The 121,896-nt window shown below is 41.7% G+C and overlaps 2 protein-coding genes across 7 annotated transcripts; one reads left to right on the plus strand and one right to left on the minus strand.

Moving 5' to 3' along the window:
• The first annotated feature begins 7,806 nt into the window (after nucleotides 1–7,806).
• Nucleotides 7,807–26,650, plus strand: CSRP2 (cysteine and glycine rich protein 2). Of its 2 annotated transcripts, XR_014784394.1 has the most exons (7): nucleotides 7,807–7,861; nucleotides 18,518–18,636; nucleotides 21,566–21,734; nucleotides 23,995–24,124; nucleotides 24,450–24,543; nucleotides 24,985–25,438; nucleotides 25,496–26,650. XR_014784394.1 is itself a non-coding variant. In XM_084810413.1 (6 exons), the coding sequence occupies exons 2-6, from the start codon at nucleotides 18,525–18,527 to the stop codon at nucleotides 25,059–25,061; spliced, it is 582 nt and encodes a 193-aa protein (XP_084666539.1). In that variant the 5' UTR covers nucleotides 7,807–7,861; nucleotides 18,518–18,524; the 3' UTR covers nucleotides 25,062–26,650. The 2 variants fall into 2 exon arrangements, 1 of the variants encoding a protein (XP_084666539.1); XM_084810413.1 differs by having other exon boundaries at nucleotides 24,985–26,650.
• Nucleotides 26,651–36,102: 9,452 nt separating this feature from the next.
• ZDHHC17 (zDHHC palmitoyltransferase 17) lies at nucleotides 36,103–101,284 on the minus strand. 5 transcript variants are annotated; one of them, XM_084810419.1, is made up of 18 exons: nucleotides 101,214–101,284; nucleotides 89,031–89,134; nucleotides 85,691–85,813; nucleotides 80,833–80,887; nucleotides 80,477–80,554; nucleotides 79,573–79,717; nucleotides 76,165–76,229; nucleotides 75,312–75,474; nucleotides 67,081–67,206; nucleotides 66,606–66,748; nucleotides 64,403–64,471; nucleotides 56,472–56,553; nucleotides 54,424–54,486; nucleotides 47,542–47,635; nucleotides 46,219–46,302; nucleotides 45,752–45,909; nucleotides 44,307–44,401; nucleotides 36,103–41,466 (listed from the first exon to the last, which is right to left on the minus strand). In XM_084810419.1, exons 4-18 carry the CDS (start codon nucleotides 80,865–80,867, stop codon nucleotides 41,328–41,330), a joined length of 1,539 nt encoding a protein of 512 aa, XP_084666545.1. In that variant the 5' UTR covers nucleotides 80,868–80,887; nucleotides 85,691–85,813; nucleotides 89,031–89,134; nucleotides 101,214–101,284; the 3' UTR covers nucleotides 36,103–41,327. The 5 variants fall into 5 exon arrangements, with proteins under 5 accessions (XP_084666545.1, XP_084666544.1, XP_084666543.1 ...); XM_084810418.1 differs by having other exon boundaries at nucleotides 36,104–41,466; nucleotides 56,472–56,594; nucleotides 64,369–64,471; XM_084810416.1 differs by lacking the exon at nucleotides 80,833–80,887 and having other exon boundaries at nucleotides 36,106–41,466.
• Between the last annotated feature and the right edge of the window lie 20,612 nt (nucleotides 101,285–121,896).

Raw genomic sequence — 121,896 nt, forward strand, 5'->3', positions numbered from 1 at the left:
GTGAGTTTGGGCCAAGTTGCAGTCTGGGACACGTACTTGTGAGCAGGCTGGAAGCGGGCTAGAAGCCTTCTTCCCAAGCACTGGTGGCAATCCCTTCAATTTAGGAGTGAAGTTAAGTAGATCAGAAAAATTCCTGCCTTGACACCTCAGGCTGGAGCTCTCCTTCATGAGCAGACTTCTTAGCAGGGAAGATACTATCCAGTTTGATGCTTGAATCAGTAAGCTGGGATGCCTACCTTTGAGTGGATCTGCTCCTAAGTGAGCACTTTCACTTTGCTATTTCATGCTGCAAATTTACTGGAGGGAAGTAAGAACTTCTTTGATAAGATGTTCTTACTTCCTTTGGACAAAACCTAGGGCAGGGATGGGGAACGTGTGGCCTTCCAGATGTTGAAAGATTGCAACTCCCATCAGCCCTAGCCAGCATAGCCAGCAGTGAGGTATGATGGGACTTGCAGTCCAACATCTGGAAGGCCATATGTTCTCCTTCCCTGACATAGGGGAACACTAATAGAGAATGAGTTGACTTTGCTGGCTTCAGTGGAACCTGATGTCAGAATCTTGAGTAAATGAAGGACTCAGAATGAGATCCCCAGTTGTGCAGTTAGGTAGACTCAGGGCTTAATGCTCTCATGGGAGGAGGGTGCTCTTTATATGGAAACACGTGCTACTTTACTTATATCGATATGTAGCAAGTCAGCCCCGCTGCAGTAGGGGCCCTTCCTGCTTATTCTGCTGAATGGGGCCCTAGACTTCTGCCCCGAAGTTCTGATGGCACAGCTGTCTCAACTATCAAGCCCAGATATATATATATAAACAATAAGGTGAGTGATAGGTGTAGGCATTAAAATCCTCCTGAACAGCTCCCTTCAATGGCGTGAGTGTTTTGCTAAGCTTTCCAGAGAGCTCTGCCCAGGAACCTCAGAACTTGGATTTAATAACCTGCTTATTTTTCTGGGCTTCTCAAGCTCAGCTGCCACGATAACATCAGCACCTGTGGTCTGCACTGCACATTATTTCACTAATTGCATTTAGGATTACATACAAATTGTGTGCTGCTCTCATCTTCTTAGTGGGTTTTAAATACACCCACTAAACATCTCAAGTGGAATTGAAACTTTGAGTAAAAGAAACAAAGAACAAAAATAAGATCTCTCTAAATGTGCTTTATAATTGCTTTAAGAAAAGCATCTTACTCCATGCCCACATATTTACTAAGCAGCGGCATCCTTCATGAGACTGTAGGATTTGCTGACTGAATAGCATGTTATAACACACTTTTAAGCCTGTAAATTAGCACAGGCTCTTTTCAGCCTCTTATAGTTATCTCCTATGTGAAGGATGCTAGATACATAAAGGCCATAATATTAAGGCCCCATCTACATGAGCCATTTACTCCAGGGCTGCTGTGATTCAAGGTCCTTTGGGACATACGATGTAGTTGCCACTTCACAGCCAAACCATGGTTTTCACCCGGAAAATGCAGATTTCCAAAGAGGCGTTTTGCTGCGATGCTTTTCGTTTGCTGCAGGTTTCCTGCAGTTGCGAGTTGTCTGTCTCTCCCCCAAACCGACATCGCATTTTGTGGTGGGTGTGTAGTAGCTGTTCCTATTGCTTGTGTCACTCTGTGACACCTCTTCACTCCTCGCCGTTCCTTCATGGCTGCAGTTACAGAAGTGCGGAGAAGCGTGTTCATCTCTTCAACCACACCTTTGCACACCTTTGCAGCTTCATATCTTTGCAATGGCTGCTTTGGAGTCAGTGGCCAAGGGCCGGGCAGGGGGAGGTGTTGGGGGAGCAGAAGGTCCAGGACAAACGTCACTCCATCCACCATTTTGGAATGATGGGTAGGCATGTACCTCTCATGGGCACACGCCTTGGTGTGTGCGAACCATCTCAAGAGTCTCGGGCTGGAGAACTGCCAAACAGTTGGCATGGTAACAAAGGAGCAGACCACCCCCATTTTACCTAACGAGGAACAGACAGACACAAAATAACCCCTAAAATACAAAACAGCCACTAAAACCTGAAGTGTTGCGCCCCTACCTTCATGTGGCCATGCAGCTGCACATTTAAATATAATGGTAAAAAAGAGCAGTGCGACTGCCACAGTTTACTTCGCTTCAACGGCTATGTGTCAGGGCACAGTGGATTTTCCTACTTGAGAAGTCCACAGTAAATCATGTGTGTACCTCAGCAGAAGCTAATTTGCAATTGCAATGCTGTGCAGTTACGATGGAGCGAAGGTTGAAAGTAGTGCCATGTAGATGGCCCCTAAGTCAAGCACGGCTGCAAGGCGATCTGGAGCCAATGTGGATTTAAAACGACGCAAGGAAATGCATGATTAATATATTTCCATTGGTTGCACCAAGTTCGCTTCTACACTAGAGACCTTTAGCAATGTTTTTCTGCAATCAGCTGCATATGGAGTAAAAGCAGAGAGCCCATGCAGAACCTATTATGCTGCTACATTTACCAGCAATGCCCTTTCCCATTATCGCCATCCCTAGAAACATAGGAAGCTGCCTTATACCAAGTTGGCCCATTGGTCCATCTAGCCCAATATTGTCAACACTGACTGGCAGCAGCTCTCCAGGGCTCCAGACAGGAGACTTTCCTAACCCTACCTGGAGATGCTAGATATTGAACCTGGGACCTTTGCTATGCAAACACATGCTCTACTATTGAGCCACAGCCCTTCCCCATTTTATAATGAGTTTAGAGGTTTTCCCCTAGCACCACTTTGCGTGTAGGAACATTCATGCCACCCTTGTAAGAAGTGAAAAACTGTCCTGCCATTCTTGGAACTTTTCCTTTAGTTCAGTTAATCCTATGCATTCTCCCTCTTTGGCATTACAGCCCACATCTCCCATGTTTAATGATGAGGAAAGTGCTATGAATAGTCTCTCTCTCACACACACATGGCTACCTATTAATTTGGTCCTGTTTAGCTTCCGAACCTATTCCAGCTGGGTTCAGGACACTGCAGTGGGCAACCAAGCCAATTCCAAGCTGGCAAATCACTACTCAAAAGTAAACTAAAATTCCTTACATACTTTATTCAAGAAAGATACCAAAAAAAGAAAAAAAATTAGCGTGGTGGTTACATGAAAATAATTTGGAAATTTCTTTCTGATTATATTATTAGCAGTGAAAGAACATGTAACATAAATTTAAGATTAACTAAGGGCACAATCCTATGGCTGCTAGTCAGCGGCTAGACGGCCATAGGACAGGTCAGTTCCCTGAAAACTGACCTCCGCCCCGCCCGCACTGCCTCATAGGCAGCGTGGAACAGCCCTGTGCTCCGTGCTTGGAAGAGGAGTGTGGAGAGGCAAAAACAAGGCGTTCCTGGGCAGGTGTCATGGCAGGGAAGTCGGAAATGCCGGTACACACATCCTATATGTCGTCCGGCTGCTGCTTCCTGCCCTCTGAGGTCCCACGGCTAGACATCGGCTGTCTATCAGTAAATTCAGGGTGGCTGAAGCGCAGAGGGGACGATCCGCTCTGCGCTTCTCCTGCCCTGCATTGGATAGGCGGTCGCCTCCAAGTTTGGAGGTGGCCACCTATCCCAATAGTATTGCGCCCTAAAAGAACTGTAGTTGACAAAGCTGGCACTACAAATGTAGAGAGCAAGACAGCAAATTGAACTCCTGGTATTGTTTGTTTGGTTAATATGACTCCTGCTCAGCACCCTCCTGCACTCTACTCATTTTAAAGCTAAAACGAAATTGCTAACTTCCCCTTGACTTCTTCCTGCACTCTGCTTGAATGTAAAAAGCTGAGCTAAAGCACCACTAACTTCCTCTAGGCATGGAAAGAATTAAACTTAACACCTATGTAGTTAAATGAAAAAGCCAAAGCCAAAAAGCCAAAGTCTAAAAGTGAAAATTAAGTGCTCTAGATAAAATTTGTTTCTGGGACTTATGGGGTTAATTCTGATAGTGTGTTCGAGCTGTTGCATCAACTATAAGATCTTAAATCTGAATTTTGCACCCAGTTGTGGAACCTAAACTGCAATGGCACTTAAGAGGTTAATTGCACTTGGGGTTAAAAGGGTTAACCAAGTCTGGTTCTAAGATAGCTTCATGTTTGGAAATGATTCCAAGTCCCATCTTCAGAAATAAGACAATGTCCCATGTTCAGAAAATATTATAGGACCTAACTTCAGAAAGTAAAGGGTTAAAATTATTTGCAATTAAAGTATAAAGTCTAAGAGTCTAAAAAGGTCCAGAGTTATCCAAATCTTTGGGTCCAGTGGTCCAGCAAAGATCAGAGGTGAAGCAGCAAGCGAGCGAAGCAAAGAAGTGAAACTGAGCTCCGACTGTGTTCTGGCAAGAGGTGGGCACCCCAGTGAGTGGTGAGACAACCATCTTCCAATCAGAAATGGGCTACATGGATGGTGAGACCACCCATTCACCAATCAGAAGTGAGGTGTCTAACTATCCCCCAACAATACCATGTTTTATGCCCATGTGGTTTGGGAACATCTCCAGCATTATCATTAATGGATTAATTGGAGATTTTTCTAAAACTTTGCTGAAGGTCTACCACTTGGGTATGTTATCTTGACTGACATGTTCCTTCCTGATTCATCTTCCTTGAACTTAGGTCATCTATGCCTCTCCCCAACCATTGTTTGTGCTTTTGTTATGGCTTCACAAACCAACAGGCCAAGTAAGGATATTCTCAGCATCCCTTATCAGTGCGGGTGCACAACATGATCAAGACAGCAAAGGTTTTTCTTCCTAATTGGTCTCTGAGCATGCTTCTTTACTCTGCTTCTTATCAACATTTCTGCAAAATACAGGTTGGCATGACCCTGCTATTGCTCTGCAAAAAGCTGTTTGCAAAAGTCTATTGCTTCTTCTTCTCTTGCAAAGGCAGCTCTCTGAAGTTAGAGGTATTATAATGCCATAACATTAATTGGTGTAAAATCACAAGTCTGGGGTCTTCTTGCCCATGGATCAGGGATCTGAAATATGTCTGGGGTCTTCTTAAATATGAATTTGGGGTCTTTTAGCGGGTTCCATGTAGGCATCTGCAAAACCCTTATTCAGGCCATCCAGCAATTCCAGATCAAATTAGCCATCTGTAGTTTGAAGTCACCTCTTCCTGTTAGCAAAATTATTTAACCCTTTCAGGGTCAGATTTAACAGTATACTCCTGCCTTCTGCAGCAAGGTGGAATACTGTACCACTAAAGCTTCCTTTGGGCTTTGGCTAGCATAGAAAACGTTCTGGGATAATTATCACCCAGAAAGTCCCTTTGACATAATTTATAAACTTGAAAGAGGGTTACTTTAATTTCTATAATTTCTACTAAAATGTTTATTTGTAAGTAAGTCCCATTCAGTAATAGTCCTTTCCAATGTTTATTAAAAGCTTCTTGCTTGCAGGCTCTGACCCTTTTATTGCTTCCTGTTCAGCCCGGCTGGGAGATTACTGATGAATAGCCTCTGATTTGGCCCTTGAATGGCCTCTCTTATGCCAGTTTGAACCAAGCCATCTTAGTATTGTGTACTGTATAGTTGCTGAGTGTGCAGTTGCATGCAAGTGTATATAAATGGAATTATTTGGGTCTCTGCAATTCAACCCCAATATTCCTTCACTTAGAGTAAAAAATAGTTTGCAAGAACATGCCTACCTTAAAATGAAAACAGTGGTTTTCTATTGCAGTCTTATGCAGAAGTTATGCCTGTGTGACAAAATAAAACAAAGAGGGCCTTGTGTTTAGAAATATTCAGCTGATCCTCAAAAGCTCTTTTGGCACAGTCCCCTGCAGACTGAATTAGGGCCTTTTCATCTAATCAAGAAGATAGTCTTGTGGCAGGCAGGTAGTCTTACTATGTTTGGTGGAGAGAGCCATATTCAAGTTTGCAGCTTTTCCTTTATATGTAATCTTTGCTCCAGTGCTGCAGAGAGGAAAGTCCCAGCCCTCAAAGGACTAAATAAAATAAAAAATAAAAAGGCAAAAGATTCACAAAGTGGCAGGGCTTTGCTCTCTGGGCAATGGCAATAATTATCTTGGTGTTTGCCATTTTTCAAAGGGCTTGATGAGCACTCCTGTACTTGTATGTTACAGTTAGAGAAACTCAGCCTCTAAAGCATAAAAAAATGAATAACACTTTTAAAACTGTTCACAACATGAAAAAGGGTTATAGTCAATGCTAGTCCTACTCAGAAATGAATGGGACTTAGACTAATATTGGATACTACCCAAAAACTTTGGTGGAGAGTTTGCAGAAACAGATTATGTCAGTGAAAGTATCAATTCAGTATATGGTGACCTGGTTCGCATGTAATGCCAATTCCTGGGTTAAATAATGCTGCCTCCCGCCAGCTCGCAGCTTTCTGAAACAACCCAGGAACAACCGAGGTTGCTGTTGTGACATGCAAACCCAGCACTCTGGGTTGTTTAACACACTGTTCACACGTAATATGCGAACAACTCACACACCGTTTGCACAGAATGGTGGCAAATTGAGGGTTAATTAACTCACAATTTGCTGTGGTGCGTGCTGCTGCCATTTTGTATATTCATCGTCCAATTGGCCCGATCAGAGTTTACTCCGTAATGTCCAAACCCAGACATTATTGGGCTGTTTGCACAACATGACAGCCCACCATAAGTTATTTAATCCACATCAGGCTGTGGGGCGTGTGCAGCTGCTATTCTGAATATGCAACCCCACTTCAGGGGTTGTCATGTTGTGCAAACCTGGCGATCGTGGGTTATGCAGTTCCTTCTGCAGCAAGACCACCACATTCCCTGCCATAATGCTAAGACAGGGGACAGCTGTACACAATTGTATAACGGCCTGTTCCTGTGAAAGTCTCAATCCTGTAAAAGTATTTATCACATAGAATTGAGAACCAAATGCGGCTTTTCCCATCATCCCAGAGCTGCAGCTATGAGGGAAGATCAACATTTGAAGCTAACTTATAGAAAGTCAGAGTGGCAGCCCAGCACATCTGCAGGGCACCAAGTTGGGTAAGGGTAATTTAGATTCTAGGTAGCCCCATGGGCTCATATACTCCACTCTAAATGGCAGCAATTGTCCAGAGTGTCAGACTGCCCCCCCCATCCCATGTTATGAAAGGTTTTTCAACTGGAGATTGAACCTGGCCCTGGGTCCACCTAGCCCAGTATTGTCAACACTGACTGGCAGCAGCTTTCCAGCGTTTCAGGCAGGAGTTTTTCAGCCCTACCTGGAGAAGCCGGGGACGGAACCTGGGGGATGGAACCTGGGACCTTCGGCATGCAAAGCAGGTGCTCTAGCACCGCTCCTCTATACATAAGAAAAGCCTTACTGGATCAGACCAAAGCTCCATCTAAGTCAAGCAACCTGCCTGTCACAGTGGCCAGTCAGATGGCTCTGGTAATGCCGCAAGCAGGGCCTGATTGCCTGAAGGCAGCAACTCCCCCTTGCCAGTGCTCTCTCCTAACCGGCACAGCCTAGAACCTGGATTACCTCAGCCCTCCCCAACCTGGTGCCCTCCCATGCGTTGGACTACAACTCCCAGCATGCCGCCATTCCGAGGGGCATCGGAGCGCTGATGCGCGCAGGGGGGAAACAGGGGGGAGGGGAGACGCCGCCGCCCGGGCAAGGCGCAGGAACGCAGCTGCTACGCCACGGTTCCCACGGCAGGCTAAGCGCCGCTTCGCTGCGGCTGGTGAACGTCAGTAGGGCGGCGCCTGACGGGCGGCGGGAGGGCGGGAGGGCGCGGCGGGATGGATACGCGCGGCTGTAGCGCCGCCCCCTTGTGGGGCCCTATAAACAGGTCCGAGGGGGACCCGGCCGGCGTTGTCGGGGCGCGCGCCTTCAACGCCCGCCGCCGGAGCCGCCGCGGCGCCCTCGGTAAGTGGCTTCCGAAGCAGCTTGTGCGCACGCCGAGGTGGGAAGGCGGGAGAGCGGCGGAGGCGCGCGCGTCCCAGGCGGGCGCCTCCGCGTCTTCCACCCGCGCGTTTCTCCTTTAGCCTCGGCGGCTGGCTGGGGCGCCCGGGAGGTCGCGGTGGGCTCGCGCCCCTGCGGCTCGCGCCTCTTCGTCTCTGGAGGACGGGGCGCCGAAAGCGGGTTCCTCTGCCGGCCCGGGGGGATGTCTTCCCGCTGGAGCGCTTCCACACCCTTTCCCGCAAGCGTTTCGTTCCAAAAACGGACGGCCTCGGTGCCTAAGCGATGTGGGGGTTCTGGAAGATGTTGAATCGGGAACCCTTCTGGATTTTTTGCATGCAAATTAGGCTAATTTGCATGAAGTAATGAGGTTCGGATTACGTTAGCTTGCATCAGAAAAATTTCAGTTGGCATCGGAAAAATTTCTGGTGCCCTAGAGAGTGATCTAATGTAGCATGTTATTTTATTTGTATTTAGTAAATAATGAAGCTTTTAAAAAATACCCCATATTAAAATTTTGTTCCAATGCACCACAAGCATTTGACCTGCAATATGGGGGGGGGGGGAGGCTTAATACACACGTACTGTGATTTAAATGTTACGGTACATAGACATTTTTGTTGGAATACTTGTTTTAAAAAAAAGTTATAGTATGTACCTCGCATACATCATTTAAATTTAAGGAAAAAGCAAAGGTGTTGAAAACGGTTGCCACTCCAATAAATTTTAGCAGTCCAAAAAACAGTGCGTGATGTGCTGACAACCACTCCTCTATTTCCGCAGAGTTCCACTCTCTTCCCCTAACATTGCTGGGGAACCTCCACTTTAGCTGTCCCTCCTTATTAGTTCCATTTCACACTGAGGCATAGATTTATTTCAATGGCATACACTTATTCGCAGATACTTGATAGGGATAATCATCTGAAAGACATTAATTACACTTTGAAACTGCCAGGTTTACCTAATATTGTGTGAGGATGTTGTGGAAGTTATTCCATGATTGGGGTACAGAACCTCAGCACATGCTCAGAGGCACACTGTACTTCTCTATTTCCCTGTGTCCGGCGTTTAAAATAGGTTTTAGAATTGACTTTCTGTCCTCAAACAGGAAGGTAATAGTCTCTTTCTTTGTTGCTCCCTTTCCCTGCTTCTTCCCCCACCTATTAGCTGAATTTCTGGCTGCTCATTGAGTCTGGGTGCCCACTTAGGGTAAAAATGGTAGTCGGTACATGGCTGCTCTAAACTATGCTTCCATAAGGCTTTGCATAGAATCCAGCGATGGCCTTGCTGCTTAGTGGCCAGTTCTGGAAGAACGCTAAACGTTTCTTTCAGCTGAACAACTTTTACATCAAGCCTTCTTTCTGCTCCATCCTCCTTCTGAGCACATTTTGGGGAAGTTACACGGTTGTCTTTAGGGTATGATAAATAGCGTAAATAAATGTGCCCCACATATCCCTTGAACTGTGTTCAGCTCCCCGGACCACCATGCTGCAAACTCATATAGCGACTCTCTCAAAAAGTAGTGAGAAAGCAGGAAAGCTGCTCATAAGAATGAAAGAGCCCTGCTGGAGCAGACTGAAGGCCCGTCCAGTCCAGCATTTTCTTCCCACAGTGGCCAACCAGATGCCTCTGGGAAGACCACGAACACCTTCAGCTCGTGTTTCCCAGCAGCTGGTGTTGAGAGGCATACTGCTCATGTACCCCTTGCCTCTGAATGATGCCACCTGGTCTTGTGAGATCAGCTGAAAGTTGGGATAAAAACTGTGTTTGTTCTAATGTGCATGTGTTCTGGGAATCTCTCCCGGGATTATTCAGTTATAACAACTGTGATTTACAGCCACCTGTTGCTATGTTGTTGAAACTGTTGGAAGTTTTTTACACTTAACTCCACAAAGCAACTGAGAGAGGTTGGGGTAGTAATAGCAGAGTTGCTGCAAGACTACTTGGTATATATATCCATGCAGTGCAGTGCGTAATCTGTTTTGTTTATGTGGCCTGTCTGCTAATCTCATGGAAGCCCCCATCTTCCTGTTCTGTGAAATGTGCCTCTTTAAATAGACACGGATTAATTAGTAAAAGTGCAGCTACCTGTTGTAAACCCCTTAGTAGAAGGCTAAATGATGTAGGTGATGGGACTTAGTCACGTGTGTTGACAGCAATTTCAAATCACCTGTTTGCTCATGTTCTCAAACATAGTTACTGCCAGGTTGGATATGTGATAATAGCAAGTTTAGTCTCCTAACAATGACTGTACACCTATAGAGAAAGTAAATGGAACAGAATTACTGCAAAATCAATTTAAAGAAGGTGGCTCTAGATTCTTTTTATTCCAGTGTCTGGACACACAGAATCCAGAAGGTAGAAGTGTACATTGGCTATATGCCATGGTAGTAGTAAATCTTAGCTGATAATACATTCTGCTTTTCAGCCAGTCCTTTTGTGAGAATGAACATGCGTGACCATTTTGCTTGATGCAAGGATTTGTAAATCACATGCAGTCCTCTCCTTCCACGCTTTTAAAAACATTTTGTTTGGATTTTATTTGTGAAATCTTTGCAAGCTGCGCTAAAAGGCTTTTTCACTGAGGGCCAGGGTACAAAATCTTGTAACAAATAAGAACAAATACAAGAGCAGTAAATAGGACCTGGAATTACACTCTTTAAGTTCCTTAATTACTTCTACAGAAAATCCATTCCCATTCTTTAGAATGGATTCCTATTCCTCAGCATATAGAACAGGTTCTGTCATGAAGAATTGCAAAAGTGAGGAGTATGGAAAATTTAATGCTACTGGCCCCTGAAAATAGTTGCATAATTCCTTGGCTCTTATCATGTCTGATTCATAGAACTCGTTCTGCAACCTGGCTGCTACAATACAGAATATTTTCTAGACTGGATGAGCTCCTTTGTGACAGCTGTTGGGTTACTTGTCTTTTATCATTTAAAAGTGTTTGAGTAACTTAAACTAAATGTATCTATTTACATATTTATTTACACAATGTATCTATTTACACATTTATTTACACAATGTATCTATTTATGCATTTTTACTTCGCCTTCCTGTGACAATCACACTCAAGGCAGCTTGCAAGGCAGAAGTGTGTATCACAAAATAAGATTTAAAGAATACAACCATAGCCATAAAAACACAGATGTAATAGTGTAATGATATTTAGACTAACCATCCAAACCTGAAGGCTAACATACAACATACTAAAATTACTGGGATCAGGGACCAAAGACTTAAATCTGGTCATTCTTTTCTGGTATAGCAACTGGACCAATATAGAACACTTGTTCTAGATCTTCTATTTAGAGATGTATAGAAAGAAAATTATTTTCATTTCTACAGCTCATTACAGAATACCAAGTGCTTTACGTCGTCTTCTTCTTGAAACAGCCCTTGAGAATTAGGGCCAAAGAAGATGTGTGACATTAATTGCAATTATCCAGTTAATATGCTTAGTTAAGTAGCAGCCACAGAGCTGGAATGCAGGGGAGTGTATCATTTTTTCCTCCCAGTCACCAATGGAAGTCTTGCTTCCTAGGGGAGCTCCCTTCCAAGGGAGAGGGGGGGCTTTCATTGGGACCAAAGCGTGTGGGTGGGAGGTGGCAAAAGAAGGCTTAAAAAAAAACAGTGCTGTGTCTTCTATTTAAATTTTTAAAGCTAGATATGTTAGTCCCAGTCATGCCACTAAGGTCATGTTTAGTTTGGCAAGTTGTCGTTTCTCAAAGCCGAAGATCTCCCACTGACCTCTGTACCCCCAGCCTGGCTTATTGGGCCCAAGTCTAATTTAAAAAGTGGAGCTCTAAATGCAACTTTACTAGCAAACATGGTTTCTTCTTTGAAATTCTGGCATAGCTTTGGGGCTGTAATCCACCTTGGATCTTTTCTGTAGAGAGAGGGGGACTTTATATGGAGTGACTTGTGTTCAAGATGTATTATGGTTTGGCTTACTTGATGGATGGGTGGCTTCTGAAGTATCTTCTGTAAGTTATGTGAGGGAGTTACCTGCTTCCTTTAAGAATTGAAGGCTGAGGAAGGAACAGATCAGTGCTATAATATTTTAACAACACATAGTAGAGATTCACAACTTCTTTGACACCAAAGGTAACACTGGAATCTCTTAACAGATTAGACCAACAGCAGTTAAATACACTTGCACATAATTTCCATAAATGTAGTAGACAAGTCCTGCTCATCAGGTGAGTCTCCAGACAGCTTTGATTACTAAGATCCCTGCTGGACCCAAATAAGTTATATTGTAATTAAGGGCGCAGTGGACTTGACACACATTAAATATGGGATTCCCATTATTGTCTGATTCCAAGCCATTTGAACAAAGCCCTCCTTTTACATTCTGAAACAATAAAGATTAGTATCTGTATTATTTGGTTCCTAATGGAAAACAAATGGCTAATGACCATATTGTTACCTATGTCTAGCCCAGGAAATCCCCAAGGGCACTGGAAAACGTTAGCTGATCATGGAGTCAAAGAATAGCATGTTACTATTGCCACAGCTTTATTCACAAATGTATTTTAATATTCCTAGAAAGCTCCTTGTGCTATCATAAGGAACAGAGCCATTTTTATATGCCTCTTTTGAAAAAATCGATGAATGCTCATCAACTGGTCTTCACTGACCACTGATATCTTCCCTTCCAGTCCTCAGAGTAATCAGTAGAATGCTACCATTCTAGGTTAGAATCCCTAGCTGATGGGGCTCTGGCATTTTTAGCACAGTGGCCAGGGTTATAATAATGATCTTATCACAAGGAGCTAGCAATCAAAGGTATACAGTCTCTTAACATGAAGATTGTCATGGTTGGTTGTTACTGCTAGACCTTTGTTTTTAAAGCAACAACTATTTAAATGTGGAAGATGGCAAAGTTCAGTGAGGAGTCTGTGCAGGAGGCTGAAATATGGGCCGTTAAGCTCTTTTGCTTAAATCAGAAGCTTTCCTGCATGCCTGGGAGGTGAGCATCACAAGTTCTTGAATGTCTTGACTGTTTCTGCCAGATACGTATAATTCTTTAGCCCTCTGAAAATTGTGTAAATGCTGAGCCTAGTTATTCCTTGCCTGTTGAATTAGTAGGTAGTTCCATGAAAAGAAGATTGGCTTTCACCAAAGTCCCTCACTAGGGTTCATCCTATCGTGTTCTTCTTATTGTCTGAGAAGTATTTTTTTAATCTGAAGATTAAATGCTTAATGTGAAATGATGGAATGTCACATTCCACCGTTTAATAGTCACACCTCTGTAAATGCAGACTAATATGTACTAATATGGGCTTGTAGATGGGTCATTGAAAGAGCTTCCAGCCTTGCCCTACTGGCTACATCTGGATCACTCCATGCAAAAGTGAACAGGAGCAGAATAGCACTGAATACAGCTTGACAGAAGCATCAAGGCATTATCTTTCCAGGGGAAGGTTTTGGAGAATGGTAGCTTAGAATTCCATTAAAATGTTACAGAGCATGGTTGAATAAAACATCTGGCAATAGCTTTGTGTCCCCTGCTCTGCTTCCCATTACACTTTATGGCCATACTTTTACTAGCAGAGAGCTCACTGGAAAAAGAAATTGATGATTAAATCTTAAGTCTGAATCTGAGACACATAGTAACTCAAGCCAAGGCTGGAATGCATAGAACACATTCATGAGTGTACATGTGAAACTCAAGCAATGTGATGCTGGTGTTAGAGTGAGTGTTGACTGACTACCCTGCATTTAAGATCTTTAGAAAGATGAATATGTACTTCCCATTCAGTTGTCATACTACTTTAAAATATAGCTTTGTAACTGTACACACTAGTGCAAAGAACAGTGACCATAATTGTCCATCAGATAGCGATCATGTTAAATTCACAGCTCCATCCACCAGATTTTACAAGCATACATTTCCATGTACTAGCCTTGTACAGTGGGGGTGACTATAGTGGCCTGTAGAAGGGAAGGAGCCTCCAGGATGACAATTGCCTACTATAAGTTGACTCCTTCCCTCCCTTCCTCTGGGTGTCTGTTGAGAAAATTGGCTAGAGGAGACAATGCAATGCCAGCTTTCCCCTTCTGTACCAGTGTGAATATTCATATTAGAGCAGAGAGAAGTATCTTACATATACATGGGTAGTACTGTCCTGAACCACTGCCTGGACACAGTAATGGCCTCAATAAGGACCAGCAAGCCAAAACTGAATCCTGACAAGAGGGGCACTGAGAGTAGAAATGGGTCTTTCAAGCAGAAGGAAAAAGTCGTGTATAGATTATCATTTGCTTAGGATGTTATCAAAGCCAAATAAGGAACAACAACAACAACAAAAAACTAGTTAAAATAAAGTTCTTCCTCAGGAGATGCTCTAATGTGGGAAAACCTTAAAATGCCAACGTTTGGGGAAAGGAATAGTGCTTGTATCCCTCTTGGGGTCTTGTTTGCTCTGATTTATGTCAACTGCTGCATAGTAGTGGAGCAGCTGATATTTAACAGTCACATTTATCCCGACCCTTGGATAAACACAATGAATCTGAACTTTTTAGACTACAGTGGTACATGAATGACAAAGTGATTCTAGCATATGACATACTAAGAAACGTTTTCAACTAGGTAATGCCAAATTGAGGAAAAGCAGCATTAAACTCTTGAGACTCTTAAAAGCATGTGCTAAGTAGTTAAAATTAATGTTTCTACCTAAAACTGAGCAGCCAAGTCATACATGGATCACACAGTAGACTTGTAGCAGTTGCATAGGGAATGCACTATTGTCCTATTTTGGATTAATTATTAATCTCATTTTCCCACATTGCAAGAACGGTTGCCTCTGAACAATAGTCACTCTACTATTTAGCAAGAAATCTTTCCTTGTAAGATTTACTGGGTCACTCTCCATAATGACTAAACTGTACCCCATGTTCAAGCTTTTAAAGTCAGTAGAACAGCAGTGCTTTATTTAAGATTCTTTCAACATTGTGCACTGTCTGTTGGGTTTTTTTTTCTTTATCCTTATCCCAGATCATTAGGACCTGGGCCAGGTTCACATTGCAATGCGAGGCATTTTTTTCCACATTTGGAACTGTGCATTTGCGTGAGTGCTCTTGTTTCCAAGGCGGCAGCTCCACTATTTCAGCTGTACAGTATACGGTCTTGAAGCAACAGAATTCATGGAAGAGGTTTGTAGGCCAAGTTGTGGTCCAGGAGCTGCTGTTTCTCATGTTGGCTGGCTAGTTTGTAGATTGCTCTTGTGCGTGACATGGTTCCCAAGATAAAACGGGAATCCATTCATTACAACATGAAGCAAGAAGAGCTGCAGGTTAAAGATGTGGACAGATGTGTAACGATTTCTGGCTTTAAATGAGTAGAATGCTGTGCCATTTGAGCTTTAGAAAACAAAAGGTGAGCAACCGTTCCTCTTGAGAGGAAGCATCTGTGAAAGGCAATACCATATATGAAACGTATTCCCTCTTCCTGTTGCTAGCATGTTCAGAAAAGAGGAAAAACAATGGCATAAAGCAGATTTTACCCAACCGGGTGCTCTCCAGACACGTTGGACTACAACTGCCAGAATGACCCTACCAGCCGTGCTGGCTGGGGCATGGTGGCAGTTGAAGTTCAACACGTCTGGAAGGCACCAGGTTGGGGAAAGCTGGCATAAAGCAATGTCCATGTACTGCATTACCAGTATGATGGGTAGGAACTGGCACATGCAAACTGCCTTTCCGTTCAGAACTGTTTTTTGTGAACCGCCCAGAGAGGCTATTGGGCGGTACAGAAATTAAATAAATAAATAATACTAATTAAAAAAAAGAACAAGGGGCCAAAATTGATCGCCTGCTACCTTTTACATGCATTGCAGCCAGAACAGCACTTGAAACTTTCAGCAAGATGTCAGCAGTCATCTTGGTTAACAGTGAGGAATGCTAGCATCCTTAACACAGTTAAGCAAAATGAGATTCCTAATAGATTGTAACAAATCTTATGATCAGCTTTAAGCAAAAAGTAAAGTGAAATGGAAAAAAGCTTTCAATTCCAGCAATACTAGCTATAGAACAGAGGTGGGGAACCTCAGGCCCAAGGGCCAAATCTGGTCCTCCTGGGATCCCAATGCAGCCCTTGGGGGTTCCCCAGATGGCCTTACCCCCTTTCTCCCAAGCCCTGATCGTTGGGTGTTTTCCCAGCTTCTGTGCAGTTTTTACCCCATTTTTAAAAGATTGAAATGCCTCTCTGAAGACTTACTGGCAGTAAGAGCTTTAAACTAAAAACTGCTGGTATTTTTTGTCTTTGGGACCTGTTCCCTTTGCCTTCAGCCCTGCCCACCACTGGAATGTGCCCCCTGAGAGCTCCTCTGAAATTGCATTTGGCCGTTGGGCTGAAAGAGGTTTCCGATGCCTGCTATAGAAGATAGGTGAGCAAGATTACCATTTCAGTGGCTCAAAGGGAAGTGCACAGCATTGCTCCATTTGAGTGGAGTAAACCGTTTGGGACCAGGGTACCTCAGGAACTGGCTTCCTATGTGAGCTTGGTTGAATTGCTCAGCCAGGGCCTTGTCTCCCCTTCTGATGGAAGTTTGGCTGGTGGGGACAAGAGAAAGGACCTTTGCAATTTCACAGTCATGACACACAGGTTGTAGAATACTTTCACTAGAAAGGTTTGACTGGCCTCCTTTTTGCCCATTCTTCATGCAGGCATTAAGCTGTTTTTCAGCAAGCAATTTTGGGTGTTTTTATTTATTTATTAGATTTCTATACTGCCCAATAGCTGAAACTCTCTAGCTGGTTTTGCTTTTTTTGGCTTGTTTATACTTGGGTTATGTAAAAATACTGTAAGCTGCCTTCAGTGTGCATTTTTGCCTAGAAAAGCAAGATATGAACTTTTATACATAGAGATCTTATAATATTGTTATACCTTATGATGAGGCAAACTAAATGCTTTCCAAGTCATGAAATCTGTTTCTCTGTTTGTTTTCACTGTGTGGTCAGTTTGTCCTCAGCTGGAGGACAAACTGGTTTATTGTTGTTTTTAATGAAGTGTCTCTTTCAAAAATCCATCTTCATCCTTACTCAACGTAATTTGATAACATTCCTTGCTCCTGTCCACCCCAAATATTCTTTATTCACGGTCTCCAGAATCATGACCCTGCCTTATGTCGTTCTCTCTTCTGGGAGAGAAGGAGGTATGGGGAGTTTCAAGGAAGTGTGAAATTGATGCTGGATGATGCCAAACTGAGTAGTCTGCCCAAGACACTTGGGCCGTGTTTCCACGACAATGGAAGGAGAAGCCAATGGAGGAGTACTGGATTTTTTAAAAGGAATTGGCTTTGCTGTGAGCAGGGCTCCATGAGTAGATTCTCCAGCCAGTAAAAATAGCTTCACAGAACATCTTCCTGGTGGGGGTGGGGGTTGGAGTGACCCATCTGACTGGCAGGAGCTGCTCAACCAATAAGAGAAGCTCCCCCCCCCCTTTCTCCTTTTCCCTGAAAGTCCAGATGCACCTGCATTTCAGGAGCAAGCCTCATTGAGCAATGGGAGTTACTTCTGAGTAGACACACATATGCTTGTGCTGGGAAAGCAGGGTGGGGGAGACCACAAAAATGGAAACCAGCCCCCATTTTAACCTGCAGGACCTCATTGACCACAATGGGAGTTACTTTTGAGGAGACACTAATGGGTTTGTTGTGGGAAGGGGACGGAAACCAGCCCCCATTGTAACGCACAGGATCTCTGTAAGGAAGCTGTGAAGTAGTTACTTCCTAAGGCAATGAATCGGAGCCTCGAGATTGTGCTTAATCGCACTTAAAGAATTGAGCTTTAAAATGTGCCATGTCAATTGAGGGGGTTCTCTGTAAGTTTTGTGATCATTCAGAGGGCAAGCCTCATTCTGCACGATGGGGGGAAACACTCCTTGACTGGCATCATGGTGAAAGGCACACCCCTGGGCAGGGCTAGTGTACCCGGGGCAAATGTGGGGGTTGGGGCATACAACAACTGTACCAGGGAGAACCCAACTTAAGGAAAAGAATCGGACTTTACGCAGTCTCAGGAAATTCGGTTTCTCCCTGACAAGCTCCGCGGTGGCTGCTGGATGGCCACGACGTCATCTAACCCCAATGACCTCAACATGCAGCCAACTCAGAGTAAATCACTGGTGGGAACACCCCCTTGGAGAAATAAGCTTCCTTTACCTATTGGAAAATAGGACTGGGGAGGGAAATCAGGTGCTGGAGCAGCAGTGGAGACCTTAATGTATTGTTCCTGCAAGTGCTATCTGAGTGTGCAGCAGCCCCCCAGGGGAATCCCTGGTAGATTCCAGGCTTTGGGAGGGGGCAAAACCCAAGCCTCCATGAGCCAGGGGCTCCTCACCCCTGATCTATAGAATGCTGTTATGGAAACCTACACGTATTGACAATTTGTTTCCTTAAACTAAACTTCAATGCTAAACTGTTCCAAGGTGTGTGAAAGTTTATTTTGGTCAACAAGTACTCTGGGCTGTAACTGATGGAGCAGAAGGGAAAATAAGACCATACTAGATATCTAACCCTGTTTTTCTATATATTTACAACTCTTTAAGATAGCCACTATTATGTAAATGTGCATCCTTTACCTTGTTGCTAACTTCTAGCATCTATTCTGCAGACTCAGAATGCCAAACTGGGGAGGCGGGAACAAGTGTGGTGCCTGTGGCAGGACAGTGTACCATGCAGAAGAGGTTCAGTGTGATGGGAGAAGCTTCCACAGATGCTGCTTTCTTTGCAGTAAGTACTCTTGTAGCTCTTTCTCAGTGAAGTGCCAGTGGTGGACCAGTGCAGGTAATAAGCAAGAGGAACATAACTCAGCTGTTCAGCTCTACGGGCACCCATCTTATGGTCACAAAAAGCAGAGTTCAGAATGCCATGTGATACCAAACTATCTTTTGCAAATTTGAGTTCCTTGAGTTGCATCCAGTCTTGGCCTAACTTAAGTACCATTCATTTCAGTGAATGAAAGTGGGTGAAATTGGACTAACACTGGATATAACCCCTTATCTCTAGTGTGATTTATGAGGGTCATATCTATTGCAGACAAGTGCACTTGGCTTTCTTAGGAGAGTGTTTTCAGATGCTTCTGCATGACAACAGGAGGTAGACCGGCTTGTGCATCCTATAACTGATCTTCTTAACAATTAAAGCTGCTCCAGCTCTTCCTTGGAAGGGCTTTTGGAAGACTTGAACCACATCTGTGTAGTACTGAGAAAATATATAGGAACACAATAAGATGGGATTCTGAGACTGGTGCCATCTGTGAAAATGATACACTGGTCAGCCTTCCCCAACCTCGTGCTTTCCAGATGTGTTGGACTACAACTGCCATAATCCTCAGCTATAGTCCAACACATCTAGAGGGCACCAGGTTGGGGAAGAGTGCATTAGGTTCTTGCCTTGGTCCATGTTGGTCACTTCAGAAAAAAGAACCTGCATTTCAGTTGACTCCAACCTGAACTTATTTTCTAAAGTTAAGCGTGTTAACAAATTACAAAGAACAATTCATCACAATGCTAGTTTTCACACTGCAAACTTATTCCAACAGTTTACACTTTAAATATCATTTTGTGAAAAATTATTCACTGGTTGGCTCTCTTCCTCACTCATACCAAATAAATAAATTAAATGACTTGGTTGATTTTCTATTTCAGCACAGTGGAGCCAAAATTCTGTTGGGCTTTGGCACAGGAGACTCTAGATTGTTGTAAATGAGCAAAGTCCATGTGATTGTGTTTCAGCCTAGCAGCTTATTGGAGCATTGAATTGTTGTCCTAAAAAGCTTGTTTGTTAAAAGATGCTAAACAAAGGATCATATCACATAATTGACTAGTCATGCAGCTGCCATAAAGAATAGTACTGCTATGAGATAAAAATGCAGGTAGTAGCTTACCCAAACACATATATAAAATAAGTGGATAGACAAGTGATTGGGCGTAATGCTAGACCTTCAGTAGCTGTGCTTTAGGAAAAGCTAGGGGAGTTGCTAATAACTGTCAGATAAAATCCTAGCAAGGATTAGCTACACAGCAAGGGCTGAGAATAATAAGGAATAATCTCCAACTTTTTAGTTCATTTTCAGTATGTTTCTAATGAGGCTCAATCCTATAAAATATGAAGGAATGGATTTCTAAGGTTACATCGAGTATATCGTGGTGAGGGAATTTCAAGTGCCCTCTCATTGTGGAATTAAGGGCAAGAGTGTCCTGACAAGGCATGACTTCTAGTAAGTTTGAGGCCTGATAACTTTTTTTCTTAGAAACTAAACAGTATCTTATAAGAGAATCATGGAAAGTTTTAGTGTACTGACTACAGCAAGGTGAAAGTAATGAAAACTGAAGTGTGGCACTGCTCAGTTTAAAATTTAAGTCCACCCCCCAGTCCCTCAGTTTAAATCCAGTTCCATTACACAGCTTTTCTTTTCATGTGGCAAAGTAATGGCCAAACTAGATATGAGGATGGAGGTGTACCTCTGCTCGCTCATTTTTGCAAATAACAACTGTGAGGGTTTTTTGCTTCGGGCAGCAGGGAGGGAATGCTCTGTGCAGGAAGGTGTGCTGCGGTCCTGATAGCCACTACCCTCCACCCCCCTCTTATGGATGCCATTTGCAAAAATTGGGTGGAGATGCACTTCTGTTTCTCGCCATGTCTAGTTTGGTCCTCATGCAAGTGCTTAAATGCAAATTCTTTTGCACTTTTGATTGTGGATGGGTCTAATTTTTTGTTTACTAAGCAAGTCTTTGGATGTACTTTCATGCATATTCTGAAGTGTTTCTGATTACATACTCAAAGCAATACTGCATTTGCCACTGTCTGTGTTTCAGTGGTGTGAATTTAAGCATGTTATCCTGAAATAAGTACTATCATTGTACAATTGTGTGCCTAGAGAACATCATGGACTCAGCCGTGGTAAGTGTTCTTATACGTGTCTTGATTTTCTCAGATATACTGGCCTAATTCCCAGACAACAAAACAAGCAACATAAAACTGTAAACGCAGATATGGGTAATAGATTATTGCTGGTATTCCAGGATGTGGATTTCACTCAGCTTAGTGTTCCAGTCAGGGTGCAATTCTATGTATGTTTAGACAGAAAAAAGTCCTATAATTCACAGCATGCCCTAGCCAGCTCTGCTGGCTGAGGCATGTTGGGAATTGTAGGATTTTTTCTGTCTAAACATGCATAGGATTGCACCTTTAGTGTCCCAAACTAAATACTAGTAGTTGAACATCCAGAAGCTTTAGTCCATCATGGTACCTAGTTATGGATACTTTGTTAAGTAAATGGGCTTGGAAACTGTTGCATAATTAAGCATGTTGGCACGAATATAGATGCTTATTCTGTGTGATTTTGAAACGTAGGAGGAAAAATTGCTGACCTCAGTTCCTGGCTTCTTTGCAGCCTTGCTAATTAAACTGCATCAAGCTTCCATTCTGTAAATGTCAGTCATGAAAGGGAAGGAAGGATAAGTCCCTTCATAGAACAAAATATAATTCAGTGATTGGGGAAAAAATGGTCCCCTCTTTAATTTTCAAATAGTGCTATATGGTTTACTGAATTGCCACAGGCAAGAGAAACAAGAACATTTGGCACTTAATGTTTTTGTGTGTCTAAATAGACATCTGTAAAAGAGAGCTACTTTTAAAGGGCAATCTTTTTCTCCAGTGGTCTGTCGGAAAAACTTAGACAGTACAACAGTAGCCATTCATGATGAAGAGGTATACTGCAAGTCTTGCTATGGAAAGAAGTATGGTCCAAAAGGATATGGTTATGGCCAAGGAGCAGGCACTCTCAATATGGACAGAGGCGAAAGGCTGGGCATCAAGCATGACAAGTAAGTGCAGCACTTGTTCACTTCTAGCTGGCTGTAACTTGAACTGCCGCAGGTAGCTTGACCCTGCAAGAAACAGTCCTCTCACAGGTTTTGTTGAGCAATGTGTTCCTGTCAGGCCCATATTATGTACTAAATGCAAACCACTTTTGACACCTCTGAGCAAAATTGCATAATACAGGTCACTCAGATTTTGTATGTGAGCCTTAGTGATTTGAGGCTGTTCGGGGAGCCAGCATCTTCAGGAAATGAGTCACCCCTGTCTTACTTTGCTTGTAATAGCAATTGTACTGTCTAGGAAAGCTTCAGAAGCTACTGACTGAATAGTTTTATGATTGAAGAAGCACAGGTGAACTCAGGTGGTGAGTGTTTAAACAAGGAGTAGGGCTCTTCCTCTTAATCTTATTCAGGGCACGATTCTATGCATGTTTAGACAGAAGAAAGTCCTACAACTCCCAGCGTTCCCCAGCCATCATGGGAACACCGGGAGTTGTAGGACTTTTTTCTGTTTAAACATGGAAAGGATTGAGTCCTGAATGACTTAAATCTCAGGAATATCAACTTTAATGTTGGACTGGGCAACATTATTGTTCATTTCAGATGCAACACCAAAGCATGGTTTGGCGCTATGGGAATATGTTTCTGTGCACTTCTTCCCCTCACGCGCTGGGCTTCAATTACTTCCTGTACATCCAAACCTGCACCCTTTGGCTTGTGCAACAGCAACTATGGCTTCTCCTTAGTAACTTGTAACGGTGTGGAGGCAAGTCAATAGGCTTGGCACTATATGTGAACAATTCAATGTCTTGTATGCTGAACAATCTCCTCGGTTCAAACAGAGGCATCAAAGTTCTGATCTTGCATCTCAGATGAGTTTCTAGCCTTTGAAGCTGGCATGTGAAATGTAACTGTTATATAAAGCGTAGTTATTTTAAAATTTAGATGATGTAGTTCATCGTAACCTCATTGACCGTAGCAGGACTTTAGGCCATCTTTGATGATGAGAATCCTTGACTGCTGAGGCCACCTCAAACTTCCATCTGTAGAAGGGATACACTCAAAAGAATTTGCAGGGAATGCTGCAGCTGTGTTTATTGTACCAAGCCAGAACTTCAGCTACAGATGAGGTTGCATTCATGATTCTTTAACACTTGGCCTTTCAAGTTCCACTAAAGTTTAGAACAATCCTAATGAGAAATTTGCTTAAATGGGCACATTTATAGCAGTGCATATTTGTAGTCTTAGCCATTACAGAAGGAAATTGTACAAATAGCATTGTGCAAGCTCAACAGGGCAGCAAATAGAGGCACAGCCATGGACTGGTATGCAATTGAGCCAGTGGTCTCAGCCAAGAGCTACTACCCCAGCACAGCCAAATCTGCAAGACTGGGGATAAAGGTCTAATTTTGGCACAAGGCCATAGCTAGCAATCTTGTGCCATCTCTTGCCTAGCAGCAGCAGCCATAAGACTTGCTAATATCGTATAATGAATGTAATAAGAATTAATGTGCTAGTTGGTAGGTCAGAGACATGGCACATATAAGATACTACTTAATTATACTGGCACAGGCAGCTATAGGCCAAAGTTGAAGAGGTTCATAGGATTGGGGTGTAGGTCTGTTAAGGGCACTGAACAAATGTGCCATGAACAACTTGAATACTCTGGACTGTAAGCAAATGGTTCTGGTTAATTGCTTGGTACACTGTGAAACGTTGCTACAATTAAGCCTACTTGGCAAGGCTACTGTTGGATAATGGTGGCCAGAGCTGGATAACATCAAAATGTAGTAAGCAACCTCTATATGGGATGAATTCAGTTAAATGAGGGTGCAAGAAGGTCAGTTATTGGCTGCGCTAACCCCCTGACTAGATGAAATGGTCTCCTAGGAGAAGGAGGAGGAATGGGGAAGCTTGATGGAGTGTGGCTCCAGCTCAGTAGGGAAAGCTGAGCTAGGAAGCCTGGATTTCTTTATGCCCACTTAAAAATATTCATTTTGGGGGAAGTGGCGGTCCTGATCTTCAGGACCAAAGTCAAGGGAGCTGAGTACTCTTGTACCTTGAGTGACTACATTGCAGTTGTACGGTTTAATGATATTAACAGATTGTAAATGGGCCTATATGTGTGCACTGATGGCTTGGACTTTTTATACTGAAAACATTGGGGTTGGGGTAGTGGGATGGTGGCACTTTGCCTTGAGCGTAGTGGACGACAGCTATGCCCAGTGTAACAAGACATTCATATTAGGATGCCTATTTATTTTAGCACACCTTCTCATCGACCTACAACGAGTCCAAATACTTCCAAATTTGCCCAGAAATTTGGAGGAGCAGAGAAATGTTCTAGATGTGGTGATTCTGTGTACGCAGCTGAGAAAGTAATAGGAGCTGGAAAGGTAAGGTGGCATCTTGTTGCAATACCTTGTCAAACAGTGACCTCACTGGGGTAAATTAACTGTAGATTAAAATCTTGACTTATTAGAGTAGGGCTGCTTGCTCTTACTAGAGGCAACCAGTAGATCTATTTGCAAAGGAAGAAGCATGGGTGGCTAGTTAAATCCAGTTATATTTGTATCTGAATGGTTTTTACTAATGGACAAACCTAATATGAAAAACAAGATAGCTCTATGAAGACAGAGTACATTTATATATTACCTATTCAAAGCATTTGTTTTTGAGTGGTGCAATCCTGAATCCTGAAATAGCTTGCTCTCTTTCTAGCCTTGGCACAAAAACTGTTTTCGATGTGCCAAGTGTGGGAAAAGCCTTGAATCAACAACTCTGACGGAGAAGGAGGGCGAAATCTATTGCAAAGGTAAGATTAAGGCAAAGGACATGAGTGAACTGTCCCAGGGCAGAGTTGTGGGTTTGATTCTAGGAAGGAAAGGGGTGGCCGATACCCTAAAGTCATTGATTCAACTGATTTTCTGTAAAAGTTTGATAATACTTTATCAATGCAAGTGATAGTTGGAGGGTAGTTACTGAGGTAACAGGTTTTCAACTACTCCAATATCTTAATCGCTGCTATGTAGTGGATGGTTATATTACACTAAGCAAGAGATTTTTTAGCAGTAGGTCCTTCTTTTTGAAGTGACTGCTGTATAGGTGTAAAACAGTATTTTGGCCCTAGATGGAAATAAACTCATATTGACAAACATAAGAACGTGCTGTAATCTATTCATTTTAGTACCTGATTTTACTTAAAACCAACAAAACATATGGAGCTGAACTAATGATTAACTCTTTGTCCTTGCAGGTTGTTATGCAAAGAACTTTGGCCCGAAAGGATTTGGCTATGGCCAGGGAGCTGGTGCTCTTGTTCATGCTCAATGATTCATTAATACCATTGTACTGAGATGGTTCTATAGTTACAAGATACAACATAAATGCTACTAATTACTGTGAAACTGGTACTAATGTCCAATACTTTTGCTTTGTCTTAAAGGAGGGGTGGGGAACTACTTTGTCTTCAGGAGCCATATTGCCCCTGGGAAAGCCCTCTGCAGGCCAGATGCTCGCACTGGGCACAGCTGTTCCCCAAAAGAGCGAGGCCAATGCCAGCATACACTGAGCTGGTGCCCCAAGGAGGTGCCACTCAGTGCCTTGCTGAGGATGCAGGGAAGGCAAAGCATTGAGTTGACAACCTTGAGCACTCCCCAAGGCTGCGCAGCTGAGTCAGGACCCCTCCCCTTTTAACCTCCCCCACATATGCAATACTTTAAGAAATATGCAATACTTTAAGACAGTTCCCCACCACTGTCTTGAAGTATTGCATATTTCCAAGCCTTAACGCATACTTTTACATGCACTGTCAATTGATTTTTAATAAAGGTTTGTATTTAGAAGATTGTGTGTTGAAAGGTCTGCTGGAGAAAATGGTTCAGTTTTCACTGCTTACTGAGCTGCAACTATAGTACTTCCCCTGAGGTATTTGAAGTGTGGAATGAGAGTTCCTGTTGCCTAAACAAGCACTTCATGATGTCATGGGAAAAGTGGTGTAAAAACATGTTAATCCAGTATAGCTAGGTATCTCATTGTGGGTTCACGATGTAAGAGCCCCCAAACTGTTTGTTTTTTCTTGCAATATACACATGACTTCAACAGACAATAGATGTGAGATGCCTAATATCCTCTAGGGATGTAACTTCTGTTACAAGAAAAACACAATTGCATCATCACATGTAGCTGGCACATGTGGATACAAAAGCAAAAGATATGTGCCTTGGGCAGATGTAACTTTAAGCATAGTTCTGAGGCATTTTATGTTAAATGGTTCTACCACGCAATTTAAGAATGGAAATGCTAATATTTTGTTCTAGTTCACTTCTGACTGCAAGAACCAAATGTTAAGTGTCTGGCTAGCCTTAAGAGTCTAACTGTATGTTCAGAAATTTCATGAGACAACTTCCTTGATCTTACCTCTTAAGGCTGCAGGTGAGAGCATGTATGAATGCTCCTCTGTGTAAAAACAAAAACAGAAAACACCTGCATGTTAGAGGAGCCTAGGCTAGAATTCCTTAACATGCTAATTCTCTGACAGGGAGCATCCAAACAGAAGATCCAGACTCCATCACAGTCTGAAGTGGTGCAGCCCTAGAAGGGTTTTACCATCTGATATTTCTTTTTAAATTCATTTTTATTTAGTATGTTAACATAGTATTACAACATAACTCATCAGCATAATAATATGCCAGAATTCTCATCAACATTACAATGAGACGGAATTTCCAAGTACAGATACAATTTTCATAATTCACATCTTGCATATTATAGGTGTAGCCTTCAGTTACATGTACAAAGGTATTGCAAATTCAAGGTTTTAGATAAGGGAGTCTTTCCAGAATAACTATTGCGTACAAGGTGGTCTACTAGCATGTGCATGTTTTGTTTATATACAAAATAAAAGGATACTAAATCGTCTCATTGTGGTCTTGTTTTATTACACCTCTGATTAGTCTAAAGTTATTTTTTCTAATGCTATTTGACAAATTCTTATAAATACATATTCTCACATTCCCTGATACATTGTAGCCTTCTATCATTTTCCAGTACTGCACTACCTCAATTCTGGCAGCAGCCAACCACATTAGGATAAGTTCTTTATGTAGAGCATTATCGCATGCATTGCTAAAGATTGAGAGGAGGGTTACTAATGGGTTGGGAGGTATTAAGTTTGGCACAGTATTGGAAATTGCCTAACACTTGTTGCCAATAGCCTGTAGTTAATGGATAGAGCCAACACACATGGATCAGCGTTCTACATTTGTTACAGTCCCTGTAGCACAATGGGGAGAGGGTGTTATCCATATAATGCAATTTGTCAAGATACCATCTATGTAAGTTTTAATGTTGACCTGTATTTTCGCTGAGATTTAATTGGGCACTTGATTCACAAAGTCTCAATGATGGTCTGCTATCCTAACTCTGAGATCTGCCTTGCATTCTGCTTTTAGCTCCTTACTGGAACCAGTTGAACGTGTGATCACGACATTGTATATGGCAGACACTGCCCCTCTAGCCTTACCCTGTTGACATGCGCATAACTCCTCAAAAGCCATTGGTGCCCTTGTCATTTCTTGTCTTAAGATATAGCCAGCAGGCAAGGGATAGAATTTGATGTTTTTGCAACCCATTTATGTGCTGGTCCTGTAAAGTTCTACTTTAGCATCTGTGATTGGCTTGGCCTTATCAAGCAGTTCCTCAGGCCTTTGTGGCATGGAGTCTTCACAGTGCCAGCTGTACTGTTGTTCCTCCAGACCATATCAAAGTGACACTGTTCTTTGGCATGCATGGAGATACAGTGTTGAATTCTGTCTATATTTAGACCTCTGCTCTGGCTATTCTAAACAATGGTATCTGAAGGGGGCTGGGAAAAGGGCCAGGGCATGGATCCTAATGTATAGAAAGTTTCTCATCCCCTCTACCTACCTGTGCCCCTGAAAAGCCTCTCCAGAGGATCAGGGCCCCTCTTGAACAAGGTGGGATGGGGTGCAGGCAGAGAAGGGGACAGGAAACTTTCTATCTGTGCACCTCAAGTTACTGTAGAATCCATGCCTATAAGTACATAGGCTGCAGTAATGAAAACATGAAATATTGTTTTCATTGCAAGATGAAGATTTATTGAATTTACCCCAGTCTTGTCATTATTTGCTTATTGAGTGTTGATCTCCTGAATAGCTTGTAGTGCTAGCACATAGCTACTGTGGTGCAGGGTTATGATTGTGTATTGGCTGTTTAGAAAAATATGTTTTGAAGATGGACTAGCATGAACATTCAACTATGTACTTGGGTATCTTCAGTCACTGCCTGTCCAATCAATCCACAGTGGGTGGTGGCTGTAGATAACGCAGTTTGCCAAGGCAGTGATTAACCAGTTTTCCTGGGGGAAGGGAGCAACCATTGCTAAAAAGCCTAACGAAAAGATTTTTTTCCCCCGAACGATCTCCTTAGGTTACAATAGAACATAAACACAGGTATTTTCTAACATCGCAAACCTAATTTTCCTTCATGCGTGCACTGTGATACTCATTCCGTGAGGCCATGTTGCTCTGGCTGTTTCTTGCTCCCAAATAGATGGAGAAGTCCTGCAGAGCCATGTGCTTATTCTATATAGTATTTCAATAGGCCAACCAAATTCAAGGATAATTTTTTGTGTGTAATAACCTTGTGACGTATCTTCAGTTTGATAACCCTTTCCTGTCTCTCTGCTGCTTTACAGGATTTTCATTAGAGGCTTATAAACACATGAAAAATTATGGACTTTATATTCTTGCAGTATAATCTGGGGCAATATGCATTTTATTTCCAGCAAAGCTGCTGCGTTGCTCTAGTTAATCACTGGAGTTTTTCTGGTCTGCTTATGTAAACCATGTGGATCATCTGAACTAAATTTTATTCCAAGTCAGTGGGGCATGATGCCATTAAATTACAGATGAAGCAGAGCTGTAGGAAGTATGCATGTCTCAACAATGAATAGTTAGACTGCCAGCAAAATGACTTCATCACTCCTTTCAAAGACAATTTTGTGAGCGGCAGAATTCTTACAAGGATTCCTGAAAAGGAGTGCTGCTCTTCAGTTCAATGGAGTTCTTTAACACCCTAATTAACAAACATAAGCCAGGTGAATGTAACTTTTGCGGTAGGATCAAATGCAACCATTTTAAGAGCAATAAAAGCCTGTGATAATTATATGACTAGACTTAAAGTAATTCATAATGCCTTGCTGTTCTTGCAACTGAATTCAAATGGTAAATGGCCTGGAGACCATATATGTATGGGGTAAGAGCTCAAACTAGCCATAAGCAGGCCATCATAAGATCATGAGTGCTTTAAAACTTCATCCCTAAAATTAAAAAACTAAATCCCTTTAAAAAACTTTAAAAAACTAAATCCCTAAGCATTTACTTCCAGAGTGGTTTATTCTAAGCATGTTCCATTTTGTGGTGCAGAAGGGACACTTAAGCTGTGATTAGAAATGGAATGTAGACACTCCAAAAGGTAATCCTTAAGCTTTTTAAACTTGGCCAGATGGTAGCAGTGGACATCTCAGTACGGTATTTCTTATTTGATAATGTTCAAACTAGCTACTGGCAAACAGCTTCAGTAGAGCTTCAGCAATGGACATTGCAACTGTTCAGTTATGGTCTATGGACAAGTATCAATTAAAAGAGTAATCACTTAAGAGTGTGTCCCAGGGACCAAAAGATTGCTTGGAAAAAACCCTTCTGAGGTCAGAGAGAGTGGTCTGACTTCAGAAGGGAACCCTCACCCCTTCACAGCCAGCGTGGAGAGAACTGCACAGCTTCCTCTCCAAGGTTGGAAAATTGACCCGGGTGGGGGGGTGCTGGTGGGCAGGGAGGGGAGAAGACTGGAGAGGCCAGGATATGACAGGTCCTGAGCCTCCTCCACTCCCACTTCAAAGCACTCTTGCTAGATGGGCTGAAAAACCTGTTGAGCGAAAATTGACGAAGACTGAGGACAGGGAGGCTTCTCCCGCCCTGCTGGCATCCGCCCAACAGGACATAGGAATTTTGGAAGCCTCTGAGTTTGGTGGCTTCCTAGTAGCAAGGCCACAATCAACAGTATTGTGCCGTAAGTGCACTAATTAGTCCTTTCTCTAGCAAAAACTATTACTTGTTTTAATGCTGTTTGGTCAGATTGATAAAACAGGAGCCATTTTAGGCACTGGGGTTGAGCCTGAAAGATAAGCGTCATTAAGCAGAGCTAGGAATTCTAGAGTATCTTCTTCACCCATTAATCCTACTCTTCTGTTGCTGGGACCCATAGAGTAAATGCTAATGGACGGAGTTTAACCATAGTGGTCACATTCTCCCATAGGTGTGTAATGAAATTGTAGCAGTAATTAAACAAGTTAGTATATACATGTGGGAGAGCGTTATAGAAGTTAAAAAGCCATGTTTGTTCTGGATATAACAAAGTATAAAACAAACTGGGAGTAGGAATATGTTAATGCAGAAATGCTAACAGCTATATATACATATGCTGCAAGAAAAACAGGAAAGGCACAAGGAGGTATTGGGAGCAGAATTCAGTTTTGTGAATGGCTCAGGTGTTTGTTTTTTTAAATAAAGTGGCTAGCCCTAACGCTCATGAAAATAACCTGGAAAGGAGTTTGGAAGGGTGTAATGTGAATAACATTTCAGAGGGCCAGGTAGTCAATATCCTGTGTGGTTCCTGGCCCTCTCTAGACTAGCAGAGGCTGAAGTAAACTTCTATGCTTAAGCACATAATTTAAATAAATCCCTGTACTTGATTAATACGTATCCTAATAGAGATTGTGGCAGGAGTTCTTGACCAGAAAACTCACAGTTGTATAGTAAGGAACTGTTTAATAGAGCTTTCTTTTTAATCCTAAGGAAATAAGAGCCATGCTGGATTAGCCCAAGGGTCCATCTAGTCCAGTGTTCTGTTCAGTTGCCAACCAGCTATCAACCTGGAAACCATAAGCAGGACACAGGTGCAACAACACTCTCCTGCCCATGTTCCCCAGCAACTGGTGTACATAGGCTTACTGCCTCAGGTACTGGAGTTAGCACATAGCCCTCAAGCCTAGCAGTCATTGATAGACTTCTCCATTCATATAGAGTCTATATAGAATCTTTATTATGGACCATGAGGACGAGTAGTGAGGAAGTAGAGAAACCTATGACTGCTCGCAGAAAAGCAGAGCTTGCCACCAGGCCCCTATTACTAAGTGGCTTCTAGCAACCATTATGGGCTTGAATTGGCCATCAGGCTATGCTAGTTGCTACAGGCTACTGGGCAGGTGTGAGATATCCCCATAGTAGAAATTAATCCATGTAAAGTTAGGCTGAGCTATTCCCCTTCCTCCCTGATCAGTAACTACAGCTGGACAGTACAATCCAACCTCACATACGGGCTGGCTATTCCAAAACTCTCTGGTATTCAGAACAACCCTTCCCCAGCAGGCTTTACTCTTGCTCCCAGCATAGCTTGTTGGCATGATGTACGGGGCTCCATTTTACACCGTTCCTGTGGCCACAGCAGAGCAGCAGTGATGTATGCAGGCAGCCTGTGAGGACAAGATGGCGGCCAACTACAATTAAACACTATCTGTGAAGAGGAGGAGGAGGAGGTGTTGTTTGTGGGGGGGGTGGAGTGGGGGGTTATTTTAAAAATTAAACCCTAATCTTCTATTTTGACTGCTGTAAAACATACTGTATTCAGGAAAGATGGGGGAAACTAATTTAGACAGCATGTATACTACAATGCCCCTTCATGGATCACTGCCTTGTTGTGGCGAAGGGGCTTGCGTAACTCAGTGAAGCCATAAGCTATGCCGTGCAGGGCCACCCAAGACGGACAGGTCATGGCAGAGAGTTCTGACAAAATGTGGTCCACTGGAGAAGGAAATGGCAACCCACTCCAGTATTCTTGCCAAGAAAACCCCATGGAACGTATCACAAGGCTAAAAGATATGACGCCGGAAGATGAGCCCCTCAGGTCGGAAGGTGTCCAATATGCTACTGGGGAAGAGCAGAGGGGATTTCCAAGTAGCGCCAGAAAGAGTGAAGCGGCTGGGCCAAACCCGAAAGGACACTCAGCTGTGGATGTGTCTGGTGGTGAAAAGAAAATCCGATGCTGTAAAGAACAATATTGTTTAGGAACCTGGAATGTCAGATCAATGAATCAAGGTAAGCTGGAGGTGGTCAAACATGAGATGGCAAGATTGAACATTGACATCTTGGGAATCAGCGAACTAAAATGGACAGGCATGGGCGAATTTAATTCAGGTGACCATTATATCTACTATTGTGGGCAAGAATCCCTTAGAAGAAATGGAGTAGCACTCATAGTCAACAAAAGGGTGGGAAAAGCAGTACTGGGGTACAATTTTAAAAATGATAGATTGATCTCAGTACGAATCCAAGGCAAACCATTCAACATCACAGTAATTCAAGTCTATGCCCCAACCACTGAGGCCGAAGAAGCTGAGGTTGATCGGTTCTATGAAGACCTACAACACCTTCTAGAACTAACACCAAAAAAAGATGTCCTCTTCATCATAGGGGATTGGAATGCTAAAGTAGGAAATCAAGAAATCACCGGGATAACAGGCAGGCATGGCCTTGGTGTACAAAATGAAGCAGGTCAAAAGCTAATAGAGTTTTGCCAAGAGAACACGCTGATCATAGCAAACACTCTTTTCCAACAGCACAAGAGGCGACTCTACACATGGACGTCACCAGATGGTCAATATCGAAATCAGATTGATTATCTCCTTTGCAGCCAAAGATGGAGACGCTCCATACAGTCAGTAAAAACAAGACCTGGAGCTGACTGTGGCTCAGATCATGAGCTGCTTCTTGCAAAATTTCGGCTTAAATTGAAGAACATTGGGAAAACCACTAAACCGTTCAGATATGACCTAAATCATATCCCTGATGAATATACAGTGGAGGTGAGGAATAGATTTCAGGGATTAGACCTGATAGACAGAGTGCCTGAGGAACTATGGATGGAGGTCCGTAACATTGTTCAGGAGGCAGCAACGAAATCCATCCCAAAGAAAAAGAAATGCAAGAAAGCAAAGTGGCTGTCTGATGAGGCTTTACAAGTAGCTCACGAAAGAAGGGAAGCGAAAAGCAAGGGAGAAAGGGGAAGATATACCCAACTGAACGCAGAGTTCCAGAGAATAGCAAGGAGAGACAAGAAGGCCTTCTTAAATGAACAATGCAAAGAAATCGAGGAAAACAACAGAATGGGAAAGACTAGAGATCTCTTCAAGAAAATTGGAGATCTCAAGGGAACGTTTTGTGCAAAGACGGGCATGATAAAGGACAAAGAAGGCAGGGACCTAACAGAAGCAGATGAGATTAAGAAGAGGTGGCAAGAATACACAGAAGAACTATACAGGAAAGATCTGAATGTCCCTGATAGCCTTGATAGTGCACTCACTGAACTTGAGCCGGACATCCTAGAGAGTGAAGTCAAGTGGGCCTTAGGAAGCATTAGTAACAACAAAGCTAGCGGAGATGACAGTATTCCAGCCGAGCTATTTAAAATCCTAAAAGATGATGCTGTTAAAGTGCTGCATTCAATATGTCAGCAAATCTGGAACACTCAACAGTGGCCACAAGACTGGAAAAGGTCAGTTTACATTCCAATTCCAAAGAAGGGCAACGCCAAAGAGTGTTCAAACTACCACACAATTGCGCTCATTTCACATGCCAGCAAGGTGATGCTCAAAATCCTACAAGCTAGGCTTCAGCAGTACGCGAACCGAGAACTACCGGAAGTACAAGCTGGGTTTAGAAGAGGCAGAGGAACTAGAGATCAAATCGCCAACATTCGCTGCATCATGGAGAAAGCAAGAGAATTCCAGAAAAAGTCTATTTCTGCTTCATTGACTACGCTAAAGCCTTTGATTGTGTGGATCACAACAAACTGTGGCAAATTCTTAAAGTGATGGGAGTACCAGACCACCTTACCTGTCTCCTGAGAAACCTGTACGAGGGTCAAGAAGCAACAGTAAGAACCAGACATGGAACAACCGATTGGTTCAAAATTGGGAAAGGAGTATGACAAGGCTGCATATTGTCACCCTGCTTATTTAACTTATATGCAGAGTACATCATGAGAAATGCCGGGTTGGATGAATCAGAGGTCGGAATTAAGATTGCTGGGAGAATTATCAACAACCTCCGATATGCAGACGATACCACCCTAATGGCAGAAAGCGAAGAGGATCTCAAGAGCCTCTTGTTGAGGGTGAAAGAGGAGAGTGCAAAAGCTGGTTTGAAACTCAACATTAAAAAAACTAAGATCATGGCATCTGGCCTCATCACTTCCTGGCATATAGAAGGGGAAGAAATGGAAGCAGTGACAGATTTTACTTTCTTGGGCTCCAAGATCACCGCAGACGGTGACTGTAGCCATGAAATTAAAAGACGCTTGCTCCTGGGGAGGAAAGCTGTGGCCAACCTAGACAGCATAGTAAGAAGCAGAGACATCACCTTGCCGACAAAGGTCCGTCTAATCAAAGCTATGGTTTTCCCAGTAGTAATGTATGGCTGTGAGAGCTGGACTATAAGGAAGGCTGAGCGCCGAAGAATTGATGCTTTCGAACTGTGGTGCTGGAGAAGACTCTTACGAGTCCCCTGGACTGCAAGGAGGTCAAATCAGTCCATCCTAAAGGAAATCAACCCTGAGTGCTCATTGGAAGGACAGATAATGAAGCTGAAGCTCCAATATTTTGGCCACCTAATGCGAAGAGAAAACTCCCTGGAAAAGACCCTGATGCTGGGAAAGACTGAAGGCAAAAGGAGAAGGGGACGGCAGAGGATGAGATGGCTAGATAGCATCACGGATGCAATGAATATGAACTTGAGCACGCTCCGGGAGAGAGCGCAGGACAGGAAGGCCTGGCGTGCTATGGTCCATGGGGTCACGAAGAGTCGGACACGACTGAACGACTGAACAACAACATACTACAATGCAGAGTTCCCTTAGGTGAGGCAGAGAAAAAGCTGTACAGGAGTTTGTGACCAACTCACCAATACAGAACATCCAACTTCTGTCCTCTTTGATTTTGGTTGACATTACTTTCATTGTTTTCGCCTTGCACCATCATCCGCAGTGAGCGTAAAACACATACTGATGGGTCATATTGGGGTAAAGGAAAATTGGAACTTCCTGTAAATTTCTGTTTGTAGGTGCTCTAGGGCGGGGCAGTCTTACTTTGGGGCAGTTTTTACTTTTGGGACGTCCAGGACCAGAGCCTTCTTGGTCGTATTACTTAGCTGCCTTTTTACAGAGGTAGAGCTTCACTCCCTGTGAAGCACTCATTGTTGCCTTTAGGCAAGGCCCATTGCAGCCCTGCCATACTGGGAGCCCAGATACCGGCCTGAGGGACTTACCCTTCCTGTATGTAGCCACAATATTAAGTCAAAGGACCTTTTTAATTGATCCCCTTTTGAGATCCAGGGTGACCTGTGTCAAGGGCATTTGGGGGGTCTCGAGCTGATGCATCCAACACATAGCTTCCCTCCCTTGCTTCCTTTCCCCAGCTTCTTTATTTGTTCCCATATTTATTTTCTTCAGGTCAGTTAGGATCCCAGGAAAGGGATTGCTTTCCTACTCAGTTTGCAACCACATTCCACACTGTGTGGAGCTCAGGGGTTCCTAAACAGCTTAGCCTGCTGCCAGCCCCCTTTCATTGCCTTTATTTTGTATGTTTGACAATGTGTTGGATCCCATTGCCCATGAGACTGGGGTGATTACTTTTGTGGCCGTCGAAACTCAAATTTTTCCATTGCATCTAGGCCTTCAAATACTGCCCCACCCTAGCACCCTTCTCATTCCCTATTGAGAAAACTATAATGCCGTCTGTCTTTTCATGTGCTATAGCTGCTATTAGGAATCATAAGGGAATAAACTACCAGTCCAGTGCTAAGGATGATATACTAACCAATCTTTTCTTCCTGTACATATTTGTGGTAGAATAAAAATTGTATTCTTCATGCTTACCTTTTGTTGGTGTTCCTGAATTAAATTTCCCCCTTTGCATAGCACAGCGTACAATTTCCCATGTTCACATCACAGCTCTGCTGAAAATCCCCGTGTTTCCATGTTATTTGCAGTACACGTGTACAGATGTCATATTGTGTATGACGGAGGACATACAGTAGCACATTTCTACATAAGAAGAGCCATGTTGGATCAGACCAAGGGTCCATCTAGTCCAGCGTTCTGTTCATGCAGTGGCCAACCAGCTGTCAACGGGAAACCCACAAGCAGGACATGAGTGCAACAGCACCCTCCTGCCCATGTTCCCCAGCAACTGGTGTACATAGGCTCACTGCCTCTGATATTGGAGGTAGCACAGAGCCATCAGGACTAGTAGCCATGGACAGCCTTCTCCTCCAGGAATTTGTCTAACCCCCTTTTAACGCCATCCAAATACTTTGGCTATTGTTGGCATGAGGGACATCATGACTGACAGCGTTAGGAGTACTTTATCTTTGTCCAGCATAAACCTAGCAAAAAAATAAAAGTGATACAGCTAAAGCCTCCAAAGCCCTTAAGGAAATATCCAGCTTTACAATATTTCTGAGAGATCCTCCCCTATGGAGACAGCCATATCCCTAGCAAATACAACCACCTGGAAGACCAGAAGTACTATTATTTTGAGGATTATGTGAACGTATTTGTCAATACTGCAGATGACCATCATCTTCATTTCTCCAGAATGCCTCTGGGCTGCACCTCACTCTGGGGAAAATCTGGCAGGTGGGTAGAGCCTTGACTGGTGCTGTTTTACATCACACCACCCTAGTAAAAATTAGACAAAAAGCCTGTCAGGCATATGGGGGTGGGCACAGAGGACATATTGCCCAGAGAGCCTTCTAATCTTGCACCAGTCCTGGGGAGAAACCAAGCACAGGAAGCTGCATCAGCAGGGCTATCTACCCTCAGCAACCTTCTTTTTCTCAGGCTTTGGGGTCAGGGCACACTCAAGCATGGCCTGAGTTCCTTCCTGAAATAAAAGGGGCCCCTCTCTCACAAATGAAATAAACTGAAGTAAAATTCAACTGCTGTTGGAACACTTCAAATACAAGCCATGCCAGAACCTGCTTGCTTTCTAGCCAGACAAGGCTGCTCTGGGAGCTGAGGGGAAGCCATTCCCATTTGTGTTGTTTTTGCTGGAAGCCCTGTCAACCAAGAGAAGCCTATTTCCAAAAGGAAAGACTGCCACACTCTGGAACGAGAGAGCTGATCTGTTCCTTGGGATATGGGAACAATATTTGCTTGCTTGTCACCATGTATAATTCATTTTTAGTTCACCTCACAATTATTTGGGTTGTGTTATTCATGCAAAACCAAAAAAGGTATATGGGTGAGGAAAATGTTCCACAAAGCAGAACACACAGAAAATGAGGGCGATAAGATAGAGGGGGTTAACAATTAATATTTAATTATTGGCTTCAACACACTAACGTTAAGCGTAGGAACGTATTTGCTTCTCTTCAAGTGAATTCAGTGTTCAGCGGACTAATACTGCACCTGTGTCGATTCCAAGATGTCTTCCATACAAACCAGAAGCACGTTATAAATGTCTGAAGTGAGCAGCAGGAGGTGGTAAACTACTGTAAAAGTTTAGATGCTTCTTGGCCCCTATGCAATTGTTTATAAACCACTGAGAACTCCTATCCCAACTGCGATAATGTGGAGATGAAGGTCATGTGAACCAGTGCCTCCATGCTAGGTCACTTCAATACGCTTCATTGCACATCCCTTTTTCAGGCAGCTGTGATCACACAAGTTGCAGCAGCTGCTTCCACTCCCTCATGTGGAGATGTTGGTTCCCACACAATTCTAGCTGTATTGGAAGTGGCCCAACACACTCCAGCAGGGGAAAGAACCCTCTGAAAATGGCTCTGTTCACAAGCATGTAATACAGAAGTGCTTTGGAATCCATTTGGGGAAGTGCATTAATAACGGAGATTTATACCACTGTTTACCAGGGCACAAATACGTTATATTCCCACATTTTCCAAGCAACATTTGGATGTTAGCATTTAGAAATGAACCGTAGAGCATGCTGAGTTTTATAGTAAGACAGACTCTTAACCAGAATTGCTATTAAACCCTTCTTGAATCTTGTTGGGCCTCATGAAGGCCAGGAGGGGGTGAGTATATATATATATGTGTGTGGGAGGTGGGGGGAAGGAAGCAACTGCAAAGTTGTCTTGGGATCATCAGGAGATGCAACTTGTTCCCAATCCTTTTCCAGTACCTTGCTTTTCTCTTCTTCAGAAAAAAGTTTAAAGAAAAAGAAAAGATCTACTTTGCTAGTCAGGGTAGAACCAGAGACTGGAGGTCCATTCTCTGAAGCAACAGGACAGACTATATCTTGGGAAGAAGTGGGAAGGTCCTTCTAATATGGCCCCAACCAGTTCTTTAAAAAGGAGCCTACCTCTTAACGTTCTCATTAAGAGGTAGGCTCCTCTGGAACATTGGATAGCGACTTGGCTGAATGAGCCAAATAATTGCAGAAGTCATGACAAACACTAGCGACTAGGAGACAAGTATTTATTTGATTAATAACTTACAAAATTGACAGATTTAATTTATGTAAGGAGAGCTATTTTATTAAACATTTTACAGATTTTGTTCACAATGTAATACATCAATATCTTGACAGTAGTAAAATAATACTTGGCACAGTTATAAATAAGGTAAATTTAAAAAACCAAAATCTCTGTTTAAAACAGTGATGCACTTTTATGCATATTAACTGTTAAAAACAAATACTTGGGAAGGGGGTACTGGAAAACTTAAAACTTGCAAAAAGAAGTTTATCTAGGGCAGAGACAATTTTTAATTTGCTTATTCTGTATCAGAACAATAAATGCCTAACTTCTAATCTATTTGGATTGCTTGCATACAGCCCCTAGAGTAATGTGTTGTGCTGCAATATATTTAAGAGATTTCTTGGCAGAAAAAAAATGCTGCATAGATTTTACCCACCCCCATTCGGATTTCAGAATATACACCTCAGTATTTCTGACAACTAGAAGAAGTATTCTAGATGCCTCAAATATAGAACTTTCCTCTGGATGACTCTAACTCCACTAGTATATTTTCCCTTTGCCAATTTTGCAGTGTTCATTCAAGCAAAATTTACACTTTTGGCTCAACTGAAGTAAGATTTACTTCTTTGTTGTTATCAAGGACACAATTTACAATTATTTGCACAAGGACTCCATATGATACACATTACTGGAACTGGCAAAAGAAATACAGATGTATGTTACACACATTTTCCTGGAGCTATGAAATGTATTTATATATATTTAAAAAAAAACTTCAAATAAGCCCATCAAATCAGGGCTTTTAACATCAAATAAGTGTTTCTGTGGAGCTACACTTTCCCCAAAAGAAAGTCCAGTACAATGAGGCTGCAATACTAAGCAATCCTAAGCACACTTACTAAGAAATAACTCCTACTGAACTAAGTGGGACTTACTTCTGAGTAAGCCTGTTTAGGATTGGGCTGTTAATGTAAAATAATAAAAGGCGCTGCCCAAACTTTTTCAGTTTTGAAACTAAAATTGCAAGTAATGGCATAAGAATAATATATTCTTGTTATATTTCTAAATTATATATGTCAAAATGGCACAGGCCTTTTGCACCCCTGCACCCAACTTCACTCTCTTCCCCTCAAGATAGTGTCAAAGATAAGTCTGGATTTTTCCAGTATTAAACATTCAAATTACACTAATGTTGCACTTCTGTAAATCTTGATATCTGGTACTTGCAAACTATGCACACCTGCAATCAAAGAAACAGCTAGAGGAAAAAATGTCTACTTGCAAATACAGAACATCAACTATTTACAGTTTCACTGCTCCTCTTACTAAGGCAAGGGGCGGGAATACCACTAGATTGCTTTAATACCTGTAATCTGCATATTACAGGAAATGCTAGTTTTGCCAAGCATCAAACATGCAGTGAAGTTGCAGGGTACAGTGCCTATTAACAGCAAAACTGATCATTACTAAACAGCCCATTAGATATCTTCTTACATTTTTGGTTGGATAAAATGAAATGAGCAGCTTTCAAATATACTAACGCACACACACACACACAAGGAGAAAAACTATTTGATAAATTATTTATATACAGATACACATTCTTTACACTGGTCTCTATCATCTGTATTACAGTTTCCCTCCCCAAATCCCCCTCACAGGATTCTCGAACCACTATGCTGCTACAGCACTTAAAAGAGAACGAAACAGATTTCAAGTCTCTCTGTAAACAATAGTTAAGGAAGCAGTGAATAATTCACACGGAATATATAAAAATGCCATAACAGAAATCAGTGCACCACATTCATCAACAAAAAGCTCTTCCGGAATGCAACTTCATACCACTCTCCTTACCTTCCAGATAGATCTGGGCTTGATAACTTGAGACAAACAAAAGTTAAGGGTGTTTTCCCACTCACCATCTTCTATTTTTCACTTACATGTGCTACAAAGAAATTATAACTTGCTTTAACGTAAATTCCATCATTTAATGTTTTAAAACATTAAGTTTTAATCAGTTTTTACTTCTCCAGTAACTGCATCCAATTTAATTACAGTCACTGTCATATTCATTCTTCCTAATATTAAGAGTTTGCTTTTTCATTCTTTGGTTGTACCTATGTGACTTTGTGTTAAATATTCAACTCTCAGATGACTGTAGAATGTATCATGCACAATTCCCATTATTTAGGTACCAGAATTTCACTGACTGGATATATTACAATTTTTTCTTTCATTTTTGCAGATTATTATGCTATATTTTATTTTGTGGTCTAATTTTAAAAAGTATCATCATGCATGTAAGTGGGGCTTTATATTGGACAGAAGAGCTGTACTTATTTTGTGCAACTCCACCCCCCCGCCCCCCAAATGTAGAACTTCACACAAGGTTTATTACAATTAACTCACTGTATCAGAAACAAGACAGCCCTAACAGCCAACAGCCATTACATTTCCTGCTTCAGCAACTTCACACTTACAGTGGATCCCCAATAAAACCACATGATTTTTCAAGAGTATTGAATGCACATTTTTGCAATGCACATAATACTGTAGCAAATCTATACAGAAATTCCATTACAGTAAATATAATACAGTGATCTCAAAGTCTGATTGCTTTGTAAAATTTGACTTTAATTCCAATGAAATTGTTCAAATTATGAAATAAATATTGAATGTTCAGCACAGCATGACTTTTAGTATGGTTTGTATTTTAACAATCTCATGCTCCATTGTGAAAGCAGGTAAAAGAAAAGGAAATGGTGTGAATATGTTTTTGTGAATAATTCCTGTGGTAAGAATAGTTAAAATCCCTTTTTTATCTTCGTCCTCTTTGTCAGGACTGGCAGTTTATTCTGTCCTCTTTTTTACATCTGTTAATAAAACCGATGAAGAGAAGGTACCATCAGATTCACTGTTAGCTCTATTCATAGCATGCTACTGTTCAAGGGATGTGGATTCAAGAGAAACAAATTTTCAGGCACCACTCAGATATGATATGCTCACAGGTTGGAGGCGGGTGTTACACTAGCTGGTAGCCACTTCCCGATGTTTGATCATATTCTATTGTATACTGCCTTGTCCAGTCCACAATAACAGGACGAAAAAGACCACAGCATCTGAATTCAAAGAAGTCTATAATATTTCTTATACATCCATGGCTAAAAACAAACAAAAACGAAGTTACATAAATACTTAATGAAGTTAGCAAGTGCAACTGTGTTAGTCCACATTAATTATTGTGCTTGTTGGTACCAACAACATTACTGATGCCTACAGAAAAAATTACTGATACCAGGAGCTAGTGTGATATATTGGCATGTGAACTATCAACCAAAAAGTCAGTGGTTCTAATCTCTCACTAGGTGGTTTTAGGCAAGCTACCCTTCCTCAGCCTATCCCCTTGTAATGGAGATAATACTACCGATATACTAAATAGGGTTTCTGGAAGGATTGATGAGATAGTATATGATAGTAAATGCCATGTATTACTTACTAATCACTGATTCTGATGGAATTCACATTACAAAAGGAGCAAAAGAACACAGCTGAGAGGGAAACGTGAAGAGCAGTTAATAATGAGCATAAGGCATGATAATGGCGACCGAAAGAAGTTGGGTACATAATTGGTCAAGGGAAGAGTCAAATCCAGTGGCACCATGTCTGGAATTTCACTGGAAAGAGTAGGCTGGACATGGCTCCTATACAGACAGAATATTGGTATCAGAGAATAGGATGATGGTTAACACATGGTGCAGGAAATGCTTTTGGGATAAAGTTTATGACTGGCCATTTTTTGGTGTTATTAAGTTGTTGTTGCTGTTTGCCCACATTATTGGCATCCTTGATTGCAAAGGAGTTGGTGGGGTAACATAGATACTAGAGGGCAGGGTGAACTGAAGCTGGGCAAAGCTGAGGGGTTTGAGGAATAAAAAAAATGCAGGGATATTTGATATGGACCATGGAGGAGAGAGAGGTCTAAAACTGAACTATGTCAGGTAAAGAGATGATAGATGTTAGTCCATGTACACTGGGCTGGATCCAGGCTTAGTCATACTTAGACCCATTGGTATCAATGGGACTTGATTTTACTGGGTCTACTCCAGGTGTGGAGTAGACCCAGTAAACCTTCAGAGCCACAACTGGCTTGCCAGCTTCTGCCCCCTCTCCCAGCAGGGAAAAGCTCTTATCTCTGTTCAGCTGCTGATTGGAGATAAGGGCTTCTGCCAGGAAGAGGGGGTAGGGCCTGGGGAGGAAGCTGCTAAGTTATTCAGTCTTGCTTACTTCTGAATGAACATGCAGAGGCTTGTCCTGCTTACTTCTGAGTAGACATGCTGTTCATATGACTTCTGAGTAGATATATAGAGACCTGGAATTTGTTGCTATTTGAACGTGCTGCTGAGTGACTCAGTCCTGCTTACTTCTGAGTCTTGCCGTCCGTACTTGTAAGCAAACATGCAAAGGTGTTTCCTGCTTACTTGTGAGTAGACATGCTGCTCATGCTTACTTATAAGTAGACATTCAAAAGCTTGGTATTTGGAATGTGCTGCTGAGTAATTCAGTCATGCTTACTGCTGAGTGATTCAGTAGACATGCAGAGGTTTGTCCTGCTTACTTCTGAGTAAGCTTAAAATGGTTAAGAAACACATTTTGGCACCACCCATTTGCCTTTGGCCCTGCTCACAGATGGAAGGCAGCCCCTGAAACTTTTGCAAGATTGGAATTTGCCCCTAGAACCAAAAAAGGTTCCACACCCCTGGTCTACTCTGAGGATGACTAGGGCAGAATCCAATCCAGCTGAACTCGGAGGCTGACAGGCATCCTATGCAAAACAGGCAGAGCATGGAGGCAACTGTTGCCTTTGCACTTCCTCCACTCTGTATTTTCGCTAGAGGGGCTTTTTCACCCATCTATCTGAGGTGTTGAGAGAGAGGTTAGGGAGGCCTGGGAATATGGCATCAGCTGTCCCCTCCCCTCCCACTGGCATGTTACCTTTCCCTTCACTCTGAGGTCACCTTTGCGGTTCTCTCCATGCCAGCTGGGAGAGGGAAGGGGAGCTCAGACTCCTGGATCCGAGGACAGAGTGCAGTCTCTGACCTCAGATCCAGGAATCCAAACTATCCTATGGCCCCCCAGATGCTGTCTAGGGGCCAAAGGATTGCTCTCTTAATCTGATTTCAATCCACTACATTTCTAAAGTTTGTTTTCAGTAAGCAACATTCATTTGTAGTAATGTTTATTTGGTAAGTTACCAAGTTTTATGATGTTGTGCATACCAATACTAATGCTATCATTGCCCAGTGTATGTGAATAATATTAAATGGCCAATGCATGTGAGAGTGAGAGAATGAGCTCTATGCTTTTAAATGTTAGGATTATTTATTTTTTATATTTTGGGATGCTAAAATTTGTGTTTCTGTTCATATCTGGTTGAGGCTATTTATTTAGTTATTTAACAAGGTTGTAGCCTGGTTTTCAGTGTATATAAAATTCCCAAAGCTGATAACAATAAACAGAATACTTCAAATTTTTATTGATCTACTGAACCAATACAAAAATAAAACTGTGTTTTTGCCAAGGAACCATTATTGCCCCTTCAAAATACTCCTTTCTAAGACACACTTGCAAGTGAATGAGAATGTATTGTATTCAGCAGAACTCTCTCTCAGTCTGGACCAAAGTACATGAGACATGGGAGACCCATGAGCAGTCTTTTTTTTTAAACTGAAGTCATAAGGGATTGTAAATCTGATAGCAGAAATAGTGAGAAGAAAGATACTTCATGCTTTCCCTGCGAACTATTTTCTGATCCAAATCACACCCTTACTCAGCTGCTTTCTGTGTGGGGAGATACTGCCCCCTCCCCCACACTGCCTGGCCCCAGTAGCTACATTTCAGGAAAAAATACAATATAGATTGGTTCATGTGTCCCCCCCATGTCTCATCTTTAGCCCTCAGATGTGAAGACCTTTTCCATACCTTTATTCAGTCATACACTTACTTAAATGGGCTTTCAATAGATGTTGTCGTAACTTTAAAGTGCTTGTATCGTCTTGCATTCATCCTTTCATTTGTAGTAATACCTAAACAAGAGATCTGGGGAAAATCAACAACAAACAAGTATTAGAAACTTCGAGTTACATTATATAAACTCACTAAAGAGAATAAAGGCTCTAAATATTTTGTCTACTGCTTCGCAGATGCACTTTCACAAGACAGTTTAGCACTTTTGAGATACAGGTTAGTAGAAATGGGATAGTTTTTTTCTGTATTGCATGCTACTGGAGTTTGCTGTTCACACACAAAAGAGCTCTTCAATACAGTGGGCCCAAACTGGTGGCTGCTCTGAACCATGGTGAACAAGAGGAGAATCTTAAGTCAACACCAGATTCAAGGTTTTGTTTTCTAACACACTGAAGCAGTAACTATAGGCCTGTAAATAGAAAGTTTATTTAGCATTAGATTAGCCTCTGTTTTCTTATCTATCAATAGTATCCTATACTGCCACTGCACCTCCGCTGGTTCCTTTGCACAAGAGAACCAACTGCAAGCATAACAGGAACTAGCAGTTCCAAAAATAACCCCAGAAACTAACAGAACAGGAAGGCAGAGCTCCCTTCTATGAGCACCCCTTATCTGCTCTCTTCTAGAAACGAGTGTTGCCACTTGTTTTGGATTGCTTTGGGAACCGCCAGTTCCCACTGCACTAGCGGTACATCCCAGTAGCACATGGATAGTATTGATACTGCCCCAAAAACAGTATCCCAATCCTACTGCTTTGTTCTTTCTAGGTATATCTATTTAAACTCTTAAATGAAAACACAGTTCAGCAGTATATTACTGTGCCTATTATTTTGTTATGCTAATACAAACAGAAATATTTCTCAGATGGGCCTCCACTTATTACTGACCCTTGTTATCAAAACAAAAAGAAAACACTAGAAACATAGACTTCCAAATCACTAATGGCATTTTAGATTGATTTCATCAGTCAGACTTCGCACACTCACTTCTCTGGGTAGAAGTCTTTACTGACTGTGTTAAAACTAGGTTGTATTTCAGAACTGCAAGGTTTTGCCAGTAGAACAGCTGCATCCAATATGTACTTGACTGTCTTTTCTATCCTCCTGTGTGTTCCTGCCTCTCATGATCATTTATGATAAAAGATACATGAAAACAGATTTGAAACTAGCCATTTTTTTCATGATGGTGTATATCAAAACCAACTAAATTCCACGGTGCTAGCTTCAAATCCACTGGCTTAGGAAATAAGCTCATTTCAAGTTTGATGCTTTGCATTAAAGAGAAAAATAGCCAGATGTGGCTATTACAGATGTGTGTAATATGTACACTGAGCCTCACATAAGTACTATCCTTCCAAGACAGGAAACCCTTCATACATCCAGTGGAAGAATCTCTGTGTGCATATTAAATGCTTTTTCCTACCTGATACATTTGACACATTAGCAGCACAGCCACCCACATGAAATGAAACACGCTGTTCAGAAACATCCAGAACATCCAAGGTGAACAGGTGGCTATTTGTGTAATATATGTCCAAAAACCATCTGTTGTGTAAGTAGTGCGACAGTGGATTCCCCAGTCTGCAATTAAAAAGATGTATCATGGGATTAGAAAATGTTACCTGAACTCCTTACTACTCCCCTTCCAGAATTTAGGAAGAAAACTGCAATGTATTATACTTACACCACTTTTCCTACAAGAACTCAAGAGAGAGCCAGTATTTCAAAATGAAAATGCTTTTATGATTAAAAAAAAAACCATCTGTGCAATAATCAATGTATAGTTCAGTCTCAACACAAAGAAAAATACAATGTTAAGTACATGCAGATTACAGACATACTAGGAGTTAAACCAGACATTTAGAAAATGATTTAGGAAACTATACTCACAACAGATACACCCATAAATCATCCAGCAAATCATGAAGAGTAAAAAGAAGAGATATCCCATGAAATATCGATGATTGCCTGCTCCTGAAAAGAAGAAAGAATTGAAATAAATGTCTTTGGTTTTAATGCCATTTTAACAAGACACCAGGGAGTGTACCTCTAGTAACACATAAACATAGCTTTCCTGCCAGAATACTAAAAGAGTATTGTTTCAACTGGACAGCACAGTTTGTCATATGCTTTGCAAATAAGTCACAAGCCTCCTCTGGGAAAAGAAAGAAAGAAGTATTCAAGACGTGAAGCAAATTTATGGACAAATGTGCATAAATATACAAAATAAACTAGACCTTCTACCCAATGGCCCTTCCCCATCCAAAATGAAATCAGCTTCCTTTATATATAAATGGTATGTTAATATTATCCCTGAGATGCCAATATAATACAAAGAATCCAGCTGGAAATGCCTCAAACACAAAGTTCAAACACTATGGGTTGGATCAAGTGTTTCCTCTGCCATCATGAGCCCTTCCTGAGCAGAGTTCTACTCCAGGTGTTCTAGCTGGTGAGAAGTGGGGAAGATGCTAACTTTGCTGACTTCCTCTTCCTTCTGCAGCCCCCAGAGCCACATCCTGCACTGTTCCAGAGGGTCCCCACACACTGCAGAGCAGGGGGAGGCATAGGGGACTACAGGGATAGGAATTGTCCAAGACTGCCTCATCTTACTTAACATTTAAAGAAATGAAGTAGTTACTTGTCCTGTTTAAACATAATATATTTGCCAAATATTACTGGAATACAATTGTGTGTGTCTAAGGAAAACTGCCTCCCAAGATTTTCAGCTGGGTGTAATTAAGAACATGGTACTCTGATAATAAGTGTGTTTGTACAGTTGTAAGAGTGCAGAGTGATTTCCATTAAAGACAGTCTCTCTACAGTGGCTAAAAATGATGCCTTTCGGATGTCACATGAATTGTCCCTGCTCCTACTCCCTGCACCATGTTCTCTTTCAAGTGTTTCTGAGCTACAGTGGTAGTGAATGTTGCTGACAAGGTAGTATGCGTGTACACACTGTTCCATCCACTTGCTGTCTTGTAATTAGCACACAATGATAGAGAACTGTGCAGGCCAACCAGCATGAGCAATAATAATTAGATTATTATTTAATAATAATAGTTTATTAAGTAATAATAAAAAATATTGAGGGCATGTTCTTGGTCTGACAGCAACGGTGAATACACGTGAACTAAGGAACAGCGTTACGTTTAAAAAAACAGTTTGAGAAGATGAACACATTGAACTTTTCTGCCTCTAATCAGTACTTACCTACACAGTTACCAACCCATGGACAGTGGTGATCAAATTTGGCTATACACCGATTGCACACGCCACAATGTTTGGACCTCACTGGTTTCCGAATCTGTTCAACAGATTTTAATATGCATACAATGTAACAAAGCTTTACAGATGAAAGGCTGATATGTGAAGTTTTGAACACATTGTTGCTATTGGTTCTGCTTGTACTTCTCATGTATGCAGTGCCATCAAAAAAATTTGGATGTGGTCTGTTGAAGAATAGCTCCTTCACATTTTAAGCCTGTCTTCACTATGTAGCACCTAGCAAAAACATACCTCCCTTACTTTAAATACCCTTTAAGTGGAAGCTTTGTATTTGTAATATACACCCACAAGTCTTACGAAATTATGGATAAAATGCAACATAAATACTGCACTTGCACTGGCCAAAGGCTCTTAATGGCAGAATTAAGGCCAAACACAAGGAATTTCTCCTTCTAACCATGAATTGGAATTTCCCCACCATTCTCTCATTTTATTGTCAGCACTGAAACAAAAACAAATATTTGATCTAGAGATGGAAGTAGCTAAGACTATATTAATGGGGAAAAACAAACTACAGCTTACAAATAAAAAAGCCTTATAGAGATTTTTACTATTTGTAGTTATTTAAAGATCAAGTGATTATTCATGGGTGACTGCATAATAATTTGTATGTTATATAGGAAATGCTGAACCATTACAAGTATTATAAGCAAAAATATTTCATCATAAGACACGTCAGAAGACAATTTCAATTTTGGAATACGCATTTCTTCTCATACCACCATAATTTCTGAACTTACTCTATTATATAGAGCAAATTCCACTTATTTTATACAGATGCTTTGGACAAGACACAATTTTTACCTAACTGGCAAAGATGACAGTAACTAATGTTACTTATTTTGTTCATCTCACATACCGGATAATTACGTTTGCTACAAAATATCCAGTATAAGATGAGCATAACTACAACGGAACTATGAAATACATATGCAATTGTTAATGCAAGTATTTTTGTGGTTTGTGCTCCACACTTATACACAGCTTTAGACTATCATCACTGAATGTTTAGACATAGGAGCTCTATCAGTTTCAAGAGAGGAAACAAACCACTGTGTACAAAGTAGATGTCTGAACAAGCACATTAAAGCAGTATAAACAAAACCGTTCTGGATAATATTTTGAATGTTCCATCTTACCAAAAGCAAGGACTGGAGAAATAGGACCTAGTTAGAAAAATGTTTATAATGCAACTCAGTATTATTATTTCTATTACATTGTTTATTTGGCACCCAGTGTGAAAGGCCCTGTACATAATTACAGAAGTGATGTAGTTACATTAGATAGACATGATGGGAATAAAAGGAATACTGGAGTGTGAGGTTTGGGAACAAAAAGTGAATAGTGAGAATAGAACAAGAGATTTTGGTGGCAACACCATACAGCATGGTGAGCAGACTTCAGGATTGTGAGATCTACTTTTGTTTTTTGTTTCACTAGAACCCTGAGGGTCTACCAACTGGAGCCAAATGCAAAAGAATGCTCTAGTGAGTGGAAATATGTTAAGACTTAAGGAACAGAGCATATGTCAGCCTAGGAATTTATGATCAGTAGCAGAATCAAGCTCACAAGTCCTTCCACACAAAAATCCACTCCTGGTTTTCTGCCACGTGTTCTTTTTCAGCAACCTAATTGGAGTTGGGGGGAGCTTTTTAGTTTTTGATATTATTAGACAATTGACAAAAGTGACACAGAACCAAACTTGACTGAATCACCCTTTCCTAACTGCGCCACATCTAGATTACCATACAGCACGGGCGGGCAACCTCTTCTGGTCTGGGGGCCTGATTGTCCCACCAGACCAAGCTGGAGGGCCGGATGACATCAAAGGGATGGGGACCGCTCCCATCCCATTATGTCATCAGGCTCTGCCCCACCCACTTTTTTTTCTCTTTTCCCTGTGCAGAGAGAGGCACAGAGCTCCATGCCTCATTGCATAGAGAACGGGCCTCAGCTGGCACTTGCATGAACCAGCTCCTGCAAACATCGGCCAAGTCGGGTGCCTCCTTCCTGAGCTTGCAGGAGCCAGTGCTGCAAGCCCCAGCCAAGCCTGGGACAATCCCCATTGGGAGGACAAAAGGGTGCGCAGGAAATCCCATTGTTTCCCCAGGATGGTGCTTGGGGACGGCTTAGTTGGGGACTACCAACTATGTATGCCCTTATCTGCACAGAGATAGCCTAGCTACAGATATCCATGCTCTGATAACCTCTCATCTGGATTACTGCAATGCGTTATACGTGCGGCTGCCTTTGAAAACAGTCCAGAAACTTCAGCTAGTCCAAAATGGGGCAGCAAGATTAACAGGAACCAATGAAAACACATTACGCCAGTACTTTTCCAGCTGCACTGTCTGCCAGTGCATTTCCGAGCCTGATTCAAAGTGCTGGTATTAACATTCAAAGCCCTAAACAGCTTGGGGCCAGGTTATCTGAAGGATCCCCTCCTCCCATATGCGCCTGCCCAGACCCTAAGATCATCCTCAGGGGTCCTTCACCGGGAGCCCCCGTCAAAGGAAGTGAGGAGGGTGGCTACCAGGAAGAGGGCCTTTTCTGCTCTGGCATCCCAGCTGTGGAATGAGCTCCCTAGAGAGGCTTGCTTGGTGCCTACTTTGTACTCCTTCTGGTGCCAGGTGAAGACCTTTCAGAGAGCCAGGGACTGCAGGAGAAGCTGCCACCACTGCGGAAGAGGTGTGCCTGCTGCTGCTGTGCCTGCTGCTGCCGCCGCCACCACCACCAGGCCTTCCCTGCGGACTTCTATCTGGCAGACTGCCAGTCCCTGCAGGACCAGGCCCCCAGGTACTGAGCCAGCTGTGCTGCTTCCACCTGCCCCTTCCTGGAGGGGCTACATAAGCTGGCTGGCTGAGGTGGCCTGGGAGAGCCAGGGCCTGCAGGAGAAGCTGCCACCACCGGGGAAGAGGCGTGCCGCCGCCTCCTGCTGCTGCTGCGCCGCCGCCGCCACCACCACCACCACCATTATCACTACCATGGACTCCTGTCTGGCATTATTTTTAAGGGGATTTTTTAATTATTATTTTTTTTACTTCTGGGGTATTCTGTTGTGTTTTTAGGGGTGGGTAGCCTGCCTGATAGGCGGGAGCGAGGGGGCATGTGTCCACCTGATGGAGGCAGTGGGGGGAGCGTTGGGGGCCAGAACATACTGAGGCTGGGCGGCAGGCGCTGGCGGAGCGCTAGGGGCAGGCCATGCCAGATAAGGGGAACAAGGGAGAGATGTGTAGTATCTGTCCCCTGCTCCGGGCCTGTCCAGAGCCAAAGGATGGCTGGGGGAGGTGTGACTCCATCTTCTGGCTTTCGTTTGCTGCTCTACAATGCCAGGTCTGTTACCCAGAAAACATCCCTCATCCATGACATGATCCTGGATGAGGGTGCAGACCTGGCATGTATTACGGAGACCTGGCTGGCCGAGGCTGCTGATCCAACTCTTGTGGCCATGTGTCCAGCCGGATTTTCATATGCACAGCAGCCTCCCACAGGAGGCAGTGGGGGGAGTGTTGGGGATAGAGGAGGGGGAGTGGCTGTTATCTACCGAGAGTCCTTGGTCTTCCCCAGACCCCCTCTCCGGGAGACCAAGGTTTCTGAGTGCATGTACTGGAGGTTGGGCCCGAAGGGCAGTCTGGGGATTCTGCTTGTGTACCGTCCATCCCGCTGCACGACTGACTCCCTGGCCGAGGTGCTTGAGGTGGTCTCTGATGTGCGTGTACAGTCCCCTAACTTATTGGTGTTGGGGGACTTCAACGTACATTCAGAGGCCATCCTCACAGAAGCACCTCAGGACTTCATGGAGACCATGGCCTCCTGGGAGCTGCACCATATTCTAACTGGGCCAACCCATGTAGCCTGTCATGCACTAGACCTTGCATTTGTTTCTGGACAAGCGGGAGTTGATCTGGAAGTCGGGGGCATATCTACCACCCCCTTGTCATGGTCAGATCACTATCTGGTGACGTTAGACTTCTCGGTTCCACAACCCCTCTGCAGGGGTGGAGGACCCATTAAAATGGTCCGCCCCAGGAGTCTTATGGATCCGAATGGACACGCTTGGGGATTCTCTGGAGCACGCCAATGGCCACTCGGCCGAGACCCTGGTGGGTGGGTGGAATGCCGCAATCACTGGGGCGTTAGAACGGGTGGCTCCGAAACGCCCTCTCCCCCTGAACAGGGCTCGGACTGCACCATGGTTCAATCCGCAGTTACGAGCTCTGAAACAGGTGAGATGGCTAGAGCATTGGTGGTGGAACTCTCGCTCCAAAGACGATCAGACACAGGCTAGAGCTGTATCTGCAGCCTATCACATGGCGGTGAAGTTGAAGTGATGCAGTTGAAGGCACACTTGGAAGAAACTGATTATCTAGACCCATTTCAGTCGGCCTTCAGGCTTGGGCATGGGACAGAAACGGCCTTGGTCGCCTTGGTGGATGATATGAGGAGGGATCTGGATAGGGGCAAATGCTCCTTCCTTGTTCTCAACCTCTCAGCGGCTTTTGATACTGTTGACCACGGTATCCTCCTGGACAACCTGGAGGGGTTGGGCATTGGAGACACCGTATTGCGGTGGTTCCGGTCCTTCCTCCTCGGTAGGTACCAGAGGGTAGCACTGGGAGAGGAGATTTCAGACCCATGGTTGCTCACTTGTGGGGTGCCACAGGTTTCCATCCTCTCCCCGAAGCTGTTTAACATCTATGTGAAGCTGCTGGGGGCTATCATCAGGAGGTTTGGGGTGTGGTGTCATCAATATAAGGATGACACGCAGCTCTGCCTCTCGTTCAAATCTTCACCAAGGTTGGCCGTAGAATCCCTGTCCAAATGTCTGGAGACGGTGAGTAGCTGGATGGGGAGGAATAAGCTGAAGCTGAACCCTGACAAGACTGAGGTACTTTTGGTGGGAGACAAGAGTAGGCTAGGGGATGTTGTCCTGGTGTTGAATGGGGTACGGCTACCCTTGAAAGACCAGGTCCACAGCCTGGGGGTCACTTTGGACTCCCAGCTGTCCATGAAGGCTCAGGTATCAGCTGTGAGCCGGACAGCGCTGTATCAACTCCATCTGATACGGTGGCTGTGCCCCTCCCTTCCCGACCATCTGCTCACATCGGTAGTACATGCCTTGGTCTCCTCTCGTTTAGACTACTGTAATGAGCTCTACATGGGGTTACCCTTGAAGACAGTTCAGAAGCTGCAGCTGGTACAGAATGCAGCGGCTTGCCTGATTAAAGGCAGCCGCCGGCGAGATCACATCACTCCAGTGCTGAAGGAGTTGCACTGGTTACCAGTTGTTTTCCAGGCGAAATTCAAGGTGTTGGTTTTGACCTTTAAAACGCTATATGTTTCCAGCCCAGTCTATCTTAAGGAGTGCCTCCAGCAACACCAGACAGGCCACTTAACAAGATCAGCCTCGGATGGCCTTCTCTCTGTCCCATCAGCCAGGACAGCTAGACTGGTGGGGACGAGGGAGAGGTCCTTCTCTGTGGTGGCCCCCACTCTGTGGAACTCCCTCCCTAGGGAACTCCACCATGCCCCCTCTTTAATGAGCTTCCTCTGTGCATTAAAAACGTGGTTGTTCAGAATTCAAGGTGTTGGTTTTGACCTTTAAAACGCTATATGTTTCCGGCCCAGTCTATCTTAAGGAGCGCCTCCAGCAACACCAGACAGGCCACTTAACAAGATCAGCCTCGGATGGCCTTCTCTCTGTCCCATCAGCCAGGACAGCTAGACTGGTGGGGACGAGGGAGAGGTCCTTCTCTGTGGTGACCCCCACTCTGTGGAACTCCCTCCCTAGGGAACTCCACCATGCCCCCTCTTTAATGAGCTTCCTCTGTGCATTAAAAACGTGGTTGTTCAGGCAGGCATTTGGGGTGGGTTAGGGTATTTTAGAAAATGTTTTTATTATAGAATTTTATTGTTTTACACTGTTTTATTACATGCTTGTATATCGCCCAGAGTGGCTGGGTGACCAGCCAGATGGGCGATTAATAAATTTAATAAATAAATAAATTTCCATTCTCCCCATATTTTAGCATTTTAGCTTCTTAATCTTTTAGCTGTGGTGTTTTAAATCTGTATTTTAAATATCTGCATTGCTGCTAGGTTTTATTCTGGTTGTACTGTTACATTATGGCTTAAGCTTTCATGTTTTATTTTATATTGTTTTATGCTGCATTCTGTGGTTTTAATTTTTGTGAACCACCCAGAGAGCTTCAGCTATTGGGCGATATAGAAATGAAATGAATGAATGAATGAATGAACGAACGAATAAGACTGAGCAGGGCCCCTCCATGGGCAAGACTGGGTGCCTGTACAGACCAGATTAAGCTACAGGCTGGAGGTTGCCGTCACCTGTCATACAGCAAGATAAGACCTACTCTTTCTCTCTTTGAAGGTCTGAATTAATCAGAATTCATATACTGAATTAGAGAACCATTACGGTTTGACTACAAAAGCCTGCAGATATTTTAGTCCAGGGTTCTACCCAAATCCTGCTGAATTTGTTTCCAGGACAGCACACTGGAACACAGAGTTCCATCTGTAGTGGGATGGGAACCCAACTGAGGAATCCTATTATCCTGCTTTCTTCTGGATCCATCTCAACAGTAGTGTAGACACTATGTTTTCTGTCCCTAATGAAGTATGGCATTTATATATATAAATTCTTAGTATTCTTAGTTACCAGAGGCTGACCTATACCCTGTATGAATACCTGCTCTTGCAAACTCAAAGTGTACACTTGTTTTGAAACCGACATGACATTAAAATTTATAGTATAAATACATGTAAGCTAAAAAAAAGGCATACTACCAAACAGGTACTGCAGAATATACTGAGGTCCAAACTTCCCGTCTCTGCAAGTTCCACTATTGTCTGCAGAAAAGCAAGAGCATTTAATGTTTTAAGAAGTGATTTCATACAGGACATCTCCATTTCTGTAACACAAACTGGTTAGCTTAACACACAGACAATCTGAAGTTCTGACAAGTAGATCAGGGTATGGAATTTTATTGTTTGTGCTGCCTAGATGCAAAAATTGCAGCTGCATTGGTTGCCAGTACACTTCTGGACCCGATGAAAAGTGCTGGCTGTTACCTTTAAAGCCGTAAACAGCTTGAGACAAGGTTATTTCAAGGACTGCCTGCACCGATATGGGCCTGCTTGACCCTTAAGATCAGCAGTGATAGCTCTGCTCACGGGCCCACTAGTAAGGTCCATCAGGCTGGTGAACACAAGGGACAGGGCCTTCTCAACTGTGGCCCCATTATTTTGGAACTCTCTTCCATAGGAAGTGAGTCTGGATCCCTCATTTACTGTTTTTAACTGGATTCTAAAGACAAAGCTGTTTATATCCACCTTTATCTGGATAAGTGAAGTTGTTTCATGTTGAAAATATAAATATTACAGAGTTTAATTGAAAGATAATAGGTTTTATAATGCCACAGTTATTATTTTATTTGGTATGTTTTTACTGTTATCATTGTTATGAACAAACAAAAAGTTAATTTGGTTCAGTCAGGGCCATTTAATAAGGAAAATGTTATGCTCAATGTAATCCAGTCCAAAGAATCAAATTTGTTTAATCAACTCTTCACAGATGATCTTCTATAATAATGGTAACAATTAAAAAAAAAAAATCTAGTCCCCTGTACCTGGAGGGTGGAAAAATATATTGTTTCAGTCCACATATCCCATTTCCATACTTCAAAATAGAGACCTAAAAATGGTCCAAGCAGTACAGATTTTGTGAGATTTTCAATAGAATTAATATACCAATGAACTCGTCTAAGGAAGTCCCTTCCTACCCTCCTTCTCTCCTAGTCAACTAAGCATTAACCTTTCTGAGAAGGCTTTGGTTGCCCCCACGGTCAAAGCAGGACCAGGACAATAGTGGATTACTGAAAGATGGAAAAGTCACTGACCAGTAATATAATCAATTAATTTTTAAAACTCTTATTAAAATTATTTTTGATCTTATTAAAAATATGAACAGAGACATCACAAATCTGAAATTTGTTCCACTAAGCCACAGCACAGTCTTACAGGTTATCACATTGTTCTGTACCAGCTGAAAGGAGGGTTGGGACCACTGCTTGCTTTCCAGTGGTTTCACACCTTCCTGTCTAGTTAGTTCCATTCGGTGACTGCTGTTCTGCCCCCCTGAGAGTTGACTTGTGGGGTACTGCAAGATTTCATCTTGTTCTCAATGTGTTTAAACATCTATATGCAGCTGCTGGGATGGATCATTAGAAAATCTGGAGTGTACTGTCATCAATATTCATGTTATTATTTGATCATTCTACTGCATCCTCCTTTCTGTGACTCAGACCTTACAACTGTCACCCATGCTTGGTTAACTTCCTGTACTGACTATTGCAACAGCTTCTGCATGCATCTGACCTTGAAGACAGTTTGGAAGCTGCAGTTGGTGCAGAATTCCATGGCCCATATCTGGGTTGGGCTGGGCCACAGAGAAAGCTTATTATACCTGTTCTTGCCCATCTGCACTGGGCCTCGACTAGCTTTTCGGCCTAATACAAGGTGCTAGTTATCACCTCTAAAGCCCTGAACAATCCTTTGTATCCATTCAGGATAGCTGAGGAGGCACTGCTTCAGATTCCACCTGATGTGCACTCTGAACACAGCTGCGTTAATAGCAGGCAGCACCAACTCTTTAGACTCTGACTGGAGAGGCCACCTAACTATATTTTTATATTTTTTCCACTAACTTGTAAGAACTTGATTGTTTGGGTGGACCTTCATGGGGATTATTTTTATTAGACAATAGTTCCAGGATGTACATAGAAAAGCTGAATATCATCATCATCCATTGACAAGACTCAGTTGTTTGTTTTTACCTTTTTCTTTTGTTCTTCTGTGGCTTTAATTATTCCTGGGTCCGACTTCCAGGATTTCCCAAAGTTGTAGAAAAGTGCAATACTATTGGCAAGAAATGGAAGGTGGATGAACAGAAAATTTAGATGTACTGAACATTAAGGAATTTAAATGACACATGCAAATTAGCATTCCTTTCCTGAACTTAACTAAATAATGCTCTGCAAATAAGCAGAGAAGGAATTTGCTGTACAATTTTCTACTACAACTGATATATTTCCTGAAAATGTACTGGATGTTTTTTTAAGATATCTAATAATCTGTTTTATAATAATTCAAGTATGTAATCTTTTCATTTGTTTCATAACTCCTAAATTTACAGTGTAAACCTATGCATGCTTAGTCAGATGTAACTCTCATTGCATTCAATGGGGCTTATGCCTTAGTAGCGTGTTTAGAATTTCAACCTTAGTATCCCTTTAAAACATTTTAGAAAAGAAAGCGTCTAAGAGTGCAATCCTATGGCTGCTAGATAGTGGCTAGACAGCCATAGGATTGTTCGGTTTTTGGGAACCGACCTAAGAGCCCGTGCTCCAAGGTTGGTTCCCAGAAAACTGTCTCTCCACCCCCTCCCCCACCACCTCATAGGCAGCGCGGATCATCCCTGGGCTCTATGCTCAGAAGAGCAGCATGGAGCGGAGCAAAAGGAAGCATTTGTGGGGGTAGGGAAGGGAGTGCAGAAGTGCTGGTGCGTAGCTTCCTATACATCATCCGGCCTGCCCCCGATCCCCGGCTAGCCTAAAGTCATCTAGCTGCAAATGCAGAGTGGCCGGACCACAGAGAAGATCCCCTCCACACTCCGCCTGCCCTGCACTGGATAGGCAGTCGCCTCCCTAAATGTCCAACCATTCATGGTTGTTATGTGTTTTTTACTGTTAATGTTTCCAAGAGCTTGAAATTCCAGTTAAATCACAAAAGAAAATACTTTTAACCATTGTACAGGGAACAATGAATACCATAATCATCTCTTGGAGGGCAGGGAATGATGAAGTTCATGTTTAACTGTTTACACTTACCCCAGGAAATAGATAACTGAAAAAAAGGAAAATCTGCTTTATCTGAAGATGAAAATATGGGAATAAAACACACTCCCTGGATACTTTCAATGTTTGAATTCTCTCTGGCTCAAACTTTAGAGTTTACTGTGTTGTGGTAAGTAAGCACTTACCACTTGTATTTTCTTCAAATTCATTTGTACAAAGTAAAAACTATATCTTGATAGATTTAAATTTTTCCTATCATGAAATTACACACAGTTTCAGGAACACTTTGCTTTCATTTAAGTATTCCAAAATTTACACACACCAAAATTACTAGGGGAGTGACTGACAAGTTCTAAACATACCTGCACTTAAACCTGCTTAGCCAAAATCAATAACTTCAGTGGCACTACAACAGCTTTAAGTAAAAATAGGCCATACTGAAAAATATTCTGTGGTAAAAGTGAAGTGTTTCTTTAGCAGTCAAGTCCCTGAAGTCAGAGAGTTTGAAGACCATTTGGTTGATATAGATCAGCCTTCCCCAACCTGGTGCCCTTCAGATGTTTTGAACATCAACTCTCATCAGCCCTAAGCCACCATGGCCAATGGTCAGGAATGTTGGGAGTTGTGATCCAAAACATCTGGAGGCCACTAGGTTGGGGAAGGCTGAAGGTGATCATCAACAAAATACTGAGCCCATGACTGACAAGCACCTAATGTTCACTTCAGGCCATGTAGCCAAAATCAGTAACTTTAGTGGGACTCCATTAGCTTTAACTACAAATATGCCATTATAAAAGGTATTCTGGTTCTGTCCATTTTTAGTTTTTTGAAGTTCCCAAAATAATACAGTACATGTTTTAAGAAGTGCTGTGATTCATTCCAAAGTACTAAACTGCATGTCTAGACTGCTAAAAGAAGATAGCAAAGAAGAATGGGTATCTCCTGCTCAGAAGAAGCTGGATGACCTGAATTGTCTATCTGGTGATAGACTTTTGCCAAAGTCTACTGTTTTCAAATACTGGCAATATGTTAATGTGGCTAAGCATTTGCAGCAAGGCCCAAGCCAAAGGAAGAGATTAAAGAGTTGTTTTTTTCTTGTACGTGTCCATTTCCCTGTTTTTAGACTTCTACATAAACAGCGTGAGCTATACACTCAAAATAGGCCTCTGCTTTCCTTCATTACTTACAACACAGAGAGTATCTGTATTTCTGGAAACAGAAAAAGCACACCTAAGGCACATGTTTAAACAGAAAGGGAAAGGGAGAACTGATACAGACCCTTGTTCTCCCTCCTCCATTTTGAGGCTGAAAGAATTTGGACTTCTTAGACAAGTTTTGGACAAGTTTTACCTAATGACATTTGGAGAAAACTCTCATTCCAGCTTTCCCTCCCCCCTATTCCCAAACCCAGGGTCAGCAGAAATTATGGACACCAAATAGAAACCAATGCAGATAGAAAAGATTGGTCTATCAGGAAGCAGTGAAGTGTGAGATACTTTCACCTACTATTCCTCCCACATCTGTCGTATCCAGTGAAGGTCTTAAATTACCCTAATGTCTGGGTTAGGACTTCTGAGAATATCCTGTAGTGTGAGCAATAATTCAGCAAAAAAGGAAGGTGTGGGGAACCCTGGAGCTGCAACTGCCATGTGATATGCCAGAATTTCATTATGAATATCAATCTGTGCTGCCATGAGGTGCAGAAACTTTCTTCTTTTGCTGACGTACAGGCTACACTACAGGATTTCCTCAGAAGTTCCATTTATGCAGAGACACAAGTCTTAGCACATCACAAGGAAATTACAATTCTAGTTAGTTCTTGGGTCATTATTTTTCAGGGTTAAATAAAAGGATATAAGACATTTAGTCGATATAAAATCATACTATTTGCTTCCCCAGAACCAAGAACACTGGATGTGCTCTGCAGCACAGCAGACATTTTAGGCAAAGTGCTGATCTAATTTAAATGAACTTTATCCCAATATTAGTCCCTTTGTCATCTCCTGTTGATGTTTAGACTTACAGCAGCTTTCCCCCTCTGCAGGGGTGGGGGACCTATTAAGTTGGTCTGCCCCTGGAGGCACCAGGTTAGGACTTTCCTCTACTTGCAGGCATTTAATTGCATATGGTGAGGCTTTTAATGTCTGCGTTTTATCAGGTCCCAGTATTTTACTGTATTTTGTATTGTAATTTTTGTGAACCACCCAGAGAGCTTTGGCTATTGGGTGGTATAGAAATGAAATAAATGAAATGAAATATGAAATACTGCCAACAGACACGGCTACAAATTCATTCAAGTAATACCAAATTTAACGTGTGTCAAACTATAAGAAAACATTCATGCTTTGTGTATATTTCTCCTATTTGTGAGATAATATGTGCATGTGAACTTACATTTCCAGCCCTGAAGAATGGAAACAAAGCAAAGGAGCTGATATTTTAATGTTCCTTCTCCACCCCACCCATGCTTCCTTGCCCTTTCCAACTAACAGCACATGGAAGCAGTCTTCCAAATATGTATCGCTTGTGAAGTCAGGAAACACAGATTTAAATTGGATGTGCATCTAAACAGGCTACTAAAGACAAATGTTATCTATCACTGCATTGCTTTTAATGGAATGCTCACGGGGATATGCATCCAAACACATATCTGATATAGATAGGGATGTACATTTCAATGCATATCCAAGTGTCAATTCCACTGAAAGCACTGCAGTGTGTACAGAGCAGATTTGCACTTGGATGTGCATCTGACTTATCTCTTTAATAGTGAGAAATCATCCAATTGTGTAGCTTAAAGGTTTCACACATAAAGAATGTACTACTTCCTCGTGGTTTAAAGGATCGGGTGGGGGGTCAGGACACTGCTGGTAGCTACAAGACTACAGAGCACTGTGTATCATTGTAGCCATACACACTTCTAAGAACTGGGTTAGAAATGTTTTCATGCTCTTAAATTCAACCGTTTTGTAATGAGAAAGAGAAGTTCCCAGCAGGGAATCTAAGTGCTGAATTTCTTAATGGCAAATACAATGATAAATATATTGCTCAAAGATAAAAACAATGATAAATATTTGTGTGTCTTTTAAAATTACATCTGTTCATGCTAACTGCAAACAAACTATGGCACACCCTCATCACTCAAACTAAACAGCCATATTTGTCAGGATTATCATTAAAATTAACTGCTTTCTATGTTAACTATCTTTGCAAGTTAAAAATGTGTTCAGGGGGACAAATGTTTCCAGCCAAGAGAAGTTAGGTTTTGGTTAGCTACAAGGAAAGATACTGCATAGACAGCTCTCATTTCATGCTATTTTTATCAACCAGAATTCCAACACACATACAAAATCAAGGGGTGCCAAGACTGACCTACACATTACTTTTCTTGATGTAAATTTCACAATCACCTTAAAATTGCACATTTCTGTTCCAATGATCCAGTTCAATCAACCAACCCATGGTTAACAAACCATGAGTTGTTTGTGAGCACACACAAATGAGCTGGTTCTGCCCGCTCACCCACTTCCTCTTTCAATTAACAATAAACAACAAAAGAGTTTCTGGGTTCAGACATAACTAAACAATCCAGGAATGGGACGTTCCTGGGTTGTTAACTGAAAGTGGAAGTGGTGGGCAGGTAAGAGGCAGTGCACTTATTTGCATATGCCTCCACCAATTCCTGGGTTAAACAATCCAGGAATTGGTTGTGACATGCGAACCGGTCACTGGTTCAAGTAACCTTTTAGCATTTTGCATCTTTCCAGTAGCAGTTGGCTACCCCAGTTTAATCTGCAGGAAAATATTTATAATTGTGTAATTGTCACCTCAATTGCTTGCGTTGGAGAAGTTTCCAGTTGTGTGGAATCATGAAATTCTATTAACTCCAAGGCCTGGAACAGATACAACATTCCCTATCTCCTAATCATGGTTAAGACAGCAGATGAGGGCAAAGCATGGAACTCACATCCAGCACAAATGCCTTTCTTTCACAGGGTGTTTTATCTATAGTGTAGCATCACAGCTGCACTAGCATGGAACTGCTATTACTAAATAGCAATAGCAGTTCCCTCTTATGCAAGTTTTGCATAAGAGGGAACCAGGTTCCCTCTTATGCAAGTTTTGTAAACTGACTTCAGATCCTGCTCAAGCTCTACTTTGGAAAGCAATCATGGTTAGCACAGATGCAAATGGAACATTACACTACACTTAAAGTAAATTACAGAGAGGAGGAATCTGCATAGGATAGGGAAGGAGAAACATACATTTCTACAGCAGGTTTCCAACATCTTAACCATGGTCTGCGGACTGGAAACATAACTGCACCAGAACAGATAATGTATTTTTATATAGACCTGTTTAGACATGTAAGGGGTGGGGGTGGGATGGGTGTTAGACTAACTGGGGGGGGGAGTGAAGCCACAACGCATAAGCCCGTCACATGACTGTAATCACCCCCCTCCGTAGCTACCGTAAACACTTTGCTGTCGGCGCCAGTGATCCCGGTGGCCCTCACACTGCAAAAACACGTGCATCATCCACTGCTACGCAATGGCCAATATAGAAGAGTCTGCGCCAGTTAGAGCGTCGCTGGAAGTGTGGGATGCTCTAGGCCACCGTCTCTATGGTCACAGCCTAGAAACCACCAGGAGCCTGTTCTAACCATCGGACAGCCTGCAACACGTAACAGTAAGCCACCCTAGAGCCCCTTAACCCTGCTGCAGGGGTAGTTCTGGAAAAATGGTTAGCGGGTTTTTCTCTCCCCACACCTCACGCTAAGCCACCATGGTTAGCACAAATTCCCTAACCATCATGGCTTAGTGTTACATGTGAACAGGGCCACAAGCTATTATCTATGTTCTTCTGACACAAACAGAATATTCTATTAAAATCTGGCCCTTGAACTTCCATTAGAAATTAAGCATAATCTAATATTCTCCTACTATAAAGAATACCACTGAGAATTGCAATGCATTGCAACAATAAGCACAGCAGCAACTAACAGATCTTAGAAGACTCAAATGGAATACAGTGAGTAAACTCAAATTAGCATTTTTCATCATAATTCTGCTGACAATTTAAATGTCAATTCTAGTTACTTAAATTAACTTTTCTGGAAATCCTTTCATTTTTGATCAAAATAAATGTCCAGAAGCAACTCTATGAAGGCAGTCATAGGGAGACAATTCATCAGATATCACATTATTCATTTTACAAGGAATAAAAAAGCTATTGTTCTCTGCTGAAGTTAAGTGTCCTGTTAGTAGGACTGTAAGTAATGGGGGAATGCATTCTTACCCTGACCACAATTTTTCCACTTCATTCTATAAAAAACAGAGACGTCTACAACTTGTTGAAAACACGACAAGTTAATTGACAGCAGAACTTGAATGGTTAGAAGAACTAATAATCAAGGCTTGCAAGATTAATAACTTAAGATGAACTGACTTGTGGGGTTTAGGGAAGGCTGGTTTTGGTGGCAACCACATGGCCAATGTGGTATGTGCTTGCGATCTGCTTTAATGTCATGGGAAGTTCATGAACATAAACTGTGGTAGGAGAAAGGTTTTGTAATTGAGATATGATACATTTATTTATTTCAAGTATTTCTGTCCCTCTCCTCAGCCAAATAAAGGTTTCCAAAGCAGCCTACAACCAATCAGTAAAATAAGACAGAGAATAAATCAGAGAATAAACTGAAAAAGCAGAAATCTGTGAGTATGAAGGATAGGTAGGAACTGGGGAGGCCTTAAATCTGCCTAATCCAAAGCTCCTCATTTCTAACATGCTCCAAGAAGGCCAAAAAGTACACCACTTCTGGAGGCTGGCACACTTATTTTCCCTCCTATTAGTGTCAATGGAAGGGAATATTTTTAAAGACCTGAAGGCCCCCACATTCTGCCCTGGCTGGTACAAGCTGGAAGGGCTAGTGGCAGTTTCTCTGCCATGGAATCTCTCCCACCCCACCACTTTAGGATTAATCTGTAAGACCACTGTTCTCCCTACTCAGAACCCTTACATACTCAGCCTGTCCCCTTCAACCTATATTCCCAACCGTCTGTGGGGCTGTTCACACAACACACTAACCCACACTCAATGGTTGAGTGTGGGTTGTTTTGAACTGTGGGTTAGTGTATTGTCTGAACGCAGCCAGGGTGGCTTGTTAACCATGCAGTGTGGCTTATTTGTCTTGAACAAGCCACCTTGAGAACCCATGGTTTGTTGTTGGGCTGCTCATGATGGTTAACAAGCCACACTGCATGGTTAACAAGCCACCCTGTGGAAAACATGCTGTGTTCAGACAACACGCTAACTGACAGTTCAACAAACAACCTACAGTTCAAAACAACCCATATTCAACCACTGAGAGCCGCTTAACATGTTGTGGGAACCCAGGCTGTTTTTATTCATTCCATCCTGCCTCACTCCACTTTTACTTATTCACTGGGTTTGCACAATACAAGTCACAGTGGGTTAAGACCAATGTTTGTTTTTGAGTGGCTTGTCATGTTGTCTGAACCCAGAAGCATGGTTTGTTAACTGTGCACAAGCCACTCTGGCCAGGTTCGGACAACATGACAAGCCACTCTGAAACAAATATGGCTCACAAGCCATCATGGCTTATCGTGTTGTGTGAACTCAGTTACTGTCATACCTCTTCTCTTTCCCTGCTCTCTTGCCTGTCTCAGTTTCACCACAATTCCTCAACCCCTTTTTGTGACTTCTCTGAACCAAATCCTTTTCAAGCTCTCTTATTTTCACTCAAGCTGCTCCAACTCTTCAAATCTTAACCTCTGAATGTTAAAGTCAGTGTTAAGTTATATAAACCACAAAAATGAAAATTTTCATATAGCAAACTACTAAAATCATAAAGGATATCATTCCAAAACCAGAAAAACCATGTCACATACATCCAGAATTTTGTTGCTAGGTAGATTCCAAGAGGCAGTGCACTATGCATGGAGTGATCAAAGAATGATCTGTGGAACAACAGAGAAATATTATCACATGATGTTCAAACATTGTGTCTTGGCACACTGTAAAAACTCCAAACCACTATTGAGGTCAGGTCATCTTGCTGGAAAAGGTCTTTAATAATTAACGTGTGTGTGTGTGTGTGTGTGTGTGTGTGTATATATATATATAATAAAGGAAGCACTTTTTTAGTCTTATGTAGAATGTTGCTGGAGTTCATAATTATCTGTTCTAGAATACGCATTTTCTCAGCTTGTAATGCTCTGATTAAGTATGGACTGAACAGCATTTCCACCAAACATTTTCCAGTTTAGAGTGTAAAACAAATTCTAGACATGCACGGTCAACATTCAGGTTGATCAGGCTGCTTTGTAGGCATACGCACAAAAATTATTTAACGTTAACTTGTAAATATCAATGTTAAAAGTTCTTATTCTCAGTGAAACTCTCAAAGATCGGAACAAATTATGTGACCACCTGAACAAGAAGCCTTTTGTTTGGTGTGTATTGTCTTTATTTGGGTCAATTCCCTCTGTCGTTTCTTACAAGCATTTTATGTGGATGCAAGTCCCTATCCAGGGCTAAAACCTTCTCTTACTCTTGGGTGTGTTCCTTGGATGAGGGGGGCAAGGGAGGATTGAATTTCAAAGCTTGTCTCCACCATGGCTGGTCCTGGGTACAACTTTCAAGGAACAATACAATAAGGTGCATGTCCCCAGCATCATCAGTGCAAATGCATCAACATTAGGAGCCATATGAGAACATTTGGAAACAGACAAGCTTTTTAATGAGCATTTGTCCAAGAAAGCTCATAAATACCCAGTCAACTCTGAATCAAGCAAAGGAGAGTTCACCCACCTTAACAGATATCGACACAGAAATTTAAGGCCATATTTACACATCCAATGCTGAGGTAGGAAATATTCATGAAATGGTTTTCCACTTCAATTTTCACATGGTAAAGTGGTCTTATAAAGTGAACTCACAGGTAAAGAAAGATACCAAAATTGATTTTCAAGCTGTAGTAGCATATGATCTTACCACATCTCAAAACTGTTATATGAATCAGCCTTTGAAGGCAAGGCAGCAACACTGCAGAAGTTCCAGCAGGAAAAATAAAAAGTGCTGCCATGTCTAGTAACATGTCAGGCTACATTGTTTCAGGCTGGCCATGCAAAGTTCCCAATGCTTAAATGCTTCCAGTTGGATTCCATTATACTAAAAAAATTCTGCATGCGAATGGTATTACAGAAATCTACAACCATACAGTAATGTTTATTCTAAAGCCACATTTTGACAGCAGTTAGAAGTAAGGCTAAATTGCACACTCAGCAAAATTCAAGATGATAGTTATTTTAACTGAGTTTGAAGCAAAAGCCAAACCAAGAACATGAGCTGTGGTAATCTAATCTCTTATTTTTACACCAGAGATTCCAACGTTTCAAATATTTATCAGACATGGGCTGTATTTCTTAAATTGACAAGAAACAAATTTAAGATAACCTTCCCTACAACCTTTCCTTAGGCAATATAATTCTTGCTATGGATGCATTTCTCTTTGCCACTAAAACTACAGGGTTATAAGCAATCTTTTTCTTTGTTCAGTTACAGAAAACTAAGATACCCCTTTCAAAAACTACTCTCTTAAAAGGAGTGTTTTTATCATAGCCCACTTCATTATGGAAGTAGAAGCACAAGATATTTTTTCATTTCTACAGAAAATGTGATAATCTTTTAATAAATGGATTTCACTATTTCGTTCCCAAAACTGGAAAGCCCTATCAGCGTTGTGAAAGAAGAAATGTTAGAGTTAGGCTGATACACCATTTCATTCTAATACAACACAACTAGAGAATGATTCATAAACTGATTGAACTGGTTGTTTAAAGTTATTTAGCACAGTACGCATCCAATGAACTATCCAGCGGTAACAACATAAGGGCATCAAATATATTTCCCTGTATAGTGCACCTACAGTTGCCATGTTTTTCTATCTGTCTTGAATAATAACTTAGTGAAAGGCTGAAATGGGATAAAACAATTAATTCCTTTCAAGAATGGTACTTTTATACATCTGACAATATTTTATGTAATAACCAAATTATCTTTATTTTTTACAGAGGAAAATTCAATACTTACTTGGAAAGAAACTGAACCATAGCCCAAACGCCACCATACATTAGTCCTTTAATGAGCCAAGAATCAATATCAAGGTCTGCTATAAACCCAACCAGCCAAATAACTAGGAAAGGTGTTCCTAGCATCACCTTCTGACGAAATTCCTACATAAAAAGCAAACATTGAAGTTTTTTGTGAACTAGTTAAAAATTAAGTAGATAATTTTAACATTCATACTTCATAGCAGGTTCAATCCATTTAAAGAAAGTTAAATTTTGTAGAGTCAGGGGGATCCTATGTTCAGATAAATGCAAGATTTTTAGGTTTGGTCCATCACTGCTCCCTAGAGTAACAGCAAGGAGGGGAATGGGGTCGGGGAGCCCAAGGCTCCCAATACTTCCTGCTATAATCCCAAGGGGGGATATCCAAACAGGCTGACTGTTTATCAGAAGAGGAAAACACATTATATGATTTATCATTTAAAGATTCTTCTCACCTTATCAGCCCTGAGCTTTCTGAGAAATGATGGATTGTCATATCCTTTTGCCTGCCTTGCCTCCTGTAGATGGTTTATCATCCAAACATTTTTTCTTTGTTTTGCTAAATCAAGTGGTGATTCACTCTAACAAGAAAATGAAAGATTTAAGAGGCTTTGTTTAAATAAATGGAAAACAGGTGCAGAACAATTTCACTTTTAAAAATGAACAGTAACTTAAAACATTTTAACTATTTAAAAGTTTTAAAATATACTACATTCTTTTGGTTGGCAAATTTACTTTATGCTGTAGAGAGAAACACTTTCTTCTCATCTTTTCTCATTTTGATTTGATGAGTGATAAGCAATTGGCTATTTCTGTGTCTTCCTGAAACAAGTTCTCTTGCCTCACTATGAGTTCGTTAGTTTGTTTTTGGGATTACATGGAACAGTTCAAAGGACTTTAAAAGACCAACATGCTTAGTTCACTAGTCTGGAACAAGAGGTTCTCTCTCATATATTAACAAGCAGTAGAGGCAAGGCAAAAAGAAGTCAATTAACATCCATTCATGGAATTACTCCAGCAGACATGTTTGCTGAGCAATTATCTATGCCCTCTGCAGATGCTAAATCTGTACATGTGATGGATTGCAAGTATAGGTGTCATTAGACATTTCAACACCCTTACATGTGGTGAAAAGTAAAGATTGTACTGGCAATACCACCCTTTCCACATTCTGACATTTAAATTAATGCTTATATGAGTAGTGCCCTGCATACCTAGGTTCTAACAGCATGCTCCGTAACCTCGATTTTATGGTATACAGACCGCACATTTCTAAGTACTATCCGTGTTGTCCCAGAGCTAGCACTAATGACGTTGCACTAGCGTAAACCAATACTTGTGCAATGTAACTAAGCCAATGGGGAAAAGCAGCAACTTGCTACTGAAATTCATCAGCATGGCAGCAAAAAGGGATGATTTTTTTCCATAACAAGGCATGCAACTGTCTTTGGGGGGGGAAATGCCCTTTTTTTCCACTGCTGCTGCATGTCAGCCCTTTTCCCTGCTGTGCTAGTTACATTGTGCAACTGTTGGTTTACGCTAGCACAATGTTATTAGCGCTAGCACCGGGACAATGTTGGATACTACCCTAAGCATTAAATCCATTAAATCCAACAACTGATCAGATGGGGTCAAGGTAGGATAGGATAGTGCAATCCCAATCCTCTACAGTGTGTGCAAACTGAACTTCTGCATTTGTGTATCTGAAAAACAAATTAAGAACTGCTGATTTCAGTATGAAATGTAAACTACAAGAAATGTTTCTCATAATTCAATAGTACTCTATACCACACCTACTAAAATCCTTTAAAAAATGCATATGAACAGATAATGCACTGATTGCTGGTACCTGGTTAGCAGCTTATTATATTTAGCCTTGTGTTCAGAGGTAAATTTAGTAGCCAAGAAATGACAAGTTTTTTTATATTCTCCACACCAATACTGAAGGATGAACAAAAAAAGGTCCTATGATGAAAACCTATCCACAGCTATGGTAGAAAATCATTCTTCACTCTTCTCTCAGGGAGTGTACTGGTAATACATTGTGGCCACTTTTATCTGCAGGCCCCACCCACTTTGCATGAAATAACCATGTTAAAGAACACAGAATTGTATGGTGTTATGGCATGGGCAAAGTAATTGCTTTAATCCCTCATGATAAAATGCAGAAACCCTTTCAACATCCAAAAACCTAAAATGACCTTGCAATATGGGGTTAGCAGATTGTACCTTAATCCTATCAACAGAGATTTCCAACTTTGATTCTGATTTGGACAGAATGGTACAGCTAGTTTACACCTCAAGAAAGAAAGAAAGGTTCTTGTAGTACAGAGGAGGCAAAAGACAACCAACTGAAGGTACCTCCAGCTCCAGTTTTGCACTCCTCCTCTCTTCTACTGAAGGTAACTCCCCTCCTAAACAAAGCATTCATGGAGGCTTGAAAAATGGCTGAATCCTCCATCGTTCGGCCCCCTCCTAAAAAAAAACGAGACAGGTACCAGAAACTGAAAAGTTACCCAGGAAAGGCAAAGAGCCTTTGAGACAGAGGACAAATTGCAAGGATTACACATTTAAATTCCAACATCAGTAGAGACTAGATACCTAATACGTGTTAGGCATTTAATTTCTATTGATAGGATTTGTGCACCAAAAGCCCATGTGTGACTTGGAAATTTTAGCCAGCAAATCGCTATTAGGGAATTCAACAGCAGTAGAAAGGCAACAGTATTTTCTGGTCCTCAAGTGGAATTTCCTCCCACTTCCAATGGGTACTGAGAAAGCTTAATCCACTACACACCTTAAGATCAAGAGAAGTTGCTTTTTCCTTGGACATATTTTACTACAAGGAAATCAATGAACTGAACAAGGCTTGCCACAGCGGAAGCAAAAGGAATGAGCTCAAAAGCAGCAAAATGAAGTCCTGATAATCTGTACATTTACTAGTTTCCTGAGCTTGTATAGCTTATAAAATGAAACACAACTGATTTTCTTATCCTTTTATAGTAATTTTAAAGTTACCTGTGGACAATCACCCATTCTGGAGAAACAATGAACACTGTAAATACTTCTGCTGGTCCAACTATTTCTTCTACTCTAGAGTAAATATGACACTCAAGTCTTTTTCAAATCAAATGACTTTTAAAAAGCCCTATACGAATCACCAACTAACCACTTTGAGGCCACTTTTAATAATATGAAGCCATGGTTAACTGACTGGGTTTATTTAAAGCTATAGCAAAGCCAAAGATTTCAATGCAAGCCTATTACTATGTGGCAATCAAAATCTTTAATGTAGAATAATAATACATATGAAATAATTTGCCACAAACACAGCATACTGAAAAGTTTCTCTATTATGTTTTTACTACGTTTTTGTCTTGCACTTACACAAAGGAGCTCAGGGCAGCTTTTTCGTTACTCAGAGCAACCATATAAAGTATGTTAGGCTGACAGTAACTCACTCAGAGAGTAACTCACTCAGTTTACTTTATGGTTAGGTGGGATTCTAACCTGGGTCTCTCCAGCCCTAGCTGGCTGCAATAACCACTACACCACACTGGGGGCTTTATCCTATACTGCCCCTGCACCTCTGCTAGTTCTGTTGCGCTAACGTAACAGATTGCTAGTAAAACAGGAATTAGTGGTTCCTAACACTCCTTTCTGAGTGCTCTGCTGACCTGCCCCATTCCAGAAGTGAGCATTGCCACTCATTTCTGCTTTTTTCAGGAACGATGAGTTCCTGTTGCGCTAGTGATCCGTTCTGCTAGTGCAGGGGCAGTATAGGATAGTGCCCTGGGTCTAGTACAGAAGGGCAGATTTGATCTTCCATAAACATTTTTCTAATTGAGACAGAACATGGCATATATCTAATTTCTGTCCTTCCCTTGGAAGCATGTGCTATAATTCTAGATCCATTCTAACTGTGAAAATAACTTTCTCTGCATTTCACAGGAAATTACCCTCTCTATTCAACACAAATCAGCAAAAAGATTTCAGACAATAACATGACAGCTATAATTACCTTAGCTACACTTCAGAATTTGTCTTCTTCAATAATGAGTAAAATACTTTGTTCCAACATCCTCAAAAGAAAAAAAAAATAAGAAAAAAGCAACTTGTAATTCTTCAAGGATGTCATATACAGGCCCAGTTCAGACATAGCACATCAGGTTGTTGTTGTTTCATGCACAACCCAGCATATGCTTTGGGCTCACATGCTCTGTCTGCAAGAGGACGAGATTTAACCAGCAATTTCTATTGCTGGTTAGTTTACTGCTGCATGCCAACTCAACAAATGGTGGAGCCATCGGTATCAATCCACAGTCTGATCCAGCTTGTGCATGTAAAAAAAGCCATGGTTTGTTCTATATCTGAACTGGGCCTGCAGTCACACAGAGATGGCCAGGCTACCCTGGTCACCCATATACAAGATTATGAGGATTATTCTTGAACAACAAGTTGCAGGTTAACTGTATTATAGTTGTTGCAAAACAAGGCTGGAAGTAAATATATTTGCTTCCCCTTTTTATAGCATAATCTCAGGATTCCAGAACCCACCCACCCCCACATATTAAATGAGTTCTGTACCATAGCAACTGATAACAAAACCACAAAAAACCCCACAGGAACATCTTTTACAGTCTACCTCTATTATCATAAACTGCCAAAGTACATACTTGCATTTTTTTACATAACAACCTCTAATGTTATCCCTGTAATGCATTCACTTTCAGTATGCTTACTGTCTTCTTGTTGATGATGATGATGATGATGATGATAATAATAATAATAATAGTAATAATACTAGGTTTTTCCCTTAAGCAGAATAGCCAAGGTAAAAGGAAATAAAATTATTTCCATAATTGGCTCATATTAGTTTTTTTAAAAGTAGACTGCTTCTGTTCACTTCAGTCCTCCAGTTTCTAACAAACACACAGTACTGCCTATCCAAAATGAAGTTTATTGAAGTAAACTTGCCATCCATTCAAAGAGTTAGACCTTTCATTTTTTAGAATGAACTGTTATATTTAGAAAAATACAACAGGAAAGGTTCCAGTAAAACATATGATTCTGTAACTAAGAAACTTCATTTATTACAGACTTATCACTCCTTTCAAGAATCAAGAAAATAATTTCCTTAAAAGGCTAAAGGATGACAGTAACATTATGCATATGATTTCAGTGTTCAGCTGTTTTATGGTACATATCCAAAAATAACGTAACACTTCTACAAAGTTTGCAAAAATGTGATTACTCATCTCAAAAGATAAACCAGAGTCCACTGAGTACAACCTGATATCCTGTTGCAACCCTGTAGAAGATTGCTCTTGTTAGAAACACCAAACATCATGCTTGTCTTTCAAAAGAAGAAAGGGAAGAGAAAATACCATTACCCATTCTAAGCCCTTAGAACAGACCAAAAGCTAAAAAGAAACTGATGAGAAAATGCGGTGACTTACAAAGAAGCATAACAGAGAACCCTACTAGTCACTTGACTATTACATACTTCTGTTATACATTGGCCAATGTACCCAGGAATATATGCATACACAATCCATGCTAAAACTAAATTCAACTATTTGACTTTTCTTTGTATCTACCCAATCTGATCACATTCCGAAAGCTTAAAAGCAGACATAAGAGATGCTACTGCCTGTTAAGCAGCTAAATATCAAAATGTAAAATCTTGCATTAAACTCAAAACGTAAAGCAGAACGCTGAGAGGTCAACTGATGAGGGTTTCCTGAATGAGGACATCTACTCAAAAAGATATGTCTCCAGTATATTTCAGATCAGAGCAAGACACTTAGGAGAGGACATCTGCAGAGATGTCCATGCAGGAATTTTGTAACTCAGACTTTGCACATAATGATAACCCATCAGTTAAACAACCGATGGGTTGTCATGCATGCGTGGGAGAGAGCAAGCATGCCTGCCTCTTCCACTTTTACCCCACAACCCATGATTGGTTCTTTTGTAGGCTGTGGAGTGTGACATCCAAACTCAGTGATTAACCCAATAACATACATGGGTTAACTGCTGAGCTGTTTAGCATCTAAATAACCAAGCTGTCCAGGTTCACACATCATGCTCCACAACCTATGAACAAGCTGACTGTGGGTTGTGTGGTAAAAGTGGAAGAGGTAGGGTGCTGCAGGCAGCGTACTGCTTATGCACAACAACCTATTGGTTATTTAACCAATGGGTTGTCGTTAAGTGCAAACCAGGTCACTATGTAGTTATTTGACATACACTTTCAAGCTGCCCTGTGACCAGCAAGGAAACTAGTTAATATTTTTGGTGGACTCATACATACAAACATATTTGGTGGACTCATACACTCTCCACGAATGGCTGTAACTACTGATAATTAAGCACTGGATTGGATTACTAAAAAAAATATGTAAGGATATTTTGCTGAATACGTGTCACTTTTGCTGAACGTGTCACTTCATTGAAAATTATAGTTTTTGAAGCCACAATTCCCTGAGAGAAATAAAGAGCATTCACTACACACAATTCATAACGGCGAACAGTCCAAGAGATAGGATGCCCCTCACTTCAAATGAGAAAGAGGCATTTCATATGTTATGAGCAGCTATTAACAGAGTTTTTTAAAACCTTGATAAATCCAATTCTATACTAACAATTCAAATTTTTCTTGTGAGTAGGATGGGTAGGCCTTTTATACATTTTTAACAACTAGCTTTGCAGCAACCCTCTCGCAGTTGAAAAAAGGCAGTGATGCATCTCCCACCCATCTTTGCTCCTCTATCCCCCTTCACATAGCTCAGGGAAAGAGTTGCATGCAACAGAAAGAGTTGAACGCAACCTTCTCTCTCTCCATCTCTTTCAACTTCTCACCACACCCGGAGTCATTATAGGTAGTATAAAGGAGTATCTGTGCATTCTCAAATAGTTCTACGGATGGGATAGGGGAAAAAGATGAGTAAGGGCACAATCCTATGAATATTTAGAGAGAAATAAGTCCTACATGGCTGGTTGGGGAATGCTGGGAGTTGTAGGACTTTTTTCTTTTTAAACATGTATAAGATTGTGTCATAAGCGGGTTTATCCTTCACTCTTACAACATTCTTAAACAGTACAGAGATAGATTGAGAGCAAGTTGCAACAATGAGGAGTTACATCATGGGCCTGCATTTGGCTAGCTGCCAGTGGTGCCGACTATCCTACATGCTACACCACCACAGATACACTTAGAATTCTCTGTCCTTAATAGGTGGTAATATTAGGTATCAGTCCATTGGTACTACAGCCAACAGGTTGCATAGCATGACCAATATGCCCTGCCCATCTTACACAGATTAGGGTGTAGAGACAATAAAAAGCATACGTTTAATATACCAATGCATCCTGGGAAACGGGGGGAAACAGGAAAAAGGAGCAAGACTACATGTGCTTACAACACATGCAGAGTAGCTAAAATCTAGGGAAGTACAGCACTTGCAAACAAAAATAGAAAGCTATTGATTCCCAACTACAGATACACAGCATCTTCTATAGTACTGACTGGAAGTGGGGAGATGGACATCCAGCTCCTGGCTACAATCAAATTAAATGGTCATTAACTGTGACTCTCAAGACATACCTGCCTCTAACTTTAAGAAGTATCAGTCTGCAACATTTTAATAATACTACAAATAGGAGAACTTTCAGTTCAATTATCTGGCCACCTTTACTTATTCTCTCTTCCTCTATAAACAAAAAGCATATCAGAAGACTGAACTGAAAAGGTTTTTTTCCCCTGCAGCTGCCCAGATGTAATAGACCCTCTTGAGTAATCTCCACCTCTCCAATACATTAAACTAATACTTTATTCAGATCTGTGACATGTTTTTACATCATGGACAGCATCCAGCTGGACATTAGCGCTAACGTAAATTACTTTGTGCCAGCATTACGGAGCTCTAGTGTACCGCCAGTAACATTAACTGGCCCAAAAGGTGCCAGCTAACGCTATTGGTGTTATGCTAGATGTCCCTTATGTTAGCGCAGCATAATTTATTTTGGTGCTAGTGTCCTGTTGGATGTTCCCCCATGTTTCTTTTTCTTCTAATACCTTGTTACTCTGCTGCTTTCTAAGAAAAAAAACATGTCTGTAGAAAGGTACCATGGCAAACTGCTGCTTGCCATTAATGAGGAGAAAACAGATGTTCCAGACTAGACGAGCTATTTTTACAGGAATCTATGCATATTTTATCTCATAAACTAAGATGTGAATAGAAAAATGTTGCAGTAGGAATTGTTACATGAAAACCATTTTTAGTCAAGCAATTTCATATTCTCTAAACACTGATTTTATAATATAATAATTTTAGGAGCTAGGGAGAGACCAATATGCTATGGAGATAAATGGTAAGAGGCTCCAGGAGACAGGGAAGTTAAACTGGCGCAATCCAGGAGTCAGAGTAGCTCAAAGAACAAAAGAAAATAAAGCACGAAGACTATCACCATGGAGAAGGGATGGGGAGAATGTACATGAGGTGGTAAAGGGTGGAGGGGAGAAAGAACACCAGTAGGCAGGGATTTGGGGGAAGAGACCATAGATGTACAGGATGCAGAATAAAAACCTTTCAGAGCCCATGGAAAGGAAAACTGAATCTCACAGTGATTAGAAATAACTATCCAAATGTGCAGGTTTCTATTAAAATAAACATACATTTACCTTGATATTTTGGGCATCAACATTAGCTCCAGCTTCTAAAAGAAGACTAATCACTGTGGTATTCCCTGCTAGTACTGCCCAATGTAGTGCTGTGTTCTTATGATATTTGTCTCCCAGATTCACTGAAACATTGAAGGTAAGCAGCAACCGAGTGGGATCCACACTGGAAAACAATAGCAAGGTTAAATCTATACAAACAAGGGCTTACTATTATGTTCACATTAATCCAGAGGTATGATCCCTTGGAAAAAGTGTATTTACTTGTTCAATACAGATCACATTTCTTTCTCCAGTACTGAAGGCACTAATGAACATACAGAATATTTGGCTATTCAGAAAATACTAAGGCTACCATCCTATATCCACTTACCTGGAAGTAAGCCCCATTGAACTTACTTCCAAGTAGATATGTACAGGATTGCGCTCTAAGAGTCTAAATAAGATTCCCTGTCCCACCCTGCCCCGCCCCGCCCCATCTTTTCACTAATCTATGGGGGGATTTAAAAAAACAGGAAAGGTGGGCTGAATCTAGAAAATACTTTGTGTCTGCCTCTGAAGATGAGAAGTGAAAGGGAAGTACATAATGGCCTGATCACAACATGCACTTTAACTCCATGAACGAAGATATGCTTAACACACGTCAATAAAACTGCTGTGTATGTTTTGATCCCAATGTGACAATTCCTGAGACGTTGAATTAGTTCTCCTCTCAATAATTCTTAAATAAAGCTTCTTTCATTCTATTGTAACCAAAAATATTAACCAAATCTAAGGTATTTTATATAGTTTAGTGTTATTTGACTAATACAAAGAGTTTCAGATACGTAGCTCTGGTTTTGAATGAGCAAGTTACCTGTGTGTTCTGTAAGCTGCCCACATTAAAGGAGTCATTCCATTTTGATCCATCATATCTACATCCTGATGGAAAAGAGTAACAGTAATCAGACATGTACATTTATTATCGTTGAAGAAAGAATACTGAAGAACAAACTTTCAGATGTCTAGTCAGAAGGGGGATAAAAGTGATGTATTTGTACACTGATGCAAATGCTGTAACAAATATTTAAGTACTGAGTGAGGTTCAGACACTGCAGAATGCATAATACACTACTCTGTGTGAATATGAGATCATCAACTGTAATATATGATAGAGCACCATCTGCTGTTGCAACTCTGCCACTTTTGCAAATGAACTGCCAAATTATATAATGTATATCTTCCAATCAGTATGAAAAGCAGAAAGCCTGGAGATGCATGAAAAAAGCACACTGCCCAGGACTGAAAGAAATGTTCAGCTACTGTTGTGCACCCAAGGAAGAGAGCTTCGGCTATTGGGTGGTATAGAAATGAATAAATAAATAAATAAAATGCCACAAGGCTAACTGCTTTCAAAATGGAGGGAAGATTGTAATTCAGCAGGCAGCCCTCTGTTCGAGGGCAGGGAGGAGTGAAAATTCCCACTCCACATATACAAGACTTGGCTAAAGGAGTTCTTTGCATCTCAGCCATTACCTGGAATTCCTCCCCTTAAATTATATGATTTGTTTACAGTTAAGCTACAGTTAATTCTTCTGAAATTCACATGTTCAATAACAATTCCACGTATATAGGTACATCGACCCCATCACCATGAACATTTGTAGGCTTCATGCAATTTGCTTATTTAAGCAATGACAACTCTTGTTTCTTTTAAAATACTATACCTATTATTTACATGTGGATTTGCGAAAGCCACACTTGAAGAAGTGTATCTTAAGAATGGAACACATTTGATGTTCATTACTTTTGTGTTACACGTGAAAATCTGACTTATTTTGAAATATGGGTATGATATGACAAGCTGAACAAGTTTTTGTTTTACAATAGAAGGTTTTGGGAACAAAATGTCATAAGATTACCTCAGGCTAATTAGATTCCCTAATAGCATTTGATCCTTGACCAATAAAGAGCTCTGAGAAAAAAACATGGAGTAACTCTTAAGGCCCAACTACACTGCTGCTGAAAAAGAAATGCAAGAAAGCAAAGTGGCTGTCTGATGAGGCTTTACACGTAGCTGAGGAAAGAAGGGAAGCAAAAAGCAAGGGAGAAAGGGGAAGATATACCCAACTGAATGCAGAGTTCCAGAGAATAGCAAGGAGAGACAAGAAGGCCTTCTTAAATGAACAATGCAAAGAAATCGAGGAAAACAACAGAATGGGAAAGACTAGAGATCTCTTCAAGAAAATTGGAGATCTCAAGGGAACGTTTTGTGCAAAGACAGGCATGATAAAGGACAAAGAAGGCAGGGACCTAACAGAAGCAGATGAGATTAAGAAGAGGTGGCAAGAATACACAGAAGAACTATACAGGAAAGATCTGAATGTCCCTGATAGCCATGATAGTGCGGTCACTGAACTTGAGCCGGACATCCTAGAGAGTGAAGTCAAGTGGGCCTTAGGAAGCATTAGTAACAACAAAGCTAGCGGAGATGACAGTATTCCAGCCGAGTTATTTAAAATCCTAAAAGATGATGCTGTTAAAGTGCTGCATTCAATATGCCAACAAATTTGGAACACTCAACAGTGGCCACAAGACTGGAAAAGGTCAGTTTACATTCCAATTCCAAAGAAGGGCAACGCCAAAGAGTGTTCAAACTACCGCACAATTGCGCTCATTTCACATGCCAGCAAGGTGATGCTCAAAATCCTACAAGCTAGGCTTCAGCAGTATGCGAACCGAGAACTACCGGAAGTACAAGCTGGGTTTAGAAGAGGCAGAGGAACTAGAGATCAAATCGCCAACATTCGCTGCATCATGGAGAAAGCAAGAGAATTCCAGAAAAACGTCTATTTCTGCTTCATTGACTACGCTAAAGCCTTTGATTGTGTGGATCACAACAAACTGTGGCAAATTCTTAAAGTGATGGGAGTACCAGACCACCTTACCTGTCTCCTGAGAAACCTGTACGAGGGTCAAGAAGCAACAGTAAGAACCAGACATGGAACAACTGATTGGTTCAAAATTGGGAAAGGAGAACGACAAGGCTGCATATTGTCACCCTGCTTATTTAACTTATATGCAGAGTACATCATGAGAAATGCCGGGTTGGATGAATCACAGGTCGGAATTAAGATTGCTGGGAGAATTATCAACAACCTCCGATATGCAGACGATACCACCCTAATGGCAGAAAGCGAAGAGGATCTAAAGAGCCTCTTGTTGAGGGTGAAAGAGGAGAGTGCAAAAGCTGGTTTGAAACTCAACATTAAAAAAACGAAGATCATGGCATCTGGCCCTATCACTTCCTGGCATATAGAAGGGGAAGAAATGGAAGCAGTGACAGATTTTACTTTTACTTTCTTGGGCTCCAAGATCACCGCAGACGGTGACTGTAGCCATGAAATTAAAAGACGCTTGCTCCTTGGGAGGAAAGCTATGGCCAACCTAGACAGCATAGTAAGAAGCAGAGACATCACCTTGCCGACAAAGGTCCGTCTAATCAAAGCTATGGTTTTCCCAGTAGTAATGTATGGCTGTGAGAGCTGGACTATACGGAAGGCTGAGCGCCGAAGAATTGATGCTTTCGAACTGTGGTGCTGGAGAAGACTCTTACGAGTCCCCTGGACTGCAAGGAGGTCAAATCAGTCCATCCTAAAGGAAATCAACCCTGAGTGCTCATTGGAAGGACAGATCCTGAAGCTGAAGCTCCAATACTTTGGCCACCTAATGCGAAGAGAAAACTCCCTGGAAAAGACCCTGATGCTGGGAAAGACTGAAGGCAAAAGGAGAAGGGGACGGCAGAGGATGAGATGGCTAGATAGCATCACGGATGCAATGAATATGAACTTGAGCACGCTCCGGGAGAGAGCGCAGGACAGGAAGGCCTGGCGTGCTATGGTCCATGGGGTCACGAAGATTCGGACACGACTGAACAACAACACACTGCTGCTCCATATTTGGACAAGAATTTACAGCTTTTATTCAGATAACACAGAACTGACTAGCAGTGTAATCCTAAGAGTGACTATTCAGAGGCAAGTTCAATATGAACTCGATGGCCTTGTAGTCCCCTTCCAACCCTACTATTCTACTATTCTATGATTCTATGAGTAACTCCTAGGTAGGCAGCGCATAGCATTGCAGCCTAAGAGTAGTTTATTAATCTGGAGAACAATCAAATTGTGTGATATGTAAGTATGTATTTTACAGTTACTAACCCTGCAAAATGAGAGTTGTAAATACTATCACCACTAAAAGTCACAGAAAGAAAGAACATACATACCTGCCCCTTGGCTATTAGATATGCAACAATAGAGGTATGTCCAAACTGGGCTGCTAAGTGAATACAACTGCATCCTTCCCCATCAATTAATGATGGATCTGCACCATATTTCATTAGCTGTACAACCATCGATAAATGACCTTGTCTAGAATAAGAATGCAAAACAGAGAAAGGTTTGTAAAAAAAAAAAAAAAGCATTACTAGGTTTTTTTCAATTATTGCACAGATGTATAGAGAAGAAAGGAACCAAAAAGCCATCTAATCCAATCCTTTGCTATATGGTACAACCATCTAGCCACTTGGCCCTATAGATTAATGCAGGCATGTGTTGGTATTTCAACAACTAGTTTTACATCATTTGATCACTCCAGCTTAGATATGAAGCTAGCAAACTAATTAATTCACTCTTTAAGACTAAACGTATTGGGACAGTTAAGATGTTACTTTCCTGGCAGCTCTAAATGTGGCAAAAGTGGGAGCAAGACTAAGGCTCACACACTTTCTTTCTGTTTGCTTCCTTTCCACGCACGTCATCATAATAGACAAGCTGAAACAAACTAAGGGATTCTGCATTGATCTGAATGCAGGATCACCCTTTTCTTTAGTTTCACTTTTAAAACAGGTTCAGTATCTAGTGTCAAGCCTTACTGCACAGCAAACTGTCCACCTCTGCTGAAGGTATATCTATGGCTAGGCAAGTTAGAGTACTCAAGGATACTTTGATAAGATCTGCCTACTACTGGCTGACAGGAAATCACCCATTAGGGAAATATACCTGATAAACAAGTGAAATTATTCTTACACAGAAATGTGAGTTTTTCCAGAACAAATTTGCAAAGAATTAACAATCAACAACTTCCTCTGACATAAAGCTCAGGGTAAAAACATCCAAGTCTTTTCCCACCTTGTTGCCCAGTGAAGTGGTGTGGAGTTCAGGTCACCTCCTAGCTGGTCAACAATAGCACCCTTTGATATGTAGTACCTGCAGGCATAGAATCAGTACATGTATAATAATTAAAGATCGGTAAAGGCACTGTCAACAAGAAATGACAAACACTAAGAGCTGCTGTAGAAATATACTTTTACATTAACTTAATTATCAGCTTGCCCATTAAAGATGTCACCCTTCGAAATAGTGGTTAAAGATAAGGAGAAACTCACTATTTTTAAAACTGACTATGCATGTTAAACAGCATTTTTAAACAGACTAATGATGTTGTAAAAGTAAAATTATTATTTACATTAATATATAGCAATTACCTAGTGAAATATGTTTTACATGGGTGTCTATTCATGCCAAAGGGTTACCTTTTGTCTGTGGGGAAAAAAACAACACACCTCACATAAACAAGTCCATATTCACTGTAGGGAGGACAAAAAGCAGTTTACAACATCACAACTCAAGGAACATCTTAAGCATTGCAGGCAATGTAAAGTCAATGTTCAAAATCCACCTGCTTGTATGCTGAGGTCATCTTCAACGCTCTCCTCCAAGTGTTCCCACTGGTGAGGCAGATGGTGACTAGAGAGGGTATGTATGTTCAATTGTGGTGCCCCATCTGTGAAACTCTCCCCACAAAGGAGGCTTACTTGGTGCCTATGCTGTTAACTCTTCAGTGCCAAGTGAAAACCTTTCCATTCCCCCCAGACTTTAAACAAAATCTGCTGGTTTTGGTTTTTTGCTGCTTTTAAAAAATGCTGCCTCAATATTTTGATATTTACTGTTTTTAGTGCTTTTTAATACTTAAATTGCCCTAGAATGTTATGATGAAGGGCATTACAGAAAATCATAAAGTAAACTTTGCCTACCATTTACATTCCTATAGAGCACATTAACATAGGCAAACAGGTGTGTAGGGCTCTACTGATATCAATGGCCATTAGGAGGCTGAAAGGTAGGCTAGGCTGCTGTGTAAGGAGTTTGTTATTGGCCCTGCCTTCTCCCCAACACCAACCAGTGACACTAAAAATGCTCCTGTGCAGCTGGTATTGCTTTCTGCCCCTGATGCAGCATCAACAAAAGGTATCTGAAAGCACTTGGTGCAAGGTCTGTAATGCTCAATGAGACATACTACCATGTGAGTACAATTAGGAGCAGGGAGATTTAAAGGTGTGCATATGGGTGTTTTAGAGGAAGCCTTTTAATTATGGAATATATGAGTGCCAAACTTTCCAGGATTCATTTATTTTATTTATATTTAAATGTATAAGCTTTTTGCTACAAAGTGGATTACAATAAAATATATCAAAACACATAATAAAAACAAAGTGTGCCATTAACACCAAAGTGATTCATAGTTCTACTTGATGTCTGTAATTCTGAATTGTTAAAAACATATTCTATTTTTGTATCATAGTAATTCAGATTTGCTTGACTTTTGTTGTTTTCTAAGTGGCATAATTTACCTGAATTTATATAAATTTCCTTCGATCCTTCCATATAACTTTTCTTACCATACTGCAAATTGAATGTAAGAGTTACCTATTTCAATAACTGGTTGCATACAATTACTCAACTAATGACTTAAAACCAGGAATTCTGCCATTTTATACAAGAATTATGTCATAACATTATTAGTGCACTGGAAAAAAAATGAACAGCTGTTCCATTTGCTGTGCTAACGGATCTCAAATGTATCTGAATGTGGCTGCTGGGCAGGTCATATAGATTTTGTTATGCTATTTACACGATCACTACTTAAAGCCACAAGTAATGATGCCTTGCCCCTTCATGGATCACTGCCTTGTTGTGGCGAAGGGGCTTGCGTAACTCAGTGAAGCCATAAGCTATGCCGTGCAGGGCCACCCAAGACGGACAGGTCATGGAAGAGAGTTCTGACAAAGTGTGGTCCACTGGAGAAGGAAATGGCAACCCACTCCAGTATTCTTGCCAAGAAAACCCCATGGAACTTATCACAAGGCTAAAAGAGATGACGCCGGAAGATGAGCCCCTCAGGTCGGAAGGTGTCCAATATACTACTGGGGAAGAGCAGAGGGAATTTCTAAGTAGCGCCAGAAAGAGTGAAGTGGCTGGGCCAAAGCCGAAAGGACACTCAGCTGTGGATGTGTCTGGTGGTGAAAAGAAAGTCTGATGCTGTAAAGAACAATATTGTTTAGGAACCTGGAATGTCAGATCAATGAATCAAGGTAAGCTGGAGGTGGTCAAACATGAGATGGCAAGATTGAACATCGACATCTTGGGAATCAGCGAACTAAAATGGACAGGCATGGGCGAATTTAATTCAGGTGACCGTCATATCTACTACTGTGGGCAAGAATCCCTTAGAAGAAATGGAGTAGCATTCATAGTCAACAAAAGGGTGGGAACAGCAGTACTGGGGTACAATCTCAAAAACGACAGAATCATCTCAGTACGAATCCAAGGCAAACCATTCAACATCACAGTAATTCAAGTCTATGCCCCAACCACGGAGGCCGAAGAAGCTGAGGTTGATCGGTTCTATGAAGACCTACAACACCTTCTAGAACTAACACCAAAAAAAGATGTTCTCTTCATCATAGGCGATTGGAATGCTAAAGGAGGAAGTCAAGAAATCACCGGGATAACAGGCAAGCATGGCCTTGGTGTACAAAATGCAGCAGGACAAAGGCTAATAGAGTTTTGCCAAGAGAACATGCTGATCATAGCAAACACTCTTTTCCAACAGCACAAGAGGCGACTCTACACATGGACATCACCAGATGGTCAGTATCAAAATCAGATTGATTATGTCCTTTGCAGCCAAAGATGGAGAAGCTCTATACAGTCAGTAAAAACAAGACCTGGAGCTGACTGTGGCTCAGATCATGAGCTTCTTATTGCAAAATTTCAGCTTAAATTGAAGAACGTAGGGAAAACCACTAAACCATTCAGGTATGACCTAAATCATATCTTTATGAATATACAGTGGAGGTGACAAATAGATTTAAGGGACTAGACCTGATAGACAGAGTGCCTGAGGAACTATGGACGGAGGTCCGTCACATTGTTCAGGAGGCAGCAACTCAATCCATCCCAAAGAAAAAGAAATGTAAGAAAGCAAAGTGGCTGTCTGATGAGGCTTTACACGTAGCTGAGGAAAGAAGGGAAGCAAAAAGCAAGGGAGAAAGGGGAAGATATACCTAACTGAGTGCAGAGTTCCAGAGAATAGCAAGGAGAGACAAGAAGGCCTTCTTAAATGAACAATGCAAAGAAATTGAGGAAAACAAGAGAATGGGAAGACTAGAGATCTCTTCAAGAAAATCGGAGATCTCAGGGGAATGTTTTGTGCAAAGACGGGCATGATAAAGGACAAAGAAGGCAGGGACCTAACAGAAGCAGATGAGATTAAGAAGAGGTGGAAAGAATACACAGAAGAACTATACAAGAAAGATCTGAATGTCCCAGATAGCCATGATAGTGCGGTCACTGAACTTGAGCCGGACATCTTAGACAGAGAAGTCAAGTGGGCCTTAGGAAGCATTACTAACAACAAAACTAGCGGAGAAGACAGTACTCCAGCTGAGCTATTTAAGATCCTAAAAGATGATGCTGTTAAAGTGCTGCACTCAATATGCCAACAAATTTGGAACACTCAACAGTGGCCACAAGACTGGAAAAGGTCAGTTTACATTCCAATTCCAAAGAAGGGCAATGCCAAAGAGTGTTCAAACTACCATACAATTGCACTCATTTCACATGCCAGCAAGGTTATGCTCAAGATCCTACAGGCTAGGCTTCAGCAGTATGCGAACTGAGAACTACCGGAAGTACAAGTGGGGTTCCGAAGAGGCAGAGGAACTAGAGATCAAATTGCCAACATTCGCTGGATCATGGAGAAAGCAAGAGAATTCCAGAAAAACGTCTATTTCTGCTTCATCGACTATGCTAAAGCCTTTGATTGTGTGGATCACAACAAACTGTGGCAAATTCTTAAAGAGATGGGAGTACCAGACCACCTTACCTGTCTCCTGAGAAACCTGTACGAGGGTCAAGAAGCAACAGTAAGAACCGGACATGGAACAACTGATTGGTTCAAAATTGGGGAAGGAGTACAACAAGGCTGTATACTGTCGCCCTGCTTATTTAATTTATATGCAGAGTACATCATGAGAAATGCCGGGTTGGATGAATCACAGGTCGGAATTAAGACTGCTGGGAGAATTATCAACAACCTCAGATACACAGACGATACCACCCTAATGGCAGAAAGCGAGGAAGATCTAAAGAGCCTCTTGTTGAGAGTGAAAGAGGAGAGTGCAAAAGCTGGTTTGAAACTCAACATTAAAAAAACGAAGATCATGGCATCTGGCCCCATCACTTCCTGACATATAGAAGGGGAAGAAATGGAAGCAGTGACAGATTTTACTTTCTTGGGCTCCGAGATCACCACAGACGGTGACTGTAGCCATGAAATTAAAAGACGCTTGCTCCTTGGGAGGAAAGCTATGGCAAACCTAGACATATAGTAAGAAGCAGAGACATCACCTTGCCGACAAAGGTTCGTATAATCAAAGCTATGGTTTTCCCAGTAGCAACGTATGGCTGTGAGAGCTGGACTATAAGGAAGGCTGAGCACCGAAGAATTGATGCTTTCGAACTGTGGTGCTGGAGAAGACTCTTACGAGTCCCCTGGACTGCAAGGAGGTCAAATCAGTCCATCCTAAAGGAAATCAACCCTGAATGCTCATTGGAAGGACAGATACTGAAGCTTAAGCTCAAATATTTTGGCCACTTAATGCGAAGAGAAAACTCACTGGAAAAGACCTTGATGCTGGGAAAGATTCAAGGCAAAAGGAGAAGGGGACGGCAGAGGATGAGATGGCTAGATAGCATCACCGATGCAATGAATATGGACTTGAGCACACTCCGGGAGACAGCGCAGGACAGGAAGGCCTGGTGTGCTATGGTCCATGGGGTCATGAAGAGTCAGACATGACTGAACAACAACAACGATGCCTTGATTTTTTAATTCTTTACGATGAATATGGCACAAAAACTATGTAGCATAACAAGTGATTGCTATTTAAATGGTATGGCTGTAACACTCACTCATTTATTTTAATTCTGCTATGCTATCATTATAGGATTTTATCAGTTCCAACTATGAATTGATTTTGGTAGTATACAAGTACTTACTTCACTAAATCTAATCTGTTGTTGATTGCAGCCCAATGGAGAAGCGTAACATTTTCTTTATCTGGTTGCCGTACATCATAACCTGCTTCCACCAACTCTCGACAACGTTCATAAATCCCATACCTTGAAGAAAAATACCATTATGATAACCAGAAATTTTGGATTAATAAAATAAAAACACATTTGAATCCTAATGTTTGTATTACAGTGTTTCCATGTCTGTAAAAACCCAGGACACAATCCAGAAAAAAATCCCAGAGGGGATCTCCTCAGAGCTCAATGGAAATCACTTCTCTTGTTTTCCTTTACCCAAATGGTCCTTGGTGTACAATGCAGCAAGCTAGCATTTATTCACAGTCCAGCTCTTTATATCCTCCCCAGTCTTCAACATCTGCCCTACATAAACAATGTTTCCAGTAACTGAATACATTTTCAGCATTTAAACCAGGGGTAGATATTGCACTTTTATTGAACTAGGCCAAATTTGTTGATCAGACCAGATTATCTATCTGTCTATCTATGAGAGAGAGAAAGAGAGTGAACATGCTTTACAAGTGTAGTTATTCACAATAAGAGAAGCACAAGTACTTCAAAGAATGAGAAGGCCAAATAGGTTATTTGTCCTACATTATCATAGAAAAGTCTTGCATGATTTCATACTACAACCTCAACTTAGACAAACTGGTTTATGCAAGGGTTAAACAACAGGCCAATAATAAAATGAGCATCCATAACCATGTACATGCCTGGCCAGCCAAAAGAGTATAACATGTTTTTAAAAATAAGAAGGAAGCATGCTGCAGCAACAAACATCAACCCCGGTGGGCCCTTTCCCAGGTGCTCATGCATGTGTGTACTGGGGAGGGGGGGGGGGAATCCCTCAACACCACCAGTTTTTCTTCATGAAATGGGTATTGTGTTGTGCTTTGTGGAGGCAAATATGTGGTTTGTCATGAATTTGGGGGGGGGGAGTTTTTTGCCCTTTGTGACTAGGCAGGCCCCCCAGCATCCATTTTGTGGTGGTGCCCACAACAGTTTCTCAGACTTCCAAACATGCCCACAGGCCCCAAAAGTGTGGTCAATTGTATCTCATCGGGAAGGGGCGGGGGAGTAGAAAGCTAGTGCTCAAATATTAAAATACTGTTGCTGATCTTAGGCAGAGCAGTAGATGGCACTCACTTTCAAGTTTCTCTTAAGTATAAAAGAGATTTTCTCCATTGTCCTAAGGGAAAACAGCAGCGCCATTTATACTTCCCTGAAGGCTTTTCCCCAGCTGTTAGCCAGTTCTACTTACAACTCGAAGCTGGATATCATCTACAGTATCTTGGGAGTGGAAGGAAAATGCTCATTCAATGTCAGCTTACTTTCCTCTCGCAGTTATCCCATTTATACTATTTCTAAGATGAATTCTTTGATTCTAATATTATGGCCATATTCATAGCCATAATATAGGCACATAGTTCTATATATACACAGAACTATGTGTATTCTGTATGACCACGATTCTACTAAGTAAAATCTAATACCAGGAACAGAATATTTTGATCTATTAAGGAAGCGGCAAGTGGAGGAAGAAGGTACTCAGCACAAGTTCCCCTTAACTTGGCACTGAATTTCAGTGACTTGCATAGTTTTTTCTGTCCCTTCCATAACCAATGTTTCTGGTTCTTCCATAAATGTCATAAATTGTTCACTGTCATATGACATAGGTTTTGTACAGTTTACCCCAACAACCAATTAATTACAAGTTCAAAACATAAGAAATGAACAAATTGAGAATTAGACAAGTTTATTATATTACCATTTGTCTGCTAAGAATAGCAGTGTTTTTAGTTTTTTCTTCAAGATTTTAGACATCCCACTTAAACATAATAAACATATTATGGTGTCATAAATCATTATTTGAGAATAAGGAAGCAATGACAAGTCAAATTTACTCCTCATACAACTTAAGATCTTCATTTCTCTCTATGCCATTCTGGTTCCATGTTCCTAGTCTTTTATATGTGCTTTTTGATCACTCTCTAAAATCATCTGAAGAAGCCTCCCCATTACCTCTATAATACCCATACGAAAATTGTCACAAATGCAATCTGCAATGGTCCACCAAAGACAATGTTATGGTATTAAAACTAGGCTTTTAGTATTTAGCAATTAGTCTCTTTCCTTCTGCCAATAACTTAAATATTAATTCATAACCCCAGCTTGCAATACTGACTTTCTAAAGAGCCAACAAAATAATTCTTGATGTAGAGAAGCAGAACACTTGTAACATTCTTATGTTAATAATGTAACTACAAAAGGAAAACTGAAAAGACTACACTATTTTTATCTATTGGGGGTGGAGTAGAAGCATCCCACATAATGCTCATAATGCCAGCACTGATTCTCCAACATAACTTTTTTTTTTAATGTTCATGAGTGTTACTTACTCCATCACCATTTTAAAATTCTCTGTAACATTAACATAAGCAGATGTTTTAACCAAGCTTCTAGGCCTTACTTCAATATTTCTTCTAAAAAAGAATATCCCCAAACTTTGCCATTTATTTATATAATTAACAGTATGAGGCTTGTAATCAGGTGATTATTTGGTTGCTTGTGGCCACAAGTAGAAAAACAATGCAATTCTCTAACGGTGGCTGCATTCTTCATCTTCTCCCCACCCCCCGCCCCCTGGCAGAGAAACAGACCCAGTTTACATATCATATTAATAGCATGGTTGTTGCCATGATCAAAACCATTGTGAATGGCTCTCTGCATGGATAGCTGCTTGCATCAATAGATATTATTCATGCTAATTATTATCTCATCTGAGAAATGGGGAAAGGCTGGAATGAGCTGAGAGAGCTACAACTTTCATTCTCTACTGGGTTTCCATGGTGCAGTACTATGGCAGGTGCTTAGTCAGGCCTCCACTCTGTTTCTGGTTAAACGGGAGTTACATTAGAAGTACAACATGGACACACAGCAAGCAGTTCTTAATGCTGCCTTCCTGGTGCAGAGTAGCAGGCAGCAAAAGAGGAGGGAGAGTGGGGAAAGAGGTCAAGTAGAGCAGGGGATGAGTGCAGTATTATTCAAGATCTCACAATATTGTATGTATTCCCTTAATTCCATGCTTTTATTTTATACCTGCATTCTGAAGTTACTAATATACAAATAACACTGAAGTATGTTTTCAGAAATATTTATTTCCTCAAAAGATGTTTCCAGAACTATCAGGCCAGAATTACGATTGTGTTCCTCAAAATCTTTATGTGATTGGTAAGACATTTTCAGATTAGTGTTTTCCATGTGGTGCTAATACAAACTAATATAGAGGTCAAATAAATCCACTTACTGTGTAGCTTTGACAATATCCCATGTGCTATAATCATCAATGTGGCTTTTACGCCCAAGAGATTCACTGTATCCATGGTTATAATGGGCTTGAGGCTTGATTTCCTACAAAAAAGTTTTGTTAGTCTATTAGATTGACTTTAAGATTTCTAGAATGGAAGAACATAAGAAAAGCTCTGCTAGATCAGACCAGTGGTACATCTAGTCCAGCATCCTATTTCCCACAATGGTCAAACAGATTCCTCTAGGAAGCACACAGGCAAGATATGACAACAATAGCCCTCTCCGACTGTTGTTCCCCAGCAATTAGTATTCAGAGCATACTGCCTCTACAGGTCTATATGGCCATTATGACTACTAGCCATTTATCTTTTAAAAATCTAAAGTTAGGAAACAGTTGTTTTAACTTGGATGAATTATTTTAGCAATTCCACATTGATTTCAGTGTAATTTTTTTTCCAATTTCAGGCATCCATTTAAAATTTAAAATGGATGCCTGAAGCAGCCTGTGGTAACAACTAGAGATAATAAACAAGAGTGTGTGTGTGTGTGTGTGTGTGTCTGTGCACGCAGGTAAAAACAATCTGCAAGTGTTGACAACTAACAGAAAATAGTTTGAGTTTGCAGAATTACTAGTTTCTAAGAAAACGATTGGAGTATGTGTGCTTGAAATAACAGAGACTATTTTAAAACATCTATTATTACAAGGCAAGAAATAGAGAGTTATGGGGCAGATGGAGAATTCCTTAAACCTTTCAATTTTGCCAAACCTTTCAAACTTCTAGGCTTCCTTTGTCCAGCAACCCTTCAGAAAAACTGGGAATAATAACCAGTGATGATTTCACAAAGCAAACATATGGAATAACCGTCTCTAATTTAAGGAGCGCTTATAAACAGTAAACTAGGACAATGCATACCTACAATGGAAACTAGTGGTAACTAACGCTTCCCCTACGTATATGCTTCAGTGATAGGCCAGCTTGTGCTGTTGCTGCTGGGTAGCTTAGAAAGGTGCCTGGCAGTCCCAATATTTGGCAGGAAGCTCTCAGTCTGAAGCCCCACTACAGATAATAACCAACCTTTCAAAATAAAAAATCCACCTAAAGCCTTTTAACAAATATTCACAGTCAGCTGAGAGATACTGCAAATGCTAAATGAACACTTATTTTACTTATTTTATAAATAGCTCTTGAATCCCTCACCTAAGGAAATGGCAAACAAGTTGCATTGTCTTCCACCTTCCTGCCTACAAGTATTCAGGGCATACCAGATCACAGTACAGGAGCAAATGAAATTGAACTAAGGAAAAATAGAGCAGAAGATGATATATAACAGAAATTTTTTTCATGGACACGTAGAACTAACTCAGGATTTGCACTATTCCTGGTTTTATCAAGATATTCCATGAAGAACTGTGCTCATCGAATAATGCTCTGTAATAGCAGTGAGTATTATCTTGCCTTGAGTAATTATCATACAGAATGTTGGGTTGTATGTAGATTACTGAGGATTGAATTCTATGTCACGCATTTAAACCAATGTGCTTAACTTGTCCAACTTTTGGAGGGAACAAAAGCTGCCATATGGCACCAATCTGGACCATGCTCCCAATCCAGACTGGGGCCCCCTGAAAGTATCTACATTTTTAGAACCCAGAACTTTTGAATTAAGGACATATTAATCAAGGTACACAAAGGGCTGTTTTCTCCTGCATGAACCCCATTTGATCCCTCAGATCACTTCAGGAGATCTTGCTCTGGATTTCTGGTCCCTCAAGAAGAGATAGTAACATGGAAAGGACCTTTTCATTCATTCATTCAATCATTACATTTAATAAATTCATTCATTTATTACATATCCTGCCATTTTTCCTCCTTAAGGAACCCAAGGCGGTGTACATAGTCCGCCTCCTCCTCCATTTTATTCTCATAACAACAACCCTGTGAGGTGGGTTTGGCTGAGAGTCTGTGACTGGCCCAAAGTCACCCAGTGAGCTTCCATGGCTGAGTGGGGACTAGAACCCAGATCTCCTGACTCCCGGTCCAGCACTCTAGCCACTACGCCACACTGGTTCTTTATTTGTATTATTCCCTCCTAGAGAAACACACCAGGCAAACTCTTAAACATCTAAGTATTTATTTTAGATTGTAAGCTCCTTGGGATAGGGATCTGTTATACATCCTTGACGTGAAAGCCTCTATGTTGTATGACCTGGTTTGCCTCTCCCAATGGCACTTCCTAGGCTATATACCCAGGAATTGAGGGGGCCAAGCAAAGCTTCCTGCACGCTTGTTGTTTCCCTGTTCAATTAACATCCCAGGAATACCCCATTCCCAGGTTGTTCCATGACATATGAATGTGGAGCTCTGGGTTGTTCATGCTAAACAACCCAGAGTTAACCCAATAATTGCCCATGATTGTTTAACCCATGAGCAACCCAGAGTTCCAGGTTCACTTGTCACGAAACAACCCAGGAACAGGGCTTTCTGGTCGTAAATTAAGAACAGTGCGCAGCTCATGTGCTTTGCTCATCCCTGCAGTTCCTGGTTTAAACAACCCAAGAATTGCCACTATGATGTGCAAACTGTGCGTGTGGGTAAATCTGAGAGATCCTTTATTTTATTGAGAAGTTGTTGTATACTGGTTTCAAGAAAGACTGAAATATTAATCAATGAACAGAACTGATCAATTAAGCTTCGGTGTCTCAATTGACCAGAAACTGCATTCCCGCTCCGTCACCCACAACAAACCGTGCTCTCCAATACATTTTTTCTTCTTAGTCCAGAAGAGATGAAGTGCTACTACAGAACTGAGCTGTGGCTGCTACCTTCCAGCACCACAGCTGCAGAACATGCACCTCCTTCTCCTTTCCCAGCACATCTAGTGGCTAGAACACAAGCCACAGCTGCCCATAACTAGCACATCCCCACACTTTTCAGCAAAGCAGATAATGGGGGTGAGGGGATGCAGCTTTTGCTGTGGTTATGCATAAGCTATTGCTGCTATTCTTTTTAGTTTAACTGAACTGAATTGTTTTTAGTTTGGCTTACTGTGATTTTACTGTTTTATTATTTTACAAACTAAGCCACTTATTTGGAAATGTGTGGATATACTTTAAATAAATAAATATGACTATGTGAGCATAACCTAGTCAAAGAACTGTAAGCATACAGGCTGATGTTCTAGGAGCACAAGCTTTTGCACAGAGGAGAAAATATGCTAGATTCTCAGGCTGTTCTCTTCACAAGAGCAACAAAAAGGTTTGGAGGATGAACTTCTGGCACTACACAGCCGCTTCGTCACAAACTAATCTTCAGTGTGTGTGTGTGTGGGGGGGGGAGACACTCAAGAGGGCCTAGCACATGCCAATTTATTTTCCTCTTCTCCAAGTATTTAACAAGCACATTATCCCTTTAAGGATTTCAGCGTAGTACAGATTTATTATTATTATTATTACTACCACTACTACTACTACTACTGCAGTGGTATTACAATGCATTTGTTCTGTATGATAAAAAGCCAGTTCTCTACTTTGACTTTAACATGCATAGCAAATTAGCGCTGAATACTTTGTTGCCTGTTTTTGCCTCAAATTAATTTTTATACATTTAACCAAAAGTCTGTCAGTTTTTAAAAGTAATTCAAGTTTTTAAAACCTCACAAAATAAAACACTGCAGTAATACAGTACTCTAAGTTGCAAATTAAGTCTTCAAAATATCTAGCTAGCATTACTTTCTTGAATCTATGTGGCCAAACCTCAAAAGTCAACCCACAACCTTGGATAAGCATCTAGTCTTGGCTGAACAATTGCAGAAGTCATCCTACTCCTTTGAGCAAGGTCAGATGCCCATCCGAATCCCCAAATATCATCCCTCTCTACTTTGGAGGAAGCCGGATTCCTGTTTGAAGCCCATCTAAATTCTGTTCTTTTGTTGAAAAGTAACGAAGCACAATTTTGGAAACATCTCTTTGGGAAAAGAGGATGTGGGAGGTACCAACAGTAAATATGCATGCACCACTGATAGCCAAATCCAATGTGGAGATTTATGATTAGGATCTCCCTGCCTAGCAGACAGGTAAAATAGATGTTTAGCCTTTTAACCTTTTCCTATATCTAAGTGGCCTCCAAACTTCTGTGAGACATAAAGTTAGGGAGGTACATCACGCCCCCCACTCCCCAAAGTCAAGACTGAATCATGGCTATGGGAAATAGTGCCTGGGATCCAAAGAATAATACAACTAGTTCTACATACACAAGGACACTTTGAACTTGTATTTGTTGAATACCCCCACCCCATGTCACTTTTGATATTGAGGGGACTTCCCAAAGCAGTTTTGATATGGCACAGGATTTTCCCACATCCAAATAGTCAGGAATCCCTCGATGCACACCTAAATCCTTGGTCACACCTAAAGGACCTCTTTGGATCCTCCCATCCAAATTATTCATATGAAGGAATGAAATGGGCACTCAGAAAAGACAAACGTGCACGCCTAAAATTAGTTCAAAAATAAATCTCTACATCAAATTCACAAGACATTTAACATTTTGTAAGAAGCCCCCCACACCCACAAAAGCCTTTATAATGGAATGGTTGATGCAATTTATACTGCAAATATTGTGTATGAATAGTATGTCGATCAAAGTTCTACTACTCAAGTGGGCGAGGGGTGTGTGTGTGTGTGTGTGTGTGTGTATAAAGGAAGATGATCCTGCAAAACCTTAACTACAGAAATTGGGAGAAGCACAATATCTGAAACAGTTTTGTTAAACGAAATGGTACCAAATGCTATTTTTTCAGACATTCAAAAATAATTCGCAAACTAAAAAACAAACAAAAAGCAATCGGGAGACTTTATTCAACAACAGTTATTTAACTAACTGATTAATCCTGCACATTCACCACTATGCTTATGCAGTTTTTACATAACAAAGAGATGGACAGATGCATGTCTAGAGCCTTTAATTTAAACACTGCATTTGGAGGTCAGAAAAATCATGTGATTTTATGCACAGCTGGCATGGAATAAGTCATTGCTTATTTCCCTCCCCACAAAAGAGGGAGAGATGGACTACTCTGATTAGTTGAGTTTTATTCATTCCAGCTGAAATACTCATGCCTTAATATCAATGGGAGTTTTTCCACTGACTTCTCTAGCCTGTAGATTCTAGACTCCATGTCAATCTGAGTTACAGATTTTATTCATTTTAAATATTAATGGATAGGGTCAAAGTACCCTTGCCATAAGTTATATGAAATAACTAGAATAGCACAACCATATTTCTGTAATTATATTCAGTCATTAATGATAACAGGTAACACTTCTTCAACAGCATATGGATTTGGTACAATTCTTAAACAGAATTTGTTCATGGGGCATATATTTCAGTAGTACCATATAACAAATACTGTGACAAATATTTTAAAACCCTGGGTATAATTAATCATGTAGTTAAACATGCTTAAGTCCTATTGATTTTGTTACACTTTGTACGTGCTTAACTATATGGTATATTGACCCCCATTCACAAGAGCAAGGCAAACAAATACATTTACTAAATAGCTTTTAGACAAAAACCAGTGTAGTCATCCCAGAACAGCTTTGAAAGATACAGTACAATATGAAGCAGAATACTTTCAAATTCATTGAAATCTGGCCAATTTTCCTATGTCATCTTGGCATGAAGTCCTTGCTTCAATCTCAGCTGAACCATGCAGTCGCGGAATAACCGTTGGCAACTTGCTCTTTTTTACCTTATACTAGCCTGCATCTGTAATATGAGGTCAGAAATACCAGTCTCTTACATACTGTTGTAAAATGTGTGCAAAGTGGTTTGAACAGTTCAGAAAAAGTACTATATTATATTATTACAATTATCTTTCAGTTAACATCAGTTTCTTTCACCATCACAAAGCAGCCTAAGCTGATTGTGGGCCAAGGAAAAGATTGATGCCTGTTCTCCTACCCATCAGTTGTAGGTTTGCAGGGACTGTGTTTGTCCTGTTACCCTATCGCCAATCCAACCTCTGCTACTGGGCTTCAAAAATGGGAGGGAAAAAAGGGCAAGAAAAATTAACCAGTTACACACAGCGAGAAAGGAATACTAAATGGAATACAATGATAGAAGATCAGGGTTGTTATTTCATTTGTTCCCATATATACCTTACAAAATTACAGCAACATCTGACAATCTTTAATGTGCCACAGACACTCTGGATAAGATCCAAAGAACTGTGTGAAAACAGCTGCTAGTGCTGTTCCACAAACACTTGCACAAGCACTAGCAGAAGTGTTCATGCTTTATTATAATTAAGTTCTACAGCTGTGCTCATGCTTCCACCTATGCAAGAGTCTGCACACATGGAAGAACATTTTGGGGTTTAGTTTCACTTTTCCAGTACAACACCCCAGAATAAGATATAGAACAAGTCTTCCACAAGTAGAAGGGCACCTTTGGAGCCAACCTTCTACTGTTTTTGTAGCAACAGAAAACCTGTCCACCATTCTAGAGTTTGTCACACTGGCTGAGTTCACACAACATGACAATCCACTCAAGGTTGAGTATGGGTTATCGTTGAACCGTGGGTTGTTGCTGAAATGTGCGTTGTTGTGTGAATCCAAGCGTGCTAACAAACCATGGTTTGTAAGCCACAAACAACTCACAAAGGGAACCCATGGTTTGTTATTGTGTTGTGAACTGTAGATTGTTCACGGTTAACAAGCTGTAGTTTGTTAATAAGGCTGGGTTCATACAACATCCAGCCTTCGACTTGGTTTGCACATAACCAGTAACTGTGGGTTAAACAATCCATAGTTAGTCAGGGCTGCGCATTAACAATCGAGCACACTGCCTCCCGCCTGCTTGCCACTTCCGCTTTGCATCCACTTTCTTCAACAACCCAGGAAACACCCCATTCCTAAGTTGTTTGATGCGATGTGCAACCCCAGAACTCTGGGTTGTTGGGGGACAAACAATCCAGAGTTTGAACCTATTTTTTTTGTTGGGTTAAAACTCTGGGTTGTTTGTCCCCCAACAACCCAGAGTTCCAGATTCGCACATCACATCAAACAATCCAGGAATAGGCTATTCACAGGTTGCTTAGTAAACCAGATGCAAAGTGGAAGGGGAGAGCACACAGGAATTGGCATTATGTGCAAACCAGGACTTTTACTTGAAATCAGTGCATACTATTCCCACATAAAAACAATTGGCTATAAGGGACGGTGGCATGGGAGAAGGAAGACCACTGAGATACTTTACGACATATAAATGAAACACAAGAATTTACACTAATACACACACACACACACACACACACACTAAAGATGAGGCATATTAATAGCTACACCAATTAAACAGTGCAAACCATTTGCCTTGTAGGAATGCAGTTCCTGCATTGCAAACATGGGCACTAGCACCCAGGTTTACAGATAGGGCTATTAAATAAATAAAAAGCATTTATCAAGACCCATGTTTCAGGCTGTTTTTAATAACAAAACATGAATATCATATAAGATACAATGTAAAATATCATAAATTATAAATGGCAATAACGATGTACTGATAACATACCACAATTAAAAACGTAGTAAGTCATCTAAGTGATACCACTAACCCCCTTCAGAGGCCACATTTTTTAAAAGCTTTATATTTCTTCCAAGATTTCAGTAGCAAGGTACAGAGTTAAGTACTCTCACAAGAAGCCCATAGCACAGCTTTGGAGCCATTGCTGCAATTGCCCTGTGCCATCCCATAGGACTTCTTATTGGTAAGAGAAGGGATTATTTTCATATTAACCAAGACCAAGTCTGATAACGCTTAAACTGATATATTATTTGGGGCCTCCAACTGCCCCCTTCCGTTGCACTGACTGACTGACTTATTTATTTATTGCATTTATATACCGCCTTTCCCCCTCCAAATAACCCAAAGCGGCATACATAAATAATCCTACTCCTCTCCATTTTATCCTCACAACAACAACCCTGTGAGGTAGGCTGGGCTGAGAGTCTGTGTCTGGCCCAAAGTCACCCAGTGAGCTTCATGGCCAAGTGAGTGGGACTAGAACCTGGGTCTCCCAAATCTCAGTCCAACATTCGAACCACTACACCACCACTGGCTCTGATTAAGGGAGGCCTGCCATATTCTATGTATAGAAAGATGGGAGCTAACCTCATTCCTTGCTAACTTGCTAAGTGGGGCACTTTTAAATACCAATGTGGATTATCAACAGTCACTTCGCTGAACAAAGTTAAGACTTCCATACTGGTGACGTAAAGCTAGGTGTTTAAAACTGTCCAACCTTATGACTACCCAAATTATTTTTTTTTAACTGTGGGCTCTTATGAATAAGAAGCTGGACAAACTATGGACCTTCTGTCTGTTAGCGTTATGTGCAAACCAGAGACTCTGCCATGTCTCTGCCCTGACAAGCCAGAGTTACTCTTATGTATGTAATGCCAACACAACCTTGGACAAAAAAGCTCTGTGGGGTGTTTGGGTTCATTCACAATAACACCCATATTTTAAACAAATGTGGGTTGTCATGATGTCTTATATGATGTCATAACTGGGCCTATGTCTGATTACTGCACGTTCCATTCCATTTGTGCGTTCCTGAAGTGTCAGGTACTTGCCACACAGGCGCTCCTACAGCCAAGTACTACCATGCGCTGCATGAAAGTTATTATCCCAATGTCAACGGAGAAATGTATCTTTATTCTCTACCACTCCTTCCAAGATAACCTCTTCCTGCATTTCTACTTGCTTCCAGTCTCATCCCCCCCCTCCCCATTAACCAGGAAACTCTGTAGTTACGCTGTAATTGTGAGACTGGAACAGATACAGACTATCTGCCAGCTCTCTTAGCGTCTCCCCTACCTAAAGAAAATGCTGCCTTCTTAAGAAACCTATGGTTTGAATAAAGATGAGGATGTGCATCTTAACTCACAGAAGCAATCTAGACAATGTCTAGACAATAACACGGTGCTCATGCCCTATGGAATCAACGGGAATGGAGCAAATTTGATACCCTCTGGATCTTAACCAATCTCAGCTTAGAATCAGAACTACACACTACAAAAGGCCTTCCTAAACCACCCAAACTTCCAGCTCTTTTAAGTTTGAGTTTCATCTCAAAAGCACAAAGAGAATGTTCAGAACCAACCCACCTCCTTTCCACCTGCTTCCCCATTATCTTAGTTTTTCCTCATTTCCATTATCATATATCCAGTGATAAAAACTAGGTAATCTTTATTAAGAGGTTAATTAACAGACAAGTCAAAATTCAGATTGGAGAGACTTTAAATGCTTTCTTCTCATAAGACTGATTTTGCTAGAGCACGAAATTACTACAAAGGCAAAGCTTTTTACTACTCAAAAGCTTATGCCAGAATACATCTGTTAGTCTCAGAGGGACCAATCTTATGGCCCCTAGACAGGGTCTGGGAGGCCATAGGTTATTTTGGATTCCTGGATCAGGAATCCACAATTCCTGGATTGTGTGGAAACAGCACTCCCCACACAAAAGTGACCTCAGAGAGGAGGGAAATGGGGTGTGCTGGTGGGAAGGGAGGGGAGGAGACTGGGGAAGCTGGCTTATGCCATATTCTCAGGCCTCTCCAGCCTCCTTCTCTCCCACTCCACAGACCCCTAGTTTGATGGGCAAAAAAGCCTGTCTAGGCAAAATTCAGAGTGGGAGGAGTGCGGAGGTGAAGACAGCCAGGTAGGATTGCGCCCTAAGGTGCCAGACTCTTTGTTGTTTCTGCTAAAAAGATTAAGTTCTATGTCGTCCAATAACTAATTGCAGATGCTTAATTTTTGTTGCTCTGCCCCATGCAATAAAACCATGTTACTGAAAATGAAAGCCTAGATACTACAACTACACATAGTCCTATCATTTTGAAAACTAGGCTATCCACACATCAAAAAGTCTTCCCACCTTCCCCCATCAATACAGCTGGAATGCAAGCAGAAGCTTCAGAGTAGGACACAGATCAAGGAGGCACTGGTCTGTAGTCTCCAAACACTTAAGATTATCTAGGAAACTTGGAGAGAAACACAGTAACCGAGTTATTCTATGAAGTAATACCTTTTTATCGTTCTTTCTCCAGATTTTTGTAGTGCAATAAGCATTCTTAAAAGCTAGAAGATCTGGCCCATCACCTCCAGTTCTTCCCCCGTTCTTCAAGAAGTGTGCAGTATTTGCTCTTGAATCATAGTATACATTATCAGCTTTTAGTTTCAAAAGCAGAAACTACCCACAAGACAATGTTTAATTCCTAAAAGAGGTAAATCGCTAACACCTGAGTTATTTGATTCATGGTTTGTTGCATTCTGGTTTGTCATGTTATATGAAAATGGCCACATTAATTAACCATGGTTTGTTAACCACGAACAACCCAGAAAAAGAACCTGTGGTTTGTTGTTGGGTTGTGAACTTTGGGTTGTCTAAACCACGGGTTGTCATTACATGTGAATCCAGAACTGTGGCTTGATCATGGGTTGTTTTGTGAGGCTACAGAGGTAGCAGCAAGAGCGGTAAAAAAACCCAGCTGCTCTACATGCCAGTACTACAACACCACAAATACATTTGGGATACAGAGAGGGGGGAAAGGAGGAGGGAAACAACCAACCAAGGGATTGGGAAAACAAACCCTGGTTTGTTTGACCATGGGTTAAATAAACCAAGGGTTAACATTATGTGTGAACTGGGCCACTGTCTCAGGCAAAAGTTCAAGCTGTCAACCAAGAAAAATACCATCTGCTTGGTCAAAACAACAACAACCCAAAAAAGACACCTGTCTTTTTGGCATACCTTTTAATGGCAGAATTTTTCATAACAAACAAAAGCATGCCCTTCATTATACTAGGTGGAAGGATATTAAAAACCTACAACCATTTCAGACCATTTACTGTATTCTTAAATAACTGCTGAAATCCTATAGAGTCTTTGACTACAATAATGAAAAGATACACGTTTCAAATTAAGCTACTAACAAGAGCTTTTCCAGACACCCACAGCCTAACTCTGATAGTGCTCTACTAGCACTATCCATATGGTTAGATATCCGGTTCCCACTGTATTGGAAGGGGTGGGGCTGGCCTTTATGGGGCAAGAAAGACAGGATTTTTTTAAAAAAAGAAGTTGTAGATAGCATATGATATGATTTTCTGAAGAAAAGATAAAAGCCAATGTAGAGCGAAAGGGTTTTTTTTTTAAAGTACATTGACAGGCAATTGAGAAACAACTCAACATAGACCACTATCCATTATATGACCACAACACCACTGCAGACATCTTGTCCAGTCATTTTTACTGGAGGCAAAAAAGAAATCTGATTGCTACGAAACAGCTAAATCTGCCCAATAAACTGGACTAAGGCTGCAATTCAATGGACTCTTACAAGGAAGTATGTTCCACTAATATTCACTTATTTTATTTTATCTATAAATATATAGGCCAAGATATAGGCCATACAAGGCCCCAATCTGTAAAGCATGAGGGGGAAAGGTACAGATCAACAACCCCATAACAACCCGGATTTGAACCGTTTAGACTAGCAGGAAGAGAATGGCAATCTGTGAAACACCCAATCCACTGAGCAGCCCAGGGGCGCCATACATTATGCCAGGGTTCAAGCCTTTTAACAGGCAGCAAAGCGACGGGTAGTGTTTAACAGAGACGGTCGTGTCACCGTGGTACTTCTCAAGAGGGCTGAGTTTCAGGACCGGAAGGTCTACAAAACCGCAAGAAGAATGCCACAGCACCGTCACCACCTCTGTCTGAGTGATCAGAGGGCACTCATGGGAATGATTAAGAGAAGGCTCAAGAGCGCAATGACCCCTCCAACCCAAATCCCCCCCCGTGCCTTTATGAGGGAGCCAGTATAATGAAAGGGGGGAAGCTTCCTCCCCGCCCACATTCGAGAAGCGGCTTCGGCGTCCTCCTCCCGCACCTTCTCCTCCTAGCCCAAAAAGGCGCACCCGCGGCCGCGCTTATCCCTCCCTGGCGATCCAGCCCTCGCCTCCGGGCCAACCTCCGCCCCCGCTCGGGAAGGGAGTGCTAAGGGAGGCGGGGGGAGCCACCGCTGTCTGCTCCTCCGCCCCGTCCTCCGCTCTGCCGGCTCCTTCTTTCCCTAACGGGGCTGCCAGGGCGGCCGAAAGCCAGCAGGCCTCACCTCAGGGTGCAGGATAGGGACGCAGCCCGCTTCTTTCTCGTACTCATCCAGAGGCGCCGCCATCTTGGTGCGAACGCGCCGCCCGCTGCATGCCGGGTAACGCGCTCCCTCGCGACCTCCCCCTCGAGCGGCGCCGGGACTTGCGGGGTGGAGGGAGAGAGGAAGGGCGGGCGGCCGCGGGCCGAGGCGGGCCGTGCCACAAGCCCGCGGGAGAGGGGTGGGAGGGAGGAAGCCCGAGGAGCAGCGGGAACTCGACCCCGCTGGCAGCCGTGGGAAATGACAGGCCCGCTTCCTGCGGATCTCGCTGGACCCGCTCATTTGCACACTCGCGTGTGCAGTCCCAACAGCGAATCGAATCCTACCCTTGGGAGGGACTACACCACCCATCAACCACAGCTAGTGGAGGCTGGCGGCCCCTATTTCGGTGGGGCTATGGATGCATGTTGGGGTTAAGCCAGACCCAGCCAGGACTCTCAAGGTGCTGTCCAAGGTCAAAACCTATTGGTGGGCTAGGGTTCAGCACCTTGGACAGCTCCTTCAGAGTTCTGGCTGAAACCCAGCATGGATTTATATAGCCCCACCGAAATCGGAGCCACTAGGCTCCGCTGATCACCGCATAACTGCGTTCGAGAAGTAGTGGAGACAAGATATACTGCAGAAAGGTGTTTAGGGAGACCCCAAAGTCCCAGATAAGTCAAGTGAGCAAGTGAGCCCAGCCATACGCTACAGCGGAGGGCAACAAAGGGAGCGGGGGATGCAGGGTGCTTCTGCTGTAGGCAGACCTTAGTTTCACTCCTGCTCTGCCTGCTCGTCCTTTCTCCACCTAGCTGGTTCCCTGTAGCCCCTTCTCCATCGCTTGATGGATTGCTGTCCCAGAATTAGGCCTTTCTCCAAATCTTTCCTACCACCGTCCCTGGGTCCCTGCAAAACCGAAACTCCTGCGCACACTCTCTTTCTCTTTTTAACCTTTATTCATACATTACATATTAATATAGGAAATACTGAATTTGTAGACATCGTTAATTTAGATTATATTGTCATCTAGTATGTGTTTGTTTATTGCATTTCTATCCCACCTTTCCTCCCGGCGTACATAATCTTTCTCCTCTACTTGTAATGTGTTGGAGCTGATATTTGTATCTATTTTCTTCCTCTGATTTTTTTTTGGGGGGGAGAGTTTAATAATGTTTAAAACAACAACACTCCCCACCCCCCTCTTTTGCACGTCTACAACCTGGTTCATTCATTGTGCACTATTGCTAGTTTTAGGCTGCAATCCTATACCCAGTTACCTGACAGAAAGCCCTATTGAACTTAATGGGACTTACTGTTGAGAAGACATGTATAGGAACACACTGTTAGAATTCTACCTACAGTCAAACACATCTTCGTATCCATTGTCTGTTTTAGCTCCTTCTCCTATCTCCAAACATAGATGGGTTCCTGAATAGGTTCTTGACTACCAATGTTTGTGTCAATATAATTAAGCTGTTTCTGTTGTTGTTGTTGTTCAGTCGTTAAGTGGTGTCTGACTCTTCATGACCCCATGGACCATAGCACACCAGGCCTTCCTGTCCTCCGCTCTCTCCCGGAGTGTGCTCAAGTTCATAAGCTGTTTCTAGTACATCTTTTTTTGCCACAGTGCTATGCAGGAGAGACTGTGCCTTGCATTCAAGAGACAGCAGAAATTTCTCTTGGCACATCTATGGGCTGTATCACACACTAGTTAGACAGTACCTTTATTCGGACCAACCAATATGTCACAAAACAGTGAGCAAGCTTTCAAGTTCTTCAAAACTTTTCATCGGACTGGAAGTTACACAAAGCAGTGGGTTGGGGGAAGAGAACAAAATAATAATAATGCTGATAATAATAGGCTCGTTGTTATAGCTATAAGATCTGCATTTAGGGCCAGTCTCAAAATGGAAATGGCAGATTGATTTCATTAGTCTTTGCAAGGTGCTGCAGGTATCAGGTTACACCTAGCATGCAAAGAAGCTATAGCTGACCTGCATTTTTGAAAAAAAGGAAGTCGGTCGGTTACTCGGATGTGTCTGCAGCCTTAAGCAAAATACACAGGTTCCTGGTTAGGCTGAGAGCAGAATAAAGAGAAACATGGCAGTCTTTATATTAGCAAAGCCAGAGGTTAATTTTGGGTGGCATTCTAAGTAAAAAAAAAAAAGTCTATTGAAGCCGTAGCACTATCTAGCGCTTGGAGGGAATGTACCCTCAAAACACAAAATCTGTTTCCAGATGGTAGAAAACCCTCTGGAAATCTGTTTCCAGATGGTAGAAAACTGACAAACCACTACCGGTCAGCGTCGACAATACTGAACTAGATAGACCAATAGTCTGACCCAGTATAAGTCAGCTTCCTAAGGTTATTGTGACGATCAAATGAGCGGAAAGAACCATGTATGCTGCCCTGAGCTCCTTGGAGGAAAAGTGGAATAGAAATGTAAACATTACAAAAAATTAAAGATAAAAGTATTATATGACACATTGCATTTGTACATAAGAACAAAAAGTGTTCTAAGCTCGGTACTATGTGAATCAGCTTTAGGTTTCTGACTCTTGTGGGGGGGGGACTTTCAAAATGTAACTTACATGCAGCTCTAGGAAAGCAGACCCACAAACAGGTTTCTTTGTTTCTAACCCTCACCTTTTCGGGGAAGGCTTCACAATAAAAATTTTAAAGCAATAGCATGTTGCTATGAGGGTCAGATATTTCTTACCTGAAATGATTTATGTTAACCCAGTACTGGGGTTGTGTTTTTTTTACTATTAGGGGAGACATGAGAAGCTGGCTTTGGGTTTGGTAACTTGTTTTGTATTGCTCTTGCAGTGAAAGAAATGCAAGGGGAAAGTATTCATTTTTTAGGAAGAAAGGGAAGAAATAAAGAATTCCTGCTTCCAGAGACAAAGGAGGAAATGGTTTTAAGGCTGCAGGCTAACTGTTCCTTCCTTAGGCTAATAGCCCAGGATAGTTGGTTGATGTTTCATCAGTGGATGCTAATGACAGGAGAGGGCAGATTTCTCAAGAGTTGTTGTTATTGTTATTTTGAAGAGGACAGAACTTGGAGAAGGTCAGAGGTGGACAGAGATAGATCTGGATGTACTGGTAGATCTTTGGGTGATTAGATTCCCAAGGATTTCTGACTCCTGATTCTTTAACAATAGCAATACCAAAAGGTATCTGTCATAGCCAAAAATTAGGCTGCTGAAGCAAAGAAAGTTTGGGTGGGAAACGAGAAGTGATGCCAAATTGTTTAGGGTTGTTAAAGCAAAAAGGGATAGTGAAGAGCTGTAAACCAGGAATGGGCAGAAGGTAGATCTCTAGCTGTTTTGTATTTCAGCTCCCAGAAGCCCCTACCAGCATGGCCAATGATCAGGAATGCTGCTCTAACCTAGGGTATGAGCAATAAAATGGGAAATAAAGCTCAATGTAAGCACAGGATTGCTCTCCCCCATGCTCTCTCACTCTTTTGCAACTGCCTCCTGTTGGTGTATCTCATGGTTCTATTAGAAAACAAAATAGATCCCACAAGCCTGACTAAACAACATTTAGTGCAGGAGCCCGCAAACTGTAAACATGTAAAGAGCCTGCGAACTTCTGTAAAGGAGCAATCTCAATCACAGGATAAAAGCTCGGTGTGAAGAAAGCCCTAATTTCCGCTAGCACAACATCATTTGCACTAGTGGAATGACACAGTTGGATACTGCCTTTAAACAGCCTTACTTCTTCACCTACCACATGAAAAAATATAGGACAGCTTACAGTGTCTTTTCCTTGTCTGCTCCACCTAAATATATATATATATTTAAATGGCTGCCGATCAACATAAGTTCTCTGGGTGGCTTACAAAACTGAGAATTTTTCAGTTTTGTAATATTACAAAATTATATATTTTGCGTATTATATATTTTATATATAAACCATGCATATATAAAATATAATATATTTAAAAATATAATATGCTTAAAATACAACAAAAATGCAACCTAAACAACTTTCTAGCAGCAGAAAAATTAGCCCAATTAGCAGCTCAGATCTTAATTAAAACACAAAATGCATTCAGTATATCTCACATCCTTGTTTCTGTTTTCTCCCTTTCCAATCCATATGTTGTTTCCCTGTTTACCTTGCTTCTGACATTGTGTTACACTTGCTGCTTCAAAGTTTATACTTTTTTTATTGTGCATACAAATTGGAAGAATGTGAATCGAAGGAACTCTAATACAGGGATGGGGAATGTGTGGTCCTCCACATGTTGTTGGACTGCAACCAGTGAAGCAGCTAGGTAATTTTAGAGCTTGGACTGAATGTTCTTACCAGGGGGAGAGGGATTTAGGTGGCCGTGTTGTGTTACATCAATTGTAAAGCACACAATTAACCTTTCTCTTCTCCCCTCCTTTTTCCAATGCCATTCCTCGCTTTTCAACTGCTCCTGCATTCCTGATATGCTAGAGCAAAACAAAAACACAAAACTATTTGCCAGCCCCGATAAGGGAGGAAATACTTGTGCAGTTCTGCATTTTAAACTTACTTAAATCATAGCACCATCTTGACTGCAGGAATAAAAGGGAGTTTGTTTCTATTGTCCTGGTGCTAAACACATTTACCTGTAAATAAGCACCATTCTGACATAGAAAAGAATGACGTTTTTAAAGTAAAAATAATAAAATGAGCATCTGCAACCATGTACATGCCCAGCCAGGTGCCCCCTGACTATAAATTGGTTTTAAAATACAGAAAAGAGCAGTGTTGTCCCCAACAACTGTGCTAGCCTAGGTGCTGATGCTAGGTCTGTTTGCTATTGCCCCCATCACCTGCCATTGGGTAGGGGGGCACACTGGGCTACAGGGGCCCTGGACTTTGGCCCTGAGCTCCAGCCTTTGTTAGAACATTCGCTGGAACTCTCATCAACCCTAGCCAGCATAGGCAGAGGTGAGAGATGAGGAGTTGCAGTCCAACAACATTTGGAGAGCTACACATTCCCCATCCCTGCTCTAACAGTGCAACCCTACGCATGTGTACCCCAAAATAACTCCCGCTGTGTGGGCTTAATCCTAAGTGTGTTTAAGATTGTGGCATTATCTTTCTACAACTGTTACATAACGACAAAGCAGCTGCTTTAGGTATTTTCCTTTCTACAAAATCTTCCCCACAACTGCTTCCCTCAATACAACTCTTGAACCCTTCAGTTGTTGCTTTGCACAGTACTATCACAATAGGTAACCAGCCTCAAGATACATCCATCACCAGGGCCAAGATACATCCACCACCAGATACATCCATCACCACCTGTGAGAAACACTGAGCATTTACCTAAAGCAGAAGTTCTCAACTATGATCTTTGGACCACTGATGGTCCACTAGCTCCATTCAGGTAGTCTATGGAAAGGTTGTGAAATAGTCAAGAATATCTATACTTGCCTCTGCACATGATTTTTTTTTTTCTGATGATGGAGATAGGTGTCATTTTGGCCAGGGCCAGATTATTGGAACAGGCAAAGAAGAACTTGGCCCGCTGGTGTAGTCTCTCCTAAAATATACCAACTAAGGGGCCCTTCTCAGGAGGCCCAACATTTTCATAATACGGTACAGGTGCTGAAGGAAAAATATATTAAAATATGAGTTATGTATCTAGACCAAAATAAAAACTTCATTAAGAGTGCAATCCTATGCATATTTAGACAGAAACAAGTGCTACAGCTCCCAGCATTCCTTAGCTAGCATGGCTGGCTGGGGAATCCTGGGAGTTAATGCTGGGAATTATACTTCTGTCTGAACACAAAATCATAGAATAGTAGGGTTGGAAGGGGCCTACAAGACCATCCAGTCCAACCCCCTGCTCAATGCAGGAATCTAAGTCAAAGCATCTCTGACAGATGGCTGTCCAGCTTCATCTTGAATGCCTCCAGTGTGGGAGAGCCCACTACCTCCCTAGGGAATTGGTTCCATTGTCGTATTGCTCTAATAGTCAGGAAGTTTTTCCTGATGCTCAGCTGGAATCTGGCTTCCTGTAACTTGAGCCCGTTATTCCGTGTCCTGCACTCTGGGGCAATCGAGAAGAGATCCTGGCCTTCCTCTCTGTGACAACCTTTCAAGGACTTGAAGAGCTCTATCATATCTCCCTTCAGTCTTCTCTTCTTAAGGCTAAACATGCCCAGTACTTTCAGTCTCTCCTCATAGGGCTTTGTTTCCAGTCCCCTGATCATTTTTGTTGCCCTCATAGGATTGTGCCCGAAGTGGTTCACTGAGACTCCCAGTAATTTTCAAGTAGTTTGTGTGTGTGTCTGGGGGGTGGGGGGACATTGAGAACCACTGATCTAAAGGCACTGCCCTAAGATTGAGTTAGTCAAAATCCTATCCTCCATTGTGACTGTAGAATGGGGAGGAAGGAGGGGCAGTCTCCTTGGGAGGTCCACTAATTTCAGTTGGTGTGTTTTAACTTCTACCACTCTGTTTGCAGGTATAATATTATGCCAGCCATTTTGTATGTATGTGTATACTCTGAGTAAGCATAGGCTTCCAACTCTGCCTACCCAACAGTATTGCTAAATCAATCGACATCCACTACAACAGTATGGGCTGGTTTGCATTACATGGTGGCTTTTCATGGGTTAATTAACCCATGATTAGTCATAGTGCATGTGGTAGCCATTTTGAATATGCGACCTCCGATCAGGGTGATTCGGTGGTTGCAGTGTGTCATGCAAACCTGGCCATCACGGATTAACTGAGGGTTAAACAACCCACACTTAACCCAACTACTAATCAAGATAAAATGGTAACACCTCTATGTTATCAACATTTTTAATTCTTCAAGAAAGATCTTTAATTTTACTCCAAAACAGTATCTAAATGGTTTTTCACTCCAAATGGTATCCATGCTTTTCCTATGGTGTTTGATTTTTTTAAACTCCTTTTCTTGACCCACTTCTTTAATCTAAGGAAATGAAAACCAGTGACAGCCCACTTTGTTTCAGCAGCCTCCATCTCCATGGGACACATCATCAAATACCAGCCAAAGGCTTTGTTGAACTCTTGACAGTCAAAGTAGCCTCTTATCTGTCTTTGTATTTTATAGCTAAGTTGTCCATTCTAGGAAAACATCTCATAACCTAGGCACTACAGGCTGTAGAGTAGTTAATGAGTCCTGACAATGCAAATGCAATATTTCATCTGCAGACAAACACCTTTCATCTCTATGAATATTGACTGTAATTGTTTTTAATGCTTTCATGAATGTCTGGATGCTTTGCCAATAGGCAGTATACATGCACCAACCCCCATTTTCTTACTTCTCTCTGTATTGATTAGAGGCCCCAAGTGTAGAGGCAAATGTTAGCATATGAAACCAGAGTGTATCTGAAGAAATTTTCAGAAGTGTCATCAAGAACATCTTTTAGTTCCCAGGGCATCACTCCTGAGTGTCAATAATGTGAAAATGAAAGTGGAAGAGAGTCATTTAAAAATCAATCGTACATCATGATCAATGTGGATGTGGCAATTCAAGGCACAGGACATTCAAATGCCATTTTTAGCATCACTAGTGAAAATGTCTTAAGAATTTCAAAGACACATTTGTGTCTCCTATTGCTGCTTCAATGTGGCAGAGAGCTGTGAGATCAGTTGCACCACAACCGCAAGTCCTGCTAACACTGTCCTCATCTAGCCTAGTCCTCATTTGTGTCTGTTTCTACATTTATTCTTTTCTGATCTCCCTATATTTTTCATTCTCCAGCCACAGGAAATATTGTTAGTCCTGCAAAGTATACAATATATATTTATCAGGAGCTTTAGTGTACTCTAATTAAGGAGCTCAAGATGAATATTTATACTTTTTCATTAAAATAATAGAACCATATCCATCTTCCTGAAGTAACTCTAATAGTAATCTACTAACTCTAAGAAAGGAATAATGTACCTTAAAGTTGAACCATGGACAATGTTTTTAGAAACATGGATAATATTAATAGGATTTAACCCTCATGTATTTGGACTCATGAAATAAAATAAGTAAAATGTTATCTCTTGACCTGTGCTGCTTCTTACTCCATGTATTCTCATAAAATAAAGGTGGCGATTGTTCTGCAGTGCTTCAACCCTCTCCATTGTGCTTTTACTTATTTAAGAGTTTCATTAAAAGCTAAGGGAGGTTTGGAGGATGGCAACAAGGCAGAGGGCCTTTTCAGTGGTGCCCCGCCCCCCACTGTGGAATATTCTCCCCAATGAGGCCCACCTGGGCCAACATTATAATCTTTTTGGCACCAGGTCAACCCTTTCCTCTATCCCAAGCATTTGAAGGCATATGATGGACTTTATATGCATCACTTGTTTTGGTTTTGGTCTGTACTGATGGTTCAGGGCTCAATCCTATGAATGTTGAGACAGAAAAATGTCCTACAACTGGCTGGGGAATGCTGGGAGTTGTAGGACATTTTTCTGTCTCAACATGGCTAGGATTATAGCCTTAGTTGTCTTATGCTTTGGAATTTTAATGGAAATTGTTTTGAGCTATTTTTGTATATTTTAATAATGTAAGTTGCCTTGGGTCTTTCTTTTAAGAGAAAGGTAACTCAGACATTAACAACAACAACTACTACTACAATAGGGAAGGGGGCTTGGCCTTCCATTGAAATATCTACTTAACAATAGAGGCAGCCAGGCCAGACATGTCCAGGGGGTCTGACCAACTTTAATCAGTTAACCCTTTCATTTGTCACAGAGTATGAAGGTAATGTGTATTGTTCGTAAGAATTAATTGTATTTCACAGGAGTGCTATTCCTAATAACCTGTGTGTGCTAACTGTAAGTGATTAGTAATAGATGTGATTTGTTCTGTGTGTGTTGTAAGATAAGTGTGAATACTGGAATGTATTCTTGGAAATGAGGCAAAAAAGCTTGCCAGAAGTGGGTTGGTTAATTCTTGGAATCAGAAAATCTGCTTAGCCTAGGAGGGATACCTTCATTAATTTGTTACTGGTGTCAATGGAGATATGCCCTATGAAGAGAGACTGAAAGAACTGGGCATGTTTAGCCTTGAGAAGAGAAGACTGAGGGGAGATATGATAGCGCTCCTCAAGTACTTGAAAGGTTGTCACAGAGAAGGCCAGGATCTCTTCTTGATCATCCCAGAGTGCAGGACACGGAATAATGGGCTCAAGTTACAGGAAGCCACATTCCGGCTGAACATCAGGAAAAACTTCCTGACTGTAAGAGCAATATGACAATGGAACCAATGACCTGGGGAGGTGGTGGGCTCTCCCACACTGGAGGCCTTCAAGACGAGGCTGGACAGCCATTTGTCAGGGATGCCCTGACTTGGATTCCTGCACTGAGCAGGGGGTTGGACTCGATGGCCTTGTAGGCCCCTTCCAACCCTACTATTCTATGATTCTATGGTAAACTTGGATACCTTGAGAGACAGCCCTATTAGGGTTAGAACTAAGAGCAGTGATATGACCAGGCCCGAAATTTAGGATGAGGTAATAAAAATAAGCATTATAAAAAGCAAGAGTTTGATCTGATTGCCCAGAAAGATCCTGGGAGAATGAGAAGCCCACCAAACATGATTACCCAAGCTCTGCCAACCATGCTTACCAGATAGGAAACTATAAAATCTTAATGAGGACTGCTTTGTTGGTTGAGAGGAATAGAACTTTAATTTCACTAACAAATATGGTAGCTACGATTTCTATTATGCTTCTAATTATCCTAATTGCATTATATATAGTGATGTGTTTTGTTTCATCATTACAATTTTTTTTTTCTCTAATACTTCTTGAGCAATAAATATATATTTTGTGGTTATTTGGCTTGGGAGAAGTTCAGGAAGCACAACCCATATGAATTAAATCTTGAAGCCCCAAACACTCAGCTGGGATTTACATATCTGTTGCTGAGTGGGGTCTGCCCATATAGCCACTGTTTTCTCTCTTGGTCAGGTGAGTCACAGAAACACTTGTTCAAAGAAGAGAAACAAGCAAGTCCGATGGAGCAGGAATGGGTCTCCTGTCTCACCCCTTGTTACAATCACAGAATCACAGGGTTGAAAGAAACTCCAGGTGATCATCCAGACAAACACCAAATCTGATTACGAAAGGAACAACACATGTGACATATTCAAAACCTTTCCTGAGCAGTGTCTGGGATGGAAGAGATCTTCAACGGGAAAAGAGCAGAATCTTGTGGCACCTTAGAGACTAACATATTTATTCTGGCTTAAGCATGCTGGGACTTGTAGGCCTTTTCTCTGTCTAAACATGCATAAGATTGTGCCGTTAGTCTCTAAGGTGCCACTAACTCTTTGCTGGTTTTGCTGCAATCAACTAATATGGCTACCCTCTGAAAAGAAAAGACATGTGTGGAGTTGCCATCCAGTCATCCTAGGAGGGCTCATATACCTTGGACTCTTGACAACAGGATGGGTGGTACATCAACTCCGTGTGAAGAACCCTTTCACCTGTTGCATAACTGTCTGTTATGGAATGTGCAAGCATACAAAAGCCTGCCTATATTTATCACATCACAGACAGCCGAAAATGTATAGATTGTCTGATGCATTATGCTGGTGATATGGTCAGCATTTTTCCGCTTTTAAACATATATGGTGTACCTGCAAAAATATAAGAATATTTTGGATTAATGTAATTATGAGTACAGAAAAAAGTAGAGGGTATACATTTTAAGAATATATACAATGTAGGCTGCAATCCTACACACACTTGCCTAGGATTAAGCCCATTGAACTAAAGGGCCTTTAAAAGCCACTGAGAGGCCCGAAGGCAGAATATTCGAGGGGCGCTCAAATGGGGGTCACTCTGGTAGATCTCTGTGAGCATACTGGTGCCTGTAGGCACTGCATTGAAGACCCCACAATGTATGTCTGACCAGTGAAGGCCAGATGTCAGTGCGGCGGTGAATCCCCTCCAAGTTTCAGTCAGAACTCTAAATGAACTATCCAAGGTGCGGAGCAGAGTCTCTGCCCCTTTGACATTAGAGCCACCAGCCTCCATTTTTCTGACTATGTTTGGGCTGGGGTGTTTCTATTAGCACTGCCTGCAGCTGTAACCATCTTGCTCCCATGACAAAAGGACATTAACATCAGAAGAGTTTGTTCTGTGGTTTTTTTCCATTAGTTTCTGGAGGTCAAGTTAGTGGGATTCTGAAAGAAAAGAGTTGCCAACAATGCAGCAATGCCAAAGTTGATGTAGCCCCCTTCATGTGTGAGCCCGCCCCATCATATGTGAGGCCCTGGGGCAATTACCCCTGTGCGTCCCTTTAAAATGGCCCTTGTTAGACATGTATAGGATTGCACAGTTAAAGTGTGAACATATAGGTCTGTGCTTCCTCATTGCCATCTAAAGATGTACTTTCATTAGGGAGTTTTAATACCTATTTCTTTCTGCATTCTATCAGAGGAACAAATCCAATGGTTTGCAAAGGAAGTTAGTTGCAATCCACCACAGCTGTTAATGTAAGGCATGAGAATTGCTTCACCCTTTACACAGCAACGGTGTTTGTCAAAGCTTCACAAGTGTTGCACCAGTTTCCTCTCAGAAATACTGTAAATACTATGAAATGTGGGCGCTTTCCTCAAAGTGTAGTAAGCATGTATCAGAACTCCCCAGCATGTGTTCCTGGGAGACAAATTAAAGGTTCGAAATTGTGTAAGGAAAGATGATATCCCCGTTAATTATTTCAATACTAAAACTTAGAATCCTTTAAGTATTGGTTGAATGTTATTGAGAATGTCCTGCCACCTGCTGGTCAGTGGCATACATAGATAGTTTTTCTCAAGGGTTCTTTGCAACTACTATTAAGGGCTCATTCATGACAGAACATATATTTTAAGGCAACTGGATGCTTTGGACAGCAGGGACTCTTGTCCTCATTAATTAACCTTTATTCATGATTTGAATATACTCTTGGCTTAAAAGTACAGAAAGAACACTATTATTTAGTGTTTATTTATGTATGTATTTATTTATATACTAGAGTAAAACATACACTAGTCCGCCCTAGTGTATTTAAAAATTAAAAAACAAAAATGATTTAAACAATCTAACAAGCATGAACCACACATGCTAATGAATACATAACTCCAAGCACAATCTTATGCATGTTTAGACAGAAAAAAGTCCTACAATTCCCAGCATCCCTCCAACCAGCCATGTTGGTTGGGGCATGCTAGGAGTTGTAGGACTTTTTTCCCCTGTCTTAACATGCATAGGATTGCATGCTTATTTGTTATTTTCTATCAAAATCGATTTATTTAGCACCCTAATACCCAGGCCTTACAATAGAAATCGATATAGGCAATACCCCATGAAGGCATTTCAGTTCTTTCCAGTTCTGCCTGCAACATCATTTTTGACTTCTCATCATGGACAAGAAGGACCACTATTCTGAACTTTCAAATTCACAGGCAGAAGTGACTGAGCTGCACCAAAGGTTCTAAAATAAATACATAAATAAATAACCTAACTGTGCATTCTTATTCATGTCTGTTCGAAAGTAAGTCCCATTGAGTTCAATGAAACTTAATGCCAAGTAAGTATAGGATTGCAGCCTAGCAGAGCAATCATAACCCCCTTGGACAGAGGGGTTAGGATGAGGTGGGGTCCCAATTTACATCCATGGAAATCTCTGTAGGCATAAATCTACTGCCATCAGTCTCCCTGCTGGGGGTAAGTTCCAAAATGAGATGTTCTGAGATGGAGTTCCTCTGTTCCCCTAAACTATATCAGCCTGGAGCTGCAACACACTGCAACCACATCTGTTCTCCTTATCTGTGGCCCTGGTCCTAGGTACTTCTCCTTAGCACAGCTTATCCAGGCATGATTATAAACAATAGTAGAATAAAGGTTGGTTATTCAAACTTTATACAAGCAATAAACCCACCAGAAAATAAGCAATGGACTTGTATGATTTGGATTCAAATTGGTATTATTCCTTCACTTTGGAATATATATTTAGCTTGTAGCATATACAGGATTCTGTGATTTTCAATTGGTAGTTAATCCAAAGTAACTGAAATGGCCTATGCCTCGCTTATTGAGTTTTTAACGTTCAGCTTTCCAATCTCTATCTGTGCTATTGGTTCATTAGCATACACAATAGAATATATGCTTGCAGTATAAAAATTATTTCTAATAATATTAGAATTGGTTACTGATCTTATATTTCTTGATTACATGCCTAATACTGGATTAGAGTAGTCAAACATATTTTACATGTTCACAGAAAATCCATGGACAGATTTAGCCTGGTTCTGAAATTAGAAGTCATAAGTTATCTTTGGCTCTAGGAGAAATTACAATGTGGGTGTCAGTCTGTACCACAGAACATCCTACACATTTCTAGCAACTCATGTCAGACCTAAGCCGTCATCCTCAGTGATGCTTCCCGTGGCAGAACTTCCTGCCAGCCTGGCCCAGAAAATGGGTAGAGGTAAGTTCTGAATGCTGAGCACTATTCATGGATTTCTTCTCACCCTGCCATCAATGGCAGATGATGAAGTGGGGTTTGGGGGCAACACCATCACCAGCCACTGTGTGGCAACAGAGTGGGGGGTGGGAGAGGGGAATTCTTGCCCTTAGTTTTAGGCACAAGGAGATGGTGGTGGAGGAAGGGGAGATGGCAGATGCAACTAAAATCATGCAAGTGCATGGTTGCTGAATGGATAGTTGTTCTGGTGTTGACACAGGCTGCTGACACAGCAGGGGAGACTATCCATTCAGCAATAGTGCATTTGCACGGTGCTATTGCCACATAGTGGCTGCCAGTGGTTTTGCATAGTGAACTACCTCACTGTCAACCCCCCAGCATAATGAACAGGTAATCCAGACCCTATAGTCTTCTTCAAGCCTAGCATCTACAACTATCATAAGCTGATATGCCAACTCCGCTCTTCTCTGGACAGAGATAGCCTAGCTACAGTTATCCATGCTCTGATAACCACTCATCTGTATTACTGTGATCTGTTATATGTGGGGCTGCCATTGAAAATGCTCTATCAACTTCAGCTGGTCCAAAACAGGGCAGCGAGATTGTTAATGAGGACCAGCCAATGAGATCATATTATGTCAGTGCTTTTCCAGCTGCACTGGCTGCCAGTCCATGTCTGGGCCCGATTCAGAGTGCTGGTATTAACATTCAAAGCCCTAAACATCTTGGGGCCAGGTTATCTGAGGGATCATCCCCTCCCATATGTACCTGCCCAAACCCTAAGCTCATCTTCAGGGGTCCTTCTCCAGGAGCCCTGCCAAAGGAAGTCAGGAGGGTGGCTATCAGGAAGAGGGCCTTTTCTGCTGTGGCACCCTGGTTGTGGAATGAGCACCCTAGAGAGGTTTTCCTGGTGCCTTTGTTGTGCCAGGTGAAACCTTTTTAGTTTCTCAACATTTTAGCATCTTAGTCTTTTAGCTTTGCTGTTTTAAATCTGTAATTTAAATCTCTGCATTGCTCTGCATGGCTGCACTTTTATATGGTAGTTTTAAGCTTTTATAATTTATATTGTTTTATGCTGTACTTTGTGGTTTTAATTTTTGGAAACTGCTGAGAGAGCTTGAGCTATTGAGCAGTATAGAAATGCAATCAATCAATCAATCAGTCAATCAATGGAAATAAAATAACTATCCCAACCCCATTACTTGAGCAAAGTAAACAAAATGTGTCACATTCACAAGTGATAGTATATATACAACCTTTTCTACATAGCATCTAAAGAGCACTAAAAGTTGGAAACAAGCTAATGTTGACCCTTTGGGCTCTCTATAGCCACTTCAACAGTAGTGTAGTGGTACATTCAGAAGTGCAGGGTCCCTTCATGACAGTCACAGCCACACCCCCTTCTAAGATTGTACAACCTTGTAAGATATACAACCTTCAAATGGGATCCAAAAAACAGTGTAGCTGAGAGTAAGGCAGTGCTATTTCAACTGGACGTTTGAGAAAAAATGCAGGGGTGTTAAAATCTTTTTCTCCCACACACACACACACAAACATTTTAGGTTTTCTAAATATGATACTCTATGGAAGCGTCACCCTCTCAACTCAGCCCTCATGGACAGATCCCTTCTCATTTAAACAGCCCCCTTGCACACTCCCTTAGCGCCCAACATTACCCATTAGCCTTTCCTAAACTCCTTCATTATATCTCTCCCATCCTGCAACAGAAACGTCCACACACCCAACTGGATTGAACTACACACACACACACACACACACACGCCTTCTTTCTCCTCTCCCCACAACTGATTTTCTTCTGTTTCCCTTCCCTCTACCGGGGTTTGTTTGCCCAGGTACATGCCAACCTTGTACCAAAAAGTGTAGCTGACAGTGCAGGTTGCATTTGGCAATTCTGCTTACTGTAGAAATTAATGCTCAAGAATTAACAGTGCAATCCAATGGGTCTTTATTTCAAATTAAATTTACAGAGATTTTGGGAAGGCAGCTAAGACTGCAGTCCTATGCACACTTACCTGGGAGAAAGCCCAATTGGCAACTGAACATAGTGGGACTGACTTCTGAGTAAACATGCATAGGATTGTGTGAGAAATCAGAAAAACTGGCACAAACCAACTCTTACAATGAATATTAATAATTCAATAGCTGAACAAGCCAACGTTTTGCTTTTCATTTGCACCACCCATCTGTCTCTATCTTCTTCATGTTTATCAAGATGTTAAAGAAACTTTTCCATAAAATTTCTCCACCTCCCACCCTGCACTGTAAAGCACAAAAAGGCACCAATCCTAAACACACTTCCTGAGGGAGCTGGTGTATTGCTGTGGCCCTGTTCTCCTTTCCTGCACTGGAATTGTGGGAGTGGGATAGGATGGTGCTCTAGATGGCTCTGGCTGCTGGTACTGGGGTATAGTTTGGAGAACTTCCAAGAACAATTTTAAGCATCAGGAGGTTTAAGAGTGATGCAGTAATGAGCCACCCGCCCTGCCCTGCCCTGCCCTGCCCTGCCCTGCCCTGCCCTGCCCTGCCCTCAGTTAAGGGTATGTGAATCAGCTTTATGTGTGTTTTTCAATAAAAGGTACAAAACAATGGGAGCATATTTTCAAGAGGAGGACAAGGGTCTAGGCCATTCACATCTCCACACCCTTACTTTCTACAGGCACATTATATCTAAATGGTGTGAGGAAAAAGGAGAACATGATGATGATAATGATGATGATGATAGCTTGTATAATCAAAAATTAAGTTTCAAACAGCTATGTCACTTTATAAATTAAATTTAAATTTAGACTGTAAGCTTCTAGGAGCAGAGACGTGACCTTTTTTTGCTTATGTTGCTCTGTAAAGTACCACATATATTGTAAACACCAAAGTCTGTGCACCTTCTGGAAGCAGATGAAGACATGTTTTATTCAAACTGTTTTTGGGTGACCAGCAACAGGGAAAGATAAAGTACATTGATTAGCATATTGTTACCAGCCCTGAGCCTTTGGGATGAAGTAGACTATCCATCCAATCAAGTAATTAAATAAAAAATGCCTCAGATATGGCAACAGTGATGATGTATTTTTTTCTACCTCAGATAAAATAGCAAATCTATCATATGGATAGAATCAAGCCTCATGGCCATGGGGCTTACTCTCAAGTATGGGGGCTTACTCTCAAGTAAGTGCAAAGCAAATATATGGAGGAAATGAGAGGGGGAGAGGGAGAACAAGAGAAAAACTGCTTTACTGAGCAAATTTATTTAAAGAATGTCAGGACTAGCTGCTGCAAGCAATAGCAGCAGCAGTGACTGCTCTAGGGCTCTTCCAGCCGCCTGCCCTGCCCCACAATTAAACAGTGGCGGCAGCCCCCCCCCACACGCACACACTCCTGCTGCTGCCATGGCCAGCAGCCACCCTGAATGGATGGCTGGTGCTGCAGGATGACTAGGGCAGTGCCAGGCACGCAGGCATGGAGCGGGGATGGGCGGAGAAGTTGAGAGCTGAGGAGGAGAATAGGGGGTGCCAGCTCCCTCAGGCTGTCTCTCTCACCCCTTTGTCTGGCTGCCTCTGAGTGGTAAATGAGAGGCACCCACCAGCTGCCCGCACTCCCTTCCTCTGCTCCCTCCTCCGCCCCTAGCAGCCTGCGACCCGGCTGGGGGCAGGCTTCAATAAAAGTGCAGGAGCGAAGCCCCAGCGTGACCTGCTGCCACTACACCACTGCACTTCAAACAGCTGCTCCCTCCCGCACAATTCCCCTCTCACCAATTTCAGGGTGCAGCAGGCACCCTGAAAGCATTAGGGAAAGGGAAAGCGTTATAGATAAAGTGGTCTTCAGACTTGATTCAGGCTGGTATAGTGACTTTCCTAATGTCACTGTTAAATGGGAATGGGAATATATCCCTGGGACTAAACAGAAAATACCTAATTAATAAAGATGCTTCCTGATACTTGGGTTTTGAGCTTCCGCTGTTCTTCATTATTAATTATGTTTTTATCCTACCTATCATCCAAGAAGCTCAGGTTAGCATCCAGTTTTCCCCATCTCAATTTTGTCCTCACAACAATCCTGCCAAGTAGGTTATGCTGAGAGAGAGTGACTGGCCCAAGCTGAGTAGGGATTTAAACCCAGGTCTTCCCAGTCCAAGTCTGAACCAGTATCATCCCAGTTTGCCATCTTGGCTTCTTAACAAACTGTGGTTTTAACAAATCATCATTGATATCATGGCCCACAACACCATTCGTGGCAGTGGCAGTGACTCCGAGGAGGATTCAGAACCAGTTTCCAGTCCTTCGCAAGGGGGCCCTGAACCTTGATCCCACACCTTGTCCACTTGATCCAGTCCTTCGCAAGGGGGCCACTGCCCTCTGCCTCCAAGGATTCGATATTGGACTCCTCCAGTGAACAGGGAGGCCCTAGGGAGCATCCCTAACCAGCTTCTCAGACCTTCTCTCCAGAATAAGCCACCCACTCCTGGAAAAGACACTGGTCCTTTACCAGCCGCAGCACTTGAGGAGGTGGAGCTCCCACAGGGTATACTCTGGCCTGGCTATAAAACCCTGTCAGTCACTCTAGGCCAGTGCTGGGGGTACCCTGTCTTTACTTTAGCTGCAGGGTAGCTCTCCACGGCCTTGAATCTTAGCCCACAGTCCTCGGGTTTGTACGTACAGTTCTGTCCCAAACCTACTTCAGTCAGCCCACCTTACTCTTTGCCACCACACTTAGGCCGTCACCTAGGAGGGGCAACAGAATTTGTGGTGGAACAGGGCAATTTGCCAAGTTTGGACATATAAACAAACTATAGTTTGTTGCTAATCAGAAATGGTAGCTTTAAGTCCCATCCCCCCACTTGCACGTGAAGGGAAATGGGGACTCTTGCAGGCCTCAGGCTCTTCTTGGTTTGTTCATGATTTGTTGTTAAATCCATCTTATTACTTAATAAGCTGTATCATGTGCTAATAATGACTGTCAGTCAATTTCCAGTCTCTTGGTCTGCAATCCTAGTATACATACTTATCTGGGAATAAGTCCCATCAAAGTCAATGGGGCTTACTTCTGAGTAGACATGTATAGGATTGTGCTAAGTCACACTGTTTCCTCCCCTCTTCCCTACAATTGCCCCGTAACACACATTTTTCCACCCCTCCCTTGGACGATGGGCTCTTTTCAAACCACAGTTCAAATTCCAGCTTGCTCATTTTTTAATAGAGATGCTAGCTACTTAAATGGGTTGCATTCTCCTTCTTGTTGGGATGATAATATTCCCAACAACAAATGTGCTGGATTTAACTGGTGTGATGCAATGGCTAACAGAAAAATAACAGATTCTTCTGAACCAAGGAGGGCCATTAGCATTATCAGTTTAGACTTTATTTGTAGGAATTCTCACAGATATCTGTGCCAACAACAACAAAAATGCACCCCTTTTATACTGCAAAAACTCTAATCGTATGCCTTCTGCATCTAGCAATATGTTGTTTATGTAAACAAGTAACTACATAGAGGGGTTTTTCTCCCCCAAAGGGGGCTGTTAGGGGAACAGACTGACAGAGAAATATCTGTTAGTGAGAGACTGCTTGCTATCATCTCCATCCAGCTGCATGAAGATTAATCCTATGCACGTTTAGACAGAAAAAGTCCTACAACTCCCAGGATTCCCCAGCCAGCCATGCTGAGAATACTGGTTGTAGGATTATTCTATGTCTAAACATGCATAGGATTGTGCCTTAATTCTTCCACCTGGTTGAAACATGCCAAATGCAGAGGGAAACAAAAGAAAGATGCTTTCTTCTGTAGTGAAAAGAGCAGCAGAATGCTATGCAAGCAGTGTCCTGATGGTTAGGGTTGTGCGGCTCACAGCTTGAGGTCTGGGCTTCCCTTCCCTTCTGTTATAATGCTGCACAGAATGCTGAAGAGAACACCACACCGGAGGCAGCCCAAGACATACAAGGCAGGAAATCCAAATGGTTCTTCCCCTGCCCATGGTGGTGCAAATACAATGATAAACTAAATAATTGACAACTTGCTGACCTTTAATGGTACCCCAACATTTGACAACTGAGGTGAAAAATCTTATCCTGACTGTTTTTAAGGCTAGCCCTGCACCATGCAGAAGGAATTTGTGATCTATATGAAAAGATTAGTAGAACTATTCAGTAGAACCACATTTGGCCTTACTCTCTGTGAATTCTCCCTTGATGCATTCTAAAACTGAATAGAGATAGAAACTCTGAAGGGAGCATTTAAGATCTAGGTGATCCTTGCCCTAATTGCCCATATAATACACTGTGAGGAATTTCTACCACACTGAGGTGCTGACACTGCACTCTTATGGATGTCTGCTGCTGAGACATAGGTCCTATTGAGTTCAATGGAACTTCCCCTAGAATAAGTATATATATAGGATAGCATAGGATAGTGGGAAAACTCCCACTTTGAAACAATATGTTGCTGAAGCAGCAGCAGATCAAGGAAAAATGACTTTGAACAGGTGGCCAAAAAAAGAGTGTGAAAGCATGGAATACTTATTTTTGTGGACCTTTCCCCCTCCTTGAAATAGCAACTTCAGATTGAAAATCAGTGCAGCATGAGAATAAAGAAAGACTGAAGCAGCAGCTTTCACTTAAAGTAAAGATATTACATAGCAAATGTACAAAAAAAAATGCTAGTTGGATTGTCAAAATAAACCTTCAGACATCTTTAAAAGCGAGTTGCTGAGCCCTGGGACTAATGGTATTTGATTGCCTGCCCCTGAAAACCCACACCAATTTCTTTTTAAATGGAAAGTTACCAGTGATTTGCTTTCTCAACCTCTATGTGAAAAAGTAGAAGTCTCCAAGCAGACATTCTTCAGAGCTGATGGCTCCTTCAGACTGCTGTAAGACTCTACTTGGATAAAATCAGTAAGAGAAAGTCTGGCCTTCCTGACGCCAAGTTGTAAAAAAACAAAACCTATCCACTCATGGGCGTTATCAGGGAAATCGATATATGTATTGGCACCAAATTTAACTGTGAATTCAGAAAGCAATGCTCAGTGTAATAAGAGAATAGAGCACTGTGCCTTGCAATTAAGTGGGGAGAGCACCATATTGTACCTCTTTTCTTTGTCTCTCACTTCAGTTCTCTTGTGGAAATCACAAGTAGCTGAGACCATGACAAACATAACGGACCTCAACATAGGAGAATAAGGTTTCATCTATAGTGACTATATGATTTGTGCTT

The sequence above is a fragment of the Heloderma suspectum genome, chromosome 7 (assembly GCF_057233095.1).
Source record: "Heloderma suspectum isolate Gila_16-S chromosome 7, 16-S_ref, whole genome shotgun sequence".
In the NCBI taxonomy this organism is placed as follows: Eukaryota; Metazoa; Chordata; class Lepidosauria; order Squamata; family Helodermatidae; genus Heloderma; species Heloderma suspectum.

Excerpts from the sequence above, each read along its gene's own strand:
- CSRP2 (XM_084810413.1), top strand. The coding sequence starts at position 18,525 with ATGCCAAACTGGGGAGGCGGGAACAAGTGTGGTGCCTGTGGCAGGACA. Across the intron at positions 18,637-21,565 it reads CAGATGCTGCTTTCTTTGCA|TGGTCTGTCGGAAAAACTTA; the intron begins GTAAGTACTCTT and ends CTTTTTCTCCAG. Across the intron at positions 21,735-23,994 it reads CTGGGCATCAAGCATGACAA|CACACCTTCTCATCGACCTA; the intron begins GTAAGTGCAGCA and ends TATTTATTTTAG.
- ZDHHC17 (XM_084810414.1), bottom strand. The coding sequence starts at position 101,276 with ATGGCGGCGCCTCTGGATGAGTACGAGAAAGAAGCGGGCTGCGTCCCT. Across the intron at positions 80,555-85,690 it reads AACAGATTAGATTTAGTGAA|GTACTACATATCAAAGGGTG; the intron begins GTAAGTACTTGT and ends CTATGCCTGCAG. Across the intron at positions 44,402-45,751 it reads TAATGTGTCAAATGTATCAG|ATCTCTTGTTTAGGTATTAC; the intron begins GTAGGAAAAAGC and ends GATTTTCCCCAG.